Here is a 122,836-nt window from a genome sequence, read left to right as displayed (position 1 = left end):
TCTTGCACGTGGTCCTCTGCAAAGGCGGGGTGGCGCCTCGAGGCTTCCTGCCCGGGGCAGCTCCTGTTTAGTGACGAGGAAGCAAATATCAGTTTGACGAGGAAGCAAATGTCAGGTTGCGACGGGCTGCAAACACAGCCGCTGGCTTTGCACCCCGCCAAAGTGGGGTTTGTTTCGCGCGGATGTTGGCTAGCCCACTGCGGTCTGTTTGCATTCCGCCCTCAACCTCACAGCATCAAAACGACCGGGGATTATATTACTGGTTTTGGTCACACAGTCAGCCAGATGTTGAGACTGGATTTGGCATTTTTGTCCACCAATCGAGTCCTTCCCAAGGACCGGGGATAGGCAGATGTTGTCGGATGGTGCGAAAGGTATCGTGGCAGAATGGAAACTTCCAAGTAAAGCTGCCTTTTGCAATTATTATTATTATTATTATTATTATTATTATTAGAATAATTATTCTTGTTGTTGGCTGCCCAACTCTAGGATGATTCTGGAGGGAGGGCTTACATTTAAGATAGAAAATAAGAATACAAAGATTGCATGCATTTGGAAAAACACACTCAAGAAACACAGGGGGCTCCATGGACTTCAACTCCCAGAATTCCCCAGCCAGCTGTGCTGGCTGGGGAATTCTGGGAGTTGAAGTCCACACAACTTAAAGTTGCCAAGGCTGAGAAACATTGCTTTCAGGGAAGGGGTGGGGATCCCCCAGCCCTTTGAGAAAAGACTAAATAGAGTGATTACCAAAATGGGACAAATTGAGGCCATTTTGGGAGAGATGGGGTGCTAAAGGTGGAAGCAACAGCTGTTTTCCCACTCTTAACCCCCCCCAAAAGTTCCAAAAAAACTTCAACCATGCGCCTTCTAGTGCTGTTCCCATATTATCAGCAGTTTCCTGCAACCATCGTCGTCATCATCGTCCTTTGATAATACTCCAGGGGGAAAACATACCTAATATTAAAATGTCAGGAAATGGAGCGCCACGGCTCATAGCTGCTAAACATTGCCCACCCTGGTTTAGGGTGATGCGCGAATCGAGACTGTGAAGTGTGTTTCAGGTGTTGCTTTGCAAACCTGACAACAGCCTTGTAAGGTAGGCCAGGCTCATGGACACGGTGGGTAGTGACTGAGGCTAAGTGAAAACAATGCATTTGCCTTGGAGTACCTATTGAGCACCTAACAGAGGTGAGATTTCAGCGGTTCTGCCGGTCTTTTAATGAACGAATTAATGAATTAATAAATAAATAATAACTCAGTCCTCTGCTTTGAAGCTTCACTGCTGCAGAGAGCCAGCAGCTGGGTGGGTATCAAAGGTCCCAAACTGGTCTTGGGCAATCGTGGGATGATTTGGGAAAAGCCCTACCCATCAATGCAGGAAGAATGCCTTTGTGCCCATTTCACTGACCTGAAGAGGAACAATGAAGGCAGCACGAGAGGATAATGCACGCCGCAAAGTTTCCCGCCGAGCCGATCAGTCCTAGCCAGCAAGACCAGCCAAAGTCCTGGTGGGCATCCAAGAAGATGTTGTGGGGCACGAGGGCGGCTCTCTCCATATAGACGTTGACGGCGTACCAGAGGGAGCCCACCAACCCAAGCACACCTGGGGAAGGGGTCAAGAAAGAAGATATTTCAGGCAAAACGCCATCCAGAAATCAAGGGAAGGAAGGAATCTCTCCCAAATCTCAACATCTGGAAATGTCACATTCCTTCCTCATGTCATCTCTTGGGGTTTGACTGAAGCCAGGGAGGCTGGAGAGAAAATGCATAGAAGATGTTCTTCCACACACACTTTGATCCCTATATGTGTGCAGGCCTCTGCATTCCCCCCTGGAGAATTGTCCTGAAATTCACTGCAAATCTCTTCTTTACAATAAAGGAATCAACAGGCCAACAAGTAGATTTTTTTCTGCCAGGCGTTGTTCAGAAATAATGCCTAAAGTTGGTCTCATCGTGAGACACAACATCGTCACAGTCGCGTTGCCTCAGCAGCAACCCAGTTCTATTAACAAGCATTATGCACACAAAGCCATGGGAATTGCTTACTTCCAATGCCAAGTGCCAATCCGGACGCATAATGCATCTTCTGCTTAATTTGTGGCTCATCCTGGAAGAACTTGATGCAGTCAAATCCTGCCACCAGGAGAACCAGAGCGCTTCCCGAAAGCATGTCAGCCGTGATCAGCAAAGCTCTGGTCACCACAATTTTCACTGCAGAAGAGCAAACGGTGAAGTTAATATAGACAGAGGGACGTTAGTTCACCCAACCTATCTCCCTTCCTTTGCTGGCCAGTTCGTTTCTCTCATCTGGTCATCCTCTGGCGTGACCAACCCACCGATTCCAAGCCAGGGTTAACTGCAAATCAGGGGTGTCCAGGTTGGTGAGATCACAAGACAGGACAGCTGCCGAGCTGATAGTTTCTGCAAGTGGATCTCCTGATTTTCCTCCTAGAAATCTCCATCTGCGGGAGGAGACTGGAAAAATTCCTGCCTAAAATCTTGAGAAGCGGCTGCCAGTCAGTGTTGGGAATATTGGGCTAGATGGAGCAAGGAGTAATGCACTATTAGGAAATTCATGTGTCTTAACATAAATGCTGTAGTTCAGAGGTAGACCCTCTACCTGGTGTGCAGAGTTCCTGTTTGATCCTCCAGCATCTCCAGGTTAACACTAAGATAGACTCTTCTGAAACCCTGAAGTGCTGCTGCCAGCCTGTGTCAGCACATTCCAATGGTCTGCAGCCTCCCTGGCTTCTCACACTTCCCCAGTTCAAGTCCTGATCCTCCAGGTAGGGAAGACTCCTGCCTAAAATCCTGGACAACTGCTGCCAGTCCGTGTTGGCAATCCTAAAGTAAACCAGAGAGCTTCCAAATGAAGCAGCAGCTTTCTGAATCTATTAGGAGCAGCTTGGGGGTGCACTAATGGTTTAAGGTTTAATTCCCAGCACCTCTAGGTTGCACCAAGAAAGACATTTCGCTGAATCCCCGAAGAGTTGCTGCCAGCCTGTGTTGACAACATTGCTCCGAATGGACCAAGGGTCTTTTGTCAAATTAAACCACTTACTGGGATGTTCTGCTAAAATGGAATCGTACTGGTCACAGGTCTTAATGCCATCTTGCACGTTAGTGACACACTTTCTCCAAAGCCCTTGGCATTTGTGGCTGACCTAAGGGTGAAAGGTGACGATGGTGATGATTCTGCTTCTCAGTGCTGTATCATATTCCCAGGCAGCTCACGGCAGACAAAGAGAAAATGAAACCAAAACAGAAGAAAGCAGGCTGTACTGACAACCAACTATCAATCAACTTTGCTAGATGCTAGTTCAGCATGTGTGAAATCGTTTGGCCTTATGCTGGAAAAGGTACGGCTTCTGAAATTCCAAGGAAAAGGGAAAGAGGTGCAATCCGATGGATGGAGTGCGCACCGATTAAGGGATGAAGTGACCAAAATGCACGCATAGGCGTTCTGTCTTTAATTGCACCATCTTCTCTCTGGCCCTCTGCAGCCTCCCTGGCTTCTCTCTCTTCCACTCAGTCCATGGGAATTTTGTCTATGGAACTTTTTCAGAAAGGAAGGGAGGGCAGCCAGGGAGGCTAGGGAGGAATGGGCAGATGAGGAGTAGAAAGACACAGTGAACATCCTTTCTCCAACCCTCTCCACCCTCCCTGGCTTCCTACCCATTCATTCAATCTCAAGAGAGTTTCTTCTACAGGATTTTTCAGATTGGAAAGAAGGGCAGCCAGGGAGGCTGGAGAGGGATGGGAAGATGTGGGAGAGAAACACACAAGAAGCATCTTCTCTCCAGCCTTCTGCAGCCTCCCTGGCTTCTCTCCCTTCCAGTCAACCCATGGGAATTTTGTCTATGGAACCTTTTCAGAAAGGAAGGGAGGGCAGCCAGGGAGGCTGGAGAGGGATGGGAAGACGTGGGACAGAAACACACAACAACCATCTTCTCTCCAGCCCTCTCCAGCCTCCCTGGCTTTCCCCCCTTTTACTCAATCACAAAGGAATGTCTTCTATGGCACTTTTCCAGGAGGGAAGGGCAGCCAAGGAGGCTGGAGAGGGATGCCGTGGAAGCAAAAAATGCAACAACTAAGGGAGAGAGATTGCAGCGTCCTACTCACTGGCATTTCCAGTGCACTTACCTCTAAACTATCATCAGCATTCACTATCCAGCAGTCTGACCAGGTAGCTGCCCCCAGAAACACGGTGGAAAGCAGAGCGACAGAGAAACTCACCAGCTGCAAAGCGACTGCCATTTGCAGAGCTGAAGGGAGCCAAAAACAAGGCTTTGTTTTTCCAGGATAATCTACCCCACCAACCAATTCCGGCTGTAAATTGCTGAGGATTTCTCCTCCAAAAGCCAGTATAGACCCACTGATATTTTTTCCCTTCCTTCTTATTATAATAGCCAAAGATATTTTCCCAGTGTGCCAGGATGTGCTTTCTATCATTGATGGCTAGTGGCTACCGGCTGACCCCCGCGACCCAGGCTGACCCCTCTATTGGATGGTGGGGAAAATAGACTTGCAATTGAAAAAACCCCCACAAAGTTATAAAAGAAGGGGAAAAAAACAGCAAGTTATAAAAGAAGGAAAAAATGCTGAAAAGATGTAAAAGCTTATAAGGTGCATATTTACAGACATCCATACGTTAAGTCGTCCCTAACTGATCTGCAAATCAATTCAATTAATCAATTAATCAATTCTACAAACCACCAAATAGCTGGAACCTTATTTTTATATTTCTGATGCTGAACATTAACATTGTCTACACATCCCTTTTCTTTGTCCAGAACTGAAAATATTAAATCTCCAAGTCGCGTGAATGCATGCAATGGCTTCTTACCAAAATGTTATTTATATTTAAATAAAGCATTAATTTCACTGCGTCTAACCATGTGAGTGCAATGAGGTCATCTCTAAAATATTATTACTGGTTGAAAGGGATAAATCTAAAAAATCAATTGAAATTTTTGGTGGTTCTTTTAAAACTTTTTTTTTAATGGCTAAGTAAAACATGCTAGAAAGAAAGAAAGAAAGAAAGAAAGAAAGAAAGAAAGAAAGAAAGAAAGAAAGAAAGAAAGAAAGAAAGAAAGAGGGAGGGAGGGAGGGAGGGAGGGAGGGAGAGAGAGAGGGAAGGAAGGAAGGAAGGAAGGAAGGAAGGAAGGAAGGAAGGAAGGAAGGAAGGAAGGAAGGAAGGAAGGAAGGAAGGAAGGAAACAAAAGAAAAAGATACATATACATACTTAAGGGATTTTGAAAAAAAATTAAAAACCCAAAACCAACAAGAAATAAAATAAAAAAATATAAAAAAGGGCATTCTGGCAGCCCCCACTCTTCCTTCCCCCCCTTCCCCTTTTATCTTCCCCCAGCCACTAATTGCTACTTGAATATTTTTATACTTCAGTTTGAACACTATTACTAATTTCTGTTTGGATCAGTTTATTACTATTATTATTGAAACAGTTTCTCTTTTTCTTAAAAAACCACATTCTACGTGTTTTAGCTTGCCTTGTTGGGTGATATGTTGCATATAAGCAAACAATTTCTTCTTGCATTTGCTTAGACTTTTGTGGTGAATTTTTCCACGGCTGCATAGTCTTCAATTTTAATTTTCCAGTCCGGTATTAACGGCAAAATTTCTCTTTTCCAACCCTGTGCCAGCCTGATTCTCGCTGATGCATCCGAATTGAACGAATCCTAATTTATGATGATACCGGATCTTAATAAATCATGATGCCTTCCGTTTGTGTCCTCCCTAACAAAAATATTTGTGGTTTTAATTCGAAATTTATTTTCGGAATTTGGTGTATTTCTTTCTTAAACTGGAGCTGTGCAGTTGCGTTAGACTTCAACTCTAAGAATTTCAGTCCGGCTTATATAGGAAGAAGAGGCTCTCGCTTCCTGTGGCGGTCAGTTCCACCGGTGAACAGCTCAAAACGTTTTAGGAAGTTTCCCCCAACTTTTTCCGCAAATCAGCTTCTTGATGTTTCTAGAGCAAGTGTGTTTCACCTTTGCACACTCATCTCTCCCTCTCTCTCAATTGCTGGCTGGAAAAAAGCTTTGTGTGTGCGAAAATCTGTATTCTGCTGAGGGAGGCCCCATCTGTCTCCCGTTCATGCTGAAAAACAGAAGTAGAAATTTACCTTGACAATGGATGAATCAAGGAGCTGCTCCTGTTTGCGAAGGGGAATCGAAAAGCTGTCTGGAGGGAATGCCAAACATTGGAGGAACAAGTCCAATATTTTATTATTTGGGCCAGGAAAAGGTGGCATTTAACACTCCCCCCTCTCATGATTCAGATGATCCAAATCGGGGTTAAATGTTTCTTTTTACGTCGGTTCGGCTTTGAGGTTTAACGTATGATGGGCTTCCTTGCAATTAAAATGCTTATGGGTCAGAAAGCACCAAGATTGACAACTTCAGGAACTTGGCACGAAACATCAGCCCAGTTTTCCATCCATCACTCTTTCAAGGGTCAAACGGGTGCGGGTTATTCCGAGAATAAATAATTCCAGTTAATTTGTCTGAAAAAGTGTATGGGGGGGTACCTTCTATGGGAAATGGAGGAGTTTGAAGAGCGAATGCGTTGCCGGCTGCAAATCTCTCTTTTTTTAATATAATCATTTTATTAAAAATGACAATTGCAAAAATAAAAACTAATACAAATTAAAAAATAAAAGGGAAAAGGGAAAATAGAAAAAGGAGGAGGATAAAAGAAAGAGAAAATAATAAAGAAAAAGAAAAGAACTATGTAAAGAATTGATTTCATCACAAGTATAAACAATTGAGTAACTTTAGTAACTTAGTAACAAGTGAGTAACAATTTAGTTACTAAATAACTAAATTTAGTTAGCAAGTTAGTAACAAGTCTAAACAATTTAGTAACCTTCTCTTAAAATGCAACCAATGATCTCTTCTTCCCATATCCCATTTTTATCTTTACACAAATCCTTAAAATGTTGTCGTTCAGTCCTGATCAGCAAAAGTCCATTAAGGGTTACTAGCGATAACAACATATCTATTTGAACTTTGATCAATTAAACCCACTTTATATTCCTTCCTTTTCCTTTTTACAATCTTGATCTTTAACCCCTTCAAATAATGTCCTAAAATTTGATTTCTTTTCTGCCTCCAAATATCTCAACTGGTTTGTAGAATCTTACTTTAGTCCAGCCTCTCCCTCATGCTTTCGAAATTGGAATGTTGTTGAATATTCTGTACAAGCCACTGGAACATTTACAATCTAATTTCTGGGCCAGGAAGAAAAATGGTTAGTTTGCTGGTGATTCAGTGTAAATTCTGCACCAAACAGCTTTCTTGGGCAACTAAGGACCAGAGAGGTCTCCAGGAAAAGAGGACATTTCATACGGTTTCCCAAACCGGTTCAACAGTAATGGATTATGCAATGGGAAATGCTGTCTTTTTCAAAACACCCCAATGGTATCAGCTTCATTTGCCGCTGCATCACGCTACAGGGCTATTTAGACATTTGCTCTGGAAAAAGAAAGGCTCTGAGGCGGTTTCCCCACATGCAAATCATTTTTTAAAAATGCTCCCAATTGCCAGGAAAGGGTGGACACTTTGTGTTCAGGCTCAGGGGGTGGCAGCAGGATTGTCACAGTTCCCATCAGAAAAAAGGGCAGATCAGCTCCTAAACACTTCAGAAATATCCTGCAAGAGGACAGAAAGGATTTCTGAATGTTATTCATTTCCTGATTGAAAACCTTTTGATACGTCTTCCCATGAAAAACCTCAAAGCGGTTGCATGCAGTGCACAATAACACAATCGCACTTTGCAGCGTTGGAACAACAAGTAGAGTGTCACTCTTGCAGAAAATTTTTATTTTAGAGAGAAAGACCCAATTAACCAAGTGAAGCCCCAGCTGGATGCCAAAAACCACAAGAGAACATTGCAACCCTTCCCACTCCAGCTGTTTTTTTCGTGGCATCAAATTGTGCAGACAGATTACATTAATGAGCGTTTCCTGCAAGGCCCAGTTCCCTCCCCATCTCCCCAAAAATTAAAAAAAAAAGAAGTTGGGTTGAACAACCACGTTTGAAGAGTCCAACAGCAGAGGGGTTTTTGCAGCTGCCATTTTGACTCTTTTGACCACACCCTGACTCACGATCCCCAGGACAGTTCCAACTTCGATGCCAGCTTTATAGACACATGGGGTGGGATAGAAATCGGAGGCAATGTCACGTTCCCCAAATTGGCACTGCCTGGCCCCCTCTTTGAATGGCATCACTGAAAGCAGGCAATGGGATGATCAACTTCTTGGATCATAAGGGATCAAGATTTGGGTCCCTGATTGGCTAGAACTTCTTCTACACCTCTTTGATTTGCAACCTTTTAATCGGGGCTATGCAAGCTGTGGGTCCGGTGTCTTCGAGGTCTCCCTAGCCCCCTCTAACAGTGCCATGAAAATCCAGCCACCCCTCCCTCCCTGAGAACGGGCAGCACGGTTCTTGTCATTTGAGAATGATTTTCAGGTTTTAAGCCTTGAAGGAAACATCTGAGTCACCTTGGACTCCTAGTGACACCATGGAGTGCAGTGTTTTGCCCCAGTTTCCCTTCTGGGTGCTGTTTTCAACTTCTCAGGCTGGTTTCCAGCTGCAGGATTTCCTGGTGGTGCCCCATCCAATATTAACTCAGGTCTGGTCCCATCTGGTTTTCCCACCTCAGCCCAAATCAGCTAAGCGTTGCCTCCTTTCAGCCTTAGAAGAAGCTGAAAGCATGAAACATGGCATTTATTTTCCAATACCCCCTAAGGCCCCAGAACAAGAATAAAAACTGGAAAATTGCGGAAAAACATGCTTCCATCCCATGCCTGCTCTAATTGCCTGTTTGACTGGCTTTATCTTCAGCCAATGGCCTCCATCAAGGTCACTTCCCCCAGCCAATGGAATTACAGCCTAGGGTGGGGCCAGAAAAACATTGCTTGCTTTGGTTCGTCAAAGACAAATGGATCCAGGCTTGGGGATTAAAATAAAGCAACTTTCTATGTGTGGAGGAAGGAATGTCTAACAGACCTTGGGAATATGGAGGAGGGAGCAGAACTGTTAGGGCAAAGGTTCCCTTGTCTGGGGAGGGGGCAAATATGAGAAACAGACTGAGCAATTCCACCTGCATTACGCTAGGTATAAGTTGATCTGGAGAACAGCCAAAGCAATTCTCCAGATCGATTTATACCTAGTGTAATTCAGGTGGAATTGTCTCTTTTTCACATTCCCAGGCTGTCAAGAAAGCTTCTTATTTCCTGTGGCTTCAGACTCGCAAACCTAGTCAGCTAGCCTGCAGTTCCAACCCATCCTCTTCAGGTAGGAAAGCCTTTTGCCCTAAATCTTGTTGAGAGGCTGCCCACCAGTGTTAGCAATCCTAGCTCAGGTAGACCAAGCTTCTGAATTGTTGCCAAGTAGCTTCCCAAAATATTAGAAGCTATTGCAAGTTGGTGGGAAAACTTCTGTTTTGCATGTAAAGTCCCCAGTTCAATTTTTTTTCACTTCTTGGTAGGGCTATGGAAGACTTTTAGCTGAAACTTTGGAGAGGGGCTGCCAGTCAGTGCTGGCAGTATTGGGGCAGAGGGACTCATCTCATCTCAGGAGGTTTCCTACATTCCTATGCTTTACGGGAAAGGCAGAAAGCTCCAGGTTCAAATCTCAGCACTTCTGGGTTCAGCTGGGGCTCTCATCTGAAATCCTGAGAGCGTCTGCCAGTCAGTGCTGACAATACTGGGTTAAATGGACCAAGTGTCTGAATTATTATAAGGCAAATTTCTGCCTTAAGAGCTGCTTCTTGGAACAGCCCCTGCTATGGAGAGTTGCTGCGAGTCACAGTAGTCAATACTGGCTTAATTCAGCATTATAATGGTAGTCCAAAGATACCGTAAACTTTCAAAGAGTTGGGAATAGAAATATTTGAAGAAGATGCCGTTTGATACAAATCCATCGAATCCAAGAATTTATTTATTTTTTTAAAAAAAGGTGAAAACCATCTCCTCAAAGGCATAAAGGCAATACCATGGAAAAAAGTTTAAAAGCCGTTTATTCTACAAAAATGGTGGCTTCCTCTTCCTTTCGCTTTCCCAAAACAGACAGCCTGAATCTTGGGAAACTGTTTTTTTTTTTTTAAGGTCCTTACTACAGTCTGTTTGGGCTTCCCAGCACCAGACCTCGGAAGGTGTTATGCGTGTTGATTCCCCCTTTTTACAGTGGGCCTGAAAAAGCAAGGGGGAAGAAAGGAAAAATAGAAAGAATAAGAGGGCTGTTAGTTGCCAAATTATCGATGCAGGGAAAGCTGGGGTGGGGGGACAATTCTATTTTGGGGGTACCCACCCTGCAGTTTTTGCAAAGCTGGGGAAAGGGGGTATGAATTGGGAAGCTCCCCTGATACAAAAGGCGACCCTGAGGATTGTGGAATTGGGAGGTCCCCAGAGGGCATCTAGTCTGACCCCTGCTTGAGGCAGAGCACGGAGTATGAGCTTGAGGCGTGCATGACCTCCGTGAAGGTCCCCTCGTGCCACAAGGAAGAGATGCAAGCGCTGAGCTCAGACGTACTCTCTCGCGGTCGGAGGCTGCGACTGGCGGTAATATTGTTGACCCCTTTCTTCCGGTTTGGGGCAGGAACAGGACAGGAAGCCCCCCCCCAGCAGCAGCAAACTGGCAGCAGACCACCCGACGAACAGAGCAGGCCCAAATTCGTACCTGGAAGAAACCACCTTCTTTAGCAACAATGGATGAGGATGTCTAACAATGACCGTAACAACGTTGGTTAGCAATTTACTCTGAATTTGACGGCTCTTTTGGCTTCTGAGAGACCTGGCTGTCTGCTGGTCTTCAGCAGAAATGAAATGGGGGGGATAATAGGCCTGTTAAATTTTTGGATTTTTTTTTTCCAGTTTTCCTTCCTGGGATCTCCTTGTGGTCTCCCATCAAGCCAAGCCCGATTCAGCTTACAATGTTGAGATGGTTCAAGGTCAGTTAAGGGCTCACTGATCTTAAAGAGGCTTTGGGGGGACTCCAGGGGGCTACACAGCCATGTCATTTTCTTGGCGATAATGTGAAAGAAGTATATTTTTGAAAAGCCTTGCAGTGAGTCAGTTAAATGCTAGAAAATAAATAGTGGGTGTCTTTTTTAAAAAAAAAAATCGTGCTTAATTCCATTCCCATGGCTGTCTGTTTTGCCTTCTGCTGATTAGCAGGCTATCAGAGTCATACAAACGTTGCTTCCCATCGGCAACATTTTCAGAGGTAGCATGCTCCTGAAGATGGAAGCTCCACTCTGCTCATCAAAACTACAAATCTACCTGCTGCATCTGGGCTGACTCTTTCAGATCAGCCTTCATTCCCTGCCATCCTTCAGATGTGTTAGACTAGACGCCTTCCAGAAACCATAGTTTAGAGTTTTTGAGAGGGGGGGGAATAAGTTTTGCTGGGTGGTAGTTTTTTAAAAGGCGGGGGGACTGAATTCCCAAAGTGGGAGCTGCAGCAAATCCCACCCAGATTGATTCCCACGAGGCGATCGATACTCACTTGGCATTCAGAGGGGTGCTGGGGTTGAAAAATTCGTAGGTGACCCGTGACGCGTACCACGACACAGCTCCCGCCACGCACAGCCCTGCGGCAGAGAAACAGGGAAAGGCGACCCAGTTCCGACTGGAAAGTAGAATCAGACGCTACGGAACGAGTTCGTAGGGGAGGGGAGGGGAGACGGTCGCCTGAACCACGGCAATTCCACCCAAGGTCTTCCCTCCCGCTGTTTCTGAACATCCCAGCTGGATGAAGAAGGGAAGGTCCGTAAGGGAGGCTGTTTCAGCTGGATGCGCTCTCCGGTGTCCTGGCTGGGTGAGGCAAGCGCATTCCCACGCCAGAGCGCCCATGGAGCACCAGCTGGGCTCAATCCATCAATTTGCTGATGGGCTTCTCTTTGTGGCCTTCCTTCCTTCCTCTCCTTCCTCCCTTTCCTTCTCTTTCTGTCCTTCGTTCCTTCCTGTACCCCTCCCTTCCTCTCCCCTCTCCTTCCCCTCCTCCTCCTCCTCCTCCCTCCCTCCTTTCTTTTCCTCCCTCTCACCCTCCCTTCCTGTACCCTTCCCTCCCCCTCCCTCCCTCCTTTCCTTCCTTCCTCTTTTCCTTCCTTCCTCTTTCTTTTCCTTCCTTCCTTCCTTCCTTCCTGTACCCTTCCCTCCCCCTCCCTCCCTCCTCTCCTTCCTTCCTCTTTTCCTTCCTTCCTCTTTCTTTTCCTTTCTTCCTTCCTTCCTTCCTTCCTTCCTTCCTTCCTTCCTTCCTTCCTTCCTTCCTTCCTTCCCTCCCTCCTTCCTTCCCCCCTCCTCTTCTTTCTTTCTTTCTTTTCCTCCCTCCCTCCCTTCCTCCCTCCCTTCCTCCCTCCTCTCCTTCCTTCCTTCCTTCCTTCCTTCCTTCCTTCCTTCCTTCCTTCCTTCCTTCCTTCCTTCCTTCCTTCCTTCCTTCCTTCCTTCCTCCTTTTCTTTCTTTCTTTCTTTCTTTCTTTCTTTCTTTCTTTCTTTCTTTCTTTCTTTCTCTCTCTCCCTCTCTCTCTCTCCCTCCCTCCCCCCTCCCTCCCTCCCTGAACCCTTCCCTTCCCCTCTCCTCCCCCTCCTCCTCCCTCCCTCCTTCAGCATTTCTCATCCTGCCCTTCAAAACTAGCCCTTCCCGCACTACTTCCTGCTATGGCCTCCTAATGCAAAGGAAAAGACCCCCCTGCGGGGATTGCAGCACTCAACAGGACAAGCCTCCCTGCCTAGCCTGCTGCCCTGCTTAACCCTCCCGGCCACTTTGTAGCTTCCTGGATGAAAAACATGCTTTTCTTCCCATCTGGCAGCACAATTCCTGCAAACACTCCCACAAGAGGAATTCTGATCCTTCTTCCACACACACCCCTGGCCAGAATGTGGCCACAGGTCCACCCCTCCCCAAAAGAACTTGAAAATATCTTTATTTTGGCCCTTGACCAGCATAGAGTAAAAACATGGACATTATGAGACTAACAGACTATGTTTTAAGAAGGATGATGATGACAGAGTTAAAAGATGAGAAGAGAAGAGTGATCAGTGAAATTAAACTCTGCGTTATCTGAACCTCTTAGGATAATATTTTTATTGTGAATAACAGTACTGAGAATATAAAATGTAATAAAGTGTAAAATAAATAAGATAGAATGTATTTTCTGTTCCTTCCCATTCCCTCTCTCTTCTATTCCTCCCTGTTTCCACTTTTCCTTCCCTTCCTCCTTTCCTTTCCTTTTCCTCCCTTCCCTTCCCCCCTCTCATTATTCCTTTTTTGTTCTTTTTTCCCTTTCCTTTCCTTTCCTTTCCTTTCCTTTCCTTTCCTTTCCTTTCCTTTCCTTTCCTTTCCTTTCCTTTCCTTTCCTTTCCTTTCCTTTCCTTTCCTCTTTCCCACCTCTTTTAATCCTTCCTTCCTTCCTTCCTTCCTTCCTTCCTTCCTTCCTTCCTTCCTTCCTTCCTTCCTTCCTTCCTTCCTCCCTCCCTCCCTCCCCTCCCCTCCCCTCCCCTCCCCTTCCCCCCTTCCATTTCTCCAAGTAACTTTCAGACCAGGTTTTTAAAAAGTGTTTTCAAAATTTTGCTTACCAGCTAGAACGAAGATGACACCTCCCAAAACCGCAATCCAACTTTTGGCCACTGGATTCTCCTCCCCCACTTTGGTACACTTCATGCCGATCACACTAATGATCGTCCCCACAAAGCCCAGGAGGATGGAGATCACCATGAGGGCCCGAGAAGTTTGGATGTGGACTGCAAGGCAAGACACCATCAGGTCACGTGCAAAGCGGGAAGCGAGACCTTGCAGGCACGGTCAAGTGGCCTTTATACCCCTGAGTGCACAACCACCAGAATTTACAGGTCTTTCTTCCTTCCCATTCATTATTTAAACTGGCACACTCTGGCAGATTTTGAACTAGCCACAAATCTCTGCTTTTCGCTAGTCCTCGTTCCTATCGCAGCTGGTCTCAAGTTAGAAATAGACTTTTAAAATAGACTGTCGATCCCTTAACAAAAAGACAAAATCTCTCTGAAGCTTAACCTGGTAACTACATGAAGGTGCCTATGGAGTTTTCTTGATACAAAAGTGGCTTGCTAGTGGTTTTTTTTAAACCTCCCAGTCTCAGATTACCTAGTGGTCTCCCATCCAAGCTACTAACCAGATTGGACCCTGTTTAAGCTTTTCAAGCTAAGTCAAAGACAGCTATGGGCTGTCTCCTAGCAGGACACATATCTGCTCACTCTATTTAATCGCCAGGATTTCTTTCATTAATTCATTATTGAAAATGATTGGGTCTGTTCAAATGATCGGTTCACCATTTCACAGCTTTAACGGATTCATTTCATTCTGTACTTTGGCCTTCCCTGTAGGGAATTCTGTTGGTTCTGATGCCGCAGGCCATAATTCCAGAGTTACCTGAAATATTCCCCAACCTATTCCAGCAGACCAAAACAGCAGAGGGCCAGATCCCTTTTTCTCTGGCAGCAAAACTGGGAAGATCATCTTCAGACATCTCCAAGACCCTCATGTTTCTTTTGGCAAAGGCTTGGCAAGATTCAGCCCCCTGACAAATCCGTGGCATTCATTCTTCACGCCACTCCCGGGGCCAGAATGATGATCGCCCAGCCGTCCCCGACTGAAACAAGGCTAACTCAACTCTTGCAAAACCCGAGTCAATCCTGAGACCCCCAACCCCAGCGTCAAGACCCTTGCGGCACTGAAAATCCAAGCCCCCTCCCCTAGAAACGCCAAGCAGCCGCAGAACGGCCCGGAAAGGCCTGCCAGGATCCATCTCCCGAAGACCTGAGGCTGTCACGGGAAGCTCGGCTCCATTCCCACAGCCCGGGGAAGCAAACCCACGCTCGCAATCGCCGCCCCCGCATCCCCCGCCCCCGTTGCAAGCTGCGCTGGTGCATTTTGCAGAGCGCGCGGAGGGGCCTCGAAGGGCGCTCCCGGGGAGGACGAGAGGGCCCCCGAGCGCGTGCAGAGCGCCCCGCCCGGCGCTCCGGAGCGGCTCCCGACGCACCGTCCAGCGAGAGCAGCGACTCGTGCAGCTTGCATTGGACCTGCCCGGTGCTCTGCGCGGCGCAGCTCATCCAGAGACCCTCGTAGAGCCCGACGGCCGTGATGATAGCGTCGCCCGCGTAGGAGCTGTGCTTCCACTGCGGCAGCGCCGAAGCACAGATCGCGCCCACCCAGCCGGCCAGCGCCAAGAAGTACCCGGTCAACTGCAGCCCCGCGCTGGCCATGGAGCTGCGCTGGCGAGAGGCGGCGGGCAGGCAGGCAGGCAGGCGAGCGAGCGACGAGCCAGCTGGACGGCGCCGGGGGCCGGGCGCGCTCGCCTCGCCTCGCCTCGCCTCCCGGCCGCGGGAGGAGCCGAACCCAGCCGCCTCTCCGGCCCCCGTCGGGGCGGGCTGCAGCGAGCCAGGGCAGGGACTCCTGGCCGGCTGGAGGCGGAGGATGGGAGTTGGAGTCCCGCCAGCCGAGCCAGGGACGCTCCGCAGGGCGGGAGACCACCGGGAGATCCAGAGCTGGGCGCTGGGAAGACGGGGGTCACTCCTATCCCCGGGAGCGAATGGATGCGTTCATGAACCCCCTCGGGCGTAGTTTTTCCCGATCGGCTGTCCCAGCTTCACGCCCCGGTGGTCTGAAAAACTGGCTGTTGCGTTTCGGACTCCCTCCTAATTTGCAATGTTGGTAGACATTTGGGCCCCTAACCTGATTCTCTGTGCCAGGCGGCCTGATATATTGTTCTTGCGTCAATTTAGCTAAACTTCTGTCGTGTCTATATATACTGTTTGTTTTGCCATTCCCGCATCCAATATTCTCCAGATCTGAGTTGCCAGTCAGATGTTGCCAGAACGTGTCTTTCTCCCAGCGTGGAGCCAAACTTGTCCTCGCTGATGTAAGCAACGTGTTTTTTTCTGAGATGGTTAAATTGGGGTTTTGTTTCAAATTTAAAGTCCGAGATTTTCTGCATTACGCCGTGTGTGACTTTCCTGGCTCTCGAGTGGCGGGTTCTACGAAGTGACCTTGATTCCGTTGGGAGCCTTGAACCCCCAAGGATGAGAGTCTAGGGCATTCCTCTCAGGTCTCCCCTTCCTGTGGCTGGCAACCAGGCCCCCAAACCTGGGTTTGCCTGACCCCAAACCGAACCAAAGCAAACCACGTCAGGGCTTCAACGCTGCAAGAATCTAGCCCGACCAGGCCCCGAATCGGGTGCTAAAGATTATCTCCAACACAACATGGAAACATACAGTTGCATTTGGCACGGACAGCTGGTATACAAAGGCATTCTGAAGGTCTGACCTGCTGGAACGGCCCTCGGCACACACAAACACACACGCACCCCCCTTGAATTTTTCAGCTCCTGCCCTTTCTGGAGAGCAAACCTGAACTGCATGCTAATCAGCCTAACCTTTGCTTTTCATCCAAAGCAGCTTTGTGGCCGGAGCTTGTGGGGGCCGCTTGGCATTTTCCCTGGAATCCAAGTGGGCTGCGCTCGTCAACAAAAAAGGCATTGACACACACAGGGCTGGCACGTCCTGCCAGCACGCGTGCAAGTTGTAGTTTTGGGGGGTTGTTTGTAAAAGACGCCTTCGGCTTCTCCAAGAAAACCAGGCACGGATGCCCGGTTTGGGGGACACAGGGCAGAATTCACATCGCCCCTGGTTCGTTCATCCTTCTGGAGTTTTGAAATTTGCTCTCTGGGGTGGCCGGTTGAGATGATGAGTTATGTCAACACCCCCCCCCTCCCGAAGTGCAAGTTTGGAAAAGTCAAACCTTCATGTGGCTTTTCAGCCACGGCGTTCAGCCGTACTGGCCTCTCCAGATGGGTTGGACTACAACTCCCAGCAGCCTCACCTATACTCCAGCCTGGGGTGGGGGGAGAAGGCTGGGGGGAGAAATCTCCCGCTTACCGTGGCTGCGGGGACAAGATGCAGGCAATTGTGGCTTGTGTGACGTGACTGCTTCTTAAACAAGCCAGCTATGATGGGGTGCACCTGTTGAAGCTTAAACCAAGATTGGACAACTTAATTTTATGTTTAGCCTAGGTAACAGCGTCTTCCATCATGGACTGAATTATTTTGTAGGCATATGGAAAAAAGATGTTTAGGACAGTGTTTCTCCACCTTGGGAACTTGAAGAGGGGTGGACTTCAGCTCCCAGAATTCCCCAGCCAGCTGGCTGGGGAATTCTGGGAGTTGAAGTCCACCCCTCTTCAAGTTCTCAAGGTGGAGAAACACTGGTTTAGGACCACCTTTTATATATGGGTGTGTGGCTACCGATAAGACCCCCTGGGCATGCTGAACTCTAGCAAAGGGCCATTATGGCTCCATCCGATATATGAAGTCAGCCACTGAATCTTGTAGACAAGAACTGAGTCTTCAAGGGGAGCCCCAGCAACAATGCATTGCAGTAATCTAGAGGGGGCTGTGAAACCCGTAACTGCTCCATCTACAGCTAGGAAGATTGATCTTGTAGTCCTCCCAAGCTGCTTTATAAGCTCATTTTGGTGCCTGGCTGCAGGGAACTGCAATTCCCAGAATCCCCTGCCCAGGTGTTCTTTGGAGTTCTGGGAACTGCCAGCCCCACATCGAGGGATCCCTTCTAGTGGAGGTAGCCGTAACCGAGAAGCAGCTGACCCTTTTGCAAACAAATTAAGGCGAAACTGAGGTGGCTGAGCGTGAGCAGATTGCTAATGAGAAGAGTTAAATATTTCTAGCTCGGGGACGGGTGACAGTTGCGCCGAGCGAAGAATGAATTTGTCATTCCAGGGCTTGTATTTTGAGAACTTGGCACAATACAACTCGTTTCTCCTCCAGCTCAGAACTGGCTGGGGCGAACGTGCTAAGTTCACGCGAGGTTCAGCAGCCCTGGTTTGTAGAACAAGCCACCACGGGCACACCGGGCTATAAACCACGGTTTGGTGGCCATCGGCTGGGTTGATGCGGCGGACCCTGCCCCAAATGAAGATGATCCGCGGAGAGACACCGGTTGAAAAGTGAGAGGGCAGATCTGGGCACGGGGCTTGCTAAATGCCAGCTTGCAGGCAGGATGGGCAAGAGGCAGGGATGATGGAAGAGGTAGTCCAAGCCTCAGGTTGCTTGCTCTTACTCTGGAGGAGACCAAGCTCCATCCGCCCTGCTTCCCGGGAAAACTCCCAAGTTTGCCAGGCTGCGTCGGACGCTTGTCCCCAACCCTAGCTGCAACGATGGGAACTGGAGTAGAGCCGCAGATTGGGACGCTCCTGCTCCTTTCCGCCTCGTTCAGCGTCTGCGTTCCAGCCGCGCCTCCCTTCTCCGTTCCTCGGCTGGCTTCGTCTCCCTCCTTTAAAAGAAAGCCCTCGGAGCGCCTCATTAAAAAAAAGCAAAATTAAAAAAAAAAAGCAAGCACAATCCTCTCGCTTTTCCTTCTGTTTCTTTGCGGGTCTGTTTTCCAGGTCTCTCTAACACAAAACAGCCCATTTTCTGGGACGTTCCAGCCTTTCCACTAAATGCACCATTTCATCTGCCGGGCGGAAAGGCACGCCTTAAATATACCTCGCCTTTCTTTCTCTAATTGAATCTCCCTTCCCTCTTCGGCCTCCTTTCCGCCTCCGCCGTCCAGCTGCAAACGTCGCTCTGGCGTTGCGCTGCACGGAGTCCAAATCTCGCCAAGATGGTTGCGAAAAGCAGCTTTTTGCCCCTTCAGCTCCCTCGCGCCCCTCCGATGACTGGAAACCGCCGGGCCTTTAAACCGTGCATCCGATATTTACAAAAGGCTGCCGAACAAACCTGGATGCCACCCCCGGTAAGGGCCGGACCCCACGAAACCGCGACGCAGCTCCAGGCAAAATGTTTGCGGCTCGTTCTGCGTCTTTGTGTGCACGTGGTTTTATTTGGCAAGTGCCTCCTGGACGCGCCGCCCGGGAGTCGCCCAGGGATCCCCCCTTCAATTGATTTGGCATGTTGGCATCGCCCCCTCCTCCCTAGACCTTGCTGGCGGTGAACAGTGGGGAACATTCCACCACTTGTTTTCACAACAGCCCTGTGAGGGAGGCCGCGAGACAGCGAGCGGACCCAGGGCCTCCCAAATGAGCCCTTTTGGTGACCAGGATTTGAACGCATGGCACGTTTTCCTGCTGGTTTGCTGCTCCACCCAGAAGAAATGCAATAATAATAATAATAATAATAATAATAATAATAATAATACTGAGATCGTGTGCGTGGTCCACCTTTTGAGAGCCCAATCGTTCAAGGAATGGGGAAAGGATGTACCCTGATATCTCTGCATTTGGGGGGCAACGCTGTATTCGGGGCACTGTTTATAGCCAGTCTGCTCCCTTGCTCCTGACACAGGATCCGCACCCTGTTTTTCAGGGCACCCAAATCCCCGCTGTTTGCACCAGCTGTGCGGGCCAGATGTTCAGTTATAGTTCATCTTTCTCCGCAGCACCATCTTTGGGGGGGATTTCGGCCTTTTCCGGACTCGGTGCCGTCTCGGGGGGCAGCTGTGTTTCTTCTGTTTTGAACAGCATCCGGACCAAGTCGTCGGCCTGGATCCTCTCCTGTGGAGGGAGAGAAAGAGAAGGGGCCGCCTGTTTTCATGATGGCGTCTACCTTGACAGCCCTGCGAGGTAGGCCGGGCCAAGAAACAGGCATGGCGGGGGTTCCAGAAATGCTGTTTATTGCAAGGTGGAACAAGAGAATCTGGAAGGCTTGATTTTCTCTGCCCCATCTTAGATGAAACAAAATCAAGGTAGTTTAGGGCAGTGTTTCTCAACCTTAGCGGCTTTAAGATGTGTGGACTTCAACTCCCAGAATTCCCCAGCCAGCATGGCTGGCTGGGGAATTCTGGGAGTTGAAGTCCACACATCTTAAAGCCGCCAAGGTTGAGAAACACTGGTTTAGGGGGTTTTTTCCCAGTTCCCTCTATCTCAAGACTGGGAAATCTTTTCTCAAAATCTCCCTTCATAAGTCTCTTGCACATTCCCCAATTTAGGCCAACTTTATGCCTGGAAAATTAGGCCCACATTGCAAAACTGAGCCGGGCATCATATCGCATTACCCTTGGGCACATTTCTGAGGGGCAGGGAGAGGAGGAGCCAGGGACATTGAGGACTAGCAACTTGCGACCCTCCCATAAAGCCCTCTTAAGCTCGCTCAAGGAAGCAAGGAGCGCTCGCGCCCTTCCGTACGGAGTGTGAATGCACGAATGAGGGTTGAAAAAATGCATTTTCGAACTGTGTGAATCTCTCCTTCCTGGGCTTTTCACGGCCTGGCTTGCTGTTTACGAGACAAGCTCTTAACCAACTCCCTTCCCATCTCCTGAGCTTCCTGTGCAATTAGCTTTGAAACACAGGCAGGGCTTCCACTGAACCACCACGGCCATCTTGACTTTTCTGACCACCCCTGGGCAGGCGGGAACCAAGGGGGCGCAGCACTCACCCGTTCGCTGTGGCGGGGGTCCAGAGTAAACCACAAGGCGATGGCGCAGCGCTGGCCCTTCGTGACGGCTTTCACGCCATGAGGATTTTCCGATCCGGCGGAGAAACCCACCGTCCGGCCACACTGGGGTTGCACTTCAGCCTGGAGACCAAATTGGGGAGGGGGGACCCCAAAGCTGCTTAGATCATCCTCACCGGCAGCTAGCCCATCAGGGAACACGGCCGCCTCGACGCTGGCTTCCCTAATAGGCTAGACGTCTGCATGCAAACCCCGCTGCGCTAATTCGATGCCCGTTCTTCTTGTGGCAAAGCAAGGGGATGCCCCACCGATGCAAAGACTGTCCCGCCTCGCAGGGTTGTAGAGGAGGCCTGCTCCCAAGAGCATGTGCAAAGAGTGTTCCGTGGAAAAAGCCTGGAGATTATTGGCCGCTGGAAACGCCCCAAAGGCGGCACGGGCAAGACAGAAGGGACTTACCGTCACTGTCGTGGCATCCAGCTCGGTAAAATAGAACGCCCCGCCTTCGAAATCTCCATTTAAATAGAGGATGGCGCTAGAAAGCAATAAACAGCTTTTACTGCTGAGCGAACAAACCCCAAGCATCAAAAACGGCCTGGGATCTGCTTCTCCTTGGCTCGGTCTGCTTCCAGCCCTTTCTGGGGGGAATCAGTTTTTGGCAAAGTAGACGCCCTTTCCGGTCGCTTAATTAAGATTATGAAAATGGGCAATAGCAACAACAACAGAGACCAATGAAAAGGATGCTAGTCCTCAGTGTTGAATGCAAAACTTGGGGCAGATCAGGTTGATTGTAACCCAGCTGAGTGCGTTTAAATTTAAATTTAATTTTCATGACACCTCGAAGCTCACTGTGGGTCACAAAACAGAGTCGCCACGTGGGCAGAGCGTGGCACGCCCATCTCTGCTGGCGCCCTGCATTCTGGGCCAGCTGTCGCTTCCGAGGGGTCTTCCAGGGCAGCCCCGTGTAAAGTGCCCTGGAGCAGTCTATTTTCTTTAGCCTTTTCTCTCCACCTCCTCTCTGGATCTGGCAGCCCTTCAAGGTAGGCTAGATCAGGAAACAGACTGCACGAGAAATACTGGAGCTCTGCTCTATTGATCTAGACCGAGATTTCTCAACCTTGGCAATTTTAAGATGGGTGGACTTCAACTCCCAGAATTCCCCAGCCAGCATGGGTGGTCTCCAACTCCCAGAATTCCCCAGCCAGCAATTCAATTCTGGGAGTTGAAGTCCACAAAGACCGATCTAGACTATAGCAATTATACAATATTGACAACCCGACTGTTTTCCCCTTCCCGCCCTCTTCCTGGCCTTAAACCATGGCTTGCTCACGGCTGCCCCTTCCTTTCTCCCAGGTCATCTCTGTGGGACTTTCAGATGCCCTCTGTGTGCCCAGCAAAGCTCTCCGCTTACCTGTAGTCCCGAAAGGTGTACGCAGGGGGCTCCTTGACGCACACCATGGCCTCGGCGTTCAGGATGCAATTGTCCACGTGCACCGGGTGGCTGGGATCGGTCCGGTCCTCCTGCTTGTCTAGGGCAGAGAGAGGAAGGACTCTTTTGATCGCCCCCCCCCCATTTGATTTCCCCCCAAGGCTGGCGTCCGGGCAGTTAGGAATCCAACCCATCTGGCTGGGGGAACTAATCCCCCGCTGGGTTGCAAAACAAAGGCGAAGTTTCTAGTCCTCATGGCAGGCCTGAAAGTCACGCTCTGCAAAAGCTGAGTGAGGAAAAGGTCTGGGGGGAGGGAGACTCTGGCCCCCCACCTCTCTTGGCCTCGCCTGCCTGGCTCTGGGTCTTCCTGGGGTAAATCCCCGGCCGTTCCCCCCGTCGCCCACCCACTTACCTTCTATGGCTGTCCGGCACACCAGGTGAGAGTAGGAGAAATGCAGAGGCACGTCGAGGCGGAAATAGGATTCCATCACCCGTCGGACCTTCTCGGTGGCGTTATAATAGAGGTATGCGCTCTGCATGGGGACTCTGCCCTCCTGCCCCAGCTGTGGGCAAGACACACATGGAGGAGCGGGGAATTGTTCCCCTTCCCCGAATTCGAGAGCCCGGTCTCCCACCGTTTGGAGGAGGGAGCCGTGCTCGGTTTTAGGAATCAGTTTAGAAATCCATTGTTTGGGAAACTAAAAAAGAATTTGCCTTTCCTCAGTTTTGGGCTTCTGTTTTAAAACAAGGGGATTCTAGTCCTCATGTTTATTTAAGAGGAAGCTTAATTCGGCTCACGAGTGGACCACATCTCTTTGCTTTCTCGAAGGGTTACCTTGAGGGCTTTATAGACGGTCACACCGTAAAAGGTCTCGCTGGGTGTATGGGGCGAAGTCTTCCCCCTATAACCATCCCCAGCAGAAGCAGCTGCCTGAAAGAAAAAGATGCTTTTGTAAAGTTTTTATAAAGTTCTTTCCACCTGCTTTGTATTGTTGGGAGAAGAAAGTCCCAGTGGGTGTGACTGAGGGAAAACCCCAAATTTTGGCTTCGTTACATTGGGGTCGCATATGCAAAAGATAAAAAGATGGAGAATTATTTTAGCTAATTTAATAGGGATATTTATATTTTTACTGTTTTGGATTTTAATTGTGAGTCACCCAGAGTCACCCTCTGGGGGAGATGGGCGGCATATAAATTTAATAAATAAAAGAAATAAAAGGAGTGGATTTTGGCTACCGTTGGCTCTTTACACATGTGGAGAAGAACTACAAAGCTGCCATCTACTGGTCAGAAAAAACTGCAGCGTGTTATCTCTGGGCCCAAGGACACAAGATGGTTTGTTCCCACGACATTGTTTCGAACAAACCAGCCTCAAACCACAATTTCAGCCATATTAGCATCTGGGCTCGCTCGCTGGGGAAGTTTTCCACTCGGCATCCGACCCGTTACCCATCCTTGCCCGCTTTGCTCCCCAAACGAACAACCCCGTTGGTGCAACCCTGGGCATGGGTTCCGAAGACCAGCGTGGGTGACTCACGTTGGTGAGACTTTGCAACGCCCGGCACTCTTCTTCAGAAAGGACCCCGTCCACCACCACGCGCTGGGACCCATTCAGGACCTTGGAGTTCATGGTAACGGTGAGCCCGTCGTACACCAATGGACCCCCTGCGGATTTGTGGGAGAGAAATCAAGGATTTGCCGACACCATTCACCGGGTTCGGGTGCAAAAACCGGGCGTCCCTGCATAAAGGCTTCTGCCCCACGGAAGGAGGCCAGGTTGAGAAACAGCCCCGCGGGAAATCCGAGAATCCTACATTGTTGTACTAGTGTACGATAACAGAAACTCGAAACCCTGTCCAAGTTTCTCTGTGTCCCGTCTTACACTCGACAAAATCAAAATGGGGTTGTTTCGAGTTTCTTTCTCATGCTTCCTTCAGTCTCTGAACTGAGTTCAATAAAATGTTCAGCCTCTGAACTTTCCTTAAGGCCTCGTTCGTTGCGTCCCCCAGATCAGCTCTAAATCCTTTTCTGGATTCACATGACCACCTATCCTCTTTCTCTTATCCCCGCCAGCGGTGGTTCTGGTTTTAGCAAGGGGGCGGGTTGGGGTCTCCTTTATTTGGATCATCTTTGGCTCAACAGACAGCCACCGCTGGTGACTTGGTGGCGTTTCTCCCAAGGCAGGAATCTCCCCCAAATCCAGAAGATTGGACACTCGCCTTCCCGTAGGAGTTTGCTCATGTCGGAAGACTCCTTCGTTTTCTCTTCCACCAGGGTCTCGATCTCCTTCATGAGATTGCCAATCTCCTCCGAGATCCGAGCCGCCGTCTCGCGTTCCACCCTGCAGAGACACAGAGAGTGCAGGATTGCAGCAAAGCCGGGGATTCTGCTGCAATGGGGGAACACTGTCAGCCTTCCCAGGTAGACCAGACAGGAAACACGACCAGATGAGCTAATTCTACTTTATTGTAAGACTACATTAACAAGTCTGAAAGTACAAATCTCCTGCTATCTCCTTTACAGCCTGAGAAACTACGGAGGGTCCCTTCTGAGTCCTTCTCTGCCCGTTATGCAGCTGTGGTCTGTGCCGTCTCTTATCTGACCATTCCTTAGGCAGCATCCCTTCGCCCTGTCTCTCAAGGTCTTTGTAACATACCATTATAAACATTTTCCCAGAGAGGCTTGTTCTGCAGAACTCACATCTTTTTTTGCTATATTATTGCTGTGATTTTACACTGGACTGCTGTTACCCTGCTGGTAGGTCCCGTCCATTTTTAGCTCCAGATAGGGTTGGACTTCCCTAGATGGGTGTGTGTGTGTCTTTCTGGAGCCACAGCAGCATTTGTCTCATGCACCATTTGTTTCTGGACTCAGAGGCCTTTCTGATGGACCTTGGTCATCTGACACATAGACTACTGCAATGTGTCGCACGTGGGGCTGCCCTTGAAGACCACTCACAAGCTTCAGCTGGTCCAGAACGCAGTGGCAGGAGCAGTTATGGGCCTGTCACATTTACACCCACATAACATCTCTGCTGCCTGGTTAATGGGACGCCTCTGGTGCAATTCAAGGTGCTGGCTGTCCCCTACAAAGCTCAACACGGCACAGGATGTTGTCCCATTTCTCTGAAAACATCTCAAAGCAAAATCTACTCAAAGCAAAGGAGGGGGGGCTGAAAAAGATTAAAATAAACGTAGAGAGCATGGGACGCTTTGGAAGAAGACGTAGAAGGGGGGCACAGAGCAAGCTCCCCATTTTGTGAGAGCACCCACCACCAAGAAGAGCAGCGACCTGCAGCTTCTTGGGGGTCCGCCAGTAAAACGGGCACTCGGTAGATTCCCAGGACGTGTAGAAAAGTATCCTTAAACTATTCCCTGTGATTCAGCCTCCCGGTCGCAGCGATGCCCGAAGCTACCGGAGGACCTCACCATGGAAAGACCTCCCATCCTGGTTGCCTGCCAAGTGGGCCAGAAGGTTGGAGGAGTAATGAGAGAAGCAGAGAAAGAGGAGGTGAAACATCTCTTACTTTTGCTTTTCTTGAAGCCTCCTCGGGATCACTTCTTCCGGGGTCCACGTGTCCTTCAAGGCAAGATTTGGGCAGTGAAGGGAGGGTAAAAATAGCCGAGGACTCTGAGGAACCATGACACAGAATCCTAGGGACGGGAGGGACCCCAGAGGTCTTCTAGTCCACCCCCCTGCCCAAGATGGGAATTCTCACACCATTCCAGACAAAACACCGTCCAGTCCGTGGACACGTCTGTGCTGCCCCTCCCCTTCAGACACCCTCCTTAAATTTCCCAGGCTCCTTCATTCCATTTATCCCTTCATTCTAATCAGAAACGTTTATTTCGAGATAAATAGGATGCTCTGAAAAGCTGCAGGTTCAAATTAGTATTTTTTTATCAGTGTTGTTTTATTCACACCTGGTTTACCGGATAGCTCTGAACGGGTTCGGTGTTTCTGATTATCGGATCCTTTGCAAGGATCTAGGATAGCTAAAGTCCTGGTTGTAAAATATCCACTTTTCCAATGCAATTTTTTGCAACCCGTGAGTTGAGATTCCCTCTGTTCTTGTTGCGTCCAAGCGCTTCCCCAGATCTTTCAATGTGGTACCAAGCCCACCAAGCCCTTTTGGCACCACTACAACTTTCTTTTTCCACATTTGCGCAAGAATTATTTGAATGTCTTTGTGTTTCATGATTTTTCCTAGTTTTTTCTGATCGACCCTTCTGTCTCCAGCTACTACAATGTCAATTATCCACACTTGTTCCTTTGTAACTATGCTATTACATTAAAAATATTCAACGAGTGTTATTTTTGTTCCTGTTATTCCTGTCACTACTAATGCTGCATTTCTAATCTATGGAATATTTCGAGTTCTCTGGATGGATCAGTTAAAAGTTTAGAAAAAAACTAAAATTCAAACAACTTGCAATTTAAAAACTCCTATCTGGCCATGAAATTCCCCAGAAAAATGCTAAGCTGGGCCCACGTTTTTATGTCTTCCTACTTCTTTCGGCCTGCCTCACAAGGCTGTTGTGAATATAAAACAGGGGTGAGCAGAGAAAAGTGTAAATTCCCGGAGAAGGAAATAAGAATTGGACAAAACTATCAATGATAATCAATGATTCCCGTCCTGCTTTTGAATAGACAGGGATTTCCAAGGGGGCTGAGCAATAATCAAATGCCCTCAAAAACAATAAATAAATCCATATTGCCAAAATACACAAAGTGATAAACCTAGCCTAAATTCGAACCTGGCATTTGCTCAAAATTCTCCCCTTTCCTTTGCATTTCAACCTTGGCAGTCATAAGTCACTGTCAAAAATTGCTATTTAAGGTTCTCAGGGCAGAGCACGGCTCTGGGCAGTGGAAACCACACAAATACACATGCACACACACACACAACCCCTAACCTGTCTGTTGTTCCTTGGAAGATACAGATTCTGCTTACCGGATCAATGAAAGGGATCCCAAAGACGTCGTACGCAAAGAAAAGCAATTCCTTCTCCAGCAGACTGCGCCGGTGATAAATCTGGACTTTCTGCAGCAGAAAAAGAGGCTCAGAATTAGAGAAATCAGGCCAGAGCCATTCATCTACCAGCCAGCCGACCGGCTGGAGGCAACGTCCAGAACGTCGCGCGGAAGCCGGGCGGAGCTTTGGAAAAAGCACGGAGCAATCTGAAATCCTTCGACTCAGGATTTGCAAGTCTCTAGTCCTCATCGTCCTGGTTGTTGCGTCGCTGGCTACGTTCAGAACTCGGGGATGTAAATTCCTCTGTGGCGACTTTGCAAGGGAATAGAATTAGCCTTCATTCAATCGATATGTTTTTTTGATACCGAGCTAAGGAGGAGGAGGAGGAGAGAGGCCAATCTGGATTCTTTGGGGCAGCGGTCCTCTGGGCACAGGATTTGGACCTGCTTCTGCTTTGAGAAAAGCAAATTTGGAGTCTTACCCTGGGCAGGGGGTGGACTAGATGGTCTCTGAGGTTCCCTCTGACCGTACCATTCCAGCATCCGATGCTTCAATCTGGATTCCTGCCCTGGGCAGTGGGGTGGGCTAGATGTTCTCCCAGACCCCTTTCCACCCGCCCCATCTAAGATTCCACGAAAAGCACTTGCGTAACTCAACATCAACCAAGACCCGGAGGATGAACGTGGGCAGGTCTGTCTGTCTGTCTGTCTTCCAGTGTGAGGTCTTCCCTCCCCTCCTGCTAAGAGACCCCACTGACTGGAGGGGGGACACTTGCCTCTCTGGGACCGATCAGCTTGGCCAGGTTCTCCCCGAGCACCGCCGTGTAATACGCCACGTTCTGCTTCATCACCTCGTCGTCGGGGAAGAAGAGCAAATACGTCTTTGCGCACTCGATGGCCTTTTCGTAGTTGCCGCCTGCCACGGGGTAGAAGGAGAGCGTTGGAGGAAGACTGGAGCGATACGAAAGATCATCATCACCATCGTGGCCAAAATATCAGGTCGGGAACTCTCTTTCCGCCTCCCCCCAGCCAAAATCCAACCCTATTAATCAATCAATTCAGGAAGGGTAAAGATTGAATGCGACTCGAGCAATGCAAAAGGTAGCCAGCCATTCCAGCCGGATGATGGAAGAGAAGGCGGAGGAATATCTCCAGCGTCTGGGACTACCTAGAGGTATACATCTCCTGAACCTGGAGGTTCTACATACAAGCCTAGTTACCCCCCCCCCACCTCTCCTTTGAATGTTTCTTTTTCCCTCCTTAAAAAAATAAAAGCCCCACAGAGGCCTGGAGATGACAGATCCTTCCTTTGCAAGCACTGTAATCTAAAGAGGAGGAATTAGGGAGATGTCTAATTAATAATAATAATTATTATTATTATTATTTGGGAATTGGAAGGGAAGGGTGCCACCTATTGGATATGGTGCAAACAGCATCGTGCAAAAAGCATCTGGGCTGCTGGAAAACGTGCTCAGCCCCTCCATGAGACCCCCCACCCAATATCCCCCCTGGTTATGTTGCCTTAAAAGCCAAGGTTATAAAAGCGGTAAATATATAAGTGCTTGGAAGTCACGTTAAAAAAAAAATCCTCAGAACAGTGATTCTCAGCCTCGGCAACTTGAAGATGTGTGGACTTGAACTCCCAGAATTCCCCAGCCAGCATGCTGGCTGGGGGCTTCTGGGAGTTGAAGTCCACACATCTGCCAAAGTTGAGAAACACAGCCTTAGAGGTTTCTTAAAGCAGAGAATGGAAGAATCAAGGTCAGATTTGAGAATGATCTCAACCGTCTTTCCATTTCAGCGCTGTATTCAAAATCCGCGTTTCCCTTTCCAAATCAGCCCCAAGGAGCAGAAAGCCAGGAGAGACGCTGTAGAAGTAACTCCAAATCTTAATTTAAGGGAAGGACGATTCACTTACGCTTTACAGGCCAAGCCGGAGGGGCTGGATTTGCAAGGCGTATTAAGCCACCATAGTCCACAGACAAGGCTTCGCCCCACCCACTAAGCTGAAAGCTGGACCAAGCAGGGATGTCACTGGTTTAATGTAACCAGCATTGCTTGTTTATTGGGTGCTGATGGACACTCTCCCACTTCGGAAAGGAAATTCTCTTTATGGATGGGCAGAGGGTCCATCTGACATCAGGCTGCATCTGACGGACAATGCCTTTCATCAGCAGATGTTGTGGGTCTGCCACCCCATCGTCCCCAGCCCCTGGCCACGCTCAGAGGGCCTCCTCATTGTTCCCGGTCCTCCGGTCACTCTGGAGATGAGACGGAGTCAAAAGATCCCACTGAAACGCAGGATTTCCCACCTCCCTCCAACCAAGCTGGCGGCAGCGAGAAGCCAACACGCCAGAAAACTCAGTTTAAAGGCAGCCACCGTCCCGTGAGCTGAAGGGGGGTGCAGTTCATGGAGCCCCCCCCCACATACTGTTGTAATATGCAAACTGCAGGTAGTCGAAGTGCGACGGGAGGAAGTCCTTGACGGGCTTCTCGTGGCCAGCCTCCAGCGCCAGCTCGGTCACGCAGCCTTGCCTGCAGCTCAGCACTTGGGTGTAGTGATCTGCCCGGGGCGAGAAAGACGCGAGAAAAAGAGGGTTATTCGCAGATGGCCCCTTCGATCGAGCTCTCGGGCATCGCTCTAGAGCAGAGCAGTGTTCCCAACTTTCGGTGGTGTGGCCTTCAGCTCCCAGAATTCCCCAGCCAGCACGTGTGGATTCCAACTCCCAGAATTCCCCAGCCAGCACGTGTGGATTCCAACTCCCAGAATTCCCCAGCCAGCACGTGTGGATTCCAACTCCCAGAATTCCCCAGCCAGCACGTGTGGATTCCAACTCCCACAATTCCCCAGCCAGCACGTGTGGATTCCAACTCCCACAATTCCCCAGCCAGCACGTGTGGATTCCAACTCCCAGAATTCCCCAGCCAGCACGTGTGGATTTCAGCTCCCAGAATTCCCCAGCCGGCATGCGTGGACTTCAACTCCCACAATTCCCTAGCTAACACATGGACTTCAACTTCCACAATTCCCCAGCCAGCATCCATGGACTTCAAATTCTGGTTGAGTTTCAAGGTTATATCTGTTTTTATGGATTCTGGGGGTTTCATACGCTGCCCAGAGTCCACTGGAGTTGAGCGGCTATAATAAATTTAAATGAATAAACTCCCAAAATTCCCCAGCCAGCACACGTGGACTTCAACTCCCAGAAATCCCTAGCTGCATAGCCCTGAACTTCTCCATACAGCGCTCCATAAAAAGGGCCCATTTCGTTTCTAGTTAGAAAAGCATCTTCGCTTTAAGCCATATTGAAAGAAGAGCACCAGAAAAGGCTCCTCGGGGGCTCTCCCAAGAGAACCTCCATGTCCAGGGGCAGGATATCTGACAACCAGTTGCTAGAGCTTGGCGGGGCTGACCGAGTCATGCGCCCTGCAGCCTCCCAGGTACGCCGTCTTCCCCCACCCAGGACCCCACTGCAGGCTGGGGCTGATGGGAGTCATCGTCCAGCTCTTTCCCTGCGCTCACCAATAAAGGCCTGGTAGAGATCGGCGCTGTACTCCAGGTAGTTGTACCCTTCGTAATCGTACGGCTCTTCGCAGAGGGCGCGGCACTCCTCGTCGGCCGCCCAGTACCCCTCCAGCGCCTTCTCCAGGTGCAAAACGGCTGCCAGAGGCTTCTCCTCCGTGTAGTAACTCACGCCCTGGTGGAAATCTTCCTACAGAGGGGACACAGAAGGCGCAGCCCGGACAGTTTAAGATCCAGAAAGCAGAATTGCGCAATCTTGGGCTTCCCAGCTGTTTCCATTATTGCCCAATTTTATTATGGCCCTTGGAAATATCAGACCATCACCGTCATACAGGATCTAAGCTTGAGATAAGGAGGGCTATGAAGAGTGGAATATTTTAGATAATGGCCCCACCTCCTTTTTGCCTACCACAACACCCCTGTGAGGTGGACTCGTCTAAGAGAGCGGGATGGGCCCAAAGTCACCCAGCTGGCTTTCATGGCTAAGGCAGGATTAGAACTCATGGTCTCCCACTTTTTAGCCTGGCACTTTAGCCATTAGACCAAACTGGCTCTCCTATTTTTAATCTACTGGGGCAATGGGCAAACTCCCAATTCCCAGAATTCTCTGCAATGAGTGCCCTGGCTGGGGAATTCTGGGACTTGAAGTTTGTAAAAGGTGAAAGTTTTATACAATCTAAAGGAGCGTTTCTCAAACTTGGCAACTTGAAGATGTGTGGACTTCAACTCCCAGAATTCCCAGCCAGCATGTATGGACTTCAACTCCCAGAATTCCCCAGCCAGCATACTGGCTGGGGAATTCTGGGAGTTGAAGTCCACACATCTTCAAGTTTCCAAGTTTGAGAAACACTGATGTAAAGAGAAACCAGAGTAAATGGTTAGGTTGTTGGAGATGCTGTGAAATTAATGCTTTATTTAAATATATGCTTCTATGGCATCCAACAATTGTTCCATCTGAGAAAGTACGTGGCTCAACTCCCCTCTTAAGATTTGCTATTTTCAGATGTTTACATCCTTCTGAATTTCTCTCTATCCAAGAAAGTGGATTTTCCGTACTTTACATACAACTAAAAGCACTAGAAGGATAGATATTCCCAATATTCAGCGGTCTCCAAAACTGATCGATATAGATTAGCTATGGATGACTGTATCGAATTGTGGCTTCCATCTATCGAAATGTTTACCGCACAACTAGATAGGGATGTATGTATATATAGAAAAAGAATGCACAAAATTGTAAAAGAAGGAGAAAAAAGATTATATATATTTAATATTATGTAATGTAGTGTGTGTGTGTGTGTATATGTATATATATATATATATATATATAATTTATTTATTTATTTATTTATTTAGTAGACTTGTCCCCACCCATCTCCCCACAATGGGGGACTCTGGGCAGTTTACATCAAATCAAGACCATAAATACATAATTAAAAGTTATAAAAAGAACCACACTTACACAGATAGAAAAAAGATAAATTAATATATATTAATATATAATATAATGTCCTGTATGTTTTTGTTTATTTTTTAGCTTTCTTTTTCCTCTTTCTTTTACAATTTTGTGCATTCTTTTTCTGTTTTTTGTATTTTGTTAATTAAAAAAAAAGGAAAAAACTCTGCGTCCGACCATGAGGCCCGGGGCCAACTGAGCGCGCTCTCACCATGTGGGGCTTTGCCTCCAAATCGACAAAGTCCGACTCTTTGACGCCAGCCATCATCTGGTAATAGCCCAGATTCTGCTTCATCTCCACGTGGTCCGGATTGGCCGAGAAGAAGGTGTGGGCCGCTGCCACGGCCTGGCTGAGCTTGTGGATCTGGGCGAGAGCAGAGGTTCAGACGGGAACCCATCACCCCCCCCAAAGGGCGGCCCTGGCGCCCTCCAGAGATGGGGGCTTCATCTGGCAACGGCTGGACGGAGCGAAGGGCTAAATGAACGGCCCGCGATTGGGGGCTCTCTCGGTAAGATCGATTCCCGCACCGCAGGGCTGGCTCCTTTAAACTTTACAGACATGCACTTCATTCCCTTGGCAATAATCTGGATGGGATTTCCCTTCTTCTGCAACACTTCCTCCATTCCCCAGCCTAGCTGCTCCTTGATGCTTCTTGAAGTTTTCAAGAGCACCAGAGGCATTATACGTGCCTCCCCCCCCCCCCCCGCTTCTCTATTTAAATGGGATATTAACCACAGGAGAAGGGAAGGGAAGGGAAGGGAAGGAGGGGAGGTTGAGGAAGAGGAAGAGGAAAAGAGGAAGGGAGGGAGGGAAGAGGAGGGAGGAATAAAGGAAAGTAGGTAGAGGGGGGAGGAGAGGAGAGGAGAGGAGAGGAAAGGAAGGAAGGAAGGAAGGAAAGAAGGAAGGAAGGAGAAAAAAGAAAAGAAGGAAGGAGAGTGAGAGGAAGGAAGGGAGAGAGAGGAAGGGAAGGAAGAAAAGTAGGTGGAGGAAGGAAAACAGGAAGGAAAGGGAATGTGCAGAGAAGGAAGAGAATGACAGAAGAAAAGGGAAAGGAAATGAAGAGGGAGGAAAAGAAAGAAAGAAAGAAAGAAAGAAAGAAAGAAAGAAAGAAAGAAAGAAAGAAAGAAAGAGAAAGAAAGAAAGAAAGAAAGAGACAGATGGTGGGAAGCATAAGAGTTGACCTGGACCGAATATATTCCACTTTGCAGCTTGCAAACAGGGTGTGTGTGTGTGTGTGCGCATTTGCGCCCCCCAAAGCAGGCAAGGCCCGGCAAGGGGGAAGCAACCCAACCCAACCCCCCACCCGAGAAACCCGAACTCCCTCGCGGGCCCTCCATCCGAGCCCCTAACCCAAAAAAGCACGCCGGGCACCGGCGCGGGCGGCGCCGAGACCCGGCGGAGGCCGCGGCGCAGCCCCTCGAACGACGTGGCACAGCGGCCCCCCCGCCAGCCCCGCCCCGCCCCGCCGGGACGCGGAGGGGAGGGGGCGCGGGCTGCGGGCCCGGCTGAGACCGCAGCCCGGCGGGCTCCCACGGCCCAGGGGCGCCCCGCCTTTCGGGCAGGGTGCCCGCTCCCCGACCGCGGGGCGCGACAACCGAGGAAAGCGGGCAGGGGAGGGGAGAGGAGAGGAGAGGAGAGGAGAGGAAGCGCACCTTGAAATAGGCCACCTGGAGGTAGTTGTAGGGGCTGCGCTTGCGGAACTCCAGCTCCGTCTCCTCGCCCAGCTGGTAGCGGGACGGCGCGTCGGGCAGGCAGCGGCGCAGGCAGGCGGCGCGGCGCAGCAGCTGCCCGAAGAAGCGCAGGTCGCGCAGCGGGCGGCGCGGCTGCGGCTGCGGCTCCGGCGCGGGCTCGGCGGCGGAGTGGTTGGCGGCGCAGCGCAGGCGGCAGCCGGCCACGCGCGCCCGCTGCGCCGCCCGCGCCCGCAGCGCCCGCTCCATGTGCAGGATCACGCCGGCCCAGTCCCCGCGGCTGTACGCCTCCGCGCCCGCCGCCAGCAGCTCGTCGGCCGGAGGCGGCGGCCCCTCGGCGGCGCCCGGGCTGGAGCGCAGCTGCAGCGCCGCCAGCAGCAGCAGAAGCAGCAGCAGCAGCAGCCGCCGCAGCGCGCGCGCCATCCTGCCCGGCCGCTGGCTGGCGGAGGGGCGCGCGACGCCCGGGCTGGCTGGCACGCCGGAGCTCCGCCCACCTCGCCCCGCCCACCTCGAGCAACACGTGGCGATCGAATCTCTCCCTCCCCGGCCGCGACAGCCGCGCCGCTCCGCTCCGCCCCCGCTCCTTCCAGATGGCTGGGGAATTCTGGGAGTTGAAGTCCTCCCATCTGGAAGGGGCGGAGGCGGAGAAACACGGGTTTAATGGACTTGGGTTGCTGTGTTTTTTTTAAAGTCTTTCTTTTTTCTGAGCTGGGAGGTGCATTTCTCTGCAGGACGATCCTATAGGCTAGTGCTTCTCCACCTCCGCCCCTTGAAGATGTGCATGGCGGCCTGGGGGATTCTGGGAGTTGAAGTCACCCGTCTGAAAGGGGCGGAGGGGGAGAAACACGGGTTTAATGGGCTTGGGTAGCTGTCTTTTTTTTTAATCTTTTTTTTTTTTTTGAGCTGGGAGGTGCGTTTCTCTGCAGGATGAACCTATAGGCTAGTGTTTCTCCACTTCCTTCTCTTGAAGATGTGTATGGCGACCTGGGGGATTCTGGGGGTTGAAGCCACGCATCTTAAAGGGGCGGAGGTGGAGAAACACTGCAGTGGAGCATTCCGTGGGCCGTGAAGGGATGGGAATTGTAGCTAAGCCGCAGCCGGAAGGATCGAGAGTCCCATCACCAAGGGACAGGAAAGGAGATGCCGAGGTCATCTAGTCCAACCCCGAGTGTTTGAGGGGTCTTCAAGGTTAAGCGATGCATTGTGGTGTAGATTAGCGTCCGATTCTTGCAATGGATGGGGTTTCCACAGGGAACTCGGAAGCTCCCCCCAAACGTACTGCATTTAATAAAAGTATTTGAACTGCTTGTGTTCCCCTTGAAGTTCAATAGGGGTAACTATCTGTATCTTTTGTTTTCCTATCTGTTTTTTTAAAATATATTTTTCGGTTTTACCCTTTTTAATGGTTATTCTTTCAAACAAAATAAATTATTCGACTCACGCGTGCATACAAAAAATACTACATCAAATGGAGAAAGATTTGCGTTTGTTCCCATTACTATTTTCTACATTTACTATCTCTATACGTCGTCTACCTCTACACCTTTACTATCTCTATGAAGCCTGCCCTCTTGCCTCGGCTTTTCCCACCAGTCGGCTTCCGATTGGCAGTTGCCCCGCGGGCTCCGCCTCCTTCCTGAACGCAGGTCCGTCTTGATCATCCGTCCAATGAAAAGCTGGCTCCGCCCATCCCGGCCCGCCTCTACGGCTACGCCTCTGATTGAGACGCGTGTGCCGGCGTCCAATAGGAGGCCGGGGGACGTGGCCTATGCTGCCCCGGAATGGCGGCCAAAGCGGATGCGGCTTTCGCTCCGGTTCCGGCGTCGCCGGAGAACTCGGCATTGGTTGGACCGACCCCGGGCGTTTCTGAGGGTCTCCATCTGGCCCCCGCTGCTCGAAAGGCGCAGCCGTCAGATCTGGTGGCTTTGGCCGAACAAGTGGAGAAGGTGAGCGAGGGTGCCTCTGGGCGCGTGCAGAGTGCCGAGGGGGTCTCAGCCCCCGGGTGTGTCCAGAGCGAGCCTAGGGGAGACGTAGCGGCCTAGGATGAGGGAATTCCAACGATAGGAGTCCGTTATTTGGGGGTAATGAACAGAAACCCTAATTCTACTATATAATATATGACAGGCCCCAACTCTCCTGGCCTTTAGGAAATTCCTTATGACCTGGCTCTTCCCCCAGGCTTACGGCTCCCCCTTTTGAGATTGGTTTTGTGCTCTGCCTGGTTGCCAGTTTAATAATAATATTAGTAATAATAATAATTATATAATAATAATAATAATTATAATTATAATTATTTGTTTATGTTGTACACCGCCCAGAGTCCCACTGTCTGAATTGGGTGGTGTACAACATAAAATAAATAAGTACAATAAAACAATATCTATTTATTTAAGATATATTTAAATCATTCGAAATACGTTGGGCCCAAGCTTTTTGGACCTGCCCTGTCATGTAGCCTTAACTACTCCCATAGGAGCCGTGCTTACAAAAGTGGCTTGTTGAACCACAGCTTTTTGGGTAACCGGCTCAGCCACCCGCAACCCAGCCACGTTAGGCGGATAGCGGGTGGCGCGAGACCCTCCTAAGGATCTTTCCCCCTCCTGATACGCATCCCACCCATTTTGAGTCTGCAGAAAAACCTCCCTGCACACTGGCCCCATTCCTGAAATCTCTCCTGTCTCCCTTGTTCCGTTCGATGTAGAAACTGCCTTCTAAGTGTGTATTTATTTGTTTGTTCATTTATTTTGGCATATTTATGTGGCCGCCCATCTTTCAGACCAGTGAATGTGTACTGTATGGATATATAGTTATCACTGTAATTTATATATAAATAAAAATATCTATCTATCTATCTATCTATCTATCTATCTATCTATCTATCTATCTATCTATCTATAGTTATAGTTAACTATCTAACTATAATTTAGTTATATATAAATTAACATTTATTTACCACATACCAGTTACCACATGGAGAGGTTTCGCTGGAGGTTTTCCAAACGGAGGGTATCTTATCTTTGGTTTTCCTGGCCGATTCGATCCTGCAGGGTCGGCGCGCTCCGGGTTCCTTTGGTTAAACCAGTGTTTCTCAACCTTGGGCACTTTAAGAGGTGTGGACTTCAATTCCCAGAATTCCTCAGCCTGCCATGCTGGCTGAGGAATTCTGGGAATTGAAGTCCACACCTCTTAAAGTCGCTAGGGTTGAGAAACACTGGATTAAACAATTCCATGTATCAGGACCCGGGAAGTGCGCCTTCTCTGTAGCAGCGCCTGCCCTCTGGAACGAGGCTCCCCCAAATCTGGATGCCCCCCTCTGCTGTTTTTAGAAGAGCCTCTCCATCCAAAAAAGACCCCCCCCTCACTTTATCACCCTTGCCAACTTTTATCTTTATTTTTTATTGCTTTTATTGTGATTCTTTTGGTTAGTTGTTGTGCGATGCTCAGCGTTGTTGGGAGTCAGGCGACATGCATGCTTAATAAATTATCATTATTCAGTAGTAAATCCTGCAGTGTGCAGGGGGATGGACTCGATGACCTCTTAGGAGCCTTCCAACTCTATCATTCACCTGTGACTGAATTGTAGAAGTGTTTTGGGCACTTCGCATCTTTATCTAAGCGGGCATGGTGGTTGTCGTATAAGCTATGATTCAGGCTGAACTTTCCCGTTTCAAATGCTTGACTTTTGTCTCCCCAGGCGGATGAGTTTGTCCGGGCGAATGCCTGCAACAGGTTAACCGTCATTGCGGAACAAATCCAGTATTTGCAAGAACAAGCCAGAAAGGTAATAGCGGGAGCAACTCCTAGATCAGTATCATCAAGGTCTCTGTAATCCAGTGTTTCTCAACCTCAGCCACTTTTAGCTGTGTGGACTTCAACTCCCAGGATTCCGTCAACCAGGGGGAATTCTGGGAGTTTAAGTCTGCATGGCTTAAAGTTGCAGAGATTGAGAAACGCTGCTCTAATTTTTACATTCTACACTGTCGGGGAAATTTTATTTTAAGAATAAAATAAACAATGCTTAGGAGAACAGACGGGGTGCAATCTCCAGTGCTGGTTTCACATATTATTCATTAATTCATTTGATTGATATAGCCACCCATGTTATATTCAGCTATGGCTTGCTGCAGTTGCTGGCTTTGTGTGTTAGGCTAAGCCATGATTAGTTTCAAACACTGTTTCAGGAAGGCACAACACTTCCCCCAAGCTGGAGCAGAAGTAACTTGGCTATGGTTAAAAAAAAGCAGATTTGCTCCATTCTAAAAATGGTTGGAGGTTTATTGGTGGCTCAATGCTTGGGGATTTCACTTGCCCTCCTGTGCAAATGAAACAGCCTATATTTAATCCTGTGCCAACTTCAGGATGTCGAAGTTGGCGCTTATGTAGGGCCTGAAGTGGCATTATGTTACCTGCAGGATCACCCTGTTGGTATTAAACAAGTGCCCAGGCTTGTCTCAGTAGTTTAATGGGAAACAGCTATTCCAATCCCCCCATTTTTAAGTCTAATTTTTAACCTCTAAGACAGTGTTTCTCAACACTGGCAACTTTAAGATGCATGGACTTCAACTCCCAGAATTCCCCAGCCAGCCATGCTGGCTGGGGAAGTCTGGGAGTTGAAGTCCATATATATCTTAAAGTTGCCAGGGTTGAGAAACACTGCTCTAAATGTTAATCTCTACAAATTAGATAGCTCTTAATGTTTCTTAGTTACCCCCTCTCCTAGATCTAGGGCTAATTTGATCAATTTTATATTCGTAGTTGTTTTTAGCTGTTTTGTTTTCCGTGGTTCACTTTTAGTGTTCATGCCTCTAGTGCACTCAGCACTCGTCTTGCCCTAAAGCAGCTTTAGCTTATTTTTGAACGTAGACTGGTCTTAGACTGTGACAATAAAGGTTTGATTTGGCTTGGTTTATTTTGGGGGATTATCTCCCATCCAGGGGGATCTGCAGGATCAAGAGGGGAACTGCGACAGTGTGGTTGGAACTCTGGCCATGTTTAGGTGGAACGTACAAGCTTGTTTTCTACATTGTAGGTGCTGGAAGATGCTAGGAGAGACGCTGATCTCCACCATGTTGCCTGCAACTTTGTGAAAAAGCCCGGGAATGTCTACTATCTGTACAGGAGAGAAACCGGCCAACGCTATTTCTCGATGCTTTCCCCAAAGGTAATTGTAAGCTGAAGAAATTTGGCAAGATAAACACGGGGCGAAAAGAAATAGCCTTTCTCTTTCCCCAAATTCTGCCAGTGAACAAAAATCCTGTGCAGCCCTAAAATGAAATTTTGAACTATAAAATTCATTGTGCTTTTATTTTGGGGGTCGGTGGAGCCAGAAAATAAGGCTGATTGACTTGCCTTAGAATAGGATAGTGTTTTTCAACCTTGGCAACTTTAAGAGGGGTGGACTTCAACTCCCAGAATTCCCCAGCCAGCATGCCGATGCATGGTGGCTGGAGAGGTCTGGCAATTGAAGTCTACACATGCTGGCTGGGGAATTCTGGGAGTTGAAGTCCACCCCTCTTAAAGTTGCCAAGGTTGCAAAACTAACCCTTTAGGAGAATGCAAGTCAGCGTTAATGGGACCCTTCCCTATAAGGAAACGAGGATAACGCTAATAAAGATGCCACTGTAATATAACCATCCCAATTTTCATCTTGGTATTATCACTGTAAAAACATAGAAGCCTCTCCTAGTACCTGGTTAACATAACCAGTGCTTCGCTGAGAAGGGCTTTAACATCCCTTTGCCTGCAGATCGTGCCCACCGCACATCTGGAAGGGAGATTTTGTAAGCTGCCTGTGGAACAACGCCTCTGTCTTTGTGGGGTTGGCCAAGGGGAGGACGTTATCCATCATGCCCTCCGCTGCCCCGTTGATGACAAGATCAGGGCCAAATTATTAATGGCAGATGAACTGAAGGGCTCTGACTTTGAAAAACTGAATTATCTTCGTGCAGATGTGTTTCCAGCTGTCAGCCACAGAATTGTCGCCTTTGCTCTGCAAAAGTTTAAACTTGTAAAAGTGTAAATTTAAACTTAGAAAGAAATACTTAAGTGTAAATATTTAAGTGTAATATTTAAGTCTAGCCTTGGCTCTATTTTCTTGTAACCTGTTTACCCCTAATACTTCTTCTAGTACTCTAGTACTTTATAATCTCATAATTAAATTTACAAAGTTCTAGTACTCTAAATTATAAATTATAAATTTAGGAATTAGATTTGTAAAGTTAAATTTATAAAATACGACTACTCCAGTACTTAATTTTACTGTTTCTTTGTTGTTTTATTGTATTTGATGGCATTCCTATGTTATGACCTGAGGATACAACAATAAACTTATTTACTTACTTACTAAGGGAAGGAGGACAAAAAACTAAATACATTTGGGAGAACAGGAACTAAATAGACTCAATGGAAAAAAGGAAGGGAAAGAAAAAAGAGACAGTTGATATAAAGAAAAGAGAAATTAGTGCCTCTTAGATAGAAGAAAAGATCACCCTATAAACAGAATTCTGTACCTCCAACAGAAACAATTGTTATATTATCCATTCATATGATCGTAAGTGTTCAGTAAAGGTTTCATGGTTTCTAAGTTTTCTGAATAAATGAGAGATGAAGCATTACACTTCCCAGCCTTTTCTTACCATAAAAAAAAAGAAAAGAAAATAAAAGTATCTTTCTCCTTCTGTTTATTTTTCCTAAGCCTTGAGTTAGAGCGGATGGCAGGTCTTCTGTGGTTAATTGCCTTTTAATGGTTATTTTTCTTGCATTTTGGTGTTTTTTTATTGTATTGTATGCTTGTTTTTATTGTACGCCACCCAGAATCGTAGAATTGGGTGGCCTTATAAATTTCTTAAATAAATAAATAGGATTGATATAAATACTCATCAGTTTATAATGTTGGGTTGGTGGCCATGAGATTTAGACTATGTTTAGTTGATCCCTGGAATAAACTGAGAAGGAATGGTGTCACTTTTGAGCAAATGAACCTAGTTTCACTGCAGGGTATACAAGTCCTCTTCAGAATTAAAAAAAAAAAAAAAAAACAGAACTAAAAGCAAGTTTATTTTGAAGTACGGCTTATTATAGCCAAATGGATCTTATTCTCAGAAAATGGAGTATGGGGTAACTGCAACAGTTGTCTCTTTCCTTGAGGCATGAGGACTGGAAACTTGGTTATTTGTATTTTCAGTTATTGGGGAAAGTGACGTGTCAACCAATACATGGGAGGCCAGGGCTCATTTTCATCTTCTGTGGATTTTGTAAAAGCGAAAAAGTGGGCTCTCTGCTTTGTACAGGAAAATTGGTTCCTGGTTGGTAGGTGAATACTGCATGGCCTCTCGACAGCCTCTTCTAGCGAATAGAAGCTCATTTTTGAAGCTGGAGAATTCAGCCTCTGAAGATTGCTGTGTGTGAGTGATAGGGCTTACTCAGTTGGGCTGGTGAGGAGAAAGCTTTGGAAGGATAAGTGGATGGATTGATTAAATGCCATCAGGTTGCTTTCAACTCCTAGCAGCCACATAGATAGATGTTCTCCAGGAAGATCTGTCCCCACCCTGGTCTTTGAGGTCTTCCATGATGCCCCCATTGCTGCTGTAACTGAGCCCTCCACCTTGCTGTTGGCCATCATCTTCCCTTCTTTCCTTCCGCCTTTCCCAGCGTCAGAGCCTTCTCCAAGCCTTCGCATCATGTGTCCAAAGTAGGATCATTTGAGCCTGGTTATTTGTGCCTCGAGTGAGAATTGTAGATTGATTTATTCAGTGATCCATCGGTTTGTTTTCTTGGCTGTCCATGGCGTTCCCAAGCGTCTTCTCCACACCCAAGCCCAAAGGCGTCAACGCTCTTCCTCTCCTGCTCCTTCCAAGTCCAACTTCCGCTTCCATGGGGGTCACAGGGAAGACCATGGCTTGCACGGTTCTGATCTTTGTAGGCAGAGACACATCCCGGCTTCTGAATGTCTTCTCCAAGGTCTTCATGGCTGCCCTACCAAGCGCTGGTATTTCTTGACCGCTGGTTCCTTGACTGTTGACGTTGATCCTCAAAGGCAGAAGCGTCCACCACTTCCATATCTTGATTGTCAGTTCTAAGGCTGGCTGTTCTACCTGTTGTCGCTAGTTTGCTCTTCTTTAGATTTAATTTTAATTTCCTAGCCCTTATTTTTCTGAATAACTTACAAAAGTGTGCACCCCCCAAACTCACCGCTGACATGTGCTGAGTGTTGGGGCTGCCCAAAAGGGGGGTGCACTGTTGCTTTTAGAGACCTTGATAACACACTCCTTTCTCTCTCCTCATTAGGAATGGGGGGCCAGCTGCCCCAGCGAATTTCTCGCAGCCTACAAGCTGCAGCACGATCTCTCCTGGACTCCTTTGGACGATGCGGAGAAGCGGGATGCCGAACTCAACATGCTGGAGAAGCTGCTGGACCAACAAGCCACGCTGCCCCCCTGCAGCGAACCCAATTTCCGTGGCCTTACTATGTGATGGTGCTTTTGGGCTCCTGCTCACCCACCGTTCTCTTCTGACTGCCCTTCGAGTAACGAAGGGGCAGGACTGATTGGGAACAAACGCGTCTTGGAAACTTGTGTGGAAACTCCTCTATTTAGCGGATTTTGGGACAGGCTGATCCCAGTGTTTCCTCAGCTTGGTTTTAGGCATTTGGTGATGGGAGAGCACCCAGAGAGAATAATTTAGCCTCAATCCATGTTGCTTCCCACAAGAAGCCGCCTGAATTAAGACCTCCTCTCCAGTTTTCAAAGCTGGAAATCCCCTTACTCTTCATCATAGAAGATAAGAGAGGGGAGGTGTCTTGGAGGCCATCTAGTCCAACCCCCTTCCCAGTGCAAGAATCCACCACAACAAACATTGAACTCAGTGGGACTCCATACTACAACGCACCGTTAATTATATTTATGTCTTGCCTTCCCATCCATGAGGATTACTTATTTATAGAACAAAGACATTGTTCCTTTCTGTTTTCCCAGTAACCCCGTGAGGTAGGTTGGACTGAAAGAAACCCACATTTTTTTTTTTTAATCACCGGAAGGGGATTTAACTAGGAATTGCATTGAACTAGGAATCCCATCGCTCTGGAGGACAAGATTCTCTTCCTATGTGGCTGATTTACTAAGAATGGTTGACACAGGCTACGTCTAACGTCCGAGATGTTGCTGGCGGTTTGCACGTTTTTGATGATTGTAGAATAACATCTTGGACTGGGCATTATGCTGAAGTTTGATGTGGGCCTAATTTGGCCTTAAGCCCCCATGAATTCAGCCTGGCCTCCTTGCAAGCCACATTTCACAGTACTGCACCGCTAGACACATTGAGCGTGGGCCCTGTTGGAACTGAAAATAAAACTGCCACGATTCTAATGCCCTTATATAAGTCTGCCTTCAGTGCTGGGTCAGCTTTGGACACCATCTTTTAAAAAGGAAAAATACGGCCAAGGACAAGTAAAATGATTTGGGGGGTTCAGAGGCCTTAGGAGAACTGGCTAGAACAGACACCCCCCCCCAAAAAAGAGTTTATCATGCCGTGCACAATGAGCCACTAGAATTCACTGCCACAAGATGGGCTTGGAGGATTTGGAAAGGGGGCTGGAGAAATTCCTGGGGACAGATCTGATTGAGGGCCATCCATCTGCATGAGTAGTGCCTCTCAATTTGGGGTAGCAAGGCCCAACGTAACAATCTTAGGCGAGTCATTTAGGGGAACTGGCTGACCATACAAATCAAATCAATAAAAAAATAAAATAAAATAAAAGAATGATAGTTTCATCCCCTTGTTGCTAGCCTTGGGTAGTCTTTGGCCTGATCCAGGGGGACCCCCCCTTATATTCTTAAATTCTGTGAACATTGGCAAAAGTTTTGTGTAAGGAAAACAGGCTGGATTTGACCTCTTAGCGTAAAGTTGGGAAAAAGAAACCTTAGCAGGCTCTCTGCGTTGGGACTTCATCATGGAGTTCCTGGAAATTGCAGTTCATAATGTGGAGGATCGGACATTCCCTGTCAGCAGCTGGTGGAAAGAATCCTGAAAATACATCAAGTCCTTTCAGGAACATATTCAGACTTATGCACAGATGTTGGGGAGTACGCCTCTCGCAGCTGTTGGAGTGGCTGATAAGCTCAGTAAAGAATAAAAATAACCTGATGTGCCAGTGGTATCCAACGTATAAAAGACTAGAGCTAGATTTCTTTTTTTTTTTAAAGCCAGACAGTTGCCAACAGATCACGGCTTCCCCTTTCCTGCCCTATCCCGTGGCTCTCAGAGCAAGCGAAACGGAGTCTGAACCAGGATTGCTGGCTTGTAGAATTCCCTGGCTGGCACCATGTGTTGAAAATTCAGGGAGTTGAATTTCACACCTTTTGCAGGCATCCAGGAAGAATAGGGGCAGCATCTTTACTCTGAAAAGTTTTGGGAAGGGCAGAAACTACCCCCTCACTATTACAGAATTTAGAGGCAGGGGGGTGGCTTTTCAGGCCAAGGGCCCCTTCGGTGTACCTTTCTCGGCCGTTTTCACAGCGAGGTCCATGCCTCCAATGGAAATAACTGGATTTGTAGAAAGATCTAGACTGTTTCAGCCCCGGGTCCCCCAAGGAAGCCTCTGACATTACTGTAAATCCTCATTGCCCCCCTGTCTGGCCCAGAGACTCAGATCTGGCCCCCGGGGTCTCCAAAACCCCTGCTGAGTTTCAGCTTTTAAGGTGATGCAAGGAAGGGGTGAATGTTTTTAAATTAAAGGGATGATTGGATCTGCTGTGTTTGATGACCCTGATTTTAATGAATTTGAAGCTATGTCGAATTGGGTGGTTTGTTCCCTAGTCCTGCTTTTGGAGTTGGTCACTCAAAGAGGAGGTGGAAGATTGAATGGCAGTCAGATGTGAAATGAAGTAGCTTTGGGTGTCTCTTGAATGCAAACATTTAGCTCAGTGTATCTCAACCTTGCCCACTTTAAGATGTATGGACTTCATCTCCCAGAATTCCCCAGCCAGCTTTGCTGGCTGGGGAATTCTGGGAATTGAAGTCCACACATCTTAAAGTGGACAAGGTTGAGAAACACTGATTTAAGCCCCTTCATTTCCATTTGCAGGGGATGGAAATTTGACAGGACCATTTTAAACCAGCCCGGATAAAACGGACAGAGATTGTGATCTGACATCAAACTAGCATATCTGGCCGGCTGGGCAAATTATAACCGCCGAGAGTCTCTGGGAGTCAGACGGCATATAAATTTAATACATAATTTTGCAGGGATTAAAAAAAAGCATTTGCAAAGAGAGGCAGGACTCTGATGGATTCACCCGGAAAGGGCTGCTTTAAAAATGGGTTTTTGCAGCAGGCACCATCTCTAGAAGGCGCGCCAGACCTGCGCGCGGGTCTGTATGCTGATCGCTCCCCTGCAAATACGGATTTGTTAGGAAATTGGTTTCCAGCAGGGTCGACTGGCTTAGTAACAGGAAATCTACGGAGTTTTGAAGTTGATGGCTGCTTTTTTTCCCCATCCAGTCCTCCCGGGAAGGAAACAGGAGGGAGCTGTTTTGGTGCCAGATGTTATAATAATAATAATTTATTGAACTTGTATGTTGCCCGACTTTCAACGAGACTGCCTTAAGAGAGCTTTAAACCTTCTTAAAAGCAAAATATGTCATGTGTATCAGTTTCAGGGTAGCACCGGCCTATAATTGCCTGTATCATTAGGATTGGCACAGTGCAAGTTAAAAATGTGGCTGTTTGTGGTTCAGTGGGTCATGTGTGTGCATTTACACACACATGTACACGTGTGCTGTGAGGTCTGCCTCCATTCTATTAGGTTTAAAGTAAACACCATGCACTCCCATTTTGGGGCTCACTGTATCTACTGATCCTGCCTTTTTTATATATAACTCAAGGTCATCTGTCCACCATATGTACTGAAATATGTATATATGCTGTGTGTGGCTGAGTGTGTGTGTGTGTATGAAATGGGCGGTGACAGATTTGAAATATAAATTAAATAAATACACACACCGGCATGCACGCACCTCATGTGTTTGGTATGTATGCATGTATATGTGTATATACGCACACACACACACATATACACATCCATTGTCTGCATCTAATATATCTATAAATACGCTGTGTACGTGCATTTATTTATTTATTAAATTTTTCGACCGCCCATCTCCCCCCAATGGGGGAACTCTGGGCGATTCACAACAAACATTAAAAACATAAAATATATAAATACATAAAACCTTAATTAAAAACATTACTAAAAAGAAGAAGGAGAGACCAAGAATATGTTAGACGCAGACGGTGAATCTGCGTCTATAAACCACAGCGTTAAGGAGGAAGCGACGACTGGACAATAGAGCTCCTGATTGCGCATAGTCTACCCGCCGCAGATAGGAGGGAAGGAGGAAGGGGACAGCGGAGGGAGGGACGTCCTCCGCGGGAGGAGCCTTCGAGCGGCTGTTCCTCCGCGCGGCCGCTCCCCCGCGCTGGCTCAAGCCCCGCCTCTGCAGGGACGCGGTGACGTAAGCGCGCCCGCCCGCCCTTGCTGCCCAGGCGAGGAGACCCCGCAGCGAGCTGCCAACGCCCGGCGGAGCAGCGCTGTGAGGTAAGGCGGCGGCGGCGGCGGCAACGGCGGGGCTCTCGGCCTGGTCCGCGGCGGAGGGCGAAGGCGAGCCGGGCGGCCTCTCCGGGTGCGTCCGGGGCGCCTCCGGGTCCGCGGGCGGCGGGCGGGCGGCCTCGCTCCGTCGCCTCAGCCTTTGTGGGGGAGGGGAGGAGAGCCGTTTCCTGAGGGGGAGGGGCGGGGTCACCGGAAGGGGGAGGGGGACGCCGGCTCGGCTCGCCTGGGGGGGCTCCGCCGGGGACTACAACTCCCCCCTCCCCAGGGCCTTTCCTCACGCAGGTACGGGCGGGGATGATGGGAGCTGGGATGCCGCCTGGCGGGAAGCGGGCGGGGCTGCTGCCTCAGCTCGGCCGCCCTCCTCTCGCTTGCAGCTTCCTCCGAGCGGGGCGGCCGGCTCCGAGCAGTCGCCGCCGGGCGGGCTGCGAAGGATGGGAGTTGGAGTCCGGCCGCGGTTCGGCATGGAAGGGGGAAGGAGGGAGGGGGGAAGGAGGGAGGGGGCCTCTTTGAGGGGCAGCCGGTGGGTCTCTGCGGGGAAGGACGGGGGGGCGAGGCGACCCCTCCAGGCTGGGGTCTCTCGGGGGGGCGCCTGCCCCCGGCGGCTCCGGGCAGGAAGCGAAGAGGGCCGGAAGGGCCGGCGGCGACCATAGAGAGCCGGGCCGCGGGAGGGATCGGCCTCTTCCGGCGCTGGGGGAGGGGAGGGGGCCTCCCGGGTGTCTCGCGGAGGACGGGGCAGCTGGGAAGAGAGGCGGCTTCCCCAGAAGCCCTTTGCCGCCGCCGCCTTTCGCTTTCCTGTCCGGACCGGCGGCCTGACTTGGACAGATGGGGCGGGTCGAGGGTGTGAGGGAAAGGGGCAGGGGGCGAGGGGGGCTTCTCTGTAGGGCTCTGTGTCCCACCGAAGCTTGCCAGGGGCCGAGCGGGGAGGAGGGAGACGGGAGCGGGGGGGGTCCGCACGCTTCTGCCGCGCCGCGCCGCTCCGTGGGCGAGTGCAATAAGGCTTAGCCTCCCCATTAAAATCGCGACACGTTTAGACGTGTGCGAAGTGCTGGGAATCAGGTTCAGGGCTCTCTTGCATTGACATCTGAGAAGTTAGTCATGAGGTTTTTGGAATGGGCTTAACTGCAAGTAATTTAGGCTGGAAACAGCCCGGCGAGTGTGCATGTTGTATCTATGCAACATAACGTCCTACCTGCTGGGAGGGTTTTTACGAATATCGTTTTGTCTTGAGAGTGGGTGAAGTGGCAGCTATTGAGCTGTCCCCTTCCCCATTCAAACTGGCTTCTGAGAGTCTTCTCAGTACTGTAGATGAGGCTTTTGCAGCTTTTGAACACCACTATTTCAAGGATGGGTGTGTGTGTTACTATTTCATAGGTTAAAAACTGAGGCATTATAATATATCATCAGTAGCTTGAACGTCTTACATGATATTTCCTAAGATCAGAAGTACAGGAGTTGTAAAAGCTGGTTGGAACATCCCTGATTTAAATAATGCTATAAACTACATTGCATTTAGGGAAGACTTTTTTCCCATTTTATCAATCCAATCAGAATTTTTACAATTATTACAAGTTCATTTGTTTTTATTCTGGGATAAAGAAGAACAGATTATTATCTTTAATTTAGAAATAGATTCAGGGGAGCCAACAGCATAAATACAGATATACAGTTATATCAGTTACAAGCAAGCAGTTATGGAAATAACGAAAGTGGATTCTCTTACATATAGTGAGTTTTGGATCAGAGCATCTTCTACAGATTCAAATGGAGATTGGCTCACCTGTAACATGGAAATGATGGTGGTCCTTAGATGTATATAATATTTGTAGAGAACTAGGTCAGTGAGGTCTCATTGGTATTCTGTTGTGAATGAATTCAGTATATAATATGCCTTGTAATGCTCTAACTTTGTTTAGGTCAATATTTTGAATTCACATTTTATTTTCAAGCTAAAATTATGTCCCCTGAGTGATATATAGAACTCAGGCATTGTGAAAAAAAGTTGCTATGAAGTTACATTGTCTTGAATTAAACCACTATTCTGTGTACATATGAAGTAGCTCTGTGTATTTTTAACATAATTTTTATGTCTTGTTTTTAAGCTGAAAGGTTCTAATACAGAAAAGTTTTGAATTAGAAAGTCCCTGTTTTGTATCTCATCTCTTCTGTGAATGCAGAAGAGCCTATAAAGAAATCTCTGTTTTTGTTCCCCATGCCAATCTTTCCCCATTTGGGGATGATCATACTGAGTTCCTGTGTGGTAAGAATTGCTGAGGTAATGTATATGAAGCACTCCAAGTGTGCTATACCAGTGCTTAGTTTTTATTATCTATTCAGATAGGGGGCCCTGGGTTGTGGAATGGAGGTAGGAAGGGGCTTTGTATATAAGCGTGGCCTGAGATGGATTTGAAGTAAAGGAGAGCTTAATGTTATCTCTGCTGATTTGAATGCTGACCTCGGATAGGCAAAGGAATGGGTGGTCTATGTGCACACATAGTTTCTGCTTGCTTGTCATAGTCATACACCGATTGTGTGTGGTTCAGACAAGCCTGAAGCAGGAGAGCAAATAACTTGAAGCGCTGCAAATCCACTTTTGTTTGTTGTTATGTTTTAAAATTTCTTTTTGTATGCATTTGCACAGAGAGAGCTGGAAATTTTTCCCCATCAGTTTGTGTTAGTGAGTGAAAGATCAGCGTATTGATTTATCATCAGTCATATTCCTTTGTGTTGAATGATTGGTCTCTGATCAGACATTTTGACTTGACCATTGATATCATTTAGGTAGGCAGATAGCTGGAAGCATAATTCCTCTTCACGCTGTTTTGGAAAAATGACATGTTCAAACATGTCATGATAGAAACCTCTCAGAAGTTGTCCAGCGTCTGTGCAGAGTATGTAATGAACAGTTCTTTAGTCCCAGCTTAAATGCCAAGAGATCATGGATAGCAATAATTTATTTGCTTTGCAACTAATCCTGTGGTATATGGCAGTTACTGGGATTGTACATAGGCTAAGAATTAGATGTCACTTAATATATAGGGTGTTCAGCTTCTAGCATATTGTATGCTATACAGGTAGTCCCCAGTTTAAGAACAAGTTCCATTCCCAAGGTCTGTCCTTAAGTCGGATTTGTATGTAAGCCAGAACAGTATTATTGTATAATACTGTATAAGTAGTATAGTGTAATGAATTCGAACCATTGTGTATTTAACTAGAATCATTGTGTATTTAACTCAAATTTTGCTACAACAGGCTTTGTTCTTAACTATGGGTCATCCTTAAACCGGGTGTTCTTAATCCGGGGATTACCTATATGTATTTTTTGTGGAGAAAGCAGCCTTATAAGAAGTAAATGTTGATATGGTATTGCTGCATAGACAAGTTCAAGATTTGTTTCTCTAAAGTGGCATGTCACATTAAGATATGTTTTGCTAGAAAGTCATGCACTTATTCTAACCTTGAAACTATAAGACATTAATCAAGTTCCCTAATACATGTATCTGGATAAGATAACCTAAGTGTTTCTTGTGTATTTATATGGATAGGTTATAAAATATAATGCCTGTTGACCCAGAACAGTTAATACTGATTGTCAAGGACATTTGGAGGATTTTCCAGCCACCTAGAAGTAGTGTAGACACATTTCATTTTAGAAAGCAGATGTTTTATCCATTTATTATGGAAAACTTCCCTATTTCGGATAAACGTATAATATGGGAAGATTTCTGTTGAGATAAATGGTATACCTGAAAAACAAGGCACTTGATTTGATTGCTAAGATTCTTATTTTGGAGAGATGGATAAGAAGAGAAAATTATTAACAGGTTAATGCATTTTTTGCAGTGGTATTTGTAAGGATCTTGATTATATTATTATTAATATTGATTATATCATTATTAATACTTTTGCTAATTCCAGTTCTTTTATTGGACTAAGATAGTAGACATTTCTGGGGAACACAGATTTTTATTTGATTTTCCTTGGTAGCCAAATAAAATGTTCTTTTGTCTTCATTTTACTTCCTTCAGAGGAAGATGCTGGGAACTTTTAACACAGTGCTGAACAGAAGGCTAACAGCACTGAGCAGAAGGCTGACACAACTGCAACTATGAGCTGCTGGTACCCTCTGCCCCTCAGGAGAGGAATGAGCTTATGTCCCCTAGTTATAAGCCTTAGAATTCAGCCTTCCCCCATCACATCCTTAATGTCTTCAAAGATCAGTGTGGTACCTGCTATTTTCCTGTGTTCTGAAATCAACTTTTAATCATAGGGAATCTTCTTTTTTCTCTACACACAGAACAGAGATTCATGTGAATGTGCCAGTGAGGAAAAATGTATGTGCTAGAGGTGAATTGGAGTGGAGTTATATTGATGGTGTGAGATCCATGCTAAAGTTTCTCAGTTATTTTCCTGTGTATTGTAAAGACTATACAAAGTTGTAAATATCTGTAGGTATAGATCTTTAAGTATGTATTTTGGTCTAGGAAATATATCTGTTGCAAAACGAGAAACCTGACTGAAGCCAGTCTTGGTGGCTTTTAATCATTATTTGAATGGAAACATGTAAAATACATTGTATAGAAAAACCCGTACAAGATGCTCATTCTAATCTTTACTGAGAGAGTGGAGATACAGGTGTTTGTTCTTGGTGTGGTGGAGCACTAAGATACTCATTTTTGTTTACACTTGCAGCAAGGAACACTTTCCATTTTAGGTGAAATGTAACAAATGTGAGTGAAGAATAGTCAGAACTGTACAGATATTTCAGCACACTGTGGGGTATAGTTTGTGTTCAAACAGGTGTTACATAGACCAGGTTTACTGTGGCTGCATAACAGGGCTTCTGCAGAAGATAATCATACATTCTGGTGAGGTGTGTCTTGATGAGACTATAGTAAGGAGTCTTAGCAAGCTTTTATTATGATTACGTATTATTTGTTATGATGATTGCTCCAATTCACTAAAATGCAACATCTAATGGTCCCCACTTGTTGGAGTGTATCTGTTGGTGTTGAGAAACATGGAGAGAAAAGAAACCAGGCAAAGTTCAGTGATACAGAGGAGCACTCCCACGAGTAGGAGGGGCCATGTTCTCATTACTTGGTATAAATCTGTGCTGTTAAAAATAACTACATTTAGATGAAGAAAGCAGCCAACTCTAGCAAACTCAGGATTCCTAAAAAGGCTGCTGTTGAGGAGATAGGTACATCCATGTCTTTCCAAAATATTGAAGATTTCATCAGTGAAATAAGAAAAACTGCTTCTGGTTCGTATTTTTTTTTCAGAACTGGAAAGGCTTATAGCAGAATTGAAAATTGCATAAGGGTTTTGGTGTTGGTAGATCTAGGATTTCGGCATCCTGGGAGGTGGAAAGGAGTGCTGAAAAAGCATGTTCTTTGCTGTGTTGAAATGATAGAAATAAGCTGGGATGTGATTGTTAATTCTGAGTGCCTAGTTGCAAAACAGGAAGGAAAGTGCTTGTGGTTAGAACCAAATTCTAATTTTGGTATGGGTTTAGAGCTGAGGGTTCTAAGATCAGCAGGAATAAGAAAATACAGGTCTTATGTTACACTACATAGTCCTTGTTTGATATTCCTGCTTTATAGGAAAGCCTGTATAAGATGTGTTATGCAAATGCTGGGTTTTTCTACTTGGAGAAAAAGGAAGCTTTCAAGTTCTTGTTAATCATGATACTGAGCCTTCTCAGTAATGTTCCTACTACTCAGGAATGCTTGTGAACAGCAAATTTTTCATGGGATTTTCTGGAACTTTTCCTGTGAGGGAACAAAACTAGAGTATGAGTCTGAATCTTATTATCAGCTAGATTATGTGGGAAGGAAATGGTTTTAATCTCCCTCCCCATCCTGCCGTTCTCTTTGATCTGCGTTTTGGGGGTGGCTTCTATTACTGTAGCTGAATTTCTTAAGATGCCTGTACAGAAAGTGTGATGATGATGATAAACATTTTCTATCATTCAAATAATTATGTGACTTCCTATTTTGTTTTATTTTTCCAGATTAATTTTGGACCTGATACAGCAACAAACTTGAACTATGCAGACAATTAAGTGTGTAGTTGTGGGAGATGGTGCTGTTGGTAAAACATGTCTTCTAATTTCTTATACAACAAATAAATTTCCCTCTGAATATGTACCAACGGTGAGTAAAAGGTGGTACTTTCTCATTTTTCTTTTCCTGTATGAAGTTAAGGAACAGAGACTTATGACCCTGCTAATTAGACAATATGTTGGTTATAGTTACATTCATGATGTTATCTGGGCACCATGTTCTCTTTAATATACAATCCTTCAGCATCCATACTATTATTTTTAAACATAAATATATGTATTATTAAGTAAACAAAACCTATGCATGTGTACAAAAGTGATGACAACGTGATGCAGTAGTAGCATTTTTGGTTAGGATGTTTTGGAAATTTTTGTTTTGGAAATTACTGATATCAACACTGTAATAGAGTGATAATGCAAGCTTGCACTGTCCTCCAAGCTTTCAGGAAAGAGAAATTTCTAAGAAAAATGATCACTTTTTCTTTTCTAATTGCCATTGGGTGAGTACAGATATGAAATTACAGATTTTAAAATTCTTGCAGAGACTTTTAGTATGAAAATTTCTAAGGTATGCGATATTTATTGCCATCTTGGTTGTTTATATGAAATTGTGTTTTTCATGAGTTTGATATTGTACGTCACCCAGAGTCTTATCAGTTGGGCGGCACCTAAATCTCATGTACTAAAAAAATAAATGTATTTTGTTACTAAATCTAAGCTAATTTGAACAACAACTAAGGTTAAAATCACATCACATGAAACTGTATTGTTTGGTAATGTGTGTATTTATATAATGTAAATGGTCACACAATACTTAATCTTCAGTTTTGCTTGAAACTTTTAAGAGGCCATTGCCTGGACTTGAAAGTCTTTTTTTTTCCACACAGTGTAAAATCTGAAAAACCAGTTTATTAGAAGTGGCAGTAAATTAAGTATACCCATCAAAACTATATGAAGTACCTAATTCCAAAATAGTGACTGTCTTTAACCTTAGGAGTAGCTGCTTCACCATTTCACTGGCATTTCACCTAAAAAAACTGGCTTCTGTCAAACCTGCTCTTGGAACTGGTTGAATATACCCCCTGCCATTTCCTTTCTGTGAAAGACATTGGGGCAGCAAGGGCCCTACTCTCTAATTTTGGTTGGTTTCCCAACAAACACAACCAATTTCTCCATTGGAAAATATAATGGTTCTTTGTTGTATCTCTGACATCTTTAGTTTTGCCATAAAGGGGCTTCTAAGCTCTATAGCAAATTCTTGTTGTATTGTGCTTGGCTGGCTCAAGTTACCATATAATATATAAGGGAATATGAGTAAATGACAGACTATTTCTAGGAAAGTAGCCTGAATATATGCAAGGAGTCAGCAGGAGCCAAGCAGGGAGATCTTTTATCTTTTCCAGTTTTGCCTACCACCCTGGCATTTCCTCCTCATCTCTATCCCAAGAAGTAACTAGGCCCAACCCTGCTTACCTTTTTCAAGATCAGCTAAGATCAACCCGATGCTGCCTTTAGTCCAGATTAAGGAGTGTTTTAGTTACTTAGGCATTATAATCTGTACAATACTGCCATGGTCCTTTTTGGTCAGTGTCTGGTATTAGCATTTTACAATGCTGGGTTCCAAATGCATTTGCCTAGTCTGATTTAATGAATGGTAATGGATTAAATTATACAAGTTAGCGCGTAGAAGAAATGCCCACTGTTGAACTGCTTTATAATGAGATCAAGAAGTCATGCTGAGTACAGAAAACTGAAGGCAATATGTCATATGATCAACTCATAAATGTACCCTTTGCACTGAACAGCTGAGGTGTTGTCATGATTAACACCTTTTAAGTCTTTTAAGCGCATGGGTGGATGTGCAACATGCGAAACAATGGATAGTGGGTCTTGCAAAATGTTGGGAGGAGGTGCTTAGCAGAACGGGTGAGTGTGAGCATTAAAGGAGCCACCTTCTTTTCAAAGCTTGGGTGGCTGCCTTTGCACACACAGACAATGGAGTTACTGAGACTTCCAGTGGGACAGCTGTGCGCACCCACATGTGCAGGCAGCTGGGGACAGCTTTCTAAGTAGTTCTTCTTGCCTTCCAAGGGTGGTGTAATGTTTCCAGCAGGGGTGCTTTGCTCATGCTGACATGCTTACCAATGCTTTTAAATGTTTTGCATAGCGCTAATACCTAGGTGTTTAGATTTGACCCTTAGTGGTAGTATTCGAACCTTGTTTAACTGGTACTGGAGATTTTGACCCAAACCTCAGGTGAAGTTGATTAATAAATGGGGGCCAGTTGTTACCCTTCTGGATCAGTGTCCCTTACAGATTGAATGTAACTCCTGAACGTCTTGAAGTAAATTATGGTAAATAATAAGTATTTGTGGTATGTTTAATCAGCAGGAAATTAATATATCTTGCCCTAGGTTGAGCAGCAGTGAAATGGTGTGTTTATGGACAATGATGCACCCTAGGTTGTGTTTCTTATCATTTTGTAATTGTTTCTAAATGCACCAAAAACTTTTTTCCTCTTTTTTTCATCCCCCCCCGGGTAATTCTGATCATTGATCAAGATAAATTAGAACTGGCTGGTGTATGATGCACAGATGTGTAATACTGCCCTTAGTACGTGGGCATCTGTAGTGCTCCTTAGATTAGGTTAGATTTTTATTCCTGCCTTTTTAATATATAACTCAAGGCAGTAAACATACCTAATACCCCTGCGTCCTGTTTTTCTCCACAACAGCCCTGTGAGATGGGTTGGGCTGAGAGAGAGAGTGACTGGCTTTCATGCCTAAGGGAGGCCTAGAACTCACAGTCTCCTGGTTTTTAGGCCAGCATATGCAAGTATGTTTCACTGCTTGGTGAATGTACTTTTTAAATTAAGATATTTAATCTATAACAACTGTGTATCTTAAAATGTCAGTTTATGTTGAAATGCCAATCTGCTAGTTTTTCTTAAAAAAGAATGGTATTTGCTTTGTGGGTGGGAAACTTAAAATATTGTAATTACATGTTAAATTAATTGTTTAATTAAAAATAATGATTCTGAGTAGACTAGGTTGGGTCCTATTATTATTATTTTTGCCTATTAGGTTAAGGATATATTTTGCTGGTTAATTTAGTGATAGCAAACTATGAAAGGGGTTACTTGCTTTTCACAACTGTACTGGCTGTTAGACTGTTACTGAAGCCCTTAGTGATTGATGGACTTGTTCTGCTGGTTTCTTACAGGTTCATATTTCTATATAAATAGTTGATTTAAGTCCCAAGTATGTTTTGTATTCGGAAAATGAATTGGTGGTTCTGAAAGTTGTTTCTTGTTTTTAACTCTTCAGGTGTTTGATAACTATGCTGTAACAGTGATGATTGGCGGGGAGCCATATACCTTAGGCCTGTTTGATACAGCAGGTAACTTCTTTCTAATGTCTGTCCATCCTTTGAGGAAGAAGGTGATCTGGGTTTGTAGGTGTTATGGAACAACAACTTTAATAAACTTCCAGTTTATAAGTATGCCAAAAATCAAAGCATTATTGTATCTGCCTAAAACAGTGTAATGTAAGGAATGTAAGTTTGCTTGTTGTCCTTTTCCCTTTTTACCCCTTTTCCCCTCTGTGGGACTGTGTTTTGATTGATTTGTAAGCTGTTTTGGAAGCCTCTCTGGCTGAGGGAAGGAATAAAATCTTATTACTTGGTAGATAATTCTTGCTTTCTCCTATTTCCTTTTTTAAGGCATGATTTGAACTTAGAGCATTTTGTAAGGATGCAAAAAAGGTTGAAAATACAGGAATGAAACCCACGAATGGAATTGCTGCCAGGAATAAGACTAAACCCATGTGGAAGGTGTTTCCGTTAAAGGAAAGGAGATGTGGGATAGAAATGAGATAGGAAAACAGGAAGGAAGAAGGGTGAGGAAGTGGGGTAATTATTATAGTTGCAAGATAGAAAGGGCAGTATGGATGAGTAAGGCTGAATGAGAGTTTAAAGGCTTACGTAGTTTACGTTTTTATGACAATTAGGAATTGCTGAGTTATCAAATAAATACATCTCTGCTTCCTACCCAATAATACCATCTAAGCCATTCTCCATGTGCCTCACAATGAAGTGGAAGGAAAACTCTTGCACAGCCTTCACAATCTTTTTAGAAAATCTGTGATCTTTTTAGAAACCTCTCATTAAGCCATAATGTGCTTTTTTAAAAGCTTTTGACTTAGCGCAGTGTGTGAAGTATCAGATTGCTGTGGCTTACGGCTTACACGGCTATGGTTTACAGCAAGCCGTCGATGAATGCAGTGAGTGAATCCGCCAGAATTTCTTGGTTGGGAAGTGAAGAACAGGATGACTATGGCTGTCACTTCCTGCTTTGAATATCTCAAATTGGAACTGTGACAGATCCCCAGATAGCAAGGGGAGTTCTAGGGAATGTATAGCTTCTCAGAAGCAGAACTCTCTTCTGCTTCTCAGGGAACAGCTAATGATCTACAATATTGCATTTATGCCAAGCATCTCCTTGATCTCTGGAGAAAGTGGAGAGCTACTGTATTTGAGTCTGACCTTGGAGTGAGCCTGACTTTTCTGCCCATGGTGCCGTTCTTCCTATTAGAAACAAGAATCTGAAAGTGCGGCTGAATTTTATTCTGGGAATTATATTCCACTGATTTACATATCATTTGGAATTCTGTGTCATGGATGGAAATGGATTCTTCCTTTTGGTATATGCACAGCTTAAAGTTTGAGGCATCTGAAAGGAGGAAAGAAAGCAATTTTACATGAGTCTCTTCAGTAACGTTCCTTTCTCATACTAATGTATTGGAGTTAGAGTTCTAGATCCTTCTGTAGGCTGACAGCTGTATACCGGTGTGAAAGACCAGGTTTCTAATGTCAGTCTCCTTTATTTTTCACAGGACAGGAAGATTATGACAGATTACGGCCCCTCAGCTATCCACAGACAGATGTGTTCCTGGTGTGCTTCTCTGTGGTCTCACCATCTTCATTTGAAAATGTTAAAGAAAAGGTGAGGGTGTTTTGACTGCACCCATGCAAATGCTTTCAATCCTCTTTGTAAGAGCCCAGTGTCACTTCGTATTGTGATTTTGCATTATAACTGGCATGTTTTCTCTTTAGTGGGTCCCTGAAATCACTCACCATTGTCCGAAGACTCCGTTTCTGCTCGTTGGGACCCAGATTGATCTCAGAGATGACCCCTCAACGATTGAGAAACTTGCCAAGAATAAGCAGAAGCCCATCACTCCTGAGGCCGCTGAGAAACTGGCACGGGACTTGAAGGCTGTCAAATACGTGGAATGCTCTGCGCTCACACAAGTAAGCCTTCTATTTAAAATGTTCTGCATGGCTGTTCTTAGCAAGGGGGAAATCGCAGGGGGTCACGGGGGTTGGCAGGTGAGTTCTCTGTGGAAGGAAGATTCTCACTGTTGGCTTGCGCAGAAGTCAGCTGCAGCTGCTTTCAGAGGTTCTCAAGATAGGATCAGAAGAATCCACAAGTCTCTGGCGATTCCTCTCTTGGAATAATTTTTCACCAAATGTAAAAACGATGAATGAACTGCACTGAGCAAGCAATGATATCGTAGGGATGATTAATTATGGCATTAAAAGTGTAACTTAAATAACTCATATTTAATTTCCAATTGATTTGAAATCTAATTACAACTGGAGCTGGTATCTCAATATCCTAAGCTTTTTGTAGATAAATCAGATAATTGTAAAGCAGGAGCAGGTATCAGTTAAAACAAGTGGTTAGGCTTGTTGGACGACCAAAAATCTATGTCAGGAAAGCCCTTGCAACTTGTTTTCTTATCATTATTGTGGTCTGTGGATGCAGGAAAAAAAGCCTCTGTTAGTTTTTATGGATTCATATGTCATGGTATATAGTTTGTTGCCTAATAGTTACTCTGCTAGTGTGTGCTCATAGATAAGAGGATCAGTGATAGTATGAAAGAAAGATGGAGGTGGTAGTCTGGCAAATGAATTTGGTGATATGGAGGAAGAGCACTGCTGAACTGCACAAGTCGCTAATTGCTTGAGTTTCAAAGTATGTTTTTTTGAGTATTACAAATGCAACATCAAAATTATGAAATGTTTTCAGAAATTGAACACCTTAGGGAGTTATGGAAGAGCCAAAACATGATATTGCATATGCAGTTTTAAATTGTAACCCCAAGAGTTCTCATCCAATATAAAGGGTGGGGTGGGGAATAAATTACCTGAAATCTTATCTGAACCACATTAAATTGGCAGTGAGGGAAAGTGGTGGAAGCATTTTCTTCAAGTGGGATGGAGATGGGGAATGTTTCTCCTGTACTTAAAATATTTTTGAGAGGGAAGTTGGCATTTTGGAGTGCAAAATGTAAAATAAAAAACAGAAATCAAGGTATGTAAAGAGAAACTTGCATTTGGATTGGAAGGAAAGGAAAAAATATATATGTTCTATTGTGGTTAGCTTTAAAAAAAAGTTGTTATTTTAATAAGCATAAAGAAGGGAAAATGAACAAGAACATAAAACCAAACAAATAAAAAGAAACAGAAACGTGTTTGATGCAAGAAATAATTCAGCTTAGTTTCAAAACAAATACTTAAACTTCTGACTGTCTAACTTTCTTGATTTCAATGGCTGCATACAGCCTGGAATAAGTTCTAATGCAATATTCAGCTCTGGCTATTTAAATGTTCCTACTTGTTTTCTTAAAGATGGGTCAATAAAAAAAGGTTTGTGTTCCTTTTTAATTAAATATCATTTTTAATCTGTAGAATCCTTCTGTTTAAAAAACCAGATTAAAATAAATGTGTATGAAATGGAACTCAGGTTTAGAACCAATTATGCGTCTCTTTAACACAAATGAAGTATGTTCAGGGTTTTTTTCTGTATAAAGAACAAGCTATAGGAAAAAAAAACAATAGTCTGGAGCACTCCATTTATTCTATTTATGATGGGCTACTGCTTTCTGAAGTGATAAAAACATTTTTAAGTGACTTAAGATACTGATATTAAAATGTAGCATAGCATCAATTATAAATCAATATATTTGATGGTTCTAACAAGGGAGTGGTATATCTTTCTGCTTAGGAAATATCTGGAATGTAAATAGGAAACCTGATTAAAGAAGTCATTTCAATTGCTTTGTTTCATATCAGATTAGCTTCATAGGAGAAGTTAGCACTGAAACCCCAAATTCTCATTTTCTTAGAAAACTAGCTTTTGGAGAGCCTTTTCATAAATACTCATATGCACCCCTGAAGCATACCTGGAAGTTTTTGTCGAAACCATTGTCCTAGACGAGACGGCTTTGTGAATATACAGGTCATAGAAGATCCTCAGTTCGTACTGATAGCACTGCAAATTTGTCCCAATGGCTTCACATCTCATAGTAGATTTAGACAGTCCACTTTCAGTGCCAAGTGTTCCTCTGTCAGCCTGTGGCAGTGGCAGTTGGCTACAGTGGCGTTGTTTCTTTTCTTAGAAAACTCTGTTACTGCAGATCAGGACTTTGCGTGCTGATGTGACCATTGCAGACAGACACATGGCTGGGCATGGTGTTTCATGTGCACCATTGTGCTGTGCTGCTTCTGTGACTGCCTTTTATTACTTGGGTGTCTGTAATTGCTGTAGTTGACTGAAAATCTGAACATAGCCTTTCAGAGGTTGGCATTTCTCATGCTGGAACCACTGCTTCTGAGTGCCAGATTTTCACTCGCAAATGCCCCAGAAAACTGGGAGGGAGCTGTCTAAACACGAATGCAGTTAACATCATATTGAAATATTGGTTTCTTGGTAACAAATTATTGAAAGGTTTGTGCGCAACCTTTGTTGATAGCATTGTTCCAGCTGTATGGGAACAGTGGTTGGAAGGTTCATGCCTTTCTCTACTAAACTTACACAAATTTGACTTCTTTGCGCTTGGCAGGATGAGAGATTAAACCACGGGGGGAGAGAGGAAATACCCTGCCACTCTGAAGTGGCGGGCTGAAATTGGAGAGTAGTAAGTGAAGAATTGGGAACGTGCCACCCTCTGACGCTGGTTCATCCTATCCAGTGAGGGGGTGTTGTGAATTACCAAAATTTGGATCAGTAGCAAATCTTGCTACTACTCTCCTTCACGCTTCCTAGCTGGTCATTGCAGCTGCATTGAACCTGGCTGGTTTTTAGCAGCAAGTGCTTCCATAGAGGGCACTGAGCTGGCAGGATGTAACTCTGGTTAAGAAACCATCAGTGGTTTGTTTGGCACTGCTAGTGGTATAGTAAGTGCTTCTGTGTAGAGTGAGTCTCCCTTGGGCCTGGACACTTTGAGACTCCTGCTACACAAAATAAGGTAGAGAGCAGTCCAGCGTAACCTAAGTGAAGACCTCTCTTTATAGCAGTGAAGACTGCTGTTCAGGTAGAATGCATGCTAACTCTTTGCTCTGCTTGCCTATTTTCTTTCTTCCTCAAAGATCTACTTTGTGACAAAGTAAATCTGCTTCACTGAGCACCTTTGTTCCTGAATGCTCTTTGTATCTGCTCGTGTGCGTGTGCGTGCGCGTGCGTGCGTGTGTGTGTCTCTCTAATCCTCTAACCAGGCTACTATTTTTTTCTCCTCCCCCTCTGTCTTATAGAGAGGTCTGAAGAATGTATTTGATGAGGCTATCCTAGCTGCCCTCGAGCCCCCGGAAACTCAACCCAAACGGAAATGCTGTATATTCTAAACAGTTTCCTCTTTTTTTCCTTTCTTGTTGCTGCTTCCTCTATCCTGCTGTAGAAAGTTGGTTGAAAACAACAACAACAAATAAAACGTTCCTGAATGAAAGAAGCTGTGTCTTTACTTAATGTCTTAGAGCAAACTCTGTATTAGCTTTGAGGTTGGGGAGGGATTAGAAACTGCTTTACAAATTGGGTGTGGCTATGGAACATGAAGTAGACCCATTGAAATGTTTTTTGGGATTGCTGGCTTTTAATAGCTATATGAGTTAGGTCACTCAGAGATGCCATGGTAGCTCTGCTTAAAATAATAAAAATTTGGGAGGAATAATTGAAAAATTGGTAGGATTTTTATATCTAAGTGAAAAGGACTGTACGATCTATTCCTCCCTCCCTCCCTCCCTCCCTCCCTCCCTCCCCTCCTGTTCTCTTTCTCTCTTAACTGTATTTGCATGATGATTGTACCTGACATGGTGACCTGCAAGTAATACTAAAAATGGTTTTTTCTCTGTGCAGTGGGATTTACTATACTTTTGGCTGTTTGTGGTGCTGTGCAGTGTTTGTTGGGGTTCTGGGGGGGATGTTTGGGGTACGCACTCCTTCTTGATGGATGACCGACATCTGTTTTCCAGTGCCATGGTGATAATCATTTTGATTCCTTCTTAAAGCTTGCACTGTAACATGTAAAGCTTTCTTTAAAATCATACTTTTTGACCTCTGTTGTCCAAGGGAAGGAAATGATCTCCAATTGTAGTACCTTACGTTTCAAAATTAAAATTAGTTGTTTGTATAAATGCCTGATGAAGCATTATTCCTGTTTGCATTCATTTGCTTCAGTTTAACATCTTTACACTCCAACCTGTTTATTTTCTCATACTGGACTGGACTTTACTACCATTCACTGCCTCTGAGTCCTCCTTTGCTGCTTCAGTAACTTGTGATCAATCGCAGGGGCTTGAGCAAACTTTGCTGAAGAAAGGGTTCTACATTCTTGCTTGCTTCTGATCTAATCTGGTTGACACTTTTCCTTGACTCATTTCTCCTTTCTTTTCAAACACGGGGTGTACACATTGCTTCTCAAATGCAAAATGTTAGATCAGACCCACTTGCTTTTATTTATCCATACACTCCTGTACAATCAGTGAGTGACAGCTTCGTGCTCTGTCTCTTGATATCCAAACTTGCTGAAAGCCTGTGCTCAGACTACTTTTTTGCCTTAAGTGTCAGGTGCTTTGCATTTTAAAACATCAAGCTGATAAATATGCCAACATGGTCCAGGCAATTAAATAAATAGAGCACCTGGTAAGGAATATTGCTTCACAGCGGGGCCCTGTTCCTCAGAACTCGGTTTTAATTTTGTCTTTGTTGATTTTTTTTTGAAAGACTGTTTGCTTTGAATAACCCAGACAATGAGACCGCCCCTTTCTCTTTGCCCCTTTTCAGAAAGGCCTAAAGAATGTATTTGACGAAGCGATATTGGCTGCCCTGGAGCCCCCGGAGCCGAAGAAGAGCCGCAGGTGTGTGCTGCTATGAACGTCCCTTCACGGCCCCTTCTGCCAAGCTGGTGTTGATGTCATACTAAAAGCAATGTTGAAATCAAACTAAAGAGTCAGATTTTCCAATTTTTTTTTTTTTTTTTTTTTGCAATAATGACAAATGCCGTGCACCCTCTTCCCATATGCTCCCTGTGTGAGAGGCAAATGTTAGCACTCTTCTCCAGTGCCCTTCGGTTAGACTAATTTTTTAAAAAACTAGAGTAATGTATTCCAACACTGATTAGTACTAGGGTTTTTGTTTGTTTACTGTTAAATTTTTGTTTTTAAGATTCAGGCATGCTTAATGATTTTTTTCTGTAACGGACTAATTCTTAGTCTCTAGCCTTCAGACCCTATTCCATCATGCTAGGCTGGCAGTATTTTGGATTCTGTGATTTTCTGTGGCCAGCTTACAAGTTAAGGGTGAGCAGGCTTCAGTCCTTGGAACAGGTTCTGGAATTGGAACTGTCCCAAACTGGTGCTCCTTTGAAAGGAGATGTAAGTTCATCCTTTGAAGCTGCATCTCCTCTGAAGTTGCCTTGGATCTACTCCCTTCTTTCCTCCAAGCACGTCAGAAATCCCTGTCTTGCCCCTTTCGAAGATGCAAAATATAAATTAGCCCATTGTTGGTCTATTCAGCCAAAAGCTTTTGTGTCTGTGTGTTTTTGTGTTTGTAAAACACACTTGTGAATCCCACCCAATTTTGCCAATTACTAATTTTTTGTAGTTGAGTTTCAAAACTGGCAACATTAGGTGTTAACTGAAAAGAGAGAACAGCATATTTTTAAAGTCAGCTCAAGTTTCTTGGATTTGTTCAACAACCATCCACTCTGTTGGTAAGCAGAGGCTTCTCGCGGTCAGCAATATTAGAGATACATTTATGACTCATCCACTGCTGCCTTCATCTGTTGAAAGGAGTTGGAACCTAACAAACTCACTGTGCCGTGAAGCAGTTCATCATTCTCTTTGAGGGGGAAAGAGACACAGGAGAAAAAAATTCAGTAGGCATCGTGGGGGCCAGTTGGAAGATGTGATCGAACCAGGCAGCATCATTGGCCTCCTGGTGGGTGAGGATCTCTGACTCCACTGTTCGTAGGGATCTTACCAAAATATACTCTGGCTTAATACTTCTCAATCTACCCAGACTCTAATTCTTGTAGACTCATTAGTGTTGAACTGATGCTTTTTTCCATGTCTAAGTTCTTTGTATATGCATTTTTTTTTCAGATGTATTAAACATGAACTATCTTCACAAGCCCGGCTAAGAATAATTTCTTCTTCCCCCGCTGCCCTTAACTTGCACCTCAGTTTTTGTGTCTTTCAAATAAGCACAATATCCATTTAGAAATCTCTTCAGCTGCAAGGAGCTCATGATCTCCCCTCCTCTCCCCACAGTTGATTCAGATCTCTAATTCCCTCTCTGCTGACTGGGCCTTCTTAGCTAGATTTACATGTTTAGAAAATTGTTGAATGAAACTCTGTGTATTGTCACAACAATGCTAAAAAGAATACTGTGTTGTTAACCATAATGTAAGAACTTTGGGAACTTTATGAGTTTGTACTTTCCAGAATTGATCCTTGAAAAAGAAATTCCTTGTTTAGGGATGCCTTCCCCCAAAGGACATGGTTGTGTTCCGTTGTAAAGCGCACAAGGTACACTGTTTGCACTGCCTGTGAACAGTGTTGTGTAACTGACTTCTAAGAGAATGATGGCCTCCATTCAAGGTTGATGCCTGGTGACTACATTCATGCAGTTTTCTTGGCAGTGTTAAGGAAGTGGTTTGCTATTCTTTTCTTCAGGAATGTTATTTTGGTTTCTTAAGCTAGCTAACAGGCCTGGGATTCCCCCATCCATCCACTTCTAACCAGGCCTGATCCTCCTTAGATTTTTCAAAATCAGCCAGGTTATCTAGGTGTTGCCTCTCTAAAGCCTTGTTCAAATAACACATTTTAAGACGTATCTTCAAGCAATGGCACCCCAGTGTTTTGCCTGGTAGAATGTGGGAGCATAATTTTTGATGCCTGCGTGAATTATAATTTATGATGCGTGCTTAGGTAGTTACAAGGATGCCTCTGTATCTTACGCTGTTTCCTTTGAAATCTGGCCACATTCTCTTTGTATGTAAATTTACCCTCTCGGGTTATCCACTTGTATCAAAAGCCAATCTTGTTTTTTCAGGCGAAGATGTATTGAGAGCCAGCGCTTAGTGAATGTTCAGATCAGTGTGGTCCTGTTCTGTAGTGTGTAACGTTGACATTCCTGAGAGCTCTACTTTTCAGCAGTTCTGATTCATTAGAACAACAGAATGAGGCCTCTGGTTGTGATCTTCTGCTTCCTGGTTTCAGAATCTTTGCTTGGACAATGGTGAGATGGGCAGTCTGTCAGATTCTATACATGGGCTGTCGTTAAAAAGAAAGTTCAGGAAGTGTGTCCTTTTTCTTGCACTCCTCCTGTGAGCCAGAAATCCTCATGCGTCAGAAGGCAAACTAACCAGAGAAGCAGAACATTCATGTCAGCCAAGTCTTGAGCTGAATCACAAGTAGTTTCTTCTGAACATTATCATTTGACTTGGGGATTGTTGTATGATGTTGGCTGTAACAGCCCCAAGATCCTGTATGTCTTTCTCAGGAAAATCCTTTTGCAAGATACTGAAGTTAGGTGATAACGAATATCTTTAAAGAAAGATGAAGCTGTATGATAGTGCTGCCTTATACCCACTTCCTCATTTTGTTCAGAAAGTAGATTGACTAATCAATTTGCAAAAGGAAAGAAGTTGCTTTTCAGTTTCTAAATGAAACTTCCTTTGTTCCATGGCGAACATTTTATTCCACTTTAGTCCTAGAAGTGAAATAGCTTCTGTTTCTCAAGGAGACCCAATGAGGGTTCTGTCGATCAGATAGGAGAATTTTCTCCAACATGGTGTTCTTCTCTTTCCCAGCTAGCATGGTCAGAAGCTGCTATGGAAGAACAGGCAGCAAAGCACAGAAGGAAATCCATGCTTTCCTTCTGTGAAAATAACTATCAGTTTTACTTCTGATGTATGTAGCTGCAAAAAAATGATAGTTTCACTGGGGATAACTGGTTAACAAATAGCACAACTGTATATATGGTGGTCTGGGCCCCGGTTAGGATACTGTGCTGCATCAATGGGAGAGGTATAGTTGCTCTGCTGCCTGTTTCCTTGGATCCCAAACTTTCTCATTCTTGCCTTGTGTTTGGAAGGAACTGACTCGTTTTAAAAAAATATTTATTGACTGCCTTTTGGCTAATGCCCCTAGGATTGTTTTCGATTTAAAAATACAACAAAAAAAGGTAGTATAGAGCTTTCCCCAGCTTGATTTTCTCCTGGCTTTCAGTTATCTTGGACTTCTGCTCCATAATTCAGGCAAGACTAAACCTATCTCTATTTAACTATGTGATACTTGATCAATAGAAAATATATCTGGTTGCCATGTGAGCTGTATATTTCAATAAGAATATTTTCCTTTGAAGTGGTGTATGTCCATCACCGCTTGTTGACATTTCCTCACTTGTTTCCTATTACCTTTGGTTGGCTTAACAGGGAGAGAGCTATACTTCCTTTAATTTGCACAGAACTGACAGCATTGCATTTTCTAATTGTACTGAGATACTATACCAGCAAGTTGCCTCACAGGCTGACCCTCCAGGCTTGGATAATCCTTTGGTCATTGTCAAGAGAAAAAATTGTCTGTTTACCCCAGCCGAGATGTCTAAAAGCCATAGAAGATCAAGTAGTGCAACCCTCTGCCTAGTGCTTCAGCATCCCTGTCCAGCCTCTATTTGAACATCTCCAGCTTTTGTAACCTGCCCTATTCCACAAACTCTAGGTGGCGTACAACAGAGTAAAAATACAGAAGAAAAAGAAAAAGATGTAGAATAAGTAAAAAGGTAAGGAGTTCTAAAATACAGTGGCCGCAACAGAGAAAACGTGCTACGTGGTCTGTGTCCCTCCCATGTAAGAGTGGGGACACTGAGCAGGCCTTTTTGTGATATTCTTACTGGACAAGCAGATTCAACCTTGGGAAGATGGTACCCGATTTAGCCTGGTGCTACAAACCTAGGGCTTTGTAGGTTATCAGCTTTACTGCCTAGGGGGCCTACTGGTAACCAGCACAGCAACTTATAAGAGTGTTTTGATCTACTCTGATGGGGTTCTTCTATTAATAATACAAATCATTTAAATAAATAAAATGAATGTAGCTGCCACATTTTTGTCCAGCTGCAGCTTTGGTGTCGTCTCCGAGAGCTGCGCCGTGCAGAGCCCTTAACAGCCATCTAACTGAGTGGTGATCAGAGCATGAGTTATTGTTACCAAGGCATCTTGGGCAAAGGTCCCCTTGTGCACGGCCTTGATCTGCTACGTAAGTAGTAGCTGTGAATCCAAGAGGGCCCCTGGTTTGCAAACTAGTTCCTTCAGAATGAGTGCCACCCTATTCAGAGTTCCTGGATGTTTATTAACAAGAAGGAAGTTGATCTTGGAGGGATTCCATCTAAGCTGGCTTTATCTCATCCAGACTCTTGACCGTCTCCAAACATGAGCGATGTTTTTCACAGCATTGCTGGTCTGGCCTAGGTTTTTAATTTAAACCCCTTGTTTCTTGTCCTGCCTTTTGGAACAAATCTGAGCAGTTCTGTCTGGTTTTCTGCATGACAGTCCTTCAGATACTTGAAAAAAAGTCTGCCAGTTCACTCTGGGTAAGTTACCCAAATGAAGCATCCCATTGTCGTTTGTGTGTGTGGGGGTTGACACCTCAACTTAGGTGACATTTTTCTCCTGTAAAATCTGTGGCCTTGAGGGGTTTGTGTGGGGTGGTGTCTGATACTTAAAACTACAAGTAGCAATAAGTTGTGCAATGGAGTGGGGGGCAAAATCAGTGGTGTGACTGCAGGCAAATAAGAAACAGAAGTGGGAGAGATTTCTGCCTTTGATTTTACTTCCAAAGGTGGTGACATTCAAAAAGTTGCAGGAGAGTCCCTATTTTCCCTCTGGTATTCCTCTCTGTGAAACTACTATATTTAGCTAATAAGTAATAACCCTAACCCTAACCTGTGGTCCCTGAAAATCTTGGAAGTACCTTCACGTCCTTTCAGATTGTGAACAAGGGGAAAGGATTAAATATAGAGAGCAGCGTTTCTCAACCTTGACAACTTTAAGGTGTGTGAACCCTAACTCCCAGAATTCCCCAGCCATAGAGGATAGTCACAGTAGCTGTCTTTATTTGGCTGTGGAGTGCTTTTTAAATAGCAAAGTTGGAAGCGTTTGGGCCTTCCAAAGTTATGCTGGCAACAGAATTGAGAAGCTGATCTCTGCACCTCCGAAAAAGGCCACTAGATGGGGAGGCTGAGCCAACTTGGCCTGCTGGTTCTCACCTCCCCCCTCCCAAACATTCCTGGTGGAATATTGCAGGGGAGTCTGGCTAATCCAGAAGCCTCTGGCTCTAATAGTTTATATTTTCAGCATCTTTCCGTAACAGCGCTGGCCGTGCACCCTGGACAGGCTGCCAAGTTGTTTACATACATGCTCTAAAAGGATCAACAAGAGATTTTCTGGAAAGCGCTGAACAGCTGGGCCCAGGTGTGTGGGGCACCCGATTCTGCCACAGGAAATCCCCTTGGAGCAGCTCCCAGGGGGCTCTACTGTTCTTGCAGAATCTAAGTAGTGTGGCCCTAGAGCTGGCAGGGGCCCCATCTTACAAAGACACGAGCATGTGAAGGATCACAGCTTCCTTTTCGCTCCCTGTGGGAGTATGAGATGATCTGGAGCACCGCCCTTGCTGCTGCTTTCCAGGTTCAGCATTCCAGGTTTCACCTCACCCTTCCTATTTCTGCTCTTTGCATAACACGCTCTTTCCCACCCATACCTTCTCGTCCCTGGTTTTGCCACTGCGACGTGTCAACGAAATAATCCAGTTCTGCCTGGCACGAATCTGTGCTTCTAAATAGCCCCTTGTCCGCCTGCAGGTGTCAAGGAAGAGGGCTAACAGCGGCTGTCAGTCCACTTGCAAGGCTGGCTTAATCGGATGCTGTAACTGAGAGGCGGTGCCACGATTAAGTTGTTTGATTAGGACCAGGGAGACAGACAGTTACCTTTTTATTGAGAAAGCGCAGTGGGAAGGAGGAGAAAATCATGAAGCTTCTCACGCAATATAGAAGTGAGAATGTAATTTCAAGGGTGGTGGCAGGGAGGCTGAATATGAAAGATTCTTGTTTCTGCTCCTAGCTGTAGAATAAAGCAAGGCCCCTCACGAGGCAGCTTCGTTAAAGAACATATAATCGGCAGGTCAAAATGGCCAATGTAAATTATTCCAATCATTAAAACCATATAGTGAAACCACCAACATCAATACAGCAGTAGAAATTTCTATCTCGGCCCCAAACAACAGCATTAAAAATAGCTAGGCCTCTGTGTATAATTGAGTGTGTGTGTGTGTGTGTGTGTACCTATATAAGGAAACCTGATAGATGTATAAGAGACCTGAAATAGTTCTTTCAGCACACACTGAAATCCTGTGAAGGGTGTTTGATAAGCACTGTGGGCAGCCAGGCTTAACTAGAAGCATACAAAGGGGACTTCCAGGACAAGTTTAAAATTCAGGCAAGCTTCTGTTTCTGCCTTGAGTTCCCCATCGTTTGTCTTACCGTATTACAACGGCTTCATTTGGGTGCCATCTTGAGGGAAGGCATGGTGTGAGGCGCAGGCTGGGTATGTCTTGCGTGTGGGCCGGTTAAGCCCTGAGCAGCGGAACAGAGCCGTGTTTATAATCCAAGGGCTGCCTCTTGATTCTTAGCAAGGTTTGAAGCAGAAGAGAATGCAAATCTTGATCCGTCCCCGTCCCCGTCCTCCCAGTTCACTTTGGGGAACGAATTCTTTGTTCGAGAGACCAACTGGGCAGGTGCAACTTCCTCTGTGGATTTCCCTCTCCCTGACACAGGGAGATGCTTTTGGCTTTAGCAAGGGGTTTAGGCCCGACACAGAACCTGCGTGATTTCTAACTTGGAAGGAGGAAGGGCATCTTTTTTTGTGTTCGAAAACAGCATTTGGTAATTATGGCTCTGCCTCTGAAATACCTCCTTGGGCGCAGGGCATCTTGCTTTGGTCGACCTGGAGCTGTTGGTTTCCCACTGACGAAGCCTGTCCTATGTTCTCAGTGGCTTCTGTATCCAGGATGCCTCCTTCCCCTCCTCCTGTTGTTTCAGCTGTAGAAAGGGAAGCAGAATCGACCACGTGTGCTGAGCCGCTTGCCACACAGATGCTGTTCGAGGATATTTATATCTTCTCAACAGAGCTCTTTGAAAGAGCAGCCCTGGGCCTTGCATTGCCCGCGCTCCCCGTTCACTTGAATTGGGTGGGGGTTGTGCTGCGTGCCGAGTTGCCTCCTGCTTCTTCTCTCTTGCCCTCTGTGGTCTTCAACAGAGAGTGTCTTTCTGCCAGACAGAGATGACTGATTTGGGCAGCTCTACCTCTGTAGCTACCTCTTAACCTGATGAAGCCCCTGGGTTATTTATGTTGCTCTTGGCAAGGTCGGCCTGGCCTTCTGAAGGTGAGTGCGCATGGAGACGTGGAGTGGAAGCCAGCACACGGTGTTTATTTTGGACTCGCGGCAGAGGGAATTCGTTCAACCCGGCTGCTAATTTCTCCTGAAGTACAAGGCTGTCTGAAACACACGGACCCAGAGTGCAAGCGAGAGAAGAACACCTGCACACACTCATCTGTGGCTGGAACCCAGTGCCCTGCCTGGGAGAGTTTTGACCGTTTTTTTCTTCTCCTGCAGTGAGTGGGAGGGGGGCTGCCCACAGAAATAGGAAAAAACAACTTCTTCCCCCTCCACTTGCCTAAGGATGGCTAAAAATGCAGAACAGGGTTGTGTCGCAGCACTGAAAATCCCATCCCAGCTCTCCTCAAGGACAAATAATCTCTTTCTCTACAGATCAAGGTTTGTCTAAGAAGCAAAGAGTTTTTTAAAAAAAAAATTCCTGAAGGCCAGTGTTTCTCAGCTTCAACAGCTCATGGCTGGCTGGGGAATTCTGGGAGTTGAAGTCCATACATCGTAAGGCGGCTGAGGTTGAGAAACACTGCTGTAGGCCACGTTGGAGAGAGACTCTTGCTGTCCCCTGAAGGGAGTTAGGGCCTGCTCCCTTGTGTTGCTCTTAGTAATGAGCTTTTAGCCTAACGTGCCATTTTGCCCACCTTCATTTCTACTCGTTTATATTGACCATGTGGGCACTTGTCCTCTCTAGTCCAGAAGACTTGGATCATGTTATAAAACCATTGTCGATGAAGAAAAGGAGAAGCAAGCACTAGAATGAGAGGCCAGTGAAAAGAGAAGGTGCAAATTCAGCTGAGTTGATGACTTCACAGGGTGTAGGATGCTGAGAAGGAAAAACCTACAAGGAACAGCTGGAAGCCCTGTGGAGGTTTAGACCTGCGGCCATCCCCCAAGACAATTCCCAAGTGGATGAGCGTGTTGAACTTCATTCCCAACGGGCAGCTGTCTGCAGGTTCAGGCCAGGAGCCCGCCGAGCATCTTCCAGCAGAGCGCCTTCTGAATCTAGTCCAAGCATCCCTCTGTTATATCCCACCCCTCCCTGCCCCGACATGGATGTTTCTCCCTTCCAGCATTCTAGGCCCCCAGCGTCTTTCGGCCTGACTTCTGATCTGCTTCTTCCCTGGCTGGAAGCCGCACTCAGGAGGCTGAAAGGGCTGCGTGCGTTCTGTTTTTATTGCTCCCTCTGTGTGTCCTTTTTTCATGTTTTGCCAGCGCTTGCACTCCTGTTCTTGTATTGCTCGTAATAGGAAGGCTTCCTACCAAGAACCCCCCCTCCCCTTTTGGGAGGCCTTCTCTCCTTCCTGCTAAGCTGTTCCCAGGCTAAACAAGGTCTCGTATGCTTAAAGGCCTTCCCCTCTATTTTAGCAGGTGCATGCGGCTGCAGATCGTCCCTCTCTGAAGTCCTCTTGTCTTGCTCTGCCCTCAAAGCGTTTGCAGCTCCTGAGGAAGGAGAAAGCCACTAGAGCCCGGCATAAGGACCCCGGCCCAAGTTCCGATCAGAGGCTTCTAGTGGAGCGTTTTGTTTTCGCAGCGGCCAGCCAAATTGCCTCTTTGGAAGATACACAAAGAGAGGAAGAGGGACAAGCTTTGCCCTGCTCTTTAATTGTTGTCTGCAGCTATTCTTGCCAGGAGCCAAAAATAGCTATGGATTTATCATCCCCATTTAAAGCCCTCTGATCTAGTTGCCGTCCCCACATCCTGAGGCAATGAATTCCACAGGTTAACTAATTATACTCTGCCAGAAGTCCTGCTTTGCTCTGTCCTGGATCTCCCATCCCTCATTTCATTAGATCACCTGGAGTTTTAGGAAGTCTCCAGCCCGTGCTTCATTTTATAACCACCTCCGTTGCTTTTTCTTTTCTTTTCTTTTTTTTTAAACCAAACTCTTGAATTTGGCGCCCTTTCTCCTTGATCATTTTTGGGCGTCCTTTTGCTTTCTGTCGATTTTTCAGCTTAACTGTACGGCTTTGTAGAATGGCCAGCACCAGGCCAGCATTCCATAGATTTGTATCAAACGTTATACAGTCTTTTGACGGCTGGGTGCTGCAGGCAATATTTTTTGAAAGAGGCAAGGATTGCAGTGGGTCAAGCAGTGGTATGTAGGGCTGGGGCTGGGATATTTTGGAGAGGTTATTTGTCCTTTCCCGTCCCTTCTTTGAACGACATTCAGCCTATTTTAGAACTTGCAGCAAAACTTGAGGGTGTTTTGTGGATTCAAAACGTCAGGAAGCTGCACTTTCAGCAGCTGTTGGCTGCCTTTAGGGGTTTGATTTGGCCACCAGTTGCTGATCTCCAGCCTGGTGGGTTAATTGAATTATTTGCCTCAGCTCTTAAGACCTTTTTCCTGCTTGTGCCTATCTGCTGAGGTGCCATCAGAGTGTAAAGTTAAGATTTCCTTGCTTTAGAGTTTGTCTTTCCACGGGTTGTTCAGTTGCCTGCATTGGCAGTCTTAGTGCCCGTTTGCCCCGTTTGGAGAGAGGGTTTCTCCAAACATCTGGCACGGCTCTTCGGTTTTTCTTCTCAGCTGCAAGGAAAAGCAGGAAGCCTCAGCATCAGTGCAGCCACATGGATCCGAGGCTTTCTGCTGCCATTTTATTTTTGTTCTTTAATGCTCCTGCTGTTTTAAACATCAGATTAGAGGTCCCATGTGCCTCGTCAGTGATTTCAAGGTTTCACTTGGCAGTCGTGGGGATTATTAGGAAACGCCACTAAAAAGATGAGTCAGACTCTGCGATGGACCTACTTCAGCCAGTTGTACTGTATTTTTTTTTAAAAAAAAAACATGCTGGAGAAAAAAGATTCAAAAATAAGAGTCGAAGTACCGCGTGGCTTGGCATAGCAGCATCCAAAATCTCACATCAACCCAGCATCCAGAGGGAAAAAAAAGGAGTGTCATGGAGGAAACGTGCAAGGGAAGTGGTCAAGTTCAGCTAGCTTTCTTCCTCAACTGCCAAAGGAGAACCCAGCAGGATGACAGCTGAAAGCGGATTCTGTGGAAAACAGGACAGAGAGAAATCCAAAGTGATGGCTTTTCCACTGCATCCATGGGTTTCACGCGTGATAGGCTCTGCTGTTGTAGTTACTGCTGATAAATGTTAAAGGCAGCCTCTGCCACCAGCAGAAAACTTCCCAGCTGAGGGTTGGACATTGGTCAACCGCGAAGCGAATCAAGGAGAGAGATATGGCGTGGAAAGCAACATTTCCTGTTGGGTGATCTTTCTAGCTACATGTTATAAATCCCGGGCCACCACCTCAAGGTCCCGGGCTCCTAACTCCCAGCCACTGTGGCAGTTGGCTTTGCTGGCCAGGAGCTCTGAAGTCTCCCCCCCACCCCACGGTTTCTGAAGACCCTTGAGTTGGGAGAGTTACTGCTCTTCTGCTTGGTTGTACTTGCCTTGTGCTGAGGGCAAAAGAACCAAGTTAGGTGCGTTTGATTAACTCTGCATTACTTGTTTTGCCTCCCTTCCCAAGAAGTATTCAGGACCCTGCCTTATCACAGGCGGAGGTACTTGAATAGCCCACCTATGGATCTGTCTGGCCCATATTGTCTATACTTCTTAGCAGCAGCTCATGAGGGTTTCAGACGGGGTGTCCCCTCAGAGGCCAGGGCCTGACCCTGTACCTTGGCAGCCCCAGCAGAGATTCTGGCACTGAGCTATGGTCCCTCCAGTCTGGCAATAAGAAGTTCTTCCATGCGTGCCTTGGCAAGCGTAGGGCTTGAGAAGTTGCTTTAGAAACCAGTGGACACGGGTACTGTCCAGCAGCTGAACTCTGAATTTACTTGAAAACCCACAGCAGGGAAGCCGTCTAGAACTACCCGTCCCCAGCTCCTTCAGAAGAGAAGTGGCCCCTTTTTCAAGACTAATGGTATCCAGCTATAAGTGAATCCCTGATGGGAAATACTTATAGCCTGCTGGCTCCTGTTCTCCGTTTTGTTTTTCTCCAAATACGAATCTTTGCTGCTTCTGGAGTAGGATGGAATGAGCTAAGCTTGGTTCTGAAGCAGCAGCCTGATCTTTTTAGTACCCCACAGCCTCAGGAGAACAGCATATGGTTCTTTATGCTGCTGAACGTTGAGCATTGACTATGACAAGTTATGACATCTGAACTAAGATGGAGGCATCCCTGATGGAGTCCCCAGCGATGCTTGCTGTGTCTGCCATGGGATTTAACCTCTGATTTACTACTGAAGGCAGAACCCAGAACACATGGTTCCACAGAAAAAGCTCAGCGAACAGGGAGCACAGAAAGATTTGTAGCTAATCACATCATTGGTCCATCTAATTTGGTAGCCGTTTCCATCCTCCTTGGCTAAGCTGCTGCTTGTAATAAACTGAGGGTATTCCCAGAGGTTGCGGTAGGGCAGTGACCACTGAATTATGGATCCTTTCTTAGCCCTTTTGCTCCTCCACACGAAGAGAAGGTTTAATTATATTTACTTTTATAGCGCTTCCTTTATCTGTAAGCCACCTGTTCCCAAGGCTGCCTCATTGAAACTGCCTTAATGGCAGCTGGAGATTGAGGCTGGGATCCTACAAGGAGACTGCAAGGGTTGAACATGTTTGTTATCACCTAGCCAGGCCAGATCTGCTTTGGCACTGAAAAATCAAGCAGGAGTTCTAGATGCCACCCCCCCCCCCCAATTTACATCTCCCCTTTCCATGTTGCTGATGCTTATGGCTCAGCTCTGGCTTGTCGAAGCCAAGCAGAGAGCAAGAAGGAAGAGAGATTTCTCTCGCTTCAAATATTGCAAAAAGAAAAAAAAAGGCCGCGCCAGCTGGCCAGGAATGCCGTGTCAGCTCTGCATCCTCCAGAAATTGCTCAGCCACCCTGTGTTTTGGGCTAAGAATAAACCGCCAATAAAGGCTCCGACTTGATTCCTGCATCCGTGTTTTGGTGGCTCTTCCTTTAACGTGGCCCACAAAATGGGCGGCAAAGGGACTCTACCGCGTTGGATCTGCCTCTACAGGACAGTGTTACAAGGGCAGGTGGGCTTTCACTAGGGGACCCCACACGCCGGAAGGTGCAGAATGCAGGGCGAGAGCAGGATTTCTTTTACTCAGGAAGATTTCTGGCTCTTGGGACAATAATGAGGTTTTCCACACAACAGAAGCCCCAGATCTTTTACTCTTCTGGCTGCTTTCTAGATGGAGCGGAGCTGTAGCTCAGTGGGAAAACGTGCACATCCTTCTCCCTGACTCCAGGAAGAGCTGGGAAAGGAGGCTGCTGAAAGTCCCGAAAAGCCTGTGCTGGACCTGTGGGCTGAGGGGATTAAATTGTGGATAACTTCTCCCATGCCTCCCTGAGCTAGCAAAGCCACTGGATTCCTGTCCCTGCTTCTGATCGAGCATAATGCACAAATGGCCTGCTGTGTCTCCTGTTTCATGTTACAGAAAATAAAGCCCAACGCTAATGGAGCTCGGGACACTTTTTAAACAGCAAATCTGACTCCAGTGATATTTTACATCCACGACTTCTGAACTTCCATGCTGATTTTTTTCTCCTTGGCGGCCCGATGAGGCCTTGTCCTAGATGGGTGCGTGCCGGGCGCTCAGCAGATGCTCTGCCGGTTGTGGCGTCTGGCAGCTGCTTCAGACGTTCAGGGAAACTGCCTTGAAAAGGCTCAGCTGAGCTTTCTTGTGAAAGTGCAGGTGGGAAACTAGTGTGGGTCTGCAGGTGCTCCAAAAGTGACATTGTTCGAGGAGAAGGGGGAGGGATGGAAGGGAAGAAGAGGCTATCCATGCCCAAACCTGGTTTGTGATATGAATCTTGGCTCGTTCTGAGTTAGTTGACATGCAGTGCCATGTTCCATAGGCAGAACTGGCAGCAAGATGTGCTTAGGATTCAGGCTGGAGTTTTTTGCAGCTCTGCCTGGAGAGATTGGGGTCTCACCTGCAAGCGTCTGCTCGCTAAGCACTGCTGCAAGGGCATCGGTTGGGAACAGTGATGGATCAGGTCCTCCTCATGGGGTATCCACCCATGTGTTTGGCTCACTAGCTGTATAAACTCAGGACATGCAGGATGTGGGATTAAAAAGAAAGAGAAGCTGGCCTCTTTTCTGACTCCTGCATGGCAAAGCTGATGGCGCAGTCCCCAGAGTGTCCTGGATCTCCTTCCAGAGGAGCAAGGCCACACGCTCCCAAATTGGCACAAATTGACCTGTTGCGTGTGGCTATGGAGTGTAGGTGAGACAAAAAAGACTGGGTCTTGTGCAAGCCTTTGTGTGTGTGTGTGTGTGTGTGTGTGTGTCATTCCCAGCAAGAGCAAGAAATGGCTCTTGTCACAAGTCCATGGTGAAGAATGTGCAGGGGCAGGCCATGGGGTCCACACATACTTCTGTCTCCCCCCCTTTTTTTGGCAGAGAGTGGATAGGGGCCCCTTCTGGGCACACAGCTCAGCTCCCGTGGCCGAGAACTTGCTGTGTGTTGTTCAGCGGCCAAAAAGTTCCAGCCGGACCTCATCTGGAGCCTCTTCCAGTGACCGCATCACTCCCCCGTCCCATCACTGCTGTGGCAGGATGCTTGCCTGCATCCACCCCCTGCCTGCTCCCTAACCTTTCCCCTCTCGTTGTAAGAGAAACGTGAGGCCCTCGGAGGAGAAATGTGTTCCACCAGGCATTGCAAAAATGAGCAAAAGATTCAGAAAGTTGGGCAATTGGTCTGTTGGGCTCCTTGTTGGCTCCCCTGATTGAGAGGGCAGGGTATTTCCCAACTCCAGAGTTCCCAGGAGTTGTTGCAAGAACATCTTTTCTTAGGATGATGTTGCAGAGGTAGGAACTCCAGTTCCCACTGGTCATGCTGGCAAGATAGGCTTTGGGGCCAGAATGTTTTCGTGATAGGCCCTGAATGTTCAGTGCGGGAAGAGGTTTTCCCATCCTTATCTGTTCTGTACCAGTATCCAGGCTCTAGATTGGTAGCGTGTGGCCTCTGGCATCTTTATTTGCTGTAGGGGTAAGCACCAATCATCTTCAAGTGGATGAGAGGTCTGTGGCTCTTTGTGAACGTTTGTTGTTGAGAATAAAAAGCGCAGAGAAATGGATCTCTGCAGAGATGCTTCAAGCAGCAAGGACCCTCAAAACTGCAGACCCCAATGAGGACAAATGCACTTGGGTATAAGGACCCAAAGCTCTTGGGAACCGGTGCGGGATTGCCCAGGTCCAGGTCGTCATGAGCGCAAGGCCTCCTAAACTACTGCAAGAGGAGGCGACAGCCCAAACCAGCAGAAAAGGGGCTTGCAAGGAGGAGAACTCAGAGGATCCTGTTCTTTCCAATGTTGGTTTCTGAAGACAATGTTGAAAGAGGAGAGTGCAAGGGAGGATCTCTCTGAGAGAGTGGGAGATGTTGACAGAAACAAAGGCTGACAGAGGGAGTTTACGTGGGGAATCTGTTCCTCTAGAAGTTGCAGTCATGCCTCAGCTGGCAGAAAGGATAGGAACCACCATCAACAATGCCAAGGAGCCTGCAGGTTCTCCACCCTTATCTGTGTGGGAGCCAGGAAGGGGCAAAACCATCCCAGGAAATTCTAAACTCAGGGCCTGGGAAGAAATATTTTGTCTTGCTGCTGCATTGCCAAAGGAGTTGCTGTGACCAACCACTTAGAAAGGGGGAAAATGGCTTTATTAGTTGCACGCTCTCATGCCCTCTTCCTTCGTTTGCATCCATGTGAGAATGGATATGGAGACTACATTACCTTCCTCTTTATGACATTAATTGTGGGGTGTGTGCAGTGCAGCCAAGGGACAGGAGCTTCAGGGGAGAGAAATGAAAGTCTGCCTCTTATAATGCCCTCAAACAACAAAACGCTGAGCCACACGGCCTTCAGAGCAGCGCTGACCCATGTATGAAAGAGGAGATCTCGTAGAACTTCAGAATTGGATGAGCCATTGAAGCCGCTGAGAACGTTGCATTCGGCATCAAAATTAAAAGTCCCATGCGTAGGGAAGCCATCACCTTGTGGGAGCAACTGCTTCACTCTCTCCTCCGTACACGGAGGCAATAAGTATATGCCAGAGTATGTATAGGAGGCACAGGGCTAGTTGTAACGGGATCTCTGCTGGGTGGGGTGGTCAGTGGTAACATGGCCACTCCCGTTTTTAAAAGCTGCAGTGCAGTTGTGCTCCAGTCCCCATCATCCCCAGCCAGCACAGCCATTGGACTGGAGGACATCAGGCAGAGGGAAGGTTGCTTCGCTGACCATCTGCCTGTGGCTGATCTCTAGCAAGAAGGCAGGGGGCAGTGGGGAACCGTCTGAACTTGGGAATTCAGCTTCTCTCTTGTTTGCTCTGTTACCAAAACAACAATGGCTTGCAGCACTGAAAAATGGCAACCGTATGCAATAAATGCTCCCCACAGTGGAAAACCCAAAGCAGTAGTTGATTTATACCACTGGAAGTACGCCTGCCAAATAAAATGCAGATAGGCTATTGCTGTATCGAGCTTATGAGTCAGGGCAGTGAGAGGAACTGTGTGTTTATAAAGCTGTTAGAACTCCCACATTGGATGCGTTCACACCCTATTGGAGAAAAAGCACTCTGCATACGATAAAAGGCACTTGGACACATCAGCCATCATTGCTGACAAAATCTGGGAACAGTGTTCGTTGGGGGTACCCAGGAGCATGTGCTTCACATCAGATTGCAGTTGACTTTAGCACTGAAATCTACAAGTGTGAAGAATTTGAGGGTAGGTAAACTGGAAGGACCCCTTCACCAAATTTAACCAGGAAGAGAAGAAATTTTTCTACTGGTTTCTCTAAAGTGAGCTTTACCATTCTTGGGAGCTAAGCAAGACAGCTTCTTTCTCTCTCTGCCCATCACAATTATTTTGTGCTGTTGTTTCAGATAAGACCAGCTCCTGCAGCAGAGAATAATAGACTTCAAAACTTTTGGATACTACAAATGAGGACCTCATGTAGTGACTGCCTCATTTAGCAACCATTTACAGTTGCAAGGGTGATGAAAAAGTAACTCTGCGATCAGTCCTCGCATTTACAACCTTCTCAGGTCTGTAAAGCAAAGGAACGCTGAAGAAAGATCATAAGCACAGTTGCGGGTTCACTTAGCAACCGCTTTGCTTAATGACCGAGTTGCTTGTCCCGTTGTGGTCGCTAAATGAGGACTACCTGTACTACCAAAGAAGATGCTGGGATTCTACATCCAGAATTACTCGATTAAATCCCTTGTTGTTAGAAACAGTTTCTGGGAAATAAGACGAAGCCAGGTCTGCACCTCTAGAGATTTTGTGATGTAGTTACGTTGCCCCCATTCTGCATAGAAATTCAGAGAGAATAGCCCTATAAGACCTGTTTGTGGTGTGCTGAGGGCTCTGGAAAAGTGACTGAGTTGTCATCTGGGTCATCCTCTCTGCTTCCCATTTTCTAAACTTGTGATGTGTCACGTGCAAATGAGTTTAAATCATTCTTTTTCACAGCCCCTTCTTTCGGTAGTCAGTGCTTGCTCCAAACAGCGAGAAGGGGCATTTTGGTGCCCAATGCACCCTCCCCTGCTTTTTGGAAGCCTACAGATGAAGTCCGCCTCTTCCCCAGCTGAATGTCTGCCATCCTGAAGAGAAAACAGGTTCTGATTTGGACAATAAGGAACAAAGATTCTATGTGGTAACAATGATCTTCCCCTCTCCCCCAAATTACAATCATTATTGGAACTTTAAATATTTTTCTTCTTTCTTTTTTTTAAAAAAAGATCTGTTCCCTCTTTGCGACAATTTTCTGTTGGGGATCCCAAGACCCCGTCCCACGAGGTCTCTTGGCTCGCTTTCCCCATGTCACCGACATGTGTGCATTTCCACCACCCGGTGGCACTGTTTACACTTGACAAAGCAGCACCAGTGGAACTTGCAGCTGCACCTCTCCACCACCTCCACCTCGTCCGTGTGGAAGCCGCGACCGCAGCACATCAGCTCACAGCCGTCAATGGCCTTGGAGGTCTTGTTGCAGTGCCTCCCGTTGGTGCCAAGGACGCCGTTCTTTAAGTCATGGTCACAGAAATCGGGGCTGGAGTCCAGGTACACCAGATCCTCGTCTGTGTGTGGCTTGAACTGGGAATTCTTGGGGACCAGCACCTTGGTGGAGCCAATCTTCCGCTGCTCGACCTCTGTGGCTCCATCAAACTTCTCCTTCAGCACATTGCCCACTTTGCGGAAAGGAGGCATGGCTTTCCAGCAAGTCTTGACCTCGCAGGAGCCTGACACTCCATGGCACTTGCACTCCACCCGCATGTGGTTCAGAATGGCCTGGAAAAATCAAGGTGGACGTTTGAGGTTCTCCTCAGACTGAGGGATAACCTACATTAACACCCCCTTTCCTAGCAGTTCCTCATCATAGATAAGGACACTGGGCTCTGACATTTAGCAATGTCTGAGGATCATATCTTCCAAATTCTTGTGGTAGAGAAAAGGGCTGGGCCTCACTATGCATGAACTGGTTTCAGGGTCCCCTACCTCCATGGTCCTGTGAGAGTTTACTGTACAGGGGCCATTGCGAGCAATCAAAATGCCAGCGTGTTACTCTGTGGTCTACTTGCCCAGGCTCTTGGTTGGATGGTTACTTTGTCCAGCGTCCTCTTGGTCCTAGGCTCAGCCTCTTTTCCGTTTAAAGCAACTTGTTCCTTTGTGAGTCTTACCCAATCTGAGGTTCAACTCTCAGAATTTTCAGCCTGACCTGCAACAGATTGCCCCCAAATGCTCCCAGTCTACCATCTTTTCAGTATTTGGACAGGCCTTTCCCAACTTGGATCATGATACAGAGGGATTACGGTAGCTGGAGGTCAAGATGTCTAGAAAATAGCTGATGGAGACATAGATGGTGCTGTTACCTTTCTTCCAGCTTCGTTATTATGGAGGTTCATGAGGGCTCGGCTAGACGAGGCCCCTTTGCTTCTCTCTCTCACGTCAACGAATGACTGTGAGAAAGCTACCCCATAAGCGATGTTGTCAGAACAGCCGGACCATTGGAAGCCTAGAGGCAAAAAAAGAAAAGATCACTTGCATGGAGCTCCACCATGGTCCTCCATTGTCAGGAGCAGGGATGACTCCAGGATTAAGGGTCATCTGGTGATCGCCCTTCCTGTAAAATCGGGCTGGAACCCCCAGGATTTATGGGGTGGGTTGCGTGCTTCTAATCTACTTACACCTCCCAGGGACCCCCATCATTTTTCTCTTGGCTGTTAGACCTTTGTGGGGGGGAAACATGGCAGATGAGATGATGCATTACATTTGTGATGTCTTGGGACACTCTCTCCAGTTCTTGCCAGATGTTCCGTGTGTTTCCTTGATGCTACAAGGATCTCTAGGTCTCCAGAAAGCCCCAGAAATAGAACTGCTTCCTTGGGAATGTGGGAGAAGCCAAAACATGCCAGCCCTCTGTTCTGGCAGCAGCAGTGATGGTTGGGGGTTTTATTGATGGTTTGGGGAGGTTTTTAGTGCACGCAAAGGTGGTGGGTTTGCCCTGCTCAGAGGTCTTCTAGTAAGGGCTGATTTGCCATTTGCTGGGGATTTGTGAGTTTTGCCAGTTTTTCAGAGGGTTAAGATTTTACTCTCACACCATACTCTAAATGCCAACCCTGGTTAGCAAAACTCAGTTGCTGTCCTCACGGAGCATAAAGTGCCCAAACCAACCATATTACAGCATAAGGAGATGGCTGGGTTCCCACAACATGCAATGACAAAGGCTGGGTTCCCACAACATGCTAAATCACACGCTGCCCAACCCCACGTTAGCCTAGTCTGGGGTGCTGCTCATTCTACACCCAGGATACAAGCTTCTTGAACTGGCACGTTTAAGAAGGTGAACTTTGATGATGCAAAGGAGCAGAAGAACCAAAGGGGCAGGGGGGACAGAGAGCACTGGGTCTGATCTTCTGCACAGAGCAGCGTTATCAGTTGGTGTGACTGAGTAATGGGCCTCATAAGTAGCAGCTCTCTTGTGTATTCCAAACTCACATGTTAGCTTGGGCTATGGTTTTGATGTGGCAAAGCACCGATGTCTCCACATTAGACCCAGTACGTTCCAAGAAGAGAAAGAGGCGTAACCAAGAAAGGACAGCAAACGAAAATGCCGCCATCTGCTGTCATCTTCTCTCATCAGATGGTCCCTCTCAGAAAAGTATATCTTGGTATTTCTCATTGCTCACGTTGGGCAAAATGGCTTCCAAGATTTCTCAGATGAGATCCCACCATCTAAGCCCGGCAGCAGGCCAGTTTCTCCACGGGGAGATGCTTACCCTGAGGGCTGACGCCATGGACCGTGTGATCGCAGCCACATTTCTCCAGTTCTCCACTGCTGCAAGCCCTTGTCACGGCAAAGGCAACGCCGGCAGAGGAGATCGCATACACGAAGGCAGCTTCTCGCGTGCCTGGCAGAAACGAAGAAGAGACAAGCGATCGCTTAATGCTCGTGGGTTTGTGAATGTGCATGCTAGATTGGAAAATTTGTTTTTCTAAAGAAAAACAATTATTCTGTTATCTTGATCCATCCCCGTTTGATTTGCTGCAGAGAAACTTCAGGAACATTTTAATCTACTTCATGACAGGCACTATTTAAAAAAAAAAGGGATAAATTTTGTCCGTTTCCTGCTGAATTGCTGTTGAGGGCACCAGAACCTATGACCATGCTAAAAGACTCTTGTCGTATTACACTTTGACTTATTTGTTCAAAATATTTTTTCACTCTTGGTCCAAAAAAAGATTGCTAGATGTGGTCGATCGTTTGAAGATCAGCATGAATGGGAGCAGTTTGGGAGCAGGTTTAGTCAAACAGAGACATGTCTTTTAGATCAGCTAGTGGAGAGGGTCCTGCCAACCCAACGTTCCCTCTGCTGTAATTCTGTGGATGCAGCTAGGAGAGAGTAAGAAGAGCAAGCAAACAGAACTGGATAGCCAGCTGGGCCTATCCTCCTATTTCTCACTGGGATATGTGCATTTGCAGCCCTGCCCCCCCCCCAGCTCTTAAGATATATGGCGTCCTCACAAACAAGTTCTCCAGATGTTCTCCACCTTTTGTTGGACAAACACCATGCCTGTCTCCTTCCATCCTTGCAATGACAGCAGTGCTGGTGAATTGTGGAAGGTACAAACATCACGACCACACTTGTCAAGGTTGTTTTTGCCCCGGTAGCAGAAAGTTGCTCATCCCCCTGTCTTTAGTGAGACCCACTCCTCAAATCTCTTGGGGAATTCCTCTTGCCCTTGGAGAAATGGACCACAGTGATTCATCCCTAAAAAGAGGAAATGACTGAGAAAGTCCACCTGCACTCAGTTCTTGGGTTCAGGAGATGTCCTTTTGGACTCTTCCTCCTTACCTTTCAGCCTGCCCTTCTCGGCCCCAGCGGCAGCGCCAACCTGCAAGTTTCGGGGCTGAGTCTAAAACTGAACCTGGACTGCAGGCTTTTCAAACTCCTCAGCAGCAAGTGGAATTAAACCCATCACAGCTATTTGAAGCCTTTCAACAGCATCTAAGCACTTTTCCACTGCCTGCTCCGAGTCAGGAGCCGTTTGCATAAGGGCCGTGTTTTCCCAGAATAATAATAATTTTTTTTTTTTTTTAAATCTGCATGTGTCCCCGCTTGGTCTCTCTCATAACTTTCCCTCCACCGGCCTGCGAAGGGGGCAGCTCTGATTTCTCCACTCCTCTGGAGAAGCAGAGGTGCCGCTAGAGAGGTGGCAGTGTGTGCCTCCCCTCCTGATGTGAGCGGGTGGGTGGAGCAGGGCTATGCAAACCAAAGAGGAATATTGGTTTAGCGGTTCTCAATTAAATCTTGCAACATCCAGTTCCTGCCAATGGTGGTTAGAGCGTAACAGAGGCTTCTGTCTCGAAGGATGTTGCTGCCCTTTGCTTTACTCCCTCATCCCCCCCCCAATCCAGCTGGGAAGAGGACAGAGATGCCCTCGGTCGGATTCGACAGAGGAGAGATTAAAAAAAGCAAAAGCCTTCAAGTCAGGGCATTTTTGGCACCGGGACCTCGCTCCCAGCTGGGAAGCAACTGCACGACCTTTGAATTAATTGTGGTTAATGACAGGCTAACGCTAGCTGGTCTCGCTCTGCGGCCGCCCGAAAGAGAGGCAGCTTCATTCCCTGGTATTTTTGGTATTTCCAGGGCACAAATCTTCAGCACCCCCCCTCCCCTCCCTAAAGACAAGCAAGGGAAAGTTAAATAAGACACCGAGGGGGCTGGAAAGGATGAGGTTTGGGATGTTTGAGGGGAAGATGGAGGCAAGATGCAGATCCCGCAATCAACAACTGGAGAAGAAGCAAACATTGGGGATAAGCATTCTACTCAGCCCCAGCCCTTTTCCTGTTTTTTTTTTTTTCTGTCCTGCTGCTAATTCCTAGAAAACCTATCCGTGACAGTAAGGTGCAGTGGCGAAGAGGCTCCCTTAGGAAAAGCATTTGATCGTGAAACCCCCAAGAGGTCTCTGGGCCAACCATGGGGAAAAAAAGCGATCCATGTCTACATGGCACTCGTCAGCCACCGGCCAAAGTTCTTGTTCAGCCCGGGCTGTTGCTAGAAGCGGAGCAGTGCAGGAGGCAGAGGCCTGAAAGGTAGTCCTCCGCGTTGCAACATTTCATTGCAGGCTCCGGTGGCCGCTGACTGCTAAATGAAACCCATTCTGGAGGAGAAGAAAGTTGAGAGCTGTTTAGCGCAGTGTTTCCCGACCATGGCAACTTGAAGATGTGTGGACTTCAACTCCCAGAATTCCCCATGGCTGGGGAATTCTGGGAGTTGAAGTCCACACATCTTCAAGTTGCCAAGGTTGAGAAACACTGGACTTGGGCTGCCATGGTGTTAGACACCTACATCTGTTTGGTAGGAAGCTTCTTATTGGGTGGGTTAAAAATGCCCTGCTCTGCCCTGTTCTCTCCCCACCATCCTCCTGCCTCTCTCCCAGGTGGTGGACCAAGGTACCTTGCGTGACCACCTTGCCGAAAACCGGCAGGCTCTCGAGAGTGGAGCAGTTCCATCGGCGGTTGCGGAACTGGAACTGGCACTCCTCGATCGCCAGCTGCGCCCCTCGGCGCACCGAGTCCATGACTTCCAGGTTCCTCTTGCACATCTGCACTTGGCGCTGGATCAGGCCCTTCAGCTTCTCACAGGTCTCCTCCTCCGAGATGCTGCCTGCCGAAGAGATCTTTGCCAAGTACCTGTGAGGAACACAGCAAAGCCCCCACCGCCCGGGCCCCCACGTTAAAGAGGAGGTAATTGGGAGTCCCAGCAGGAAAGCCCACCCATTCAGAGGCAGTGAAATCCAACTTTGCATTGAAGCACTAGCAGGATCCCTGTCCCCATCCCCAGGTGAGTGAGAAAGAGGAGAGCCAAATACGGGTTCCGTGCAAATTCTTTGCAGGCCCAGATTCTTGTACGTTGGTTCAACCCAGCTTGTGCGTGCGTATGTGTGTATATATATAAAATGAATAACATTAACTACATCCACGTGTATAATAACGGTCCAATTTGTGATGATCCAAGGGAGGAGAGTATAACAGTTACTTCTGCCGTGGTCCAAAAGGAAAAAAAAGATTTGTTTTTAAAAAGGTTTTGCATGTGTAAGGTTGCTGTTTGGATTTTCTTCCATTATGAACAGTTGTGGGCGCCTTCAGAATGTTTCTCAGGTGGCCGCCCATCCAGAACTGACCACCTCCCTCTGACCTGGTACTCTCTGCCTTTATAAACCCAAATTTGTAATTTGTGAACCCAAATTACAGCCAACCACCACATGGTAAATGCAAAGAGGCGTCGAATGCCGGGTCTGCCTTGGAGCTACTTAATGAACTGAGTTCATTATGACATAGCAGAAGCACAGTTAAAATGCATTGCAATGCCCACCTCCCCAAAACATCCCCCCCATCCAAAGCTAATGGCCACCCCAGCTTCCCTTGGTCCTTCCTGACACGCAGAACAAAGAAAGCTTTATCGGTTTGTCTCCCTGTGGCAGAGTAGTAATCCGAAAAGATTTTGTCAAATACTCCCTCAAGTTCGAGACAGGTGAATCATTAAAACATGCACGCGCACGTAACAGCTCTTCTAATAAAAGAGGGGGGCAATTCTCTGGCTTTTTAAAAAGCTGCAGGCCGCTATGATATTTTCATTGTTCCGCCTCCCTGGACCTCTGAGACTTCGCACTCTCCCTCCCTCATTTTATCCTCCCCAACAACCTTGTGAAGTAGGTGGGACCGGCGAGATGCAGTCAGCCCACCGTGACCAGTGAGCCTTCTGGCTCGTGCAGTCTGCTCTCTGGCACCACGTGCGCGATCCAAAACAGAAAACTCCCACCCCGTAATAGCTTGGGTGATTTGTGGGTGCAGCCAACTGATGGAGGCAGTCGGCCGATTGGCCGGGCACCTCTAGGTAGTTCATACCCTTTCTGTAAGTAACTGAATTTTGGGCTATCCCACTGTTCGTGACGATTTGAGGAGGTTCCCTTCCTCAGTCAGTTGTGTTTTAGAAAGATGGAAGATGTCTGGCTCTGACCCTGGGAACAACATTGTCCAGGAATGGCCTTCCAGGATATTAGGCAGAAGGTTTCTCAGCTCATGGGAGACCCTGGGAATCACATTTGGGGTCTCCTGCATGCAAGGCAAGGTCAATATCAGGGACCTGCGATCTGGTTAGAGCCTGCTTTGCAAAGAGAGCCTACCAGTGCCCTGTCACCCCCCTCCAAGCTTTCAGCCACTGCCATGCTCTTTCAGAAAATGCCAAGCACTTTTCTCTGATGCCCACCAGGCAGCAGAAAACTCACTGGGATGAAGCCCTGACTACAAGCAAAAGCTAACCTGGAGATACGCGGTTGCTTGTTCACATAATGCTTCCATAAACCATGGTTCTTCCCGCCGACCAGTCCAAGCAACTCTGTTTCAGGGTGTCGTTCACCCACTCAGGGTATCCCCCCTCCCCAAAGTCCTGTCCCAGGGCCTGTTGCTTTTCCAGCTCAACAGCTGTCCTTTGTCTCCCCAAAATGGAGATGGAGAGGGCTTGCCCTGTCAGGTCTGAGGAGTCTCACTGTATCCAAGGGCCATTAGGAGAAGCCAAAGCGGTCGAGAGCCAGCCAAAATCAGCAGAACAAGGACACTGCCTGCCAGAAACCTCCCTCAGCCTGGGCAGCGTTCTGATCACCAGAGGCTCCCTCAAAACCACTTCCCTCCTGAAGTCCAGGCTGAGCTTTTCCTGGCTGCTGCTTCTACATGGGGTCAGGACTTGCAGCCACTGGAAACTGCAGCTGCAAGGAGAGACTCAAACCTTGCTGGGGACCAGCACATCCTCTACCTCCCCAGGATCTCGGCAAACTCAAGGTTCCTGCCTCACCTCCACCCTCTCAAAGAGAAGCGCGGGAGAAAGAACTCAGCAAGGAGCCCCTTGTTTTGTGGTTGCAAGAAACCCTGAGGATGGGCCAGAAATCTTTTGTCAAAGAATAAAGAGGGCACAGACCGTTGCAAGGGTCAGAATGATTAACTGGGAAGGATCTCCACCAGCCTCTCGTTCCTCTGCTTCCCTTGCTTGTTTTAATTTTAAAAAGCCGCTCAGAAGAACACGTGATCGGCTTCTCAGGTTCCCAAAGCAGATACCGAAAGGCAGTCCATTAGGTCCTCCCTTGCACTACTCAGAATTCAAAGCTCCAACTTGGGGCGAGGAAGAAACCCATTATCAGATTGCTATCACCTCCCAGCTGCGGGATGTCCAGCTCGCGGCGGCAAACGATACCGACACGAACAAGATGTAGCTTGATCCACCGGAGCTAAAGAGACGTTTCAGTGTGTCCTACTGAAAGGCTGAAGCGAGCCCTGGTCAGAGTAGAAAAGCAGGAGGGAAGTAAAGAAATAGATTAATTTTATGAAAACATTGGGCCATCTTTGGATGAACCTGTGAAGCTGTCATCCAAACGGGTCCATCTGGCCTGATTCCAAAAGCAGGTTCCTCCTCCTCTTGGCTGTAGATGCCCGGAGTCCAACAAGGAACGTTCGGCATCCAAAGGACATGTTCTACCAAATGAACTATAGGCTCTCTGAATTAAGTACTGTTGAGTTGTCAGGCCTTTTAGAGTGGGAAGTGGTTTTCTGAAGTGTCCCTAGGTCATCTCCAAGCAATCCTAAGACCGGCTGGCTCCCTGCGGCCCCTCTGCGAGGGATCCTAACCATCATCTTGCCCCCTTTGCACGGGCAAGCCAGATGGTCACCAGGGCAGGAGAAAGGACAGCCCACCTCTCCTTGGCGGAGCATGGGAGTTTGCCATTTGGCAGCAGAAGAAGGCAAGCGGTCAAAACCCCAGGATATTTCCCAGATTTTTCCAGGCGATGGGAGCATCTGAAATTCAAAGTGGAGGAGGAACCAGAGCTCCGCGGACCCTCTTTCAAACCTTTCCAACCAGATGCTGCAGATAAGAGCTTTCCCAAACAAATGCTTATTACTGTTCGGGGAGGATAAAAATGAAGATTAACATGTTATTTCAGCGATAAAGCCTGGTGTCAGCGATCGGAGCAGGAGGCTCGGGAAACGCCGTTCCCAGATGTCCCGTCTTGCAGTTCAGCAAAGTTCCATGGAAAAGAATGGCTGTCCCCGTTTTCAGGGCATCCTCTGCAGAATCACTTCTGGATAGGTGGGCCGAAACCGTGGTCTCGATGCGGTTTGCAGGGCACGTGGTGCAGTGATGTAAATCTAGCCATTTATATAAATTACTAGGGCGCCACCATCATATATCACTTTCTATTCCATTTACTTTCACTGTTTGTACACATGTTGGGGGTACCCGTTTTTGGCCAAATAAAAGTTTGGCCTCTGGGCTATTCTGGGTAAATAAAACGACAGCTTCCCAAAACCAGACAGCAAGAGAACTTCCCACTGATGGAAGAGGAAGGAAGCGCCAGTCATTCCTGACTCTTCCCCAAGCTAGCACCCCCCCAGCTGTATTTGACTACAGTTGCCATCATCCTTGGGTGTGTTTCAACACATCTGGAGAGTGCAAGGTTAGAAAGGCGGCTGATGGGAGTGCAAAGGGTTCCTTGCTAGTGCTCGCGCTATTCATTTCACGAGGAACATTTTGACCTCCCCTTGCTCGGTTCTGATTTTTTCATGTCTTACCAAATTAGATGTCTCCATCTAACAGAAGGAATAAACAACGCAGGCCCCAATAGGTTCTGGAGAGAATGGCGAAATAACAGGGTCAATAGGATTGCGGTGGTTGGTGAAAGAGTGAGAGCCAGCAACTTGCTTTTGAGAATGGTCAGCTAGACTTGGAAGACACACACTTCCTCTGTCTTCTCAGGGTTAGTGCTCCTGCACATGGGGACTTGATTTAGCTCCTGTGGCAGGGAGTTGTTAATGAAGCCCTCCCTTTACAAAAGAGTTTAATTCCTCTGTTCGCAAAGCTCCCGCCCAGAGAAAACCAAATTGTGCTTGGCTGTGCAGAGAAGAGAAATACAAGAGGCTGGCCCAGCTTGCAAATGCAGACGGTGGGGAAGCAGCGACTGATCTCCAAATTCCGTCGTCAGAAGGTCCCTTCCGACACGGATGAGCACAGAGGGAGCAAATGTTGCTCGAACATCCTGTGACATTTGGAGGATAAGTATGGTGCCTTGCAATGGCCAGGACTGACGCAAGCCACCGAGAAGCAAGGGGTGGGGGTCTGCATCACTTGGCCAATCGCCATGGCCGAGTTGTCCATGACAAAAAATAGACCTGCTTGATGAATTCGGAATCGCTGTTTCAATATAAAAAGGGGTTATCGATGCCCCCAGCGACCTTGGGAGAGGAGCAGCTGTTCTCTATCTCTGTAAAAAGAGCAGAGGGAGAGCCAAGGGGATAACTGTATATGATATGCTAATATTTATAATAGGGTTCCTGTTTTTCCCCCCTAATTGTAGCTTTGGAAACAAGTTGATCTGGCACAGAGAAGAGATAAACGAAAGGGAGTTCATAACCCCATTTCCCAGCCGTCACCATTTTATTCATTCACACGTGCACCATTTTACTCATTCACGCAAGTGCCTGTTCACAGATGCGGCCAACTCACCCCATGCCACCTTTCATACGACACCTTTACCCAGCTGAAAACAGCAGTGGCCAATTTTACTACCAGCTAAGCTCGATTTGCATGTTGCGCCACCCCAGCCCATTTGACTAATTTGCGGTTTAGGGCATAGCACAAAGCCAGACAATTTGATCCTTGAGTTAAGCGTGTTGTTTGAACACAGCCAGTGCAGAGGAAAGGCAAATGCCATAGAGGAGAGGAAGGATTTGGAGCATAGAAATGGTGGGTTAAGGGGTCTCTCCCTTTGCTGCTCTGCAGCTCAAATCATACCCCCCGGGACAATATTTCTTCTTTAAGAAACATTGCTTCTGCATCTTTGCACACATCCTGCCTTTTACCTGCACAGCTAAAGGTGAAGCGTGCTAGGGAAAGTCTGGTAACAAACTGCCAATCGATAAAGAAGTGGTCTTTATGGATGCAGGTAGATAGGATGAGGTGGAAGCAGAACTACACATGCACACATGCACACACGCACACACACACAGCGATTTCTTTTAGTGTTGTTTTGGGAGCCCAGCCGGTGAGCTCCCTCTAGGCTGAATTCATTCAAGGCGATTTGAAAAGAATGCTAGTACCGACACGTCTTGCGAGCTTTCTGCCCCTCTGACAGTTTGACAGATTCTCCTCCCTTTTCCTTCAAGAACATCAACAACAGCAGGACCGAAAAAGCAGCCGCTTCACCGGTTTGGCGGCGCAAGCCGAGAAGGGGCTGCAAAAGAAATGAAGGCGGGCATCTTTTCTCTTTCGAGCCTTGCACCTTTCTGAAGGGAAGGGCTTTCACGTCAGCGCCTGGCACCGAGCAAAACACAGCCAGGGTTTTCCCCTGCGGGAGCAGCCGGAGCAACTTCCCCAGCCTTAGAAAAGGGCCGTTCCACTGAGTGCAGAGGGACGTTCAAGTGGCTGCCCATTGCCAGACACACCCTGGGCAAAGCGTCCCCGGGGTGCCATTTACTGCAGGGACTGGCGCCCACCAGATGCATCAACTCTTCTGGCTTTAAGGCTCGTCTCCTGGGTCATGTCCCCTTGCTCGTCTGGGGGCGTTCCTCCAATATCCTGCCTTTCCTCCGAGGGGTTTGAGGCAGCCTCTGCCCCACCACAACCCTGGGAGGGAGGTCAGGCCCAGATGTGGCCGCCGGTCCCACCAGCCAAGTAGTTTGACCCTTGTGGGAGGAACTGAATCCTGGGCCCTCGTCCAACACAACCGCCGCTGCCGGGGTCTCTGGTCCCGATAGCCGTTTCCAACCTTTGCGCTACATAACACAATGCATCACCAGAGTCTCGCAGCAGTAACTCCTTACCGAGCGGCCCCGGGGGGGTGCTTGGGGCCCTCTTCAGACGCTGTGAAAGATTTACACAGACAGCATTATCCCAAGATGCTGCCGAAACCACCGCATTCTCAAGAGCGACCTCGACACGCTTGGATTATTCATTACTAAGCGATAACCGCCAGCAGCTCCTCAGCAGGACGGCTCGAGGACAAAAACCTCCACTCCTGCTTTGTGGCGCTCAACCCACTCTGATCGTTCCCCCGTTCCTTACGCTTATCAACTCCCTGGCCCTCCTCGAAATAGGACGGCGAGGGAATGAAAGGGGAAAATCCAGGGTCTATAGACAGCCATTCTGTTTCTGTAGCAGCTACTATACGCGTGGTGCGCGCAGGGTTAATGTAGGCAAAGGATGTGTTTCTGCTGCACGGTGCTGACCATCTAGGGGTGGATTTGGGAGGTCAGGCTAAGAGCTACGTAAATCAGAAAAGGGTCACACTTATCCACATAAATGCAACAAGGGGTAATCATCAGAGGCTATCGATTGAGGAACTGTATCATATCACCTTGGGGTCATTGGCGTGAGAGGTGACTCAAACATCTTCAAATCCACTGAAAACAAAATAGTTTGGCGTTCCGCAAGCCGACTGCACCTGCCGGACGTGCCACGTTCTGTCTTCCGAGAGAATCCATTTCGAATTTTCTCTCTTTAATTTTCGGTAGCTTCTCCTCCCTGGGTGGTTCACTCAACCAAGTAGGGCAGGACCCCAAGTATTATAAAGCTCCTTCCTCAGCCGTGTTTGTAGAAAGACCATATGCAAGATAACCGCTACCGACATATTGCTCATTCCGTTCTCCTCATAAGCAGGATTATAAGCGAAAACTAAGTTTTTCTCATTCTCTGTTGCTCTAACCGTATCCAGGCCAAGAGGTCTTCTCTCAAGCCTTCCATTCCTGCTTTACAAACATTCCTTGCACCATCCGACCCGGGGGAAAATAAAAAAAGCCGCTCCACAAACCTTAGCAGTGGTGATGATACCGTTACCACCGTTCTAGTTCGGCAGGCAGATACCCTGCAGTGCCCTTTCAGGGGTGCGGTGGGGGTGAGATCGGGAAAAGGGAATCTCAGATTTACAGGAGGTTATATTTCAGCTGCACGCCAGGTGGAATGTGCACACACACGTGGGCAAGAAGAGTATGGTCCTGCTGTCAATCTCCAAGGATCTGAGGGAGCCTCCTTGACGTGGCCTTCAAGCCACGACCAGCGCTGGGTCCTGCCTTGAGCAGGGGGAACGACTTGATGGCCTCTTGGGTCTCTGTCCATCTCTGGAATCCCTTTCAAGGCTGCTGGCCCAAAACATGGTGGTCTCTTCGCTGAAGGCACCACCCCGACCCTTGCAATCTAAGCAAGTGGCTCTTAGTCCGCTCAATTAATCTGAATTCTGCCGGTGTCACGAAGCCCTCAGATGGCCTGAGGCAGCTCCCTTCTCCTGCTTGTCCCCTTTCCGGTCTGCATTTTGGGGACAGAGAAAAGCGAGTTGACCGACGGTGCTGTTTTCCAAGCAGCATTTGAAGGGGTTGTCTAGAGCAGTAAGCCTTGCATGAGGAAGATGCATTATTCTTCTCTAAAATAAGTTAGCAAATGTATAAGGGATTGTTCTGTTGACTGAGTAGTTGCCGACTACTTTTTTAAAATTTGTTTTGCTAGTTCTCACGTTCCTCTCCTCTCCCTAACCTTCCTGGGCTCTGTGGCCTTTAATTAATTGCGATTTTATCCGCCGTTTTTCCATTTCCGTGCACCCTGGGCGTATTTGTTTAGGGCAGTGCACTGCATTTCTATGCCTTCCTGCACAGGAAACCCCACGAAAAGGTGACTACGAAGAAGCAGAGTTAAAAGTAAGAGAAGGGGGTGATGGTGAACGCGATCCTTATTATTTAAATATTAAGTAAAATAGTGAATATTTGCCTCGGTACATTGGAGCGGTATAAATAAACTGTTCTACAAGAATTAAATCATTGTTTTATGATAATGGTGGGAAAGCACACTGCTTTACTCCCAATTAAGCAGTTATACGGTTGCAGCTTTAGTGGCCCTAGGCAAGTGATTGAATTTACGACAAAAATAACTTTTGACCTCCTATTCAAAGACAATCCAGCTATAGGGCGACCTGGGCCCATCCCCACCCCAACTAACCAGGGGCCTCTAGAGCCCCTTCAGAAGCACGGTGGCATTGTCATTTTTTAGAGGGACAGAAGAGGAAAATGAATGCACCCCCAGAGCGGCACCGTATTCATTCCTTATTTAATTCTAATTAAGGCCCTCACTCCCCGCCCCCAAAATTGCTCCTCTTATTCCTGCATCACCAGGATCTTTTGCACTAAGCCAGCGGTCTGTTCTCATATTTTCTTTGAACAACTTCTCCACCGTGGTTCGCTTCCGTAGAAAGAGTTCCTGCGGACGGGTTGCCCGCTGGCACAGCACCGAGCAAGGAAACTTTGGTCAGGGTGCACAGAAATGTTTTGGATTCAAAAGGAGGCCAAGCTCTGCCGAGGCAGCCTGTTTTGGACTCAGGTGCGCGCATCGCAGAAGGTTGGATTAGATGATGTTTGGGATCCCTCCCAATTTCATAATTCTGATTCTAAGCCAGTGTTTCTCAACCTTGGCCACTTTAAGATGGGTGGACTTCAACTCCCAGAATTCCCCAGCCAGCCTGGCTGGCTGGGGAATTCTGGGAGTTGAAGTCCACCCATCTTAAAGTGGCCAAGGTTGAGAAACACTGGTCTAAAGTAACTTCCCAGCTTCCTTTGTTCTCCTTTGTCAACTTGGACAGGTCTTTGCAGTGGAAACAGGTCCTTTGTAGCGGAGCACCAAATAGAAGAAAACTGGATGAGAAGACAGAATTAGTGTCTGTGTTAGTTAGGGGTGAAGGATGGGGCTGCATGCTCTAAACTGGGAAGGGCATGCTCCTTTCTTATTTAGAATTATTTTCTCTGTCTCAGAGGTTGGCACCCTGGTACTCAAACCCTCTCCCCTGCTTTCTCTCTCGGCTTCTGCTCTTTGTCAGTAATGAGAAAAACTGAAAACAAGACTATGTGCAATTATCCGGGTTCCCCCATTCGCTGAATCGTACACAAACGAGAAAGGCTGGGTTTCCACCACCCTATTAAGTCACAAAAGAGCTAACCATGCTTAAAACAAACCAGGCCTCACCCGTGATCTAAATGTATCGACCCGTCTTTAACCAGGCTGGTGAATTCTAGCAGATGAATCCAGCTTGACGTGCCAGTCAACGCCTTTACGTCTGCATCTTTATAAAGGAGCAGTAAATGCTAAAATCCTGTGGACTTTTCCTTGGGCTGGGGGATGCTTTTCTGAAAAAGTCTGCAAGAGAGCATCTTATGTCACCTCTTGACCCCTTCGCTAAGATCACGGGTGCCGAACTCCTTGCAGCTGGCCGCTGACTAACTTGGATCCTTTTGTTAGCTTTCCTTGACGGGTTTGCAAGCACCACTGTCGGACCGTAGCCCACTTGATGGCTTGTCTGCCGCGCACCCTCGGTAAGAAAGCATCGTTTGCCCAGTCCAAAATCTGTCTCACCTCCCCTTGAATACTTTCACTGGAATACTGTTTCAGGGTGAGCTGAGCTGACAGGCCAGCATTCATACCTCTACGGCTTGCAAACGGGGGAAGAAAACCGTTACAATCCCATCCGTGTTTGGCCCGCCAAGCTCCGTGCAGACAAAAAGGTACTTTCCGAGTGCGAGGTTTCATTTCAAACAGAAAACATGGTGGAGCATCACAGATCACTCCCACCCACTTAGAGAAAAAAGTGTGTTTTTTGCTCTTTCTCTCCCAGAATAGGCCCATTTCCGCACTGTCAGATTTGGAACTGGAAATGCAACTCGCCTTTTTCTGCAGCGGGCAGCTGAACATCCCTAAGGGGCCCTCCCTGCCTTCTTCTCCAAAGGGATGGAGAGGTGATTTTGAGCAGAAAAGCTACGAGAAGGAGAAGGGCATTTTCCCAACTTCCGCCCAGCAGCCTCCTTCCTTGACAGGCAGTTTTCTTTTTTTTTTTAAAAAAAAAAAGAAGAAGAAAAAAACGAGGGGCGACATGCAGCTGCAGTTAATATACAACTGGGCTGGAGAAGGTTCCCCTCTATGTTTGATTTCTGCAAAGTACCGAAGGACGCGAGTTTCAACAGGCTAGCAAAGGCATTCAGGAGGGAGGAAGAGAGAAAGAGGGAAGAAAGCATATGGTGGGGGGGGGGGGGGAGAAGAATAAGAACCAAACACCCTCTTGTGTTATTGTGAAATGCTTTGGGAGAGCTTAACCGCTAATCCGGGCAGGTTTTCTGGAAAAAAAAAAAAAGAAAGAAAGAAAAAGTTCATCTCCACCAACTGCCTAGAGGAGAATGTGAATACTTTCTTCACCAGGGTACGGCTATGTGGAATGGCTCCCACACCTGGGCACCCCGGCCAAAGAGAGCACGCGCACACCACCACCATGGACCCCCTGCGCCCCCCTCCCAGCATATGTGGGCTGGGTTGTGACACACCACCCAAAGAAACTCAGCAAAGCCAAAGAAGGCACCCCCCCCCCCCAAATGCTACAGGACAAGACACATTCCAGCATGGAACTCATCCAAGTATTTGATATCTCTCGAAAATCATCTAATTTCACTGCACTGCCCTCTGGCAGTTTCTCATCTCCTCGAGGTCAAAAGAACCAGGAAGAACTGTACGGGCAAATTTAACCAAGCTGCCGCCACCACCACTGCCAGGAGTCTCGTTCGGCCGCCTTCCAGATCCCCAACCTGGTCCATAACCGAACCCCAGCATCTCGAGACAAGCCGACTGCAGGCAGGAGAATGGTGGGAATGGGCTGGAGACCTCAGAAACCACCAGAAGTTGGAACAAACAACGTTCAGCCCAGCGGATGATTCCAGACAAGTTGGCTGCATCAGTGCAAATCCCGTAATAACAGCGACGGGGTCGTGTTTCCACAAAAGCAGCTGCATTTCCACCATACGCAACGAGAAAAGCAGCCACTTACGTTCCTCATCGCTTCTCCTCTGAGGAATTCAGGACCGAGGTTAAAAAAAATGGTGTCTACGTATTTTATTTGGAGGATGACGCTGCAGGGTGCCTCAAGCGCTTCAATGCGCTTCGGGACTTGCCCGGCCGTGCGTTACCTGCCCTCTGCGACTTGCCCCACAAACCGCAGCGAAAACAAACCACGTGGTCTGTGAAGGCAAGCAGTGGCCTCTGCCAGCTTCAAAGCGCATCACAGGGACTAGAATCTTGATGCTTCTTTGAAGTCTGCAGCTTCAGCGGCGGGTGGGGATTCTCTGTCTAGCCAGCAATGAGCTTTGATCTCAGATCCAAACTCCGCTTTCTGGGGAATGCAGAAATGCAGGCAGCAGGACCCATGGGTAGCCTGTCAGTGCCCCTGCCCCATAAAGCATCCTTCTGGCTCCCTACTCCTGAGATCTTTGGGGTGCTGGGAGTTGCCCACGAAAGGCCGGGACGAATTTCCTCCCGTTCCCATCCAGAGGGAGTCGCAACAATGCCGCGTTCAGCCCTGGGAATGCATCTGGTGTGCAAGGCCCCCTCCAACCCTAACCAGAGCTGGGGTTGATTGAGGCTGGTGGATCGCTTGTAGGATCCCACCAGTAGACAGCACTCCCCAAACCCCTCCGAAGACCCTAACCCAGTGTGGCTGCATCTTGAAAGCCACTCCATTCCTCCCCCACCACTTGCCCTGCCCATCTTTCTCTCCCCCCCTCCCCCCCCCAGATTTCTACTTCCAAAGCTTGGAACTGTCACGTCCGGAAAAAAACCACGAGCCCCATATAGATTTCCCATTTCCTGCTTTGTGCACGGTCCCCGGGACCGCGTCTTCCGCCAGACAGCGTGACCCCTCTTCCCAACCCAAGTGTGTCCTTAATGACACGGCCTTTCCCTTTCTGGTACACCTCTTCCCTCTGTGCGCAGCTGTAGCCCCACAAGTCCAGCTGGCTGAGAAGAATAGGCCAAACATTCGACTCGGCTGGGTCTCTCCCGGCTGATAAATAAGCATTTCTTTCCCCAGCCCGTTCTCCGCCCCCCACCAAGGAAAAGCTCAAAAGCCTGCCCCAAATAATTCATGCCCCCACACTTTGGGGAAGCTCAACTTGAGGTCGCCATCAGGCTGACATCAAAGGACAGCTGTGCCAGGGAGGCTGGCCCTGGGTTCCCCAAACCAGCTCCACATCCGGGGCTAATCTAAAGCTGCAAATATTTGCCTTGCCTTCATTTTTATGATATTGTTAATCGCACTTGTTGCCGACGCGGGGGAAGGAAAATCAAGGCAGCTGGTGCCAACATCGATAAAAACAAGCGCGGGGTGTGTGTGTGGGGGGCGGGAAGAGCCCACTCTATCAATGGCAGCGAAGTGGCACGCTGCAGACAAGGGCCGATGCCCACCTGTATCCTGAAGCTGTGGAGATTAAGATATTTGCTTTTGAGATGTTCAGATGTAGCTTTGCAACTTACGAGCCGGCTTTAAGATGCCAGCATGTGATTAAGTGCCCATACTATTCATCTCGCTCTTCCAGGAAGTGGCATCGTCCTTCCCCCACTGCAGTGGGTTCTCCACCAAAGGCAGTCTCCTTATCTTCCTCGCCCCAATCTTCCCGGGGAGCAAGGATACCCGCCCGTTGCTGCACAAACTTCCCTTATTTCTGCCTTACGAGGACAGCTCAGTCCTACAAAAGATTCCATTGTCTGTGGTCTGGCCGTCTATCAGAATCTATGCGATATGTGAACTCTGCCACCGTAGCTTATGGTTTTGTTCGTTAGACAAACCCACCCCGTTGTAGCTTGTTCAGCGCCCGCCAAAGGTTTAGGGGAGACAGATGCTCCTTTGCACCACAGCTCCGTGCAAAACAGGCCACTGTTTTCTAACCGGGCTGCAGAAATCAGGATCGTCACTACGTGGCCAAAACAACACCCAGGACGCTGTGACGTTCATGGTCTTCCGAATTTTAGCAGCTCCTATAGGATAGCCTCCCTAGATGGCAGAGGGGACAGGCTGAGCCAGAGCGGCAAAATCCATCTTCCAATATTCAGCTGCCAACTGAACCCTAACGTTACAGTGGTCTGTGGCATTCTTCTTGCCCAGCCTTCTCTTCCATGGGGCGAACCGCCAGTCTTCCCCATTAACTGGACCAGAGAGGCCTGTCTGGATTCACAGATTGTGCCATGTTGTGGCTTGTTTTAACTCAGGTTATGCCAAGTGAGCCCCAGTGGACCGGATTCACCCATCTCATTAGGCCACAGTCGATGAAGTCCAATAGATTCCAGAGCACCCTCAACACTATAAACAAACCATCATTCTTAGCATCCTTTGCGCACACAGGCCTTGGCCGCCATCGTGGAGTTACCGCTGTTCTCTTCCATCAAACCGCCAACTCAACAGAATCAGAGCAGCTCAAAAACCTCCTGCCCGCCCCTCCACTTCACAGAAGCAGAAGGTCCTTCAGTCTTACCTTCTGCAGCCCAGAAAATCTGCTTTTCAACACCTCTAAGCAGTGCTAAACAACCTGTGATGAAACAGAGGCCACCCACTTCTGGGGCATCTGAGGTTCACAGGCGCTGGGTCATTAGAACAGGCCTCTTGTTCTAGCGCGCATTGCAGAAGGTTGGACTAGATGTCAAGGATGTCCTCCCTAATATTGAATCATTTTTTCCCCATGCAGTTTTAATCTGTTAATTCAAGTGGCTGATTTGCTCGCTTGTGGACCAGACGGCTTCCTCAGCATTTTCAGATGGCCCACCGTTCCTCTACCTTGCCCTTTGCAGGAGGAGCAGAGCAAGTTGTGTACAATCTTGTTTTATTTTTAGGAAAGACGCTACCTTTCCTAAAACCATGCCCATTTTTGCTCCAAGCGTTGCGCTGGCCCTGGTTGGGAAAAAAAAACAGCTGCAGGGAACGTGGGGGGGGGGGGGGAAGAAACTGGGCCTGGTCACTTTGAAATTTGGAAGAATCATATGGAATCCATGATGTTTACCCTAACTGGATTTAGACTGTGAACTCAACAGCGCCATCCCGTTGCAATGTGGGCTTAGTTCCGAGAAACGGACAATGGGCATCGCTGCGTTCCTCTTGATCAGCTGCCAAGGGGTCCAACCCTGATGGTGCCAAAGAGCACTCTCAATAACCCCCACAGGGCCGTGGCAGAACGTGACCATCCCATCTAGCACCACATGGAAACCCACCCAGGTCAGGGCCAACGTAGGCCATAAGGAGACTTTCAGGATGGGGGATCGGAGCAGAGAAACTGTAGGGAGGGGTTTTTTTAATCCTTCCTCTATTCTAGTTTCACTTTAACCACCTCCCCTCCTGCCACCGCACACACACACTGCTGCTTTTCACCCTCCATGGTTTCACATACTGATTTGGAAAGTCAGTCACATTTATGGAATTCGGCCGAGAGAAAAGCTGCAGAGAGGCGGCTTTGGGATGGGGGGGAGGAAAAGGGGCAACTTTGTGCGCAACCCCCCCCCCCCCCAGGGCTGGTTGTGAGTTCCCAGGAGGAGCCGTGCCTGAAGGCTGCCCAAACCCACGATTTACCGAGCGTTGCCGCTTAAACCCTACGGCCGCGTCCCCCAAACTCAAGCTCGAGGCAAACTGAGTCAAAATCCAGAGACACTGTTAGAAAAGTGCTCTGGTGATACGGCCCCCCCAGCTGACCTTGAAAAGCTAAGTGGGGCCTGCCTGGTTAGGGCTCGGAGGGGAGTTTCAGGAATCCCAGGGCTGCCAGCTAGATGCATCCCCGAGGAAAGACAGCGGCCAGCCGCCTCCAGCAGACCACCGAGAAAACTGGGGAGTCACCGGGGGTCAGGTTGAAGTATAAGCATCCTCCTCCTCCTCCTCCTCCTCCTGAAACAGCAAAGCCAGAGGCTGGAATATCTGGGTATTATCTGCATTTCTGGGAGGAGACATCTAGGAGGAGGCAGCAAAATTTACCTGGAACCAAACATTCACTGAGCTTTATGGATTCCGCATTACTTCTGAGTCTGAGCAACCAACAAGACCCCCCTGACATTGTCCCAAGAAAAGAAAAACGATTGATGACAGATTACACCCGTTAAGCCGAATTCTATAAACCTGCCCATTTTCCCAGTCAGAAACTTGTCCGGAGACCAAACAGATGAATACCATTTTCTCTGCACCAGGCCAGTCCTGAGCATGAAAATCCAAAATCCAAACAGGGTCCTAACCCAACTGCCTTTCCCTGATCCCTGAAACATTTATCTCTGGGTTATCTTCTGTGAATTCTCCAACTTTCTCCGCCGACTTATTCCCAGGCGTAAGGCCCAGAAGCGTTGCTTTTTCAAGGAAAGCAGGGCTGATTCCGTGTCTGGTGAAAAGGAAAGAGAAATCATACAGCCTTGCAAGGTCTCCCGGCTGCAAAAGCTGTACCTGTGTAACAGAGTCAGGACTAACTAGGTGAGAAAGCATCACCTGCTTGGATTAACACAGCAGACAGGTTGCGATGGGTGACGAGACCTGGTGACTTCAATTCCTGCGCTCAGAGATGAGCACTTGCGAAGGAAAATTTAAAGCTACTCCCCTCAACAAGGGTTGCAGCCGAATGGAAAAAAAAATAGCACGTTTAGAAGGATGAGTAGATGATTAAGAGAAATCTAGCCCACTGAACTGATCCAAACTGACTCGCGAGCCACCGTACCCAACAGCAGTGTCACCATTCGGGGCCTCCCTCGCAGAGGTCCTTACCTATTCCAGTCTCCCGTTCCGTTTAAAGTAATCATTGTCTTATTTATAGACCATCTTCCAGTCTTGCAAGAGCCCGAAGCACCAGAGGGATAACATCACAGTTTGACCGTGGGAATCACCGGTTAAAAAAAAGCGAAGCGCAGCTCGCTCTCACCCGTCCGTTGTGCTTTCTGCAGCCCTCTTGAAAGCCCGGGGAGTGGGAAGCTGAGCAGAATTATGATCGGTTTCCTGCGCATAATATCCAGAAAGAGGCAAGCAGAGCAGGTGGGGCCCTCGCCTTCAGACCTGAGGCCTCGGTTACCAGGCTCAGGGCCTGGAAAGGCTGCGTTGGCATCTTCCGCTCCAGCTCTCGGTCGCGAGAAAAAGAAGGGGGGGGATTAAAGCCACGCATTTGAGAAAGCCGTTCCTTCGATCGGTGTGCCATTTTAACTCTTATCACAATAGCAGCAATCATAATACCACGGAATGATAACTGGCTAAAGTGGGTTGGTTGTTTGTTCAGAATAAAAGGTTTACCCGGAGAATTTGGATTACAATATAAGTGCCTTTAAACAGGAATAAGATAAGTTGGATCAACATTCAGTCGCGGCAACAACGTGGGAACCAAAACTTTTCTTTATTGCTCTAAGATGGCCCATACAAAACACTCACAACGGCTCTGCCAGGTGGGCCATCCTAGGAGCGGCCCCCATCGCTGACTTGATGCCTCAGTTCCTAGACACTCTATCCAAAGGGCCTACCTTGGCCCCACTCACCCCGCGAGGCAAGCCGGCGAGGGCAGGCAGTCGCCGGTTCGCCCGCTGACCTGGTTAAGGGTGCCGTGTGAAGGCAGCCCTTCCCGTTCCGCGCCCAAGGAGCCGTCGGGTCTCCCCGCTCAGTCCGGACCCGCGTCCCGCAAACGAGCTCCGCTGAATTCCGCGCCGCCGCCGCCTTCCAGGCGAGGCAGAAGATCGCTCGGGACCCGCCGCCTCCCGCCCCGCCGGCCTCGGGAGCGGCCCGGGAAACGCGGGACTGCCCGCGGCGAGGGTCCTCTGAGCGTGCACAGAGCGCTTCCCCGCGCCGAGGCGGCGCGCTTCCTCCTTCCCTCCCTCCCTCGCCCGCTCCCCTCCGCTCCCCGGCCGGCCGGCCGGAGCTTCCCCGCGCGCCGGCCAGGTAAGGGGAGCCGCGGCGCCGCACCTGCCGCCGCCCCGTCCCTCCCGCGCCCCGCCCGTCCGCCCGTCCGCCCGCACTCACAGCCAGTTGCTGGCGTTGGCCGAGAAGGCGGCGAGGATGAGGAGCGGCAGCGAGCGCAGGAAGTAGCGCGGGCTCATCCTGGAGGGCGCGGGCGGCGGGCGCAGACGCTGCGGGGGCGGCGGCAGGGGCCCGGCCCGGCCCTGCCGCCCGGGCTCAGGTGCTGCCGCCGCCCGCTCCGCCGGCCGCAGCAGCGGGGCGCGGGCGGGTGAGGCGCCGGCGGCAGCAGCTGCGAAGCCGGACTGTCAGCGCGGCCGGGCGCTCCCGGGATGGAGCGGCGGCGGCGGCGCCGGCGGGCGGGCAGGCGGGGCGCGGCCCCAGGGGGCGGCTCTCGGGGCGGGACGGGGACACCCCCGAGGCGGAGCGCGGCGCCCGCGAGGAGCCGCCTCGCCGCTGCCGCCCGGCGCGCTGCTGGCTGGGCTGGCCGGCCGGCCGGCCGGCTGGCCGGGAGCGCGGCGCCGCCCCGCGCCTCCCCAGCGCGCCTCCCGCGGCTCTCCGCCGTCCTGGCCGCGCTGCCGCGGAGCCCGAGCCCGGGCGGCCGCCCTGCCCGCCGGCCCAGGTGCCCTTCGCCCTCCCAGCCGCTCGCAGGAAGCCGGCAGGCGAGCCCGCGGCTCTCCCGGGCAGCCCCCTCGGGTCGCGCTGGCGGCGGAAGGTCCAGAAGGAAAGCGACGCCCCCCCCCCCGCCCCCTGGCTTTAGGCTGCTCCACGGAGCCCCAGCCTGCTCGGCTTGCTCTGCCTGGTGCGGCCGGGAGCCAAGCGGTGCGCCTGGAAGCCACAGGCGGGCAGCTGCCTCTGGCCGCTGGAAAAGCTAAGCAGCCTTTGAGCTTGGATGGGAGACCACCAGGAGGCCCCCAGGGCGGAACCCAGATGCCTCTTGCTCTGTGGATGGATTTGTGGAGGGGCGAGAGACCACCTTGACTCCAGCGAGGCTTTATTGGTGTGCAGGGCAGAGCCAGCCCAAGCCGGTTTATTCAACAAGCCAGGGTTGGAAGCCAGCTTTTCCCTCTCGGTCTCGGAACAAACACACTTCCCTGCAGAGCTGCTTAGCCGAAGGCAGGGAAGAAGGAAAGCCAGTCTGGGCACGTTGGCAGCAGGGTGTCTGCGAGGAGAGGGCCAAGAGAGTCGAGGGGGTGGTCAAGCTGCAATGGAAGACCCCCCTCCCTTTTAACAGGCCTGGCATTGCATGCTTGGGACCGGCGTCTCGTCCCGGGGGGGGCGGGGGTTCGATCTTTTGGAGCTGCCCAAAGTCCAGCAAAGCATTTGCCTTGCAATACTGGTTGGGCCTAGCACTCCCCCCCTCCCCGAGGGAAACTGCTCCTCCTCTAAAACCAAGCTGCTGGTCCTTATAGCAGTGTTTCTGGACCTTGGGTGCTGGAAGACGGGTGGACTTCAACTCCCAGAATTCCCCCAGCCAGCATGGCTGGCTGGGGGGATTCTGGGAGTTGAAGTCCACCCGTCTTCCAGCACCCAAGGTCCAGAAACACCGCCTTATAGTAACAAACACTGTATTGTGCTATTGTGTAAATATCACAGAATGATATCTCTAGCGCAGTAATAATTAAAAACTAGCTTGGTTTGAAAAGCGTGAGTAATGGCAGACGCAGGTGTGGTTCCAGGGACAGCTCTCGCTGGAATGAGCAGAATCCACCTAAACTGGGTAGAGCTGGAAGCCGAACAAGGCCCCGGTGGGGGCTGGAGCAGCAGGCAGGCCTTGACCTGCTCTGCCTTTCTCCTCCTGGATTTGCCCTCGCTCCGGCTCCCTGCGCTTTTTAGACAGCCTAAATCTGTGGGGAGAACCGCTGAGCTCCATCTGATGCAGAAAGGCTGGTCCGCCTCGCCCAGGAAGAATAACTGTGGTTCAGCAGCAGTCCATGCATTACAGAGTCCCCGGGTGAAGAACGTCTGGGTTACAGACGACCCATAGTTAAGAACGGAGCCTGTTGTAGCAAAAGCCAAGTTCAAGTTTGCAGAAGGATTCTAGTTAAATACACAATGGTTCAAGTGCATTACACAATAGTACTTATACAGTATTATTATATAATACTGTTCCACTTACATACAAATTCGACTTAAGGACAGATCTTGGGAACAGAGCTTTTTCTTAAACTGGGGTCTACCTGTAGTTGCTTAGAAACCTTTTCTTTTTTCTTTTCTTTCCATTTTCCCTCCTTCCTTCCTTCCTTCCTTCCTTCCTTCCCTCCCTCCCTCCCTCCCTCCTTCTCTTTCCTCTCCCCTCCCTCCCTCCCTCCCTCCCCTCTCCCCCTTCCCTTCATTCCTCTGTCTCCCTTTCTGTCCTGTCCCATCCCTTCCCCACTGTCTCCCACTCAGCTGGGGAATTCTGGGAGTTGAAGTCCAGCCATCTTAAAGTTGTCAAGGTTGAAAAACACTGGGTTACAGCCAGGTGGAAAAGAGCAAAAAATTGCACTGAACATGAGATTTATATCCTGCCTTTTGTAACCAGAGCTCCTAGTGCTCCCTCCTCTTACCTGTCTGCACCACAACAACCCTGTGAGGTAGGTTGAGCTGAAAGAGAATAAGTGACCCAAAGTCACCTGGGAAACTTCAGTGGCAGAGTGGGGACCAGAACCTGGGTCTCCCCACTTCTAGTCCAGCATATTAATCACTAAACCAACTGGCTCTCAATTATATCTTTTTTTCAGCTACTTATGGCATACTGGGGGGAATAGGGTTCATACATATATCCTTAAATCCTGTATGGTCATTCAGGCCAAAATCCCAGGACTTCGTAGCTATGCAGATGTTGACTCCAGGTCTTTGAAGTCAAAATCCAGCACCAGCTTTCCAGACGTTCATCTTGCCTAACATGTCAGATGTCCCCCCGTGTATGCCATATTGCCCCAATATGCAATATTGTGGTATAAATATCCCAGGTCTTTAGCTCAGAGCAGCGTCTGGACCAACCACTAGGGGGAGACGTGTTCTTATCCAAGGAGATGGGAGCACCAACTCCCATGGGGCTGGGCCTGAGTCTGCTCCCTTGACTCCACAGGACCCCTTCTCATAACTGTTCTCAAAATGGGTTGGCTTTCTCAGTCAAACCAGGGCCAAAAGTCCTTGAGATGTCGATTTTTCGTAGAATCATGGGGTCAGAAGGAACATCAGAGGTCATCTAGCCCAATCCTTCTGCTCCATTCACTGAGCGTTCAGCTAATGGGCCACCAGGGTGCTGCACGGTCAGGCAGCCTCCATGACTGGGTTCATAACTCATGGCTTGTTTAACCACGGTTTGCTGACCAAGTAACAATAGATCGCATTCACCCCCTGCACTGGGCCAGGGAGGGGCAAACTGTGGCCCAATCAATGTCAGCTTTGCAGCTGATGGATTAGCTTTTTAGCCAATGGCTTGAAATCTTTGGTCTTGTTCGAAAAGCTGAAAACCGGACTTAGAAAGAGGGAGGCATCAGAGGAAGAGTGGGCGAGGCCAAAAGGAGAAGCAAATTATAATGGGAATATTAAAGGTTTCAGAAATGAAATTTTGTCATCAGCATCGCATCTCGGGCATTCCTGCCCTGGTTTTGGAAGAGAGCCCATGCCGATGCCCACGACAGGATCTTTCTTTTGCTTGGGGTTCAAGAAAGAAAGGGACAATTAACTCAAAAGATCAGCTGTGCAGATGCGGGAAGACCAGAGTGTCAATACATTTAAATTATAAGTTATTATAATTTTTTCTCGCTCCTCCTTTCTGTTGTTATCATCCTATTTTCATCTACTTTTGGACAATCAGCATAATTGTGGGCAAAGACTAAACATAACCCGCCTCTCCTCCTCCTCCATGTCTTACAATTCAGCTGGACTAGGCCACATCTTATTGTAACCATGGTTTACTGAATAAGCCAAAATTGATTAAGCCCACACACCATGCTGATATAAACAGTGTCTGAGACAGACGGTGGCTATGTGCACACAACACTAAACCCCAACCAAGAAAACCACATCATGACTTACAACAGCCCTTTTTGTCCATAGTGCATCTCCTGATGTATCTTTTCATTGGCTTTTTCATTTGTTGGTGAAGACTTCATAGATACTAAACGTGCAAAGGCCTCCTCCTTTCCTTAGATGATGCAAGCCCTCCCAATGTGCAGAGAGGATGGCCATTCTGTCTTTCTCCTCTGCATCTCCCCATCTCTCTCCAGCCTCCCTGGCTGCCCTTCCCTCCTGATCTGAAAAAGTCCCCTAGGAGAAATTTCCTTGGATTGAGTGGAAGGGAGAGAAACCAGGGAGGCTGTAGATGGCTGGAGAGAGGGTGCCTGTGTTTTTCTCAACCACTCTGCAGCCTCCTTGGCTGCTCTTCCTTCCTGATCTGAAAAAGCCCCATTGAGACATTCCTTTGTGATTGAATGGAAGTGGGGAAGCCAGGGAGGCTGGAGAGAGCTGGAGAAAGGATGTTCAGTGTGTTCCTTTGTCCCTCATCTTCCCACCATTCTGCAGCCTCCCTGGCTGCTCTCTTCCCTATCTGAAAAAGTCGCAAAGAAGAAATTCCCATGGATTGAATGGAAGGGAGAGAAGCCAAGGAGGCTGCAGATGGTTGGACAGAGGATGCTTATATTTTTTTCTTCTATACCCACCGCTCTCCAGCCTCCCTGGCTGCCCTTCCCTCCTGTTCTGAAAAAGTCCCATAGGAGAAATTCCCTTGGGATTGCATAGAAGTGCGGGAAACCAGGGAGGCAGCAGATGAATCGAGAAAGGAGGATCATTCTGTTTTTCTGTTCCACATCTTCCACCACCCTCCAGCCTCCCTGGCTGCCCTTCCTTCTAATCTGAAAAAGTCTCCTAGGAGGAATTCTCTGGGGAATGAAAGGAAGGGGGGAAGCCAGGGGGGCTGCTGATCACCAGAGAGAGGATGGTCCCACGAAAGGCAGACCATTTGCACAAGCTCTTTCGCCAACCCACAAGCGCCAGAGCCCCACACGGCATTCTGAATTTCCTGAAACTCGCCTCTCCTTTGAAAGCAACTCCGGCGGGGAATTGCGCCACGGAGACACTGCTCCGCCTGGAAAACTGGCGAACGAGCGCCTGTCATCTTCCCCTTGGCTCCTCCATTGGGTCCCCCCCACCCCGCCCCCCCTCACCTCAGCCTAGGCTATTTTGGGACCCTTTTATAGCTGCGACTTGTTTATGAACCCAGTAAACAGCTGAGGCACACATTGAGCCTCTCCGCGGCTGTCCCAACAGCGCCTCGGGCCCCAGCCGCTCGGAGGAAGCCGTGGAGCAGGCTGCCCCGGGCAAAGCTGTCCGTTCCAAAATTGCAGAGGTGTGCAGGACGTCAGTGTGCGTGCGGGTGTGTTTTGAACAAGAGTAATTGGTTTATTCCTGAGGTAACTATATAAATAGCAAGGGAGAGCGTTTCCTGTTCCAACGCAAATAACGAAGTGGCAGTCCGTTGGCTCCGCTCCACCAAACGGCAAAAGGACGGCCTGCAGCAGTACGGAGCAACCTTAGCTCAGGCTGCTGCTGCTGCTGCTGCCGCCGAGCTCGCTAAAATCAGGTTGCTTTTTCTCCATAGCTCTCTTTCCCGCCCGCCCCCTCCCCAGTAGTGGCGGTAGCTCCTTTGCAGGGCAGCCGGTACCCTGCCAGTGCCACATGGATGGGCAGTGCCCGGGCACGGCCAAGAAATCCAGGTTGGATTTCACTGCGCGTCAAGAGCGGCCAAAACGGGGGTCCAAGACGGCACCAGGTGGAATCGCAGCCGCCTGGGGGTCCCTGCTCCTGGAGAGGTGGAAGAGGAATCTTGAATGAATGCATCTTTCTAAATGTAAAAAAGAGCAAAAAAATAGCGGGGGGGGGCTGTTTGATCATTGGAACTGACATATCAGGGAAGTGACATATCGAGGCTTTTGGGCTTGACTTTAATGGATTGAAAGGATTCACCGAAAACCAAGGTTTTTTGGCCAGGATAAGGAGGAGAATTGCTACCGCCTTCTGCATTGATGGTTTCTGCCCTCCCTGTCTAGCTCACAGCGGTAAGATTTCCTGGTGCCTCCCATCCGGGCCCAAACCAAGCCCAACTCGGCTTAGCTTCTAAACCCAGATCACATCAGCTGCGCGGTGCCATCTGCTGAGGCTTAAAACTATCTAAAATGGGAAAATCCATCAGAAAGGCCAGATATGTTGGCGGGAAGGGAGTTTGAAAAAGAAGACTCAAACAGATGGACTAGGATGTTATTTCACGAGGGAATGGCACAACGGATGGTAAGATCTATCCATCCAGTTGGCACAAAAGGTACCCCCCCCAAAGATGGTACTGTTTTCCCGAGCCCACCTCACAGGCTTCTTTTGAGGGGAAAGTTCAGGATGACTTCAACTTAATTGTTAAGGCACCATAGAGTAATGGAGCTAAAAGAAATGCATGGGAACAAATGCAAGGGTAACTGGAAACTGAGTTAAGGTGTTGGTTTGTGCAATCCTTCTGTCTGTCCGTCCATCCATCCATCTATCCATCCATCCATCCATCCATCCCTCCCTTCTCTCTCTCTCTCTCTCTCTCCCTTCCATCTTCAAGGTTCTCCCTTTGCTGTGGCCATAATTCAACCCACAATAAATAGCATCAGTGGGATCCTGGTTCCCTGTGGAGGAGTCCTTATCCTCCGTTTGCTTCCTAAAGCCAAAAGTGCAACAAGGAGAGGGGAAGCCAAACAGAATAACTACCCCCACACACACACACACAGTATTTGAAGCCCTGCAAAGTCTCTTGCTTTGTTTGGAGAAGGAGTCTTCTCGCCGAGGGTCTCCCGGGAGGCTCACACGCTGTGCCGTGAACAATGGTGGCGTGGGGAGACTCCTTCAACCGAGGGTGGTGGGAGAGGCGTGGGAGTGAGGGGGGGTCTGGGGCATCCCAAAGCTCTTTTTGAGAGGGTGGGGCACCTCCTGTCTTTTTCCAGGTTTGTGGGGGCGGCGAGGACAGGAAAGAGAGCTCTGCGTGTTTGCAAAGAGGTGCATGTTTGGAAGCAGCATAAAGATGGAGAAACTGTCCGGGACCTGGAAGGCCAGGAGCGGCTACGGCATGCAGAGTGTAGGAAAGGAAAGCAGAGATGGGAGGAAATGGGAAAGACTCTGGCTGGAAATTTGCTGGCAGTCCGTGTTGGCAGCATTGCTGACAAGCATCCAGCACGGTGCAAGGAAGCTGCTGTGCTCACAGGTCTTACGGAAAAGGCTGACATCTTGGAGAGCTGCTGCCGGTCCGTGTAGGCAATATTGGGCTAGGTGGACCAAGAATCTATCTCAGTGCAAGGACACTTCCTAACTTCATAGATTTTCTTGAAAAGGCCGAAATTTTGGAGAGCAGCTGCCAGCCAGTGTTGGCAATACTGGGTTAAGTGGATCAGTGACTGGATACATTCCTTTTATCTTTGTGATAGAGGAACGGGCGAGGACTTCGCAAAAGAAAATAAACTAGTTGCTTTTTTTTTTTTTAAGAAGCAATTTGGATTAAAAGCAGCGGCAATTTCTGCCCCGCCGTTTCCATCAACCCCTCCTTGTTGTTCTGGAACGGGCCTGGGATTCTTGATTTCCCCCCTCCCCAAAACTTTTCATTAACTCCCTGGCTCTGATGGAATCTCTCAGGACTTCTGCAAGCCTCTGAAACTCTGTTAGTTTGGAATTAATTGCTTTTTCTTACCAAGCAGCAGCTAGGAACTATTCACCCTCATCAACAATCATTAACTGGGACAGGGTTAGGACGGGAGAAAAGGCTCGGGCTGCGCCTGGCTTCATAAGACCAAATTTCTTCGCTTTCTTCCCTCGGCATCCGACAGCTTGTATCTGGGAAGGGTCACGGGGCTGTTCAGCTGGGAGTTTCTGCGGCTGCTTCCTTCCAGAAGCATCAAAAAAAAAAAAAGAAAGAAAGGCAGTGAAGTCTGTCTTGTTCGTCGCACTAGGAAAGACTTTAAGCTCTTAAGATCCACATGGTTGCACAGTTTATACGATAGACGCTGTTCCCGCGGTCCTTCTAGCCCACGTTTTGGCATTTTTGCACTCCCATTCTGGCTGCAACAGCTTAAGATTGGAGTTTCAAACCTTCCAAGGAGGCTTCTCTCCAGGATAGTAACCAGCGATAACCAAATCTCGGCGTTTCTCATTTTTCAGCCTTGTCAGATGGATTTTCTCGTCATTTCTCACTTCGGGGAAATATATCCAGCTCGCTGAATTGGAGCATCGTTCCTTTTAAAGTTTGCAGGAATGTTTAAACTCAGCTTGATGCCCATTTCTCAGAATGGGTTTTTTCATTTGCAATTTCAGCCTAGCCTACACATTTTTTTTTTTGGTCAACAAGGTGCTCTAACACAACACACTTTTGTTTAGTCTTTCCACGAACACAGGCATCTTTGCCCAGACTTTCCCCTAATACCAGTTGTTAAGGTTATCTTTGAGCAAAATTGCGCGTTTTGTATGATAACGTTTCACGCGGTGCAAGCTAGTTTACTTCAAGGGCAGGCAAAACAATTTTCTTGCCCATCCTTACAGAAGAAAAGACGCCTATATTCCTCTTTTTCCAAGTTTTCCCATTTTCTTTGCCTTGCCTTCTACCTCTCCTCGGCCCCCGGCTTAACAGAGGGAATTTTCGGAGTAAATTTCAGAATTGGAGCATTTTTGTCTCCTTGGGTTGTTCTGTTCTCTGCTGGACTCTCAAGTCAAGAATCTGCAAAGCTCAGGTTGTATGGCGCTACTGGCATCTTACCAGAGATGGAAACAACGCATTATTGATTATTTTATTGATTGATTTTATTATTGAGAAGGGGAAAAAACACACGTAGAAAGTGCTTTAACAAAAAAGCAAAAGAAATACAGCAAAGGATGAACGGGGCTTGAAAATGCAGACTCTTGGTTGCATTTTGGGTGGGTGCAATCGATGCTTTGACCTTTGCTGTAACTCAGTGTTGTCCAAACTTGGCCACTTTAAGATGAGTGGACTTCAACTCCCAGAATTCCCCAGCCAGCATGGCTGGCTGGGGAATTCTGGGAGTTGAAGTCCACTCATCTTAAAGTGGCCAAGTTTGGACAACACTGCTGTAACTTAACGCCGCTGTCTGACCCGTACGGTTCCTGAAACTTGCTGTGGAGCATGGCCTTTGAGGTGAATGCTTTACAAAGTTCCCCCACGCCTGAAGCCAGGGGAAACTGCGCACCGGTCTTAGAAGGGCAGAACAATGTACAGTGAAGGTTGCTGAAGCCAGTGGTCTTCAGGACCCTGCCACTCACACTTACACTGTTGCCATGGAGTTTGTGATGAATCTGAGATGTCTAGATCTTTGACAAGCCTGTGGCACGATTTCCAGAAATATAAACTCTCCCATCGAGGTTTTCAAGGGCTGGAATGGGCTAGTCCCACGTGGGAAAGCCCGTGAAAGTTGCAGCTGGAGATCAAGCATGCTAGTCAATTGCCAAGCAGGTTGATCAATTGCAGGCTGTGACTTCTAGCTCAGGCTAGAAATGGGAGTGGTGGATGGTGCTCGGGGCAGGGCCCCGATTCCCATGTTAGAGTCCACACTGATTTACCAGTTCTGTTCTGCCCTGGGAAGGGCGTTGGACTCTTCTCCATTTTGTGACTCTTTCTGTGATTCTGGTCTTGCCTGTTCAGTTATATGAAAGAGAGGCCAAAGTCAAGAGGGTCAACCATGTTGACCCTCGTTTGTTTCGCCAGGCATCACGGGCTGGCTGATGCATCCCTGTTCTGTGAACCATGGTTTACAAACCATCATAGCTGGGTTCACCCACCCCACCTAGCAAAGTCAATCCGACTCCCCCTGGGCTTACCCCGCTGTGTGAATGCAGCCTTATCTGTTCAACCCAGGTTTAAACCAGCTTGCTGTGTTCTGGGGAAGAGAACTAGACGCCCGCTGTCCTTTTAGCATTTTTGCCTCTCGGTCTGGAAAATAAGGGAACCCGACCAAGCCAAACACATTTCTGCCGAAAACAAGCAAGCAGAGCAACCCTCGCACAGACGCAGGCACCCCGCTGCCTTCTGCTGATGTCCAACAAATTGCAAACACAACACATTTTACGCATTCGGGTCCTGCCCCCCTCGCGTCGGGCCACGTCCCTGCAGGCTGAAAATCCAGGGCTGGCGGGATCGGCCGCCCCACGCTTGCTCAGGCCGAGGATCTGGGCTTCAGAGGAACGCTGCCCCCTTATGCGAAGTCTCCGGCCGTCCATCCGAATCCTCCTTTTTAGAGGCTTCTCCTCTGGGGTTGGAAGGTCTTCTGGTCCACCCCTGGCCCAGGACAGGATCCTTCACCGCTTCCTCCTGCTAAAATGAAAACTCCCCTTCTCCGGCCCTTTTGTTTCTGGGATTCAGAAGCCCTGAACCCACAAATCCATTTGCAAATCCAAAGTTTCTGTGGGTCAAAGGAAGAGATGCCCTGCATACCCCGCCTTGGACTCGGGAGAGGAAAGATGGAATATAAATGTCATGAAGAAGGGTAGGCCCCACTGCTATAACCTCCTTTGGGTGTTTGCTCCTAGAGTCTAGTCTGCTTCATATCTAAAGGTATACTGCCCTTGCATGTGGAGGTTCTCTTTCCCCGCTATTCATGCATCTCTTGCTTTCCTTTCTAATCTGTCCAACACAGGGGCCAAGCAAATGAATAGCGCTCAGCAAAATTGGGTCTATTAGAACACTGTTTCTCAACCGCGGCCGCTTTAAGATGCGTGGACTTCAACTCCCAGAATTCCCCAGCTGGGGAATTCTGGGAGTTGAAGTCCACGCATCTTAAAGCGGCCGCGGTTGAGAAACACTGATCTAGATGACCTTCTCCCAGGATGGGGCACAGGATTGGTGGGCACCCCCATTTTCTTCTCCGAAGGTGGCATTCTTTAGGGCACGGACCTGGCCCCCCAAACCGACTCTCTCTCTCCATCTTCACGTTCCAAAGGCATTTCGAACCCGCGCACAGGGGCCTCTGCAGGCTCAAGGGAAGCCGGGGAGGGGGCCCCTCCCTGCGGGCTGCCCCGTCGCCCCAGCCTCGCTGTCGGATTAAGCAGGATCCCTTCTCACAAGTGCAGCCTGGCGTTGACACAGGAACTTCGGGCTTCCCAGACAGAAAAAGCTATTTTGGTAGCGCTGCGTAAAACCTTCCCCGCTGGAAAATGTGACACGCGCTGATCCCCTTTGTATTGGCTGACCAAACCCTAATTAGAGCCGTGTAATGAAGACACGGCCGTCCATTAATAAAGAATAATTATGGAGCAGGATTAGCCAGCTTATCGGAGACAGGTGGCGGGCAGAATGCGCGTCTGCTCGCTTGGGCAGCGGGCGAAGCTGAGCCCCAGGGCTAATCCGCCGGACGAGGGTCCTGCCCTTTGCCGGCCCCAACTAAGCTGTGTCCTTCCCCTGGTAGCTTGACTTTGGGGGATCGCAAGTGAATTGACCGGGATCACTCCCTTCCTTCTTCTGCAGGAAGATGGGGAAAAAGGCCCTGTGTGTGTGGGTGGGTATGTTTTCACAGCCAGGGGGGAAAAATCTGCCTTCCCACTTTGTGCAGAGGCTTCTGGTTTTCTTCCTCATGTTCAGCTGCCAAACTTCTCCCCAAAGAAGAGGAGGTGCAAAGAGGTGGAGGGCGTTGGTGTGGTGTCCCATCCCGCATCTCACCGTTCCCGGTCCAGGGGAGAAACCCAGGCAGAACAACAGGTTTAACAATTAGTCCAATCATTAATTAACAATTAATCATTCATTCAGTGGACCTTTCCAGGGAGACCGAGAAAGTCAGAGGGGTCTGGAGGAGGGGTACAAAGAAGCCCACAGGGCAGGGTGGGGTTTTCGTGACATGGTTGCAGCTTGACACCCCCCAACTCACCCGAAGAATTTCACTGGCGTTTCCTCCTTGTTTGGAAAAACACACGCACCCCGCTTTACTTTTAAACTGCTCATCCGTTTCAAAGATGTCCCGTGAAGTGCTTTGAGCTGGTTAATTAAGGTATATTGGGGGTTTTTTTAAATGGGGATGATGGTGGTCTGCGTGGCAGTTTTCAGGTTCGTTTCCTTTGTGTTGCGTGGACTTTCAATTGTGTTTCTGCCGCTCTGGAAGAAAATACACCGATCTGAGACCTGCAAAGAAGAAATGAGGTGGAGGGAATTGGCGTGGTCAGCCCCAGAATAGGGCATTAGGAACAAGTCACGCTGGCAAGGTGGTGAGTTTGCTTCCGGGGGACCCAGAGAGATCTTGGTCAGCCCACGTGCAAACTGACTTCTGGCTAGAATCCTGTGCACGCTTAATAGTCTTTACTTAACGCCAGTGTTTGCACTGCACCCTTAACCGGCTCCTGTAAAACCCTAGCAGATGGATTCACACAACGTGTTCATCTTGGTTTAGGAATTTTTGTTTGTTTGTTTGGCAGCCCCGCCTGTTGTACAACCCAACTCGTTTGGAGAGTTAGTGGCCTCCTTGCTTTATGCCAGCTCAGGAGATGGGTTAATCCCATGCTCGTGTGCCAATAGGTCAGAAAAGTAGCGTTGGGTTACAGCACAAATCTGTAATTCTATCTATCTGGAATGTAGTATTTCCAGATTTTTAGGCCGCATTGGGCCTTGTGCTAATTTTATATAGGGAGCCAGTAAGAGACGGGCTGATGTGGTTTGTAAAAACAGAGAGCAAGGATCCTGTACCTGGGCAAGCCCCGCCCACTTCTCTGTCTGACTCCACCCACCTCACCCCACCCGCCTCACTCTGCTTCTGCCCACCCCCAGCCTTGAAAAACCCACTTGTGGGTTCAATTGCAATAGGGTGCCGCATCAAGGTGGGGATTTCTCTTCCCCCCCCCGAAGCCACTCCTGTCTCCGTCCTCCACGGGGCTGTCACGACGCGGCCTTGACGTAGCTCCTGAATTTCGCCAGAGCGGCAGCAGGCGAGAGTTCATTTTGGGATAAGAGCTCCCAAACCTTCTCAAGAGGCTTCAGAAACAGGACGAAAAGGAGGGGATCCGAATTTTCGTACGTAGATGCAAATTTAGGGAGACAACATGTTGATGTCCAGGAGGAGATGGGCAATTTCCACAGTTTCTTTCGTTGTCTTAATATAAACAACTCAAACTGGACAGACCGTCCAGCCGAGGAACTTTTTTCAACTTGGCAACGCCCATCTATTGGACTACACCCCCATGCTTCTTGACGATGGTGGGAGCTCCATGATAGCATCTTTTCTGGCTCCCAACACACTTCTGACATCTTCCAGGCCCTGTAGGTCTAATTTTCAAAGGAGGAGAATTGAGAAGATGCTATAGAAGTGTGGAGTGAGAAGAGACCATAAAGATCATCTAGTTGGCCCACTGAATGGGCAGGAAGACCAAGGAAGCCATCTTCAGAGGTGGCTGTCCAGCCTCTTCTTAAAGGCCTCCAGAGATGGGGAACCCGCCACCTCCCTAGGTAGACTCCTCCGCTGTTGAACAGGTCTTGCCGCTGGGATGTTTTTCCTTACATTTCAACAAAATCGATGTAGCGGCAACTTATGCCCATTGTTTCTACCCTGTGGCACCGGAAATTAGTTCCTGACCATCTTCCTTAAGGCCCTCTTTTGGGTACCTGAGCACTGAAATCATGTCTCTTTTGTTCTCCAGATGGAACATCGCAAGTTCCTTCAACATGTCCTCAAGGATCATTTTTTAACCAGGCAGTACCCTTCTGGAAATGTCGCGCCCAGAGTCATACCCCAGACTCCAGGGGTGATCTCACTTGTGCAGGGTAGAGGGGAGTACGGACCTCATGGGTCTGTAATATGATGCTTCTTCTGATGCAGCCAGAACTGCATTAGCCCTTATAGCTGCTGCCTCACACTCCTGGCTCTTGTTGAGGTTGGTGCTGATGACCTCACCCAGGTCCTCCTCCAACCTGGTGCTTCCAACCCTGAATCTCCCATCTTGTGTCTGCATCCTACATTTTTCCTCCCTAAAGGCAACACCTTGCGTTTCTCCCAGTTGGAGGGCATCTGGTTCCCTCAGGCCAGTCTTCCAGCCTGTCCAGATTGCAATTAGACTGCGATTTTGCCTTCTTGGGGGTTGACCAGACATCCCACAAATTTGATGAGTGGCCCATCTATCCGGTTATCCCAGTCATTAATAAAAATGTTGAGTAATACTAGCCCCAAGGCAGTATTGGAGGACCCTGCTAGTTATTCTTTTCTGTGGCTCATTGTAGAGCATTTGTGCTGATACTCTGAGTGCTATTAGCCAACCCCTTGTGGACCCACCTTCTGGTAGTGTCATCCAAGCCACCCCTTAATAGCTCATCCGTAAGAACATCCTGTGCAGCCTTATCCAAAGCTTTGCCGAAATCAAGATATATTACATTCACTCCATTCCCCTTCTCCACTAAAGTAGATATCTATGGCAGTGTTTCTCCATCTTAGCAGCTTTAAGATGTGTGGAGTTCAACTCCCAGAATTCCCCAGCCAGCATTCCCCAGATCAGGCATTAGGAAGAACTTCTCAACAGTAAGAGGGTCAATCAGCAGAAGAGGTTACCACATGGAAGGGTTTCTTCCCCTTCATTGGATTTTTTCAAACAGAGCCTGGACGTAGATGGTGTAGAGGAATCCTGCTGCATCCAGGGGGTTGGACCTGATGCCCTCTTAGCTCATTTCTACCTCTGTGATTTGCCCAAGCCAAAATAGGGGAAAGGTTTGTCCCCTCCCTTTATATGGCTGGGGAAGGACAGAAACCGGACCCATTTTCAGGACCAGCATCCGATGAAATAGTTGAAGCCTGGAAAAAAAATATCGCTAACCACAAGCTGAGAGCGTCAGAGGGGAGATGTTTAAAACAACCCATTGCCTAATTCTGATTGAACAAACAATTGCACTCCTTCTGGAGAAGAAGCAGTACAAAACTTGGCTCGTGTTCCTTTTGTCCTGAAAAATGGGAAGAGCTGAGGCAAGTCTTAACGGGAAGCTGGCTAAAAGCAAACCAACAAACAAATAAAATTCCCCTTCTAAAAGTGGCTTCGTTTGAAGGCGCGGGCATGGCAATAGACGGGTTGCCTTTGTGAAACGATTTTTATTTACACACGAGGAACCTAAGTAGGGGAGAATCGGTATGTCCCGAACAAACCGTCCTCATTGTTCAAGGAACATTTGTTTCCCCAAAGCAGGCCCTTTCGTGCCAATCTCTGCCTTAAAATGAACCGTCCCCTTTCATTTCTCAAAATGTTCCTCTCCATGAGAAAAAGGTCCAAAAGTTAATTGCCCCCAGCCATCCATTTTCATTTAGCTCGATGTTTTCGGGCTGTCTGTTCCTACTCATGAATTCGCTTCGTGATGAGCTGTGCGATAGCTTGGTTTTTTTCTTAATGATTGCTTCTTTCAAGAAATAACTTTTACGCTGCAATAATAATAATAATAATAATAATAATAATAATACTACTACTACTACTACTACTACTTATGAAGAGCAATAGCCTTTTGATGGCACACCGAACGTCTTCGACAGCCCAGCGTTTTTGCAGACAAAACTAAACCGAAGCCCAAATGTAACCTTGATTCCCACCACCTAACTTGTCCTGCGCTGTAAACCTTTCTCCTCCCCAGCTCCAAACGGTTTGCTTCCTCCTACAAAATTCCTTGATCTCCTTGCCAAGAGAAGCAAGACAAACAGCTGGCTGTCACCAATCAGCCGTGGGTTGCGATGAGTCAAATGTTGATCCGAAACACCGTGATGCCTCGCCGGGGTGTGGAAACGAGAATCACCCCACAGCCTGGAGCAAGGTGGGGCAGGGTTGAAGGGAAGAGCTGGGCGTCAGTGCATCTGGATAAAGAAACAGCGCCTGTCTTCAGCTGGGAGTCAGCAACTGGACCATGCAGAGCTGGCCACAGACCCAGGGATGGGTGGTTGGCCCAGAGATCCGAGCATCAGTGCGCGTGCATGCTTGCTAGGTTTTATTTACATCTGCACCCCCCCTCCCCCCCGGTTGGGTTTGAGAAGCTCACGGCCTCCTCGGTCCACCCACGTTGAACTCTTTTCATCACCTACCATGCTGGGGACGGATGCTGCCAGCAGGAACGGAAGAAAGAATGTGTCAGGGGCTGAAGGCGAACAACATGTGCCCGGGTTTATTTTTTTGTTTTTTTTGCTCGCTCGAATGCCTGGGCCTGCATTTGCTTGCTCTCTCGCTCGCTCACGTCCCTGTCTGGATGAGGCACATCCCTTGTGATGTAACACGCACGTGAATACACACTGAAGCAAAACTCCGGTTTTGTAATATTCGGCTGGACGTCAGTCTCAGTGCCAGCCAGGGCGTTCTGGACATTTGAGGAAATCCAAGGAAGCTAGTTGTTTTGAGTGGCTGGGAGACGTTGCAAAACAGGAGGGTCAAAATAGGGTTCCAAATTTTTTGGAGGATGTTCTGGAGGAGAAGGGAGCCCATGAAAGGCTCAATGTTTCTACTTTTCATTAAAAGTTCTTGTCCAGATTCCTCCAACAGAAAAGGCTGGCACAGCCCCTACATCACTGGTCACAGCTTTTAAAGCCCCCTCCCCAAATAATTTCAGAAGATGGAAGTGGAAAAGAAGTTGCTCACGTAGACCAGGGTAAAATCATTGAATCTGGTGATAGGTGCCCGGAACAAGCCATGACGATGTCACTGTGTTGTGATGTCACTGTGGAAACGGGTAGAGATGGAAATAGAGTTGAGTTTAGATGACAAAGTGATGCTCAAACAGACAAACATATGATGGTGTGACATGATGGCCTGGTTCCCCCAACATGCTAAAATAGGGCAGAAGTTCTACAGTGCATTGAGCCATTACTGAATCCAATTTTATCAAGGGTAGTGTGTTGTCTGAAGGTGATTACAAGACACTCAATAACTCTTGATACTCTTAAATAAAGCAGCACAGTGACCCCAAGCAAGGAATATTTTGAGTCTACGAAGTGTCCAGAGTGATACCCCAACTCACCCAAAGGCAGTCTGGTAGAGTCTCAGAATCCTAGAATAGAAAGGTTGGATCTTGGAGGTCAACTAGTCCAAGCCACTGCCCAGTGTAGGTATCTACCACAACATCATCTGGAACAGATGGCCAAGTGGTCATATCCATCCATTTCCCACAAGAGATAATCCACTATCTATCCAGGCAGCCTCTTCCAATGGCGGAAGAGGCCCTTGTATTAGGAACTTTTTCTAGATGTCCAGTTGAAATTGCAATTTCACAGAATTGCAGCATGTAAGAGTTGGAGAACATGTAGCCCTGTGCAGATGTTCCTACAGCATCTCTGACAGATGACGATCCAGCCTCTGTTTGAATGCCTCCACTGCAGAAGACTTCTCCACCTTCCAAGCCACTACAACTGAAGAGTTGGGAACTTCTTGATGTCTGGCCAAAATCTGCTTCCATGTAATTTAAGCCCACCATTTCATTTTCAGGGAGCCAATTTCTTTTTCGGGTCTCCACCACGAGACACCGTTTTATTTTCACCTCCCATCTATTGACATGGAAAGAGGAAGGAGAAGAGCAGAGGAGTCTTGGGTGGAAGATCTTCCTGCCAGGGCTTTCTCTGGGAAGATCAGGGATGTGTCTGAATGGGTGCAGAAGGAGTCTGGCTTCAGCATACATGAGAGGAGAGCAGGGGGCCTGAAGGGCAACCCCCCAGATGTGGGTCCCTTGAATGGACATTAGTTCTATTACTTCGGGAAGCAGCCTCTGTGTTATTCATCTGGGCAAAAAGTCCCTTTTTATGACTCAGATTGGAGGAAAAAGAGAGAGAGAAGACAAAAATGGCTACCAAACCCTTTGCCACTTGCCAAAGATCTCTGCCTGTGGGTCATCAAACAAGGAGGTGCTTCTAACTAAATGCCAGGAGTTAATGGGCTTTTCATTTGATGGTCCCTTCAAACCTGCACCGCCAGGCCTTTTGTTGAAGGCTTCCCCATGTGGGCATCTACCAGATGGGAGGACTTCAATTCCCAGAATTCTCAGCAACGGCCATACCAGCTGGGGAATTCTGGGAACAGAACTCCACACCTCTGGTCAGCTGGCCTTCAACAAATGCAATTGAGCAAGGCGAAAAAACACTTTGCTTTCACGATAGGGACGATGCATTCCAGCTTCGCTCCCACTCATCTTCTGCCCCGTCCCATGCGTCATCCCCCCCACGGCAAGAGTGCAGCTGGAGTGGGGGGCAGTGTTTCCCTCGGCTCCAAGGATGGCCGGATCCCTCTGCTTTCTGACGGGATCTCTCGCATCCCTCTCGGAGACGTTGCCCCAGCCCCGCGTGCCACGAAGACGAGGCGGCCCGCACGTTCGGCTTGGCCGAGCAGGATCCCCGGCCCCTCTGGAGCCCCGTCCCGACGGCCTGGTGGAAAGGGCCTCCCAGCCTTTTCCCTCACCCCAGCAGGGGACACTTTCTGCCTGTTCAGTCCCTTCTTTTGGAATGCGAAGGCTGAGACAAAGCTTTTCAAGTTCAGCCAAAAGCTACACTGCGTTGAGTTCCACCGAGGTCAGCCGGGGCAAAATCCGCCTAGGAAGAAATACGGCTGCGAAGTCCCTCCCCCTGTGGCAGATGCCTTTGTGAAATCACAGAATCAAAGAGCTGGAAGGGGGCACCGAGGCCATGGAGTCTAACCCCCTCCTCAAGGCAGGAATCCAACTGAAAACATCCAGACAGATGGCTGTCCGGCCTTGCCTTGAAGACATCAGAGGAGGGGAGCCTACGACTCCCTTTGTCCTGGGTTCCACCGGCCGACCGCTCTTCCCATTTGTCTGCACATCCAACCAGACTCTGCCTCCGGGAACTTGGATCTGCTCTTCCCGTCCCCCGGGATGCAAAACTCCTGGGAACGCTAGCGCAGAGCAGAAGAAGCGAAGAGCCGGGGACGCTGGGACACGGATCGCAGCGAGAGGCGATGACGCTTCTCCGAGGACTCGTCCGTGTCTCGTCTCTTGACGCCTCTGGATTTCTCATGCCTTCCAGCCCTTCCTTAACCTCCCCGCGTTGATGAAACCCGGATTCATTTTTTTTTTATGGCCATTCAGTTCCTTTAATTAGTGTCAATTTAATTATATGCCCAACTGATAATAATAATTTGAGCTGGACCTTGCTCCCCTCTGTCTCCCGGCCTTAATACTTTTGGGAACATGACACAAAAGCCAAGCGTGATCCTTAGTTGAAAACAGACTGCTGAGAATTGCCTGGTGCCCAGATTTTGGTCTTCATCAATCTTCCCCAACCAGTTCTCTCCCAGATTCACTGGACTATAACCCCCATAATCCTGGGGAAAAGTCCAGCATATTCAGAAGTCACTCAGCTGGAGAGCAAAGGGAGTTTTAGGCACCACGCTACCCGGGAGCTAAAATTGCACGGCAGTTTTGCTCACACTTCAACCTTCCAAGTCTAATTAATCCATTAATCTGTGACCAAGGCAATGATCAGAGTTAATGAAGTGGTGGTGACTGAAGAGAGCCTAGAGTTTTTGAAGGGGACAGTAGACAGCATTTTGCACCAACAAAAAATACAGGGAATTCCAGACCTTATTCCCCCATACAACCAAGGCCTGACCGAGCCAAAACCGGGAGAGATTTTACATCTATCCGTTCTGCGGGAGAATATTTCTTTAAATGCGGGATGGAAACCAGCTAGATTTCCAGCCTGGAGGGGAAAGCTGGGGGAAAGACACATTTACAAGACATTCCATGCACCTCTTCTGGAAAAAGCAATAAAAAGTAGGGAGATCTGCCACAAAGTGTTGCAGCACCCGTCGAATAGGAGAGTATTCCATCCTGCATCCAAGCTGGACTTTTCAAACTTTTCTCTTTCCTCACCCTGCCTCGGCAAGCATTCACCAGCGTTCGGTCCTCATCCGGTGCTTTTAGCCCTCCAAGGCCGGGGTTCAAACGATGCAATTCATTTAATGAATCCATCTCTTGGAGGAGTTAGCACAGGATCTTGAATCCTCAATGCATCAGTGAACTGTGGAGGTTGCTTTAGCAAACCAGGTTTATCTCTCTCCCGTCCCGCAGGAAAAAGGGGGATCAATGAAGCTAAAATGCAAGGTGCCATGATTTAAATAATTTGATCAAACCAAGCTGGTTCGGGGACTTTAGAATTAGCCGAGCTTCGCAGCCAAACTCAGATGTTTCATTTTTTTTTTTTTGCCAACGGTGTTGTGTGAACTGGGCCCTTTTGCCTCCAGATTTATGAAGGAGCAAGGCCCCTCGGGGCGAGCTGTGCGACGGGACCAGGGATTCCCTCCCACGCAGGGAAGTTTTTGAAACCTGGCCCTTGGCGGCTGCTGAAAAGGCCATGTCTCGGCTCTGTTGCAACAGGAAAAGCTGATCAAAGTGAGGCTTGTTTTCCATCCGTTATCTCTTGGCTGGCTTCTGGCTTGTTGGAGACCCTTCAGGAAGCTGTGTTCAGAAGCGGGGGGGGGGGGGAGGGCGGAAGGAGACGCAGGAGCTCCTGTGGACATTTTTCATCTGGACCAGTTTCCCAACCTTGGCAGCTTGAAGATGTGTGGACTTCAACTCCCAGAATTCCCCAGCCAGCCATGATCCTGTGATTTGTCCAGGCCAGGCCAGGTTGGAGGGTCTGTCCAGCTCTCTAATTCAT

The 122,836-nt window shown here is 48.0% G+C and overlaps 6 protein-coding genes across 8 annotated transcripts; 2 read left to right on the top strand and 4 right to left on the bottom strand.

The window, feature by feature from the left end:
* Positions 1–1,403: 1,403 nt before the first annotated feature.
* On the bottom strand, positions 1,404–4,260 carry LOC103067422 (claudin-16-like). Its single transcript, XM_007442278.1, has 4 exons — positions 4,147–4,260; positions 3,065–3,167; positions 2,050–2,214; positions 1,404–1,606 (listed from the first exon to the last, which is right to left on the bottom strand). The coding sequence occupies exons 1-4, from the start codon at positions 4,258–4,260 to the stop codon at positions 1,404–1,406; spliced, it is 585 nt and encodes a 194-aa protein (XP_007442340.1).
* A 5,757-nt stretch (positions 4,261–10,017) lies between these two features.
* On the bottom strand, positions 10,018–15,479 carry CLDN19 (claudin 19). The gene is made up of 4 exons (XM_088136999.1): positions 15,046–15,479; positions 13,607–13,771; positions 11,538–11,622; positions 10,018–10,709 (listed from the first exon to the last, which is right to left on the bottom strand). The coding sequence occupies exons 1-4, from the start codon at positions 15,266–15,268 to the stop codon at positions 10,553–10,555; spliced, it is 630 nt and encodes a 209-aa protein (XP_087993125.1). The 5' UTR covers positions 15,269–15,479; the 3' UTR covers positions 10,018–10,552.
* Positions 15,480–19,173: 3,694 nt separating this feature from the next.
* Positions 19,174–34,032, bottom strand: P3H1 (prolyl 3-hydroxylase 1). The gene is made up of 15 exons (XM_088136686.1): positions 33,500–34,032; positions 32,058–32,210; positions 30,391–30,580; positions 29,299–29,430; positions 27,640–27,783; positions 26,848–26,933; positions 25,420–25,472; positions 24,113–24,234; positions 23,431–23,558; positions 22,729–22,824; positions 22,306–22,456; positions 21,876–21,993; positions 20,924–20,999; positions 20,450–20,590; positions 19,174–19,569 (listed from the first exon to the last, which is right to left on the bottom strand). The coding sequence occupies exons 1-15, from the start codon at positions 33,956–33,958 to the stop codon at positions 19,432–19,434; spliced, it is 2,187 nt and encodes a 728-aa protein (XP_087992812.1). The 5' UTR covers positions 33,959–34,032; the 3' UTR covers positions 19,174–19,431.
* A 1,253-nt stretch (positions 34,033–35,285) lies between these two features.
* On the top strand, positions 35,286–44,291 carry CUNH1orf50 (chromosome unknown C1orf50 homolog). Its single transcript, XM_088136687.1, has 4 exons — positions 35,286–35,481; positions 37,230–37,316; positions 38,565–38,696; positions 41,822–44,291. The coding sequence occupies exons 1-4, from the start codon at positions 35,317–35,319 to the stop codon at positions 42,005–42,007; spliced, it is 570 nt and encodes a 189-aa protein (XP_087992813.1). The 5' UTR covers positions 35,286–35,316; the 3' UTR covers positions 42,008–44,291.
* Positions 44,292–45,975: 1,684 nt separating this feature from the next.
* Positions 45,976–63,670, top strand: CDC42 (cell division cycle 42). 3 transcript variants are annotated; one of them, XM_088136683.1, is made up of 6 exons: positions 45,976–46,127; positions 52,153–52,294; positions 55,530–55,602; positions 57,096–57,205; positions 57,316–57,513; positions 62,324–63,670. In XM_088136683.1, exons 2-6 carry the CDS (start codon positions 52,190–52,192, stop codon positions 62,411–62,413), a joined length of 576 nt encoding a protein of 191 aa, XP_087992809.1. In that variant the 5' UTR covers positions 45,976–46,127; positions 52,153–52,189; the 3' UTR covers positions 62,414–63,670. The 3 variants fall into 3 exon arrangements, with proteins under 3 accessions (XP_087992809.1, XP_087992811.1, XP_087992810.1); XM_088136685.1 differs by lacking the exon at positions 62,324–63,670 and adding an exon at positions 60,799–60,992; XM_088136684.1 differs by having other exon boundaries at positions 46,065–46,212.
* A 13,891-nt stretch (positions 63,671–77,561) lies between these two features.
* WNT4 (Wnt family member 4) lies at positions 77,562–102,597 on the bottom strand. The gene is made up of 5 exons (XM_088136682.1): positions 102,294–102,597; positions 84,902–85,137; positions 82,220–82,351; positions 80,813–80,955; positions 77,562–80,231 (listed from the first exon to the last, which is right to left on the bottom strand). Exons 1-5 carry the CDS (start codon positions 102,368–102,370, stop codon positions 79,764–79,766), a joined length of 1,056 nt encoding a protein of 351 aa, XP_087992808.1. The 5' UTR covers positions 102,371–102,597; the 3' UTR covers positions 77,562–79,763.
* Between the last annotated feature and the right edge of the window lie 20,239 nt (positions 102,598–122,836).

This window comes from Python bivittatus, unplaced genomic scaffold, assembly GCF_059951505.1.
Source record: "Python bivittatus isolate LINGU-HERP-01145 unplaced genomic scaffold, Pbiv_v1 ctg000090_np1212, whole genome shotgun sequence".
Classification (NCBI taxonomy): Eukaryota; Metazoa; Chordata; class Lepidosauria; order Squamata; family Pythonidae; genus Python; species Python bivittatus.
This window is presented reverse-complemented; position numbering and strand designations above follow the sequence as displayed.

What these genes read in the sequence shown, in the direction of transcription:
- CDC42 (XM_088136683.1), top strand. Translation starts at nt 52,190, where the DNA reads ATGCAGACAATTAAGTGTGTAGTTGTGGGAGATGGTGCTGTTGGTAAA. An exon ending in CCTCTGAATATGTACCAACG is followed by an intron (nt 52,295 to 55,529) that starts GTGAGTAAAAGG and finishes TTAACTCTTCAG; the next exon opens with GTGTTTGATAACTATGCTGT. An exon ending in AGGCCTGTTTGATACAGCAG is followed by an intron (nt 55,603 to 57,095) that starts GTAACTTCTTTC and finishes TATTTTTCACAG; the next exon opens with GACAGGAAGATTATGACAGA.
- CLDN19 (XM_088136999.1), bottom strand. Translation starts at nt 15,268, where the DNA reads ATGGCCAGCGCGGGGCTGCAGTTGACCGGGTACTTCTTGGCGCTGGCC. An exon ending in GTCGCTGCTCTCGCTGGACG is followed by an intron (nt 13,772 to 15,045) that starts GTGCGTCGGGAG and finishes CTTGCCTTGCAG; the next exon opens with TCCACATCCAAACTTCTCGG. An exon ending in TGTCATCTTCGTTCTAGCTG is followed by an intron (nt 11,623 to 13,606) that starts GTAAGCAAAATT and finishes TCTCTGCCGCAG; the next exon opens with GGCTGTGCGTGGCGGGAGCT.
- CUNH1orf50 (XM_088136687.1), top strand. Translation starts at nt 35,317, where the DNA reads ATGGCGGCCAAAGCGGATGCGGCTTTCGCTCCGGTTCCGGCGTCGCCG. An exon ending in TGCAAGAACAAGCCAGAAAG is followed by an intron (nt 37,317 to 38,564) that starts GTAATAGCGGGA and finishes TCTACATTGTAG; the next exon opens with GTGCTGGAAGATGCTAGGAG. An exon ending in TCTCGATGCTTTCCCCAAAG is followed by an intron (nt 38,697 to 41,821) that starts GTAATTGTAAGC and finishes TCTCCTCATTAG; the next exon opens with GAATGGGGGGCCAGCTGCCC.
- LOC103067422 (XM_007442278.1), bottom strand. Translation starts at nt 4,260, where the DNA reads ATGGCAGTCGCTTTGCAGCTGGTGAGTTTCTCTGTCGCTCTGCTTTCC. An exon ending in CATTTTAGCAGAACATCCCA is followed by an intron (nt 2,215 to 3,064) that starts GTAAGTGGTTTA and finishes GCTCTTCTGCAG; the next exon opens with TGAAAATTGTGGTGACCAGA. An exon ending in ATTGGCACTTGGCATTGGAA is followed by an intron (nt 1,607 to 2,049) that starts GTAAGCAATTCC and finishes CCCCTTCCCCAG; the next exon opens with GTGTGCTTGGGTTGGTGGGC.
- P3H1 (XM_088136686.1), bottom strand. Translation starts at nt 33,958, where the DNA reads ATGGCGCGCGCGCTGCGGCGGCTGCTGCTGCTGCTGCTTCTGCTGCTG. An exon ending in TGGAGGCAAAGCCCCACATG is followed by an intron (nt 30,581 to 32,057) that starts GTGAGAGCGCGC and finishes TCCCCTCTGTAG; the next exon opens with GAAGATTTCCACCAGGGCGT. An exon ending in TACACCTTTCGGGACTACAG is followed by an intron (nt 21,000 to 21,875) that starts GTAAGCGGAGAG and finishes ATTGCTTTCTAG; the next exon opens with CGCCATCCTCTATTTAAATG.
- WNT4 (XM_088136682.1), bottom strand. Translation starts at nt 102,370, where the DNA reads ATGAGCCCGCGCTACTTCCTGCGCTCGCTGCCGCTCCTCATCCTCGCC. An exon ending in GCCAACGCCAGCAACTGGCT is followed by an intron (nt 85,138 to 102,293) that starts GTGAGTGCGGGC and finishes TGTTCCTCACAG; the next exon opens with GTACTTGGCAAAGATCTCTT. An exon ending in ATAACGAAGCTGGAAGAAAG is followed by an intron (nt 80,232 to 80,812) that starts GTAACAGCACCA and finishes TGATTTTTCCAG; the next exon opens with GCCATTCTGAACCACATGCG.